Below are 122619 nucleotides of genomic sequence, written 5' to 3' on the forward strand. Positions count from 1 at the left end.
CAGGTGTTTAAATTGCCACTAAAGAATTTCTTATTTGCTTGGGTATAATTTAAGTTTGAGCAATGTATTGAAAATTCTGCAATGTTCCAGGGTTGTTTTGACCTGTTCTACTTGTATTAGACATTAGTTTGGACTATGAAAATTTGCATAAAATATAAACTCTGTATTTTTATAGACAACTATCAATCTTGGTGCCATACTTTTCACAAACAGTCAGCACAACCAACTTCCTTAAGTCAGTTTTTGGGATTCTAGACAACATACCCGCCAAATGGTCTGATTTGACAAGGACAGCCCCTATTCATTCTCTGCCATCCTACTTTCTCAGCTACTTTTAAAATGTCCTAGTTTTTTCTCTCCTCACTTTTTGCCTTTGTCTTCAAGTAACTTCAGTTGCAGAGTTCAAAATCCAAAAGTAGTCTGTACTCAGTTTATTCAGCAGAGTGGAAAGGAGGGGGAGGATGTTATTTTGTGCTTTCCAATAGTTCAGGCAAAAAATGTGATCTGGATGGCATTACTATCTGGGATTCTAGTTGCAAACTGGGTTTGGGGAAAACAGCCCTGGTATGTTGGAGGGAATTACGTTCCAATAAAAGATCAAGTCATATAAGTATAGAATTCGATATTAATTTGCCTGTCATTCTGCCATCTTATATTTTCCTTGGATTTGGAGTTTAGGGAGGTACTTGAAATTCTCTATTAGACAATCAGTCATCGGAAACACTTTCCAAGGTTCAGCAGTGGAGAGGTCAGACGTTACTAGCTTTGTTCACAATTCAAATCTAGGAACTCATATTCACAAATAATGCATTATGTCTACATGAAAAACCCTATATGAAGATGGAAATTGTACTGTGCCCTGGCACCACGAGATACAGAACCAGCCTTAAGAAATTGGGCTACAAAGTGGAGTCCACGACATGCGAGTGTGAGGAAGAGCAAACCACAAACTATTACAATGCAGTGTGAGCCCTGCCACATGCATAATGGGGGACCTTCTTATAGCAACAACAGAGGCACTCCAAGTGGCCAGCTACTGGTCAAAGGACCATGCCAAGTTTTTTAAAAACTTTGTTTGTGTTTTCACATACCCTCAGTTCACTTCTGATATGACAAATAAATAAATGAAAATCGTAAAAGGGATATTGTACTCAAATAATGGTCTGCTCATAAAGACAACACAGAGATGTTAATTTTTTTTTTACATACACATTCAGCATTTTTGTGAATCTGCAGATCATCTTTCTAACTGACCCAGTCTAGAGTTTCAAATAAACTGGCTTTCTAATGGAAGAGCTGTACTGTAATTATTACAATGCTCTCTCACCAAGCTACACTTGCTTCACAGAATTATGTAAAATGTAGCTTTGTCAAAAACAGTACCAATAATCATAGACTTGTCAGGGAACAGTATGCCCCTTCGCTCAGCAGTACAAACATATGGAAGTATCTCAGACCCTGCTAAAATACAAAAAAAGATCCATATAATATATTGAGGCACAGCACTGCTATATTTTACCTTGGCCTTCACCATTGGCTTCTAGCAAGTGGAAAGACATCCAGGATGTTGTCCAAAGATCTTCGTCTCATTTCGCAAGTTCAGCGTGACGCCTTTCAGTCTCCACAATTCCCCCTGCACTTTTCAAAGGCTAATAGATTTGAATTTTGGCAGATGTTCAGTGGGCCACATGTTGGGTTTATCTGGATGATGTGATTGTTATTGGTAGAACTTTCCAGGAACATTTAAATTGCCTGGAGGATGTGTGTGTTTCGCTGGCTGTTGGAAAGGCTAGTTTTAAAATCACAAGGCCATCCAACTGTGACTTGTTACGATCCCAGGTGCAGAGCCCCGACAGCCACATCATTTCTTCAGAAGGGCGGCTTCTGTGAACTGGCCAAGATCAATACCATTCATAAACACGTGCCCCACATCACCAATCATGACAAAAGGGGGGAGCGTTTGGAAACTGACTCCAGATAACTGATTTCTGGGTTTGCTTGGGTTTGCATATATATGTGCACACATGCATATACCAACTCAAAAATGTGGGGGACCCATTCCGCAATTTTCAATGGTTTCTACAACATACTATGATGTTCAGAACTTGGCTTTCTATGTGTGTTTTCAGGGCCAATCGACCAAGAATTACATCTCATTTTCATGATTCACTATGATCACAGTATTTGTGCATAGCATATGTTGCCAAAAGAGCAGGTGGGAAGTAAGAGGAGAAGGGAGACTCTGGTCCATAGCTCTATGGACAATAGTGGGCCCTTTGTGCAGTGAGTTTCAGGTTCATTCCTTTTGATGTGCATCTTAGCTTTCCACAAGGCTGGAAAGTCTCTTTTAGTCCAAGGGCCAAAGACAAAGACAGTTTGACATCACTTTAATTTCCAAGCTCAATGCCATGCAATTATGGAAGCTGTAGTTTTACAAAATTTTTACCCTTCTCTCCCTAAGAGTGCAGGTTCCTCACCAAACTACAACTCACAAGATTCCAGAGCATTGAGCCAGAGCAGTCAAAATGGTGTCAAACTGCATTAAGTCTACAGAGTAGGTTGCCAATGTAGAATATTGGTGAACATTATTTTTTTCCCACCATTATTTCCACCTATGTTTAAAAGCTGAAATTCCCAAGATGCTTAATTCTGCATCACATGAATATCAGAAAGCACCCTACCCTGGACACACTGTAGCTTGATTGGGGTTTATTAGCAGCTCCCACATTTCAATGAAATATGTACAAGTGGTAAAAATTATAGCAAAAATATTTATGTCACCCAATTCCAGTATCCTTAATCATTGTTTACTTACTTCTGCCCATTCTCCAGACCATTAGAAAACACAACATCCGTAGACAAATGCATGACTATACAAAGAAACACTCACCAAATGCCAAATACCATGGAAAACCAACACTTTAAGAAGTCAGGCTCACTCTGGTAATATTCTTTTTTATTTTTTTCCCCTTTTTTACTATGTCTAACCATGTCTACACTTGCAGAAGTTTCATGTACCTATGGAGGCATCCTGGCAGTGTTGATTGCCATTTTGCAGTAGGCATTCTTCTCTGCTTGCATAGCACTCACTCTCATACCACATTCAAGGGTTTCTCTCCTGATCTTTGCAAGCTATAGTGTTGCATTGTTACTTCTTCTATTTTACTGGGAGACAGATAATATCAAAAATTCAGGAGTTGCAGCTGTCCCAACCTCATATCTTCCAACATTTTGTAAATGAAAACCTTGACACACTCCAAGCAACATTAAAATCTGCTCAAGACAGATTGGAAGAGACCCCAAGTGCCATCCAATCCAACCCCAACCACACGACCGAGGCAGCCCCCACAGAGGGATATCCAGCTTCAACTTAAAATCTCCAGAAATGGTGACTCCACCACACTCTGAGGCAGCACATTCTACTGTTGAACAGCTCTTACCATCAGGAAGTACTTCCTCATGTTTTAGTGAAATCTTTTTTTCCTGTAATTTGAATGCATTGCTCCATTTCCTAGTCTCCAGAGTAGCAATTGCTGGAGCCTCCTCCAATTAATGAAGAGGCTCCAGCGATGTACAATGTACTTGCCTGATCTTACTGACAAGACAGGATTCTGCCCTCTTCTCTAGTCTACTTCCTCTATTCTCCTCTAGTTTCCACTCCCTTCCTCTTTTTATCTGATCTGTGGACCATCAAATCCCAAAACCTGCTGTAGCCAGGCTTGGGAGGTCATTTTCAATCCTGTAGGAGAGTTTGGATGGGGGTTGGAGCAGAACTAGGATGCACATTGAGGTCCTGGGGGTTACATACAGCTGACCACCCAGACTTTGCCCAAATTAGAACAATAAGGTCAGGAAACATATGAAATAAAAATTAAGCTCAACTCTTAGCCCCCGTGGCAACTCTACGACTAATCACTAGGCTAGTGCCTGCATTGTGAGTTTTCTAAAGGGTTAATATAATTATTTTTTTGTTCTGGTAATCAATCATGTAGGCAAGAGTAAATATTATTTGACTCAGGTTGTAATTTGTGTTGACCTTGGATTCATCAATCAATCAGTGCCTTGGATGCATCAATCAATCAATGTATGCCCTGAAGAAGTAAAGAAAACAGAATAGGAAGAGATAATAGGGGTATCATAAATGCCTTTGCTTGTGCTGAAAGCCATACCTAGGTATTCTTAGGGCCTTTCCAGACAGGTCCTATATCCCAAGATCTGATCCCAGATTTTCTGTGTATCCCAGATTCTCTGACAGTGCGGACTCATATAATCTAGTTTAAAGCAGAAAACCTGAGATCAGATCCTGGGATATAGGGCCTGTCTGGGAGGACTCTTAGTTTGTATTCCACAGAAAGGATGAAACATTTCATAACGCAGCCCTGGGTCTCCAAAACAAGACCTTCTTGCCTGCAGTGCAGAGATCCATAAAGCAATTCATAGAGAAAGCTTGTAACCATATTCACCTGAATGTGCATATCATTCAGATGTTCCCACACAACATAGTAAAATGATGGAAAGAAAGGTTAATGGTGTGTATCTGTCCCCACAGCCTCTCCATTGGTAGTTTCAGAACTTCTAGATATGGCTATTGGCACTTTAGATTGTGAAGCATCTCAGAACCTGGCTGACAAGCTCTGGGGACCAGGGTCACACTATGTCTTCTCATGTGTGGCTCTGTAACTGCTGGGCATGCTCACTAGTCCCTGGACCTTAAATATTCCTTATAAGGATATTTGTTTAGTTGTGTCACTTTGAATTGGAATGTATATTCCATCCCAGACAAAAATAGATGAACATTTTATACCAGTCTAATGCAGTGTGATCAGGGTAAAGAGTCAGTTTAGAAACAGAGCTACTTCTCCATCACTGTTCTAGAACTATTGAGTTGCTTACTTTTAATATAACTCAGGGGTGCTCAAACTTTTTAAGCAGAGGGCTGGTCCACAATCCTTCAGACTGTTAAGGGGCCGAATTATCATTTGAAAAAAAAAAACCGAACAAATTTCTAGGCACACTGCACATGTCTTATTTGTAGTGCAAAAAAACCAACAATAATGAAAGAACTTTACGATATTTAAAAATAAAAACAATGTTAACCAACATAAACCTATCAGGATTTCAATGGGAAGTGTGGGCCTGCATCTGGCCAATGAGATAGTCAAGTTAATTAGGACTGTTTTTCTTGTGTGCCTTCAAGTCGTTTTAGACTTTGGGTGAGCCTAAGTCTAAAACTGAGGGCAGGGGCCAGGTAAATGACCTTGGAGGGCCGCATCCGGCCCACAGGCCTTATTTTGACGGGCCCTGCTATAACTGCTCATAGCTTAACTAAGTCAGCTTCTGTATTTTAATGCTAGTTCTTCCATAAGCTCATTACATAGTTTGGGGAAGAAGTGAGCTAAAACTAGAAATTGCCCTTCTTGAAATTAGTTCCATATGATTTTTAGATCTTGCTCTTTGCTGGAGCAGTTGGCAGTACGCAAGGACAAAATCAAGGGTTGAGTTGCCCTTGAAATTTTTGCTATTACAGGAAGGACTAAATCACTCAGGTTTCTTTCTTCTGTACAGGTATATAAAACAGAAAAATCCTGTACCTTGATTTTGGTGCAGAAGGAATGCTATGTTAACATGTCAGTCCTCAGGGTCTAATCAAAGATTAAGGGGAATACAGATTCTGTGTGATTAATGTGTTTTCCCTCCTGCAATAGCATTTTTTCAGACATATGTAGTCAGCCTTTGACAACTTTAGAAACTTTAGAAACAATATGCATGTTTTTCTTTGAACAAGTCAAAAGAATAGCGAATCACATGAAATGTTAGCGAACTAGGTAACAAAAAATTTGTGCAATGGAAAGTCACATGCTGTGAGAAACAGACATCTTTCACTAGTTGGGGGAGCACTTCTGTGAAGAAATCATGATAACATATCATTTAGTTTGACAAGTCGCTTCTGGTGAAGCCTGCCTCTGGGAGTGTGCTTGCTCCATCAATGTTTAACGATTACACAAATGATCATCCACTGCCAGAAGGGACAGAGAGTTTCATCTATGCTGATGATCGTGCCTTCACTGCCCAAGCAGAGAGCTTTGAAATGATTGAACAGAAGCTCTACAAAGCTTTAGGTGCTCTTACTGCCTATTACAGGGGAAACTAGCTGATCCCTAATCCATCTAAAACACAGATATGTGCTTTTCATCTTAAGAACAGACAAGCATCTCGAGCTCTGAGTATTACCTGCGAAGGAATTCCACTAGAGCATTGCAGCACACTAAAATACTTGGGAATTACCCTGGACCATGCTCTGACTTACAAGAAGCACTGCTTTACTATCAAGCAAAAAGTGGGTGCTAGAAACACTATCATATGAAAGTTGACTAGCACAACTTGGTGATCACAATCAGCTTACAGTGAAGCCCTTGCGCTTTGCTACTCTGTCGCTGAGTATGAATGCCCAGTGTGGAACACATCTCACCACTTTAAAACAGTGGATGTGGCTCTTAATGAGACATGCTGCGTTATCACAGGATGTCTATGCCCTACACCACTGGTGAAATTATACTGTTTAGCCGGTATTGCACCATCTGACATTCGCAATGAAAGGACCAAGGCAGTGACATCTCCGGCCCATCCCTTATTCGGATATCAACCAGCACGCCAACGCCTTAAATCAAGAAATAGTTCTTTAAGATCTACAGAGATACTTGCAGGAAGGCCTCAGCAAGTGAGAGTCCAAAAGTGGCAGGCTAAAACCCAGAACCTCAATCAGTGGCTGATACCAAATGAGAAACTCCCTCCTGGGCACACAGAAGACTGGGCAACTTGAAAGGCATTGATAAGGCTGCACTCTGGCACCACAAGATACAGAACCAACCTTAAGAAATGGGGCCACAAAGTGGAGTCCACGACATGCGAGTGTGAAGAAGAATAAATCACAGACCACCATTCACAATGCAGTCTGAGCCCTGCCACATGCACATGCACTTCTAATAGCAACACCAGAGGCACTCCAAGTGGCCAGCTACTAGTCAAAGAACATTTAGTATAATGCCAAGTTTTTAACTTTTACAACTAGCGATGTGCATGGCATTTGTTTCCTTCATTTCCTTCCTGCATTCGTTTTGTGTCGACTGTTCATCAACATGAAATGAATAGTGACATTTTCTTATGAAACATAAGGCAACACAAAAATTATAGCCATACGATCATCGTGCTTGCTTTCGTTTTCTGACCACATGGGCGCCATGCCTGCAATCACTTCCTCATGTGTCAGAGAAGGAGGTGGGGAGGAGGTGATCCTTGAACAATCAGAGGCCAAGGAATCACTGAAGTGGGCTGAGCAGGGTGGGTAAATAAGGGGGGCTGCCCCTAAAGCAGCCATTGCTGCTGGGGCTGGGTTGCTGTTGCTGTGTCTCCACTTGGCTTGGCTTGCCTTTTGCCTTTGAGGAACATTTTCTTACCTCCACAAAGGATCAGCAAAAAGCTTTCTAACGAGTTGTTTGATGTTGTAATATTTTTTATTAAGAAGTGAAATTGTGGGGCTAGGCACCGGGCTGTGTATTTGTGTGGAGCATCTTTCCCATTTGGCTGGCTGGCAGCTCCTCTGGCCCTCCTTCTGCTTCTGCAGAAGTTAAGAAGGCCGGGCCAGCTGGGAAGAATGCCTTTATAGGGGATTTTATTTATAAAAAGGAAAAAATCACTAGAAATCGGGGGAAGATCCAAACATTTTAAAAGTTGATGGGCTAAAAGGGGTCCATATGCTCTCTATGTGTGGTGAATTTCACCCCTCTAAATCTGAGTGGGGGGCAAGCCTAGGAAGCCCTCCCATTGCTGCCAATGGCATGGAAATTTTCGTTTTATCGTAAGCGAGATGAAAATTCTATTCATATAAGTGCCCCGTTTTTGGAAATGGGGACAAATATAAAAATGATACAAAACGAATGAAACAAAACAAAATGAACAGCAATTCCATACAAATGCACAACACTAAATACAACCGTACCCTCGATTCGCTTCTGATACGATAAATATTTAGTTTGACTTTCATTTCTATGATCTAGCTAGCAGAACTCTTGTCTGGGGGGACACAATGCCATTTCCCCTAAAATTCATGGTTTGAAGATAATCTCTGTGGTTCTCCATGGACCATATGGGTTCAATGCACTTTCAAGGCCAACAGAACATTGGGTTGGCAACTGCCTTCTCATTTTCCCATTCAATTCAAAGACATAGGCACGTTAATCTCGAATATTGGTGTGTAAACAGATCCCCTATTCAAGTGTGTAATGTGAATGACATCAGCAAAAACCCATGTAATATGCTTATTTAAAAAGCAAACAACTGTAATAGAAATTGACAAAAATCAGGAGCCAGAGGAAGTTCTTTGCTAATTCTGCCTGTCCATCATTACTCATTCTGACCATCCATGGTCCTGTCCTCTTCTTTCTTTGGAATCCTGCTTCTTGCAAAGGAATGGTTGCAGACAAGCGAGCCATTTTCATGCTGATTCCAGAGGGTTCGCCCTCCCTTTCCACCGCCAATGCCTTTATAGATATTGACTTCAGATTTAAAAAGGGGAGTAGCAAATTATATAGTTCATGCAGTCTGCATGCAGCAGGATTTTTCTGGAAAAGCTGGCTCCAGTGAGTCTGGCACTCCGTATCATTAGAAATATTTAAAGCTGCTCTATGGAGCCAAGCAGATGGCAATGAACTTATCTGGAACTGCCTTGACTCTGAGCAGGCTGCTGATGGCTTGAACTCTGAGAGCAGCTAAGACAGTTGTAGGGAAGCAGCCAATGCCTTTTTTATGTTGCCATTTTCAGATATCTAATGTGAAGATTTTAAAGAAAGGAAAGAGTCCAACCTCATAAACCTCACTTCTTTTAACTAAAAATTGCTGTCAAGTGAATGTGCACATAGAGGTTCAGGCTTAATGATATACAGGTCAGCCTACCTTTATGTCTGTTCAGGACTATGATGAGCCATGCTGAGGCCCTATGTCAAGTTTTAGGTGAGCTCAGGTGGTTCAGTGGCAATATCTGCCATGCTCCCCTTGCTGTAATTTTTTTTTTAAAAAAATCAATTGCAAACTGCCTGTTTAAAAAATCATTTTAAAAATTCTAAAAAGGAGAAGCATAACATGAGGGCAGAGTTATGCCACCCCCTTAGATGTTATGCCACAACCAAGATGTTAGAAATGCATGATGCCAGCAGCTATGCAAAATCATTCTTCACCATGACAGTAAGTTGTTGCTATCTCACATCGAATGGGATAGTGACAAGTGGGCAGTAACGTCATATAATGAAGGGCAAGCTGCTGAATCTTCTCCTATTTTATCTGCTCACTTTCATTAACACCTTTTCCCACCTTGACCACACTCTAATGTTGCTTAACTACACATATTGTGGTTCTCATCTGTGAAACAATAAAAGGGATGTGTTGTTGAAGGCTTTCATGGCCAGAATAATCTCTGAGGATGCCTGCCATAGATGTGGGCGAAACGTCAGGAGAGAATGCTTCTGGAACATGGCCATACAGCCCGGAAAACTGACAACAATCCAATGAACGAGATTTTTTTCTGAGGTGTTTTTGGTACTATAAACTGGATGGACAGCAGTGCAGTGAAAATGCATTGCAGAGGGCTTCCAATTCAATCCCTAGCATTTCAATTGTAAAGGATCAGAAAGGAGGAGATGGGAGAGACACTTAGTCTGAGATACTTACAGTACTAAGTGAGACTATACAACAGTTTGACTAACTATAAGTCAGCTTTATATGTATAAATATACCACTGGCATCACATGATTCAAAGTCAGTATGTTAATGGACTGCAAACGACTTCCCAAGGCCATACATCCCCACCTTTCTTGTCTGCTTTGAAACCCAATGTTTCGTGAACATAGCCTCAATACAATGCTTTCTTCCATCTTTATTTATCAATACTCCAGTCCACTTTTCTGCATTCCAAGCAGCAGGCAAAATAAAACCTATCATGATAATAAATAGTAAAATCAAAGCAATGGAAAAATCACTTCTAGAAAGTATGATGTATAATAACAGCAGGTTAAAACAAGTAACCAGGAAGTACAGCAGCCTTTTACAAGGTTAGCTCAAGGCGTTCTGTGTCTTCGTTGACTCAGGCCATTCTGTCTGATGTCTTTGAACACTACCGTTGGTTAAACTTCCCCACAAAACCGCAACAAAGCTTCCATGTTAGTGACACACATACCTCTCTTACCTAAGCTTGGTAATATTCTTCTGACTTAATGCAGGAATGAATCACAAGGCTCCCCAGGTGTGCAGCATTTTCAAATACATTATGTAGATTACAGAAATTGGGTTAGAATCTTTTGTTGTGGTTTGCATCTGTTCATGAGACACATCGCAGTAGACCACAGAATGGCAGGAGCAACGATTTTTGTCAACATCCCTGACGATACAGAAGCATAGTTGCATAACAATTGCCGCCAGTGATGGCTTCAGACTCAAAATGGAATCCAAATTTCCTGTAATCCATTATGATCTCCTGCAATTCTATTCAACTTGCCTTCTTCACACACACAACTCATTGCCAGAGGCAGAAGAATTTTGTTAAGTTCACATTTTGGTGGGAATCTATATATGCTGGAGAAACATGCAGCCTTCTAGATGTTCTTGGACTGTGGCTCCCAGTATTTTTAGCCTCTAGCTATGCTGTTGGGGGAGCTCCCAGTGGTGCTACGTGTTAAAGCGCTGAGCTGCTGAACTTGCTGACTGAAAGATCACAGGTTCAAATCTGGGAAGCGGAGTGACGGCCCACTGTTTGCCCCAGCTTCTACCAACCTAGCAGTTTGAAAACATGCAAATGTGAGTAGATCAATTCCCACCAGAGCAGTACCCGCTCTGGTGGGAAGATAACAACACTCCATGCAGTCATGCCAGCCACATGACCTTGGAGGTGTCTATGGACAACGGCGGCTCTTCGGCTTAGAAATGGAGATGAGCACCAACCCCAGAGTCGGACACGACTGGACTTAATGTCATGGGAAAACCTTTACCATTACCTTTATGCTATTAGGGCTGCTGGGACTTGCAATCTAACATCTAGCAGGCTGCACAATTTCCACATCTGCCCTGTCTGAGGCTAGCTTAGTGCCAAAGTTTCTCCAGGTATGAATAGTTTGAAACCAATTTGATTTCTTGGGAATGAAGAATTATCCTGATTGTTCACATATTAAAGCTGAAAATCTAGATCCATTTGGCTGGAGAGAAGACTGATTCTGTAGAATGAGACTCTCTCTGGGTAAAGACGGCTAGGATCAGACTAGCAACTAATCCAAAATACATTTACTGCTGGGGCAAGCTTTCTGAGCTCAATGAATATTACCACTGACTTTGTGTACTCTGATCTATGCTGTGCATCAGCTTCCGTTGTTGAGTGCCAAACAGAGCTGTGGGTGTTTCTGGGGTTCTGCTGTTGTTTAAATGCATATATGATTGTCTTGGGTTTTTCTTATATAATGTCTTTTATTTCAAAACAATTTATGTTTGAAAATCCCTGGCTTGTCATTTTTATGCACACCACATCTAAATGACTATAATACGAACCCGGCTGTCTGCATTGCTTGTATTCATAGGGTGAACAGGCAGTTTTCATTTTATTTGGTGATGGACTTTGCCTCAGGGCTGCCAGGTTGATAATTACATCTACGTCAGCATTTCCCACAACATGACAGATCCCTTTTCTGGTGTGGGATTCAGCATTTTATAAATTTGCTGAATGGGTTGAATGTGGGGCAAAACAATTTGGGGTGGGGGGGCAAGAATATGACACAGCTCTGGTTTTGATTTGCTTCTTACTAGCAATATGTGAGTTGCTGGCCATACAGAAAGTATAGAGAGCCAGGTGCATTTCTCAGGAATTTACATTTTGATACATAGCTAAAGAAGGCAGGGCCTCTCCCATTGTAGTAGTCAAAGACTCCTTCTACACTGCCAAATAATCCAGATTATCTGCTTTGAACTGGATTATGAGTCTACACTGCCATATAATCAAGTTCAAAGCAGATAATCTGGATTTTATATGGCAGTGTTGAAGAAGCCTAAAAGCCTTTCCTTAAAGAGACTAGTGATGAAAAAATTCTCTTGGTCACTGCATTTTCCCAGTCTAGATTAACCCTGAAATGACCCCATCAATGCCACACACATTATACATTAACTCCTGTTTTATTGTCTTACTGTGTTTTATTTTTTTTGTATATTGTGCAATGTATTTATGCTGTTGTTTTTGTAAATTATGCTGGCTGGGCCTTGCCCCATGTGAGCCACCCCGAGTCCCCGTGGGGAGATGGTGGGGGTATAAATAAAGTTATTATTGTTATTATTATTATTATTATTATTATTGACACAACAACATTATATGACACAGCAAACAAGATTATTATACTTATTGTACTGAAATCACCATAACCGGCAACACATTTCCCCATGAAAAACCATCAATTATCTCACTGTTAGCGGGCATCTGCATTTCCAATCTTTCACATTATTTTGGTCACACAAGGTCATTTTTGGGGGGGGGGGCATGTAAATATATGAATGATGGACAAGCAAAAGTAAAATGAGCATAACTCAAATGAGCAAATAGAGATCTGATCCAAACATTTGTATCTTTGGTGTATAGCTTAAGACAATGAACTCTGCCACAATAAACAGCAGCTTCAAGGACTTTGCTATAGTTCTAAGACATTTCCCTCAACTCATCATGTTATGAAAGCAGGTTCACATCCCACCACCATCAATATTATTATCTCTCCCCAACCCTATCAGAGGGAGACTGGGCGGCTTGGACTTCCTAAAACACTGTGGCCACTTCCAGACAGCACCAAAACCCATGCAAAGTGGGTTTAAGAAATCTGCTTTTCCATGGATTCCCATCCCCATCCCCAAAACCTGGGCTTTCCTGGGGGAGGGGGGTGTCTAGATGCTATCCCGGTAACTCCAAGGATAACTCCAAGGTAACTCCCACAGGCCCAATACCCCATTAGACCCGGACCCTTCAGGAAGGGTGGATCTAATAGGGTATTTCATGAATTCAGAACAAAGCAGGTAAACCCTGCTTTGTTCCAAACAAATTCGCTTTACCAGAGGCTGGTGACCACTAGAAAGAAGTCAATTTTAGTAATGTCTTTCTAGTTTTGCACTACAGTAGAGTCTCGCTTATCCAACGTAAACGGGCCAGGAGAACATTGGATAAGCGAATATGTTGGATAATAAGGAGGGATTAAGGAAAAGCCTATTAATCATTAAATTAGGTTATGATTTTACAAATTAAGCACCAAAACATCATGTTATACAACAAATTTGACAGAAAAGTAGTTCAATACGCAGTAATGCTATGTAGTAATTACTGTATTTACGAATTTAGCACCAAAATATCACGATGTATTGAAAACATTGACTACAAAAATGCATTGGATAATCCAGAACGTTGGATAAGCGAGTGTTGGATAAGTGAGATTCTACTGTATTTGTGAAATCATTGCCTGCTGCACTCTAATTGGCAAAATAGTCAAGCAAAGACTCTTTTACTCACAAAACCTGTAGAATTAATGCAGTTTGACATTGTCATTGCATAATCCTATTGAATTATGGGAGCTGTGATTTTACAAGGTCTTTAACCTTCTCTGCCACAGTATTCTGGTGCCTCACTAAACTACAAAACTCAGGATTCCATAGCATTAAGTTATGGTAGCTAAAGTGATGTCAAACTACATTAGTTCTATAGTGTAGGTACACTCTAAATCTTAGCAATATGTACTTTGAGGTTTTATTTTTTTCTATTCATTACCAAAATATTTAAATTATTTTATGTTACATTTGCAATGGTTTCTATCTAGTTTGACCTACTCAGAGAGAAACTATATACTATATACATTTCACTATCAAACTGATCAAACCATCCATGCAAACTATCACTAGTAACGTCATTTCTTCAGATAACTTGAAGTAGGACCTGGAACTAACAGAGGAAAAATGAAACTGACTTGGCCTTAGCAGCTAACAAGAAAAATGCAAGCTGAAAAATCAATAATATCTCTTTTTAAAATCTTTGTTGTCATTTCCTTTTTAAAGTCTTGCAAAACTCAGGCAGAATTCACAGCCAGCATTAAATCATTGAGAAACAGATTCCAGGCCTGGTTTTCTCTTTGAGCAATTTCAAAGCTAAAGCAATAGTGGAGATCTGGCAACTAAATATTAGTGCTGTGCTGAATTACCACACTTCCATTCTTTGAGATTAAAAATGCCCCATCCTGGCCGCACCTTTTTGCAATGTTGGGACTGTGGCTCCATCTACACTGTCATATAATGCCGTTTCAAACTGTATTATATGTTGGTGTCAATGGGACCTGTGTGTTCCTGTGAAACAGGAGGCAATGCTGATGGAAGCAGTGGTGCTAGGATGGTGTCCCATATCAGACAAACATTTCTTGAGGATTCAGACTAAAGCGTGGTCTACACCAGGAAAATAACCCACCTGGAATTCTGAGGATTCTGCCACTGAGCTGCTCTGGATTCGCTACTTAGCACCACGCCTACACATAATACACTTGCACTGACATTGTATTGGTGGACACACATTTCCCTGACCCAAATTCAGAATGGAGCTGGGTTTATTTTTTTTTCTCTCTTTCTTCTTGGGGCCACCATCTTCTCCTCAGCCAAGCTTAAGCTTAAGAATAGAGAAGGGCAAATGTCCCCAATTTCAAAAATGGGAGGAAGGAGGACCCAAACAGTTACTGTCCAGACAATGAGACATCAATACTAGGAAAGATTCTAGATCATAACATTAAACAAATGACCTGTAAGCACTTATGAAGCAATGCTGTGATCACTGAAAGTCTACAAGAGCTTACCAAAAACAGACCATGTAAAACTAATCTCTCTTTTTTATATAGAGTTATAAGGGTGGTAGATGAAAAGAATGCTGTGGATGCAGCATATTTTGATTTTAGTAATGTTTTTGACAAGGTCCCTGGTACTTTTGGAAATAAACTAGAAAAATGTGATGTCTCATGGGCCTTGTAGTCCCGTTCCTAGTACTATTGTGGCAGACGAAGAGGAAAACATGGGATTTACACCGTTTCAGCCAGAAACGGAGCCCCTGCACCTGCAGGATGTTTGCCCTCAAGAAGTTAGTCAAACAAGCCTTGGGCAGAATTCTCCCCCGTTTTCTCGAAAGGACAATTATAATAAAGATAGAGGCGCTAGGGAGGCGAATCGCCGAAGCGCCAGGATCGCAGCCAAACAATTAGCTGATTAGGTCTGCTTCCCTTGGGAAATTCTAAGGAGTCATGCATCTGGACAGAGTTGAGTTTCATTTCTGGTTCTCCAGGGAAAATGTTATTCTGGCGGGAAGCGAGACCCTATTTAGGTGTTTCCCCGCGAAGGAAACCTTGCGGAGTCAATTCGTCAGCTTGAGGAGTGAGATCGTGTGTAGACTTCGTACTCCAGTTCCCTGTTTCCCGGACCAAGTTTCAAGCCGCCTTGTTTCACGGACCTTGCCACGGACCTAGTTCTTGTTCTTTGTTGCCTCGTATCAAGTCTTGCTTAGCCAAGTATCAAGTTGTTTTCCAGCCTTGTTGTCAAGCCTCCATGGACTAAAGACCCTGTCATCTCCCCACACTTTGCTTGGCAAAGTGTGTGTTTCGGTTAATGGATTATAACTTTGGACTCTAATATCTCATATTGGACATTGTTTTCCTGGACTAAATTTGACCTTTCCTGAAAGGTCTACTTCTGAACTTTATTCTTCACTTGTTTTTATTGACTTTATATATTTCCTTAATAAAGATATTAGATAGATTCTGGTCTCTGCGCATGGTTATTGGTGCTCCGCAGCCTGGGTCCTGACAAAAAATGTGGGCTAGACAATAGTACTGTTAGGTAGATTTGTCATTCGTTGACTGGCTGAACCCAAAAGATGCTTATCAATGGCTCCTCTTCATCCTGGAGTGAAGCTGTGGTGTGTTTAGCCTGCGGAAAAAAATTAAGAGGTGACAAAAACAATGTTAATGTTGTGACAGAAAATTTACATAATTTGGGTATGGATGAAAATTTTGACATAGCTGAAGATATTCTATATCTTGGCTGAATGAATGATCAAAATGGTGGCTGTAGTCAAGTAATCATAAAAGGGCAAGCTATGAAGTAGCTAGATGAGATCCTTAAGTGTAAAAATATGTCATTGAATACCAAAGCTATGCTATCATATTTTTTATTTCTAAATACGGCTGTAAAAGTTAGACAGTGAATTAAAATGCTAGGAAGAGAATGAACCCATTGGAAAGTGATGCTGGAAGAAAGTTTCATAAATACTTGAGCAAACACGTCGTATCCCATCAATTTTGCTATTTTCCTACTTACAACACGACATCCAACACACATGCACGGTCCGCACCAAAAATTAAGAAATTGAAACTTGAGATGCCCCCGTATATTAAGTTTCAGGTCAATCAAGCCCTGCTGAGAAGCATGCCAAACTTATTGATATGCCTCTCAGCCAATCAAATCTGACGGAGATAGGAGGGGGAAGGCAGAGTGGCCAACATTTTGTCTTTAAATTCCAGAGCGCGCAGGAGTGTGCTGAAGAAGGAAAGGAGAAGGGAGTCAATTGAGACAGAATGAGGACCGAGAGCATCAGCTTGGACAAAGAAAGAAAAGAAGAGAGTGGCTGTGAGCATCAATAGCTAGCTGGCTGCCCCAGTGCCCACAGTCTGGGTGCTGCCAGCCTGCTGCATTTTTTGACATTGAAACTGAAATTATTTTGAGTTTTCTAGCAAGCAAAAAAGCAATCCTGAAATTGATATTAAAATGCTGCACCACACTGACGCTGGCAGAGCTGCCATAAGTGGCCTCTTGTCAGTGTCTCGCTGTCTCAGTTTATATCAGCGGCAACCCAATATATTATCTAGAGTTTAACATTAGAACTTACTTGGAAATTACTGCTGCAAAGGACAGCTGTGAAGCTGAGTGATTGGGAAATAATTTGCAATTAATTTTGGTTTAGCCTTAAAGCAAGCAAACTGCAACCCTTTTGGAGTCTAATATTCTACCTATTTAGGCCCCCGGTGGTGCAGTGGATTAAACCACTGAGCTGCTGAACTTGCTGACCGAAAGGTCGGTAGTTCAAATATGAGGAGCAGAATGAGTGCCCGCTGTTAGTCCCAGCTTCTGCCAACCTAGCAGTGTAAATGTGAATAGATCAAAAGCTACTGCTCTGATAGGAAGGTAAAGGCGCTCCATGCAGTCATGGCAGCCACATGACCTTGGAGGTGTCTACAAACAATGCCGGCTCTTTGGCTTAGAAATGGAGATGAGCACCAACCCCCAGAGTCGGACACAACTAAACTTAATGTCAAGGGAGAACCTCTACCTTTTATTCTAGCTATTACTTTGACTGTGTCTCACACAATGGGCACCATGCACTGGGCACTGGAGGGGCGGGGGGGGATCACACTTGCAAAGCCAAAGTCAACTGACTGACTGACTGAATGACTGACTGAGAAATATTTTGAAATTAATTTGGGTTTAGCCTTATAACAAGCAAGCAAGCAAGCTGCAACCTTTTTGGAGTCTAACATTATAGCTATTAATATGAAAAACATTCAATGAGATAGCTGTTGTGGCTTTTTTTAAAAAAAACACACACTTTTGTCAAAACGTTAAAATAATTTCCAAAATTCAGTAGATGTGTGACTATTTCTGAAAGTTGGGGGAATGATCCCATGTTATCTTGTGTCATTGTATAGAAAATTCAAGGATAACTCTTATAGGCTTTTTAAATACGTTGTTTATAAAAACTTTGAAAATTCCCCAAAAATATGTGGATAAGTGAAATGTTCTGAAATTTGGTGTGCTAACAGTGGTAAATTGTAGTGCCATTGTAGCACTCCAATAGCTGTAGAAATGAGGGAGAAAGGGGCCCTAGAAGCCCCACCAGGTGCACAATTACTATAACGAAATAGTAGTGAAATGTCATTACTATTGTTATAATAATGAAATTTTCACCAAGCATACTTTAGAAACACTTTAGAAATGAAGCACCAGCACTCCCCAGTTTTGTAACAATTTTTGAAACCATTGTTATGGATCACACAACCCTAATAAATACCATAGGACTGCCAAAAAGCCAAATAAATGGATCCTGGATAAATCAAGCTTGAACTCTCCCTAGAGCTAGAATTTAGAATATCCATGCAGTTCAGCTCAGAATGCATGGTTTTTGTCCAACCAAGTGGTAATTCACTTGCCGAAAATAGTACTTGAGAAGAAATGAATTCAGGATTTGCAAGATTGCTCTTCCTCTATTTCCATCCAGCTTTGATCATATACTAAGAAAAGCCTTCCAGCTTCCTTTTGTTCTAATCACTTATTATGCTAAATACCTACATCATATCTGTTCAGAAGGCAATTTGGCCCATTTTCCATATGCACATAGTCCACAATCTTCTATATTGATTTCCATGCATTCAGGAAGCACAAATGAAGCACTTATCAGTATGTTAAGGGTGAACTTGTGTATATTAACATAGAGGAAATTTTATCTAGACTTAAATGTCTATTCATAGAAGTACGCAAAGATATGCATAGTAAACACTAAACTTGTCACTGAAAACCTTGCTGTCTTATAAACTGAATGTGCTTTAATTATCATGGCTTCCCCCGCATTTCATTTCCAGATTTTATCCATTATAATTTGGTATGGGTACTGAGAATACTTTGAAGAGATACTTAGCCTCTGTCACAGAAATAACGTTCTCAGAATTTCCTAGGAAAAAGAAGTAAGTAATGGGCAGGTTTCGATCTGACGTCATTCATTTTGTTAGCTTTATGCATATTTTTAATAAACCAGGATATGAGATGTGAGTCAAATACTATTCTTCCCCATGTTGTGTGGAAAGAGATTTAACCTTTTCTCTCTACTGTGACTGCAGTCTTAGCATCCTACACCTGCTGTCTGTGGCAGAAGGAATCTTACATTGATATCAATGGAAATGTTTTTCCAATTTCACGGGGGTTAAGCTGAACTCCCCATCCTATGACCCTTATCCATCTCTCACTGTATCCCCAATTCCAGCATATATGTCCTTTATAATGTAATTTTATTTAACTCTAGTCCCTTCACATAATGTTACATCTGGTTTGGACCTAAATCAGTGGAATCAGAGATCAGGGGGGAAATGCAGTTCTGGACCTTTGGCTGCCTCTGATAGGGCTTAGTTGAGGGGCCACAGCCCTTCCGGTCAACAACCAGGGCCAGATCCATTCCTTTCTTCCCCTTGGCTGTCAACAAAGAAGAGGTGTTCTCTCTCATGGGTATAGAAGCTTTCGTAGCATCTGAAATCTGTTAGCCTGTGTCCCATCACCACCCCACCCTTAGTAATCTTCCTTCAGGCTAGCAGTACACAATCCCATCAGGATCTCCTCATGTGTTTTGTATTCTGATGTGACTGCAGTCTGTAACCTTGTTTTATATCCAACCCAATGGAATTACTTGGAAGAAGGAAGGCAAAACGACGTGGGAGGGCAGTGGTAGTCCTTAGCAATGAAGCCCTTCCCTTTAATGAAATGCACACAATGTTGTCAATCTCTGAAGCATTTGCTGGATGAAATCTAATCCAGAACTCATTTGGGACCTGGTTATATATGTGAATATTGCAGCATGATACATTCAGAAATAAGTGGAACTGCATTCAGGAAATGTATGTACTCCATCATCCATGGCCATTCTATTGCTATGCACTGCTTCATCAATGTGCTATGATAAGAGGTCTAGAAATCATGCTAAAATGAACAAATGTAAAAGACTTGGCCACATCTTCAGAGGATGAATCTACACAGAGAGTTTACCATCTTGGACTCTCTCCTTTTACTTCCCTTCGCTACACAAACATACAGGCAGGTATTGCATCCCTTTACATTTGGTAAGCCTGCATTAAACAGTCAAGGATAAATCACACACTCACAGATAAGCCCTTGGCACACAGAGTAACCATTTCGGGGGGGGGGGGGGGGGTTCTGGCAGAAAGGTTGCACTTTATTGTAGAGCCAGCTGGGTGTTCTGTCCAACTTACAGTGGGGTCTATTTTTATTTCATTTATTTAAAATTTGCCCCATCACCAGTGCCTCAGCAATCTGAATATTTGAACGAATTTTATAGAATTCCTTTGTAAGATACCGGATCAAACACTCCTGAATTTGCCGCATGTAAAACAAAAAACAGTTGCACGAGTGAAGCAGTTGTATTCTGCATCTTAGATTGTGCTTGTCATCTGATGTTGCCTATCCTTCAAGTATCCAGATTTTACAAGGAAGGTCGTGATGAACGCTGTAATACCACCTTTTCAGCTATTTTAAAAATGTCCCAGTTTTCTCTCCCTCTTTGTTTTCAGTATGGGTCTCATTTTGAGGGAAAGGCGGAAGATACATATAAAGAATGAATGTTTTGCAAACTGAGCTCAAAATGTTGAAGTAATTTCAACTGAATAAAATGGCAAGAGGGAAAAGAGTCTTGCTTATCCCAGTAGATTCAGGCAAAAGCAAAAAACTGCAGCCTCTTTTGCTTTGTATGTTATTTCTCAGTAACCTTTGGCATCTTGACTATATTTCAATGTTGCCTGGTCACATAAGTTCCAATTGCGCCAAGTGAAGTGCTGGAGGGTACATTGTTCTTGCTGTTGCTGATATTTGCCTTTCTCTACCAAGATAATATTGCCATAGACAGCATCATCTTAAGGACATACTCTCCTCTTTGAAGAAAATGTCCTCAAGTAGCACATTCAGAGCTTGTTATGTTTAGCCTGTGAGATAAGCCTTCAAAAATGGTAGGGTGGTCACTGATGTAGTATTTAGTGTTGCATCTTCTTGCCCCTCAATGCTTTTGAGGGAAAACCACTGTGCTATTGTGTCCCATCCTTTTTCAGTCACAGGTGATATTTTGAAAACTGTTCCTGTACTCTCTTGTGTAATAATGCTGCAGCTTAGACTTTTAAAGTAATGAGAGAAAAGTAAGCAGCAGGGGGGAAATAAAACCTTGCCTATTGTTATAAGCTAGGAATGGATAACTGCAGCAGGACTAGGGAGAAATGGACTGCCAAAAAAATCCTAACAAGAATTCACGTGTTTAAAAAGGCTTTTTGTAAAAATAAAAAAATAAAGAGCATGTGGGACTTCAGCTCAGATAAAAGGAACATTGCTATTTCTGGAAACTTTTTTTCCCCTTGCCATTAATTCTAAATCCATTCCATTTGCCCAGTAAAAAACTGGTGCGCCTATCCAAGTGTTACAATCTTTGAGGGAAAGTTACCACTATTATCAGGCATGTATGTGGACAATTGCAAGTTTTGAAGTATGTTGAAGTTCAGGTAAGGGATGCTCAAGATATATTAAAACAATTAACATCTGACTAAAATGCAGTGTAAAAAGGAGATGTGAAAAACTCTTTAAAAGAGCATAGTTAAATAGCTACCCTGGTAAAGAATAACTTTATGAAGAATCCTTGGCCTTTATGTAAGAACACAAAAAGGCATTTCAAGACATAGTTTTTGTCTTGCACAAACTATTTGAGCATGACGTGATGCACTGAAGTTCAAAGAAGTGTAATAGTTGTGTAAAAGAAAGGAAAGGAAAAGAATGGGAGCTATTTTTCACTTCATGACCTCTTGCCTCAGTCAAATTTCCCTCTTCTACCTCAGAGGCACAGATGCCTTGCATCAGCAATAAAAGAGGCCTCCAAGGTACCCTGGTAATGTGCAATTTTGAAGAAATTGAAGTGAGTCTTCCTTGGGGCACTCACTTGTGTTTTCTTTTTCACATGTTAATTGCAAGACAATAGAACGCGGTGCCCCTGACAAAAGGCCTTTGCCCAAAATGTGTTAGGCATAATAAACTTCATTTCCAGTGCAACTTAGAGGCTCCCTCAGTTTTATTTTTATAATGATGCCCTGCTCCTCTCCTTTCTCTTTTCTGCATTTCAGTGTAGAACACCCTTTCCAAATGAAAATGCTTTCCATACCACTTTTGCTTAACTCATCAGCAAAAACTAGGCAGTTTTGCTAGTGCGATTTTAAAGTGCCTAAATGATGTGTGTGGCTAATTGGGTTTCCCCAAATTTCTGGGTCCTTTAATCTGACTTGCCCTCATCTCCATTTCCCCAATCAGCTACCTAGAAATAGTTCTGGCCCTTGCCTGCATCACACCTCAGGTACTGCTTCCTAGGACCTCTTCACCCAGCCCTTTCAGGTCATGCCATTGCGCAGGTAATTGCCGGCAAAAAGGAAGGTGCTCAGGGTGGTTCATGGCACCCCGCATGCCCTCCCTTCTCCCCTCATCACATGGAGGAGACAAGAGAGGGTGCTCTGGCATCCTTTCCCTCCCCCCAATCAAATTGCAAAAAAGCCCTTTCTGCCATCACATGGGGATATTGGGGGGGGGGGGTGCGGATAGCTTTGCCTCCACCTTGGGAGCAAAGTGTGTGGGGCCTGCCATGCATTGTGTGATGGCACCTGGCAGGCCCTGTCCAAGCTGCGAAATATGTCATTGAATACTAAAGTTATGCTTATTACAGATTGATGATGATAAATGGAAGCTCTTACTTGTGTCTGCGATCCAGAGTCACCTGCAGAACAATAACATGCCACTCAGGCTTGCAGAACAAAAATACAGGAACTTTACTGATTTTAAGAGATCAAAAACAGTCGTATTTACAATGGTCCCTCTGATCGCTTACAGAAATCCACAGTCATAAATGGTCCTTTCTCAGTCTCAATCCGCTTCAGAGAAGAATAAAGTCCTGGTTCTTCTCCCTCTTTTCTCAGCAGCAAACCGGCCTCAAAATAGCAAGGCCTCTTTGAATACACTGCTATCTTCACCAAGAGTCTGCACTGAAAACTTGTCCAAACTGGTTCTGCAGCAGCAGAACAGAAACAATATCAGATCAATCAACAGGTCTTTGCAGGCTCAGCCAATCGGCTTCATGCACTTCATTTTCCAGTTAACACACACAACGCAATGCCTTTGCAAACCATGACAATGCTATAATATTTTTTTATTTCTAAATTTGGTTGTAAAAGCTAGACACGGAATTAAGGTGCTAGGAACAGAATCAACCCATTGGGAAAGTGATGCTAGAGGAGACTTTCATAAATATTTGAACAAAACAGCGCATCCCGTCATAAGTCGCATAAATTTTGTTATTTTCCTGCTTACAATGCGATACCGATGCACATGTGCGAACCACACCAAAAATTAAGAAAAGGTGCTTTGGCACCCTTTCCCTCCCCTATCAGATGGCAGAAAAATCCCTTTCTGCCATCACATGGGGATTTGGGAGGGAAAATCCAGGTAGCTTTGCCTCCACTCTGGGAGGAAAGTGGGTGGGGCCTGCCATGCGTTATGTGATGGCGCATGGCAGTCCTCATCCAAGCTGCAAAATAAAGCGGCAAAATAGGGCATTTTTGCCCCGTGTGGAGAGGTCCCTAATCTCAAATTATTTTCCTGATATCTCAGAGAATGGGGTCCTGATAGTCTAGCAACCTTAACCTCCATGCTGTTTATAAGCCCATAAAGTCTGTATTCCTGATAGCAGTCACATTACCGGTGTTAACATTAAAGGTAGCTAAGAAAGTACAGTAGAGTCTCACTTATCCAACGTTCTGGATTATCCAACACTGTTTGCCTTTTAGTAGTCAGTGTTTTTGTAGTCAATGTTTTCGATACTTTGCGATATTTTGGTGCTAAATTCATAAATACAGTAATTACTATATAACGTTACTGTGTATTGAACTGCTTTTTCTGTCAATTTGTTGTAAAACATGATGTTTTGGTGCTTAATTTGTAAAATCATAACACAATTTGACATTTAATAGGCATTTCCTTGATCCCTTCTTATTATTCAACATTTTCGCTTATCCAACGTTCTGCCGTCCTATTTATGTTGGATAAGTGAGACTGTACTGTACTGTGGAAATGCAGAAAGCAAGCAAGCAAGAAGCCCTATCTCTGGCCAACAGTGTACTCTGTGGTTTCTGTATAAATTTGATTCGATAGCATATGCACACATATCCCGGATTCGCTGTTGGCCTATATAACATGTTAGTCCAAGGAATTACAGTTGCTTTGTACCTCAGATTTGAAAAGAAAAACACTGCCTGTCCCAGGTTGTGAAATCCCCTTTCTATAGGCTCTGGCAGGAGGAGGAGGGGGTGCAATGGTGTGGAGAAGATGGTTTGGCCAAAACTCAGGGCTTTGATGTGTGTGCTTAGAGTCTTGGAATTTAAGAGGCAATTGTGTATTTAATGCCCCACTGTTCCTCAGCTTGGCATGAGCTCTTTCTTCCTTCATTGCTCCTTGGATTGCTTTTCACTTCATTACCTCTACCTTGCTGTCATATGAAATGAAACAACAAAAGATTTTATTTTTATTTTTAAGGAGCTAGCCTGGCTCTTTCAGAGGGCAGGGCCTGCTTGGCACCAGGCTGTTATAGCTGAAGGTGCTGACAAGCCCACAGTTATGCAAGAGTTCAGCTGGCAGAGATTTCCATTTATTCACAGTGTGTTCTAATATAGCTCCCTTCCTTTTCTTCACATTCACAGAGGGGAAGGGATGGGATGAGAGAAATAGTAAGAGACTTAGAAAAGATCCGTCCATACCTAGGCACTTCACTTCATGCATCTAATGAAGCAAACTGAAGTCTAAGTAAACGCTAAGCCAAAGATCCCACATTGTCCATAGACACCTCCAAGGTCATGTGGATGGTATGACTGCATGTAGTGCAGTTACCTTCCAGCTGGAGCAGTACCTATTGATCTACTCACATTTGCATGTTTTCGAACTGCAAAGTTGGCAGAAGCTGGGGCTAACAGCAGGAGCTCACCCCACTCCCCAGATTCAAACCACCAACCTTTCGGTCAGCAAATCACATATATGGATGGATGTGTATGTTGGGCAGAAATAAGAATTGCACAGCCTTTCCAGCTGTTGCTAATTTGCAATATTTCGCACCATTGACTGAAGGACCACATAGCTTACTACTAATGGGTGAGATGTTAGTATATTTCATTCTGTTGTCCTAAGTTGGGGCTTCAGGGAGATTTATAATTAACTGGAATAACCAGAAGACACATGTGCAACAAAACATCACTCAGTGCACATATATGACACTCACCAGAAAAAATGAAGTGGATATACAAGACTCTGAGATCATTGACACCTGGAAACTTAGTCTGGCGACTCCTTAGTTTCTGAATCAGACACTGCTTCCAATCCTTCTTCCTGATCCCAAAGTTTCATGAGCCTTTGATTCAGATTTATTTTTGAATTGAAACTGAAAGTACACTTCTGTCACACATTGACAGAAATATGTATATCATTCACCAAATGTGTGTGTTAACTTTTTGCAGTAAAACTGCAAGGCCTAGTGAACACCTGGAGGACTGATAATTTAGAAAGCTAAATTGTTTAAATAACTACTCACTTATGGCTCAAGAATGAACTTGTATTTTGTGACCAATGGTGGCACTTCTGAGATTCTTCCATATCTGTTAATTGCTGCAGCAGAGATAGCATCAGGGAATCTCGATACCTATCTATTGGCAGAGAGAAGAGAAATTAAGCTGGGAGCATCTTTAAGATAATTCCCAGGAACCACACTAATTTTCTTCTTTACAGAGCCCTACCCCCAACTGCTAGTTCAACTAGTGTAGGCCCATTAAATCAATAGGATTTACGTAAGTATTGGCTTTTTATTCAGCAACTGATACATGGGTGCTATAGCATACCATTGACCCATATACCAAAGGGGTTGGAAACACATTTATGCAAGAATCAGAAAAATGACTGAACTAGAAACTTTATTTTAAACCTCTCTAAACTATATCAAGATTCCAGATCTTGTGGATTTGCAAAATATGTACCTAAAGTATAGCTTTTATTCTTCTGTGGCTGTAAAAATAAATAATATCTTGAAATAGTTGATTAGTCACATAACTAGAGTATTTCAAATGCAACATACATTGATTGGCACTGAGCCAACAGTTTATTCAACTGAGATTTGTCCCTATTTTCTCAAACCTGTTCCTGACAAATCATGTGATAAACTAGCATCTTTTCCAGTTCTCATAGAGAACTGTCTGTCTGTTTGAGAAAACAGAAAAACAAAGATCCCATGGAACCTTAAACTAACATTTCATATGGCATTGTTTTTTTTTCCAGGAAGATTTTTGTGGTGTACTGTATTCAAATAAATATTGGCATTTTGCAACACATACGCGCGCACACTGGGTTCCTTTCCATTTCACCCACTAATTTTCTGTAATATACTTTATAGGCACTAATTGTTGCTTAATACAGTTCAGTTATAGCTCTCTGAAAGTAAACACAACCATTGTAAGATTAAACCCATCCAATAGATTATGCATCCTGAGTATTTCAAAATATGTTGTGAAACAGGGCCAAAATGATTTTAAAGCTAGTCCTGTTTAGGAATGGCCATAGCTATTGGACCAGTCAAAACTGGCGCCACACACTCTGTGCTACAGCATCCACCTGGGCCTTCACCACAGAGATAGAGCAAGAGTGCACTGAAAAAATATATCTGTTCCCTCAGGAGGAGTGGACCCCATGAAGGGCAGATACTAGCTACCTATTCCCAGACATGAAAACCATCAGTCCAAAGAGCCTCCACCTTACCAGGATTCAGCTTCAGTTTGCTGGCCTTCATCCAGCCCCAACATGGAACTCATCTAGAACCTGTATAGTCTCAATTGATCCGAATGATAAGGCGAAATAGAGCTATGGATCCAGGAATGTCCTCTTAAGTACAGTGTATTAGTTTCTTTTGAGGCAGCAGACACTTCCCCTTGATATATTGAGGGATTTACTCTATTTGATCAACTATGCTAGGGTCTTTAACCTGGATGAAAAATGGACCAAAACACAAACCAGCACATACAAATCACAAGAAAAGAAATCCCACCGAAACAATAGGAAAGTGTAAGGATTGTTCAGAAGTAAAATAAGTAGCCTTAGAAGGTAACAGGCTCTCTTTTGGAGGTTTTAAATAATTTTGGATGACCATCTCTCAGGAGTGCTTGAGTGAGTGAAGAGGCCACCAGCCATGTGTCTCATTTTCAAACGGTGCTGCACTTTAATATTGCTCCCCATTTTGTAGGTTTTCGTGTTTTAATGCGATTGGTTCCTTGTCCTCCACTGCGCGTCTCATGGACTTTACTCAGAGTTTTACACTAATCACCTTCTGTACATAGCAATTGATGTCTTGGTTTTAATAATTCTCATGTTATGTTGTTTTATAACTATGTTATTATATTGTGTTTTAAATATATGGATTGTTTTTCTTACATAAGCCACTCCGAGTCCTTTCGGGGAGATGGAGGCGGGGTACAAGAATAAAATTATTATTATTATTTTATTGTATGACACAGCAAACAAGATAGATATGCTGGATTTCATATTATTATTATTATTATTATTATTATTATTATTATTATTATTATTATTATTATAGTTCTATATTCCTGCATGGCAGAAGATTAGACTGCCCTTGCTATTTCTTCCAGCCCTAAGATTCTATTTTCGTCTTCAAGTTATGATGACCATATGAATAATAGGCCTCCAAGTCACCTTGTCATTAATAGCCATGGTCAGGTCTTGCAGTCTCGGAGCAGCCATGGCTTCTTGATTGAGTCTATCCATCTGGACTGCTGTCTTCCTCTTGCCACACATTTCATTTTTACTGAATCGTGTCTTTTCATGATATACCCAAAAATATGTTCGAAGCTATGTGCATTTTTCTTCCTCTCTCCTTACAATACTGATGCCATTGTTGTTGTATGTCTTCACATTGTTTTCAGTCTCTTCTGACCATATGTTATTCCCCACCTGAGTCCATTGGGAGATGTGAGTAAAAAAACCAATATTATTTATTATACTTGTTAGGTGATTTCATGGCAGAGTTTTCTGAGGCCGAGGATGTGCCCAAGGTCACTCAGTGGGTTCTATGGCCAAGAAGGGATTCATGGTCTCCAGAGTCCAACTTTCAAACCACTACAACCTGTGGATCCCCAAATGGTTTGGCCTTCAGCTCCCAGAAATCCTAACAGCTGGTAAACTGGATGGGATTTCTGGGAGTTGTAGGCCAAAACACCTGGGGACCCACAGGTTGAGAATCATTGCACCACACCATGTTGCCTCTCCAATGAGGCCATGATATTAACATAAATGCACATTAGACTTTAATATTAACTATCATAGAATCGTAGAGCTGGAAGAGACTCGCGGGCCATCCAGTTCTTGCCGAGAAGCAGGAAATCCCATTCAAAGCACCCCTGATAGATGGCCATCCAGCCTCTCCTTAAAAGCCTCCGCCACACTCCGGGCCAAAAAGTTCCACTGGCAAACAGCTCTCACAGAGAGGAAGTGCCTATGGACCAAGCAAGGAAGCAGGATGAGCTTCTTTTCTCCACAGGCTCAAATTGTGAACCAGCAGTGATATTAAACGTTAACTTTAAGGACTTCATTAGTTCATCAATGAACAGGGCCGGCCGGAGATATTTTTTGAGGTGAAGCGGGGGTGCTGAAAAGCGCCCCCGCCACCGGCGCCCTGGCCCCGCCCAGCGTGCCCTGGCCCCGCCTCCCACGCTGCGTGGGAGGCGGGGCCAGGGCGAATAGTGAGGGGGGCGGGGCCAGAGTTGGCCCCGCCCCCCGCCCAGCGTGCCCTGGCCCCGCCTCCCACGCAACGTGGGAGGCGGGGCCAGGGCACGCTGGGCGGGGGGGGCGGGGCCAGAGCTGGCCCCGCCTCCCACGCTACCCCCGCTCGCCCGTCTGGCCATTTCTAGCAGGCCAGAGTTAAGCGGAGGTTCCTCCAGGCCGCGATTGCGGCCTGGAGGAACCTCCGCTTAACTCTGGCCTGCTAGAAATGGCCAGACGGGCGAGCGGGGGTAGCGTGGGAGGCGGGGCCAGCTCTGACGCCGCTCCCCCCCCCCGCCCAGCGTGCCCTGGCCCCGCCTCCCACGCAGCGTGGGAGGCGGGGCCAAGGCACGCTGGGCGGGGGGGGAGCGGCGTCAGTGCTGGCTCCGCCTCCGCTACTCCCGCTCGCCCGTCTGGCCTTTCCTAGCAGGCCAGAAAGCAGCGGAGGTCCCTCCAGGCCGCGATTGCGGCCTGCAGGGACCTCCGCTGCATTCTGGCCAGCTAGGAAAGGCCAGACGGGCCAGGGCGCACTGGGCGGGAGGCGGGGCACCGTCAGGGCGGTGCCCCGCCTCCCGCCCAGCCTGACGGCGCCCCCCCGGGCCTGCGCCCGAGGCGGCGGCGTCAGGTGCCTCCATAGTGGGGCCGGCCCTGTCAATGAACACTCTTATTTGCACCACAGATTCACGAAGACTTTAGGATTGACATTTTATCACTGGACTCTGTCTCTTCAAACACTGGCAAGCAGCCATCATGAATCCATAAACCACTTGTGATGTGATGTCTTCATTATTATATACTCACAGCAGATTGTTTCACACCCATTTGATGTCATCTTCTACTGTTCTGTTTCTTATGCTTATGTAATATTGGATGAGGGGAATTCAGAGACAGAATCCTCGGTAGACTTTAGTGTCACATTTGGTGATGCTGGAAGGACTCAAGTGAAGCAACAAAGCAAGTGTCATCACTCTCATATTTCCACCAGAAGACTGACTACATGAACCACAATGTTCCTAAGTTCAGACGCCTTGGGACTGCTCAGCTTTTCTTTCCAGTTTATAGTTTGTTTTAACTCAAAACATTGAAAACTAATTGTTTGCATTTATGTATATATTTATGTTGCATATATGTACAGTATTTATTTATTTTTATTCATAATACATTTCGACCAAAGTGATCATTTTAAAATAAAGGTTTTACTTCTTCTTAACTCATCCCCTATTCCAAATATCTTAAGAGACAAACTGAGTAAAGATTTGTAATCAGATAGTGAGCACAGTGTGTCTGAGAGCAATATGACTTGCAAATACAGCTATGATTACCTTCTGATGATCATTTGCAAAGCAGCAGGAGGTGAGAAAAGATCAGGGCCAAGACAATCAGAGATTGTTTATCCCTTAAGAAGCATGGATTCTAAGGCCGGAGCTTGTCTCTTGTTCATTCACTTAACAGGATATGTTTCTTTCCTTCAGCATTACACAGCAAATGTCCTGTTTTCATATACAAAGGTATTTCTTCTTGATCCTCTCCATTATGCTCCCAGGTCCATTAAAAAGTTCAGAATGAGTGCTACCTGGATAGTGCATATGCTTTTCCCCTCCTCTGATTGGATACTAGTTAGCTGATTCATTTGCATTTCCTTCCATATTCCCATAAGCACAGAGTGTCATCAGCAGAGAGATCACCTTTGATCCAGGCCTTTTCCGCTCTTGCAATTAGTCATATCTCTCCATTCACTTGAGTGTAGTCACCCTTCCAGAAGTCAACTCTCTGGATTACTCAACAAGTGCAAATACCAGACATATGCATTATTATCTTGCATGTAGCTCCAGATGTTTCACATCTGCCTCTACATTTGTTGTTATCCTGCCAAATTGCTGAGTGTTCATGGCAGGTTTAGAGTAAAGAAAGATTGTAGCTGTAAACAGTTTTATGACAGGTTGACATAACAGGCATATGGCTCTTTGCCTACTCTCTTCAAGGCTCTTGGCTCTAGAAAGCCAGGCTATGCGAGGACCTGCAAAGAAAATAACCTTTGAACTTAACATGTGACCACACAGGTCCTCCAGCTGCAGTAAACTTGCCAAATTGGAGTAGCTTTTTTACCAATAAGATAGGAAGCTTCCAAATTAAATAGCTTGGGCTAGCAATATTGAGCTGTACTGCTCCCTATGAGACTCCCATAGCCACAGAACCCATATCTGTGGTTTCACATTTCTGCACTTTAGGGGAAATTGTCTATTTAGGCATTTTCTAGGTTCTCAACCTGTGGGTCCCAAGGTGTTTTGGCCTACAACTCCTAGAAATCCCAGCCAGTTTATCAACTGTTAGGATTTCTAGGAGTTGAAGGCTAAAACATCTGGGGACCCACAGGTTGAGAACCACTGTTCTAGGTCTTCCAAGTAATTCTATTATATGCTTCCCCTGAAAATTACCATAGAGTTGCATTGGAGGGTCTACCAAATTCCTAGATAGAGTACTTCTCTGGGAATCTTTAGGTCCTCCAATGCAACTATTTGAGGCTGGAACCAGAAGCAAAGTAATTTAATGTTGTTCAGTTGTATCCACGATTTCAAGCAACCAGGGTCTAGTTGGGAACATATCCCCATGGATACGTGGGTCTTAGTGCATCCCTACCCAGGTCTTCTGGAAGAGTCCAATGCTGAATTCAAATTGTAAGAGGATATTAGAGATGGCCTTTTCTATTGTGACACCCCAGTTGTAAAATTCCCTTCCATCATTGGTGTCACTGCAGTCCCAAGAATAAACACAACTCTTTTAAATTAAAGGTTTGGAGCCTAATTGATTCTTTTATGGAAACATATATTTATATGGTTTCCAACTAGTTTTATCTCTTAATTTGTTCAACATTTCCAATTGTTTAACAGGTTTTGACTTCACTGATTTTATTGCTTTTAATTCTTTATTTTTAAATGTTTATTGCTTTCAATTAAATACTGCTAATGACTTTTTAAATGGATTTCATGCATTCATGCCCAAATATTCTGCCAGAAATGGCAAGATATACATTTTTTTTTAAAATCAAGCATATAAATAAGCTGCTTAGTCACCTGCTGCTTTTGGATTTAGTGATCTGTTTCTGTAGCTGTTTGAATTTGTTATACGGTAATACGCAGAGTTCAATTTGTTACTTTTTAAAAAATGCTGACTCATATATATACAGTAATCCCCTCTTATCCTTGAGGGATATGTTTGAAGACCTTCAGTGGATGCCTGAAACCATGAATAATGCTGAATCCTACATATACTACAATGTCCTTTTTTTCTCATGTACATATACATTTATTTATCAATTAGGCAGAGTAGCAAATTAACAATATCTAATAATAACATAGAATAATTATAACAATATGGTGTGCTATAATAAAAGCAATGTGAACGTGGCACACAATTTAAAATGTATGAAATCACAATCTCACTGAGTAGCCACTCCTGAGAAAGTGCTCACACTTAGGCTTTTTTCACCTGCAGATATGAAATTGGACAGCTGACAAAGAAATAGGCAAATGTGGCAGGTCATAGGACCCAGGTCCATCCTACATGCATTGGTCAACATGTGGTTTGGCACCGGTGCCAAGGCTTTGCTCTCACTTGATTCCCAGGTACAGGGAAAATCATGCCATACTGAAGGTGGGCACCATGTAGCTCTTAAGGCGTTATTGGACTGCAGCTCCCATCTTCTCTCACCATTGGTCAAACATCAGGTGGGTTATACACGTCCTCCACTTTGCCTTGTATCTTTAAATTATCTAATGACCTAAATTATCTAATTATCTAATGACCTGGCTCTACATTCCCCATCGCCATTGTGAGTAGAAGGGAAAACAGATCAATAATGAACATCTAGAAGAAGCAACAGCTGCTTTGTCAATGAATATAAGAGTACAACAGAAATGGCTACATTTCAACCCAAAGGAGGCAAGGATCACAATGGAATTATTTTAGACTCCTGGGACTTCATCCCACTAGAGAAATCGTTCTCAACCTGTGGGTCCTCAGGTGTATTGGCCTACAATTCTCAGAAATCTCAGCCAATTTTACCAGCTTTTAGGATTTCTGGGAGTTGAAGGCCAAAACATCTGGGGACCCACAGGTTGAGAAGCACTGCATTAGAACATCTGTCCACTTTAAATCCAGTTGCTGTCTCCTGCAGAATAATGGGGTTTGTAGTTTAGTGAAGCCCAGGACCTCGCTGCTGAGCAGCTTCGGACACGACTGGACTTAACGTCAGGGGAAACCTTTACCTTTACCTATGCTGTGATGACCCCCTACTTCACTTAGAACAGTGGTCCCTAACCTTTGATTCTCCAGTTATTTGGGACATCAATCCCCAGAAGCTCCCGACAGGTCAGCCAAATGTTAGGAATTATGGGATCTGAAGTCGAAAACACTTAGAAGAACAATGGTTGGGAATTACTCACTTGGAAGCAGGTGTGGCAAAAGAGAGGAGGGCAGCACCAAATAAAGAAGAATACCCCCTATCCCATTCCTAAAAAGAGCACTGTCTCAAAATGGCAGTAAAAGTGGAGGGCAATTTTAAGAACGTATTAAATGGTCCAGTGTATAGTGGTGAAGGGTAAAGGTTTTTCCCTAACATTAAGTCTCATTGTGTCTGACTCTGGGGTTGGTGCTCATCTCTATTTCTAAGCCGAAGAGCTAGAATTGTCCATAGACACCTCCAAAGTCATGACTACATGGAGTGCCATTACCTTCCCACCTGAGCAGTACCTATTGATCTACTCACATTTGCACATTTTCGAACTGCTAAATTGGCAGAACCTGGGACTAAGAACGGGAGCTCACACAGCTCCTCGGATTTAATCCACTGCACCACCAGGGGTCGTGAATACTGTCCTTATTTGAATTACATTTCAGACAACATAACTTCAGGCAGCAACATATCAGTGCCTCTGAAAAGGGTTGCTGCAAAAAAAACACTTAGGCAATTTCCAATTTAATAACGTTCTTTGTTATTCAAGTACCATTGTGAGGCTTACCTCTTCCTCTTTGCCCTTGGAAGTGAGATTGGCTATGTCCCATTTCATTTTACTAGGACAGGGCAATTACAACACTGTTCACCCCAAAAGCAGAAAGGTTAACAGGGTTCCCAGTAATCAGGATGTTCAATGGAGTGAATGATTCTAACATGTTCAGTCAAATAGACAAAAAACCACCCTTTCCTACTCAAAGAGCAACAGACTCTGCAGCTGAATAACGACACTTGGGTGAAGGGTTAGCACATGCAGGCCTTTAAGAATATTTAGGTGGTTTTTTAAAAATCATCACAAAAATGTTGATATATAATACAACATTAAGGTAGAGTTAACTAAACATAAATACAACATCGTATAAAAATAAAACATATAACACTCAATACATGTAACTGAACTATAACAACAATCTATAACTAAACTATTAATACATACAAGGAGATTCAAATTACCTTCACCTCAACTAGTGGTTATAATTGTCAAAACCTATAAACCTACTTAGCAAAATCTTTTTTTTTCATTTCAGGAGCAACTTGAGAAACTGCAAGTCGCTTCTAGTGTAAGAGAATTGGCCACCTGTATAGACGTTGCCCAGGGGACGCCTGGATGTTTGATGTTTTACCATCCTGTGGGAGGCTTCTCTCATGTCCACGCATGGGGAGCTGGAGCTGACAGAGAGAGCTCACCTGCTCTCCCCGGTTCAATCTTAATTGAACTTCTATAATTAACACATCATTAATATAATCATAATGCTATCCCTACACGAAGGTGAACTCCCCTGCTAAAAAGATCCACTATTTTTTCTCATATTTTCCAACATTTCCTACTTTATTGGTCAGGTTTTTTTCTAGCATAATGCTATGCATGTTTGTTCACTCAGCAATAAGTCCGATATGTACCTACTTACCATTATATGTGCATAGGACCATAGCCTCATGTAATCTTATGCATATCTGAACAAAAGTAAATTCCACTGAGTTCAATGGGAATTATTCTGATTCAAATCAGTATGAGATTGCAGCTTTAGAGTTGCAGTAATAGTGAAAGCCTCAGTGTGAATATGTGCCAAATATATGGAAGTCATTAATAGTCATATTGAATGATGATACATTTTTTCAGCCTCAGTGGCAAAAGCTCAAATGAAGCAATAGCCAGAAATTCAACAACACTGAGAAATTGTAAATGTGAAGAGAAGAACTTTAAAACATGGCAATATTAGCAGCTTTGTTTTTGGAAGAACACCATAACCTTTTCCCCAAAATTAAATGATCAGGCAATACCTATTCTGGGACCAAGAATGCATCAAATTTTGGACAAACTTTTCAGATCTCCATATGTCATCAGGGAAGATGTTACAAAGTGGGGAGAGAAAGTCTGCTGAGTTCTATTCTGCCAGGTCAGAGCCAGATGGAGTGGAGAAAGAACAAACTTCAGTCCATAGGTTTTCTAGGAGAGTGCAATGTATGGTCTTTCACATGTTCCTGGACCACAGCTCCCTTAATCCATCACTACTGATCTGCCAGCAAAGGCAGATGGAAGTTACACTCCAACAATATCTGGAGATCACACATTCCTCGCCTTTGTTCTGCTATGTGCCATTTCAGTTACTCCTAGGAACGGCTGCAACAAACAAAAGCAAAACTGATTCCATAATTATTATTTTTTTAAAATCCAGTTGTTATTCCCACAGCCTTGATTTTTCTCTACAGGAGAAACATAAAGCAAGTGCAAAATGTTGGAAGTGAAGATAGAAGGGCTTTGGAGAAAACAAATAAGCCCACACAGAGCCAAATGGAGAGCATAAACTTCATACCCTAATGATTTTGCTTTTGATCTTTTGTCTCATGACTGCTCAGACAAGTGCCTTGAATACTTACTGCACTTTCTTTGTACAGTTGGTGGACACAGTGGAGGCCAGGCTTGGTAAGAGCCAAGTCAGTGCTGACCACCCATCAAGGAACAGGTTTTGGTAGTTATGAGAGCAAGTGGTATGAAGGAGAGGTGAAGTTCAAATGCTGAGGAATCATTGCGGAGTACCTAGAAGCAGAGGAAACACTATGAATAAGGATGGAATCGGTGCTGTCAGTTCAAATGCAGAAGATATCCTAAACTTTGAATTGATGGCTTGTCCTATCACTGTCAAAGGTACATGAGCCCTGTCTTTTTTGTTGTTTGCTTCAGTTTGGCCATCCTTGCCTTGTGTGAGAAGAAACATTATTTTTATTTTATTTTTATTTTTTCATGTCAGGAGCGGCTTGAGAAACTGCAAGTCACTTCTTGTGTGAGAGAATTGGCCATCTGCAAGATCGTTGCTCAGGGGACGCCCGGATGTTTTGATGTTTTTACCATCCTTGTGGGAGGCTTCTCTCATGTCCCCACATGGAGCTGGAGCTGATAGAGGGAGCTCATCTGCACTCTTCCCAGGTTGGATTTAAACCGGCAACCTTCAGGTCAGCAACCTAACCTTCAAGCCATCAGTCCTGCCAGCACACGAGTTTAACCCACTGCGCTACCAGAGGCTCCACTATTTTTATAAATGACTAGCTTTGCCCGGCCACGCGTTGCTGTGGCTTATGCTTTCAGAGTGTTGCTCTTTATTTACTGTTCTGATTTTAGAGATTATATTGTTCTGTATTATTATTAATCGCTTTGAATGCGATCTCCTGCTTCTTGGCAGGGGGTTGGACTGGATGGCCCATGAGGTCTCTTCCAACTCTACTATTCTATGATTCTATGATTCTATATCACAGTAATTATTACATATTATATTTATAATCTTATATTATTTGCTTAGAACTGGATTATATGAGGCCCCTTCTTCACAGCTGTATAAAATGCACACTGAAGTGGATTATATGGCAGTGTGGAGTCTAGATAATCCAGTGCAAAGCAGATAATATAAGATTATAAATGGGTTTTATAGCTGTGTGGAAGGGCCTTGAGTCTACACTGCCATATAATCCAGTGCAAATTAGATAATCTGTGGAACAGGCTGAGGCCTAAGTCTGCCTGTCCCCTGGGCTGAGTTGGTTGCTAGGAGACCAAGTGGGCAGAGATTAGTCCTCTAACTGGCAGCAATTGGATAAAAACAATTATTGCTCTCCCTCTAATTAGGACTTTATTTTTCTTTTATTTTTGTTGTATCAACCTAGAGGCGTGGATGATGGGTTGTGTTGTCAAATTTCGAGGTTGGGAGGCGTGTAGTTTTGTTATTTTGTTGGTTGCCATGATGCCATCACTCATTTATATATATATAGATCTGAAATAACATGTCAGAACATACATATTAGCTGGAAAAGTGTTGGTGTTCTTGTAGTTATGCAATTTCAAAAATGGTTGGGCATTTTTGTCTGATGTGACATGGCCATATTTAACTCAAGATAATTGAGTAATGTTCATGAAGAGGTATTGAATTCACAGCACTTCCAAGATTCACAAAGCAACAGCCTTTGTCAATGTATAAGACAACATGGGACTTATATGTTTCTTTCCCTTTCCTTTCTGCCTGCCTTCCTTCCTTCCTGCCTCCCCCACCCCACTCTCTTGTTACTCTTTCCTGTTCAGCAACTATGTTTCTCATTTGCTTTTATTAGCTGCAGGTGTTTTCTGCTCTTCAGCTGCTGGCACCTTCCCTTTTTCCAAGCTAGTTCCAGCCCCAGTTTGTGTCGTGGTCACTTTTTTCAAAAATGATGCTGAGAACGATGGAGACAGCAAATGGACAAAGACCTGCCTTTCACTTCTTGCATCTCAAACCCCACCCCACATGGGTGCTTTAATAGGAAACACAAGCAGCACTTCTTTTAGGGAAGAGGGAGAAGAAAAAAAGATGGGCTACAGATGAGAACAAAATATTTTTTCTTCCTCTCCCCTTGAATTTTATGTTTAAGCAGCTTTGAAGAGCATTGGTTTGAATTGTTGAAGGCTCCCATCATGCACACCAGGAAAACAAGGTTACATGTCTAACTTGTTGTAAATCCAGGGCAGGGGGAGGGGTGTTGAGCACACTATTACACATGGATTTCTGACCTATATAAGTTGTATCCCTGTGTTTTAAGCAAAAATCCAGAGACTTCTAATATGGTGGGATTCTTAACATGGGGTCCATGCATTTGCTTCATTCAGTCTCTGAACTGGATGCCAAACTGATTTTTTGTCTTTGATTTCCATCTTGTTACTTTTAATTTTCCATTCTATATTTTACAAGTGCACAGCTTAGCTATATTATTATTATTATTCTGACACAAAAAAACAGTATGACACAGCAAACGAGATGAATATGCTGGATTTCATATCACAAAATCACAAGTCGAACACTTCCCAAGCGTTAGGACAGTGTGATGTATTTTCAAATGATGCACGCAGATGCCGTTGACAGATCGTGATTTTGTCAATGTATATTGTTTTCAAATGTCAGCTGAAATCTTTTGGCACAGCCCCCAGTGTGCTGATTACCACCAGGATCACCTGTACTGGTTTATGCCAGAGCCTTTGCAGTTCGATTTTGAGGGCCTGAATAACAGTTGAGTTTTTTCCTCTTGTTTTTCATCAATTCAACTGTCACCTGGTATGGCGACATCAATAATCCAAACTTTTTTCTTTTCCACAACCATGAGGTCTGGTATATTGTGTTCCAAAACTTTCAATGGTATTGAATGTTTGCCATTGTATGTTGGAATCTGCCCTGAGTCCCCTTGGGGAGATAGGGTGAAATACAAGTAAAGTTTTATTATTATTAAAGTTTTATTATTTGTCAGTCTGGATTCGAAAGTCCCACAGTATTTCTGCATGCTCATTTTCCACTACATTTGAAGGTTTGTGATCCCACCAGTTCTTTACTACTGGCAAGTGGTACTTGTGACATAAGTTCCAATGAATCATTTGGGCCACATAGTTATGCCCCTGTAGTCCGTCTGTGCGATTTTCTTGCAGCAGCTGAGGATATGATCAGCTTCCTTGCACAGTCTGCATTTTGGGTCATCAGCTGATTTTTCAATCCTGGCCTTAATTGCATTTGTTCTGATTGCTTGCTCCTGAGTTGCAAGAATCATGCCTTCTGTTTCCTTCTCTAGTGTTCCATTAGTGAGCCATAACCAGGTCTTTGGCTTGGAGAAACAAATCAAAATGAAGTCTATACTGGCTCAGTCGTCGCCCAGGATAAAAAGGACCACAGTGGATGCTGCTGATTCTGGACATCAATTGACAAGTGGGCTACAGTATCAAAATACAAATAAAAAGTCACAGAAGTAGCAGAAATATACAGTGCCAGAAAACTGCACAATTGTTGTTGTTGTTATTGGTTTACATGGAAAAAACCAATTTCTGACATAATAATATAAATTAAATGAAAAATTTGGTATGTGTTTGGCTGCATTATTTTCAGAGAGGATTCTAGGTTTCAGAGTCAGCATGGTGTAGTAGTTTGAGTGTTAACAAGGCCTCCAGAAGACCGGGGTTTGAATCCCTGTTTGACCATCATGATTCTTTGTGCCTCTGTGGAAAACAAAGTCAACCTCCTCTCCCATTTCTGTCCAAATCTTGTCATGACACATTTATGTTGGGGTCTCCAGAAGTCAGAAATAACTTGAAAACATATTAAAACAATGTTTGCTTTCATCAGATACTCAGAGAAATACATGATGTGAAAAAAGGCTCAACAGAATTAAACGGAAAACCTCTAAAATGAAGTCCAAAACAGAATCAATAATAAAAAACAGGAGCAGAAGCAAAAGCCTGGTTCATACATTAGTTTAACGCCAGAGCACTGTTTGATGTTCTTTTCTTTTGCTTCCATTTGGTAGTGTCAAGTTTAACATCATTGTCAGTGCTATTTTTTGGCCTGGTTAAAATCAACACGTCCTCACCTCATGATACAGATAGATACCATTCACATAAATAGTTCCCAATGTGGAATGATGTTCCCATAGATCAAACTGGTTACTTACTGCATTGCTAAAGAATCAGCCCAGAACAAGGCAAGACACACAGAATCTTCACAAAGTGGGCAATAAGGCAATGCAGGCTCCTGGGAGCATGATTAGATATGTCAAAAGAGGAAAACATTTATAGAGGATAGCAACCATAAATAGAATCTCAATCATGAGGGTTGGCTGGGGTTTAGGGACATTGCAACCCAAACGATACAAAGGAGCTGCTCATCCCTCTCCTTGAGATAATATGACTATTTTGATTGCTGACATAAAATGTAATTATGCACATTATCTCAAATTTAGCGTAATAAAATGTTGAAAAATAGCTCCTGGCCTTGAAAAAAAATGGAGGATATCTTTCAAAAAGAACATGATGTTAATTGCCTAAAGGTAGTTAATGTGTGGAGTGTTTTCTTAAACCAAGCAGCTCTGAAACAGGGTGTGTGTAGAGAGAAGGCTTAACCAAACAGCAAAGCAATTTTCCTAGTCAAATCTGTTGGTCAGAAGCAAAAGCAGGGCAGGACTAGCAGAAAAAAGAAACAGGATTATAGATATGGGCTGGAATTCACAGTTGCAATTACAAAAGTGTAACCTAGACTTTTGCATTTGCAACTGATTTGTATTCACATAGCCTACATATTGAATAGTGTAGAAATTACATACGGATCATAATAGTCCCCGTCCCATTCCTGCTTATCAGGCATCAGCTATTGCAAGCAAAGGAGGTCTGTTCTATCAATTGAAACACAGCAGACTGATGTTTCCATAGAAGGAACTGTGACAAGCAACCTCCTTCTGATGTTACACTGAAGGTTGCTGGTAGGAAAGGAGTGAAAACATGTATCCCAATGGAACAGAAGAACATGCACATGTCCCTCACAGCATGATTCCATAACGGAGTTATAACAGCTAAACTGTTGTCAAGCTGCATGAATACTATGGTGTAGCTCAGCATTTCTCAACCTGGGGGTCGGGACCCTGGGGGGGGGGTTGCGAGGAGGTGTCAGAGTAGTTGCCAAAGACCATCAGAAAACACATATTTCTGATGGTCTTAGGAAACCCTTTGGCAGATAAGGCTGAATATCTCCTTGCCTGTCCTTTTTGGAAACAGTGAATCCTCCCACCAAAATCCCAATTTGCCCAATTCTATCATTGTCGGATTCACGGGGCTCTTTGATTGTAGGTGAACTATAAATCCTAACAACTACAACTCCCAAATGTCAAGGTCTATTTTCCCCAAACTCTACCAGTGTTCACATTTGAGCATATTGAGTATTTGTGCCAAGTTTGGCCCAGATCCATCATTGTTTGAGTCCACAGGTGAACTACAACTCTAAAACTCAAGGTCAATGCCCACCAAACCCTTCCAGTATTTTCTGTTGGTCAAAGGAGTTCTGTGTCCCAAGTTTGGTTCAATTCCATCATTGGTGGAGTTCAGAATGCTCTTTGATTGTAGGTGAACTACAACTTACAAATGACAAAATCAATCCCCCCTCAGCCCCGCCAGTATTCAAATTTGGGCATATCGTGTATTTGTCAAATTTGGTACAGTGAATGAAAATACATCCTGCATATCAGATAGTTACATTACAATTCATAACAGTAGCTGAATTACAGTTATGAAGTAGCAACGAAAATAATGTTATGGTTGGGGGTCACCCACAACATGAGGAACTACATTAACGGGCCACGGCATTAGAAAAGTTGAGAACCACTGGTGTAGATGCATTCTAGGACACAAAACATTTGATTCAAATTACATGAAAACAGATTCTAAACCATAGGACAAATTATGGTATCTGTTAATAAGTGCATTCAGCAGTAAAATAGCTGGCTTCAGAGTGTGATGGATTCTCATTTATTGGATGGCTTACAGAATTTGAATACCCACCTCTCAATTCTTTAGCTTTGTATTCCCGCATTGGCTGGGGCTAGACTATATGGCCATTGAGATCCCTTCCAACTCTATGATTCTAAGACCTTGTGGGCAATACCATCTTCTAGTAAGGACACTGCACAAAATTTGAGAAGACATGGATAATATTCTGCTGTCAGTTAAACAAAAACATTTTTCTCATGTTCTACCAAGAATGAAGTAGGTCAGGATAAACTTCATTTCTCATCCTTGAGTTGAAAATAATCAGACAAATGAGATTCAAAATATCTTCCCATCACAGTTGGTTTGGTTTTTAATTTGTTATTATTTACTGGACCGCAATCTGAGCAGGGAGGACAGGGTGCCGCGCTCCCATGGAACACATACAACTTTGCTGGTAACCGCAAAGGTCAGGGTAAGCATTGATCCAAGTATTGGGAGACTTTAATTATGCACACAATAAAGTTGGTGCCTCCCAAGAGAGACATTAGTAACCCAAGCACTGTGGCTCTCTCCAGGGTTTGCTGTGTTTGCTTGTAGCCACGCAGAACAGAAGACTGCTTCCAGAGAAATAATTGGATTCACCATAGTGTGTGAAGCTGGACTCAAAGCGATCAGCAGCTGCTGCAGCTGTGAATCCAGTATGCCCCCTAGCCATCAGCATCACGATTACACCCAAGCCAGAAAGTCCTTATTGTACGCCTTTGCTGCAATGTGAATCCTCGATTACCCACCTCTTCAAGCATTTATATAAAATATCCCACAGGCACATGTAGGACACATTCATCATTACTTAAATTTGTAGACAGAAGGCTGCTTTAAATAAACAACATGTGTATGATCAAGTAAGTAACTTTGTTTTGCTATAAGAATATCGAGAGCTAGTGTGGTGGATTGGTTTGAGTGCTGAACGGTGACTCTAGAGACCAGGATCTGAATCTGCACTCAGCCAGGAAAACCCATTAGGTGCCCTTAGACAAGACATTCTCTCTCAGCTTTAGAGGAAGGCAAAGGTAAAAAAACCTCCTCTGAACTCATTTTGCCAAGAAAATCCTAAAAGAGGGTCACCTTAATAGTTGTCCTAAGTCAGAAATTACTTGAAAGAGCACAACAACAAAGAAGAATAAGGCAGTACTTGGATTAACGGAGACATTTATCTAAACTACATATTAGTAAACTAATTCCCTAGCTCAAAAGAAAATTTTCAGAATCTTATTATCACAAATATTTTCAGTACTGTTCCATTATCTGGGCAGAAGCTACAAGGAAGCACTAAACAGAAGATAGTCCATTTGGGTGTGGGAAGTTGAAGGAGTAAAACCATTCCCCCCTGTTTTCCTGTTATTCCCCCCACCCATGTCACCATTGTGGAAACAATCCTCATTTATGAAATGGGAAGTAGGGAGGGGGAATAACCAGCGAAAACAGGGGAAATGGTTTTCCTCTTTCAACTCCCCTCCCCCCATAAAATGGACTATCCTTCTCTGTCTAGGACCCCTTTTGGAGTCCACCCAGATAATGGAACAGTACCATATTTTCCTTGTAAAAGCCTATGCATTGCTATTGACATAGTTATGAGGTTGTGCTTCGGTTCTGCAGGTTGGAACAACTCCTGAAGGCTCCCTACAGACTCGGAGATTCCACAGAAGAGAGAGGCTCCCTACATTCTCTACAAAATTAGGTCTGGCAAGGAATGCATTGATTGAATCCTGCCTACATGATAGAGCTCTGCAGGGATACAAAAAAGGTTTGTTCAGTTGCTTTTGTCCTTGAATGAGCCATGATGAGAAGATATGCTTGGTGGCATCACCACTTGGTGAGCTCCCATCTGTCACTCCAGTTTTCCATACGAGGAATCAAACATCCAGGCATCCCCTGGGCAATATCCTTGCAGACAGCCAATTCTCTCACACCAGAAGTGACTTGCAGTTTCTCAAGTTGCTCCTGACACAAAAAAATAGTATTACTTCAATAAAATCACAGCTACATCGTACAGGAACTTTAAAGTTGTAATTCAGTAAGGGAAATTTAGAATTCCTTGCTAGATAGTTTCTGATCCATCCTCCCCTAAGCTATAACATTGACGCTCATAAGCAGAGACTTCTAAATGCTTCCCTAAAGTGCAAATCCTAGGTTCCCACAGTATGCGGATGGGTTAAGGCAGTTCGAGTGGTACCAAAGTGTTAGAACAGTGTAAAGTGGAAGAGAGCACAAAGGATATGAGCAAGATGGGGATGCTGGGGGAGATGGGGTAAATCAGTGCAGCCCATCTCTTTACATGTCATTGAAATTTCACAAACCATTGAACATTGAACAACTGCATCAGACTAGAGGTAAGGCAGGAAATGTGTGGCTTTCCAGATAGTGCAACATCATGCCTCAGCATTCACTCTGCTGATCAAGGCTGATACAAGGAATATTCTCAACATATCTGGAGTACAGTATCTCCTTTTCCCTGCCCTTGAATGACAAACCTCTTCTTCACTTTTGTCTCACCATCCATAAAAAGATGAAAATATCTGTGCAATCCAGACAATGTACCTGCTATTTGCTGTTTAATCTACTACTGCCAGGACTAGCTAACTCCTTCTCATATCCCCCTCCTATCTGAATAGGCAAAGCTTTCCAAAGAGCTGGAGATAGTGTTGAAGAGCAGTCAATGTATGTGTGGGTGTATGAGTGTGTGTATCCAAGTCTTGTCTTAATCCCTAGCCAAACTAGTTTCACAGGTTTTCACAGTGTTTCAAGCTATAATCTCAGCCATAAGTTTCCCCTAAACATATCATGTATGCCTTTCTGTATTAATATATGCAGGAAATTTTTGAGAGATAATACATATTCAGCTATCAGAAAGGAGAAGGGGAATGCATCTCATTTATTACATCTCATTTATTACAAGTCACAAAGTCACCCAGACATCATGGTCTCAGGTCATGCTGGCTGGGAGATTAGTATCCTAACATTTTTCAAGCTTTGTGGATCCTAGAAATAATCCTTAATTCAAAATGAATTAAAAAATATTTGATATGTTTTCCTTAGAAGCAAAGTTGACTGGCTGAGAAGCTGATGGTACAAACTGGATGCTAGTCAATTCTACCACTCCATCAACTTCTATGGGATGAAGGTAGGAATCACCAGGGGGGTGACTGCAATTGTGAAAAAGCAAATTGGGGTGAGATGGAGTAAACTGGGGCTGGTCTTCACCTTCTTCCATTACTTCTGTATCATTTCCAACCACTGGATTAAGCAATGATTTCAGGATTTGCTTCATATAAATAGCTGCCTGGTTAGAACTTTCTGATGAATTTCCAAACAATAAATTATATGTGTTCCTCATCTGGGAAAAATGTTGCTTTCATCCAATTTCCATTCAATACAAACAATTGAAATATTTGATATCCTTGTTCACAAGGTGGTCTATTGATGAGGCATCTCAGTCGAGCCATTTACGAACCACTCCAAACAGTGGGGAGGGAGCCATTTTTCCCCTCAAACTCAGCCAAATGAACTGGAGAGGCCAAACTCTTTTCTTATTTATTTTCTCCTATCATTGTCCCTTATTTTCACACTCACATGTTGGCATTGTCTTCTAGCATTTCAGAAGAGTGGGAATGCTTAAAGTTCAAGGAACTTTAATTCGAGGCTTTTATTTTAATTGCATCAACACCCTCTCTCCCTTTCAGTCCATTTGTCAGGCTTGTAAAACTTAAGTCGCCTCAGCAAAAACATTTTTTTTGAAAAAATATTATTATTTTTGTCTTTTCATTGAACTATCCAGACAAAATCCCTTCCAGATAAAGTCAGTTCTTATCCATGAGTCATCCATTAGCCTTTCTGGATGCCCCGATCAAGGCTGATGTGTCAAGTGGCACCAGAATACACATGTTAAGCCAAACTGTCTAAAAGACATATGCTCTATCCCTTCATCTCAGTTTGGAAAACAAACCCTTTTATGCATTATAGCCTGGAATACAGAACAGATGAGGTATACTGAACTCCAGCCATTTACCCAGAACCAATAGCAGTAATAAACAGGGTGTCTGGAGATTGCTGACCATCCATGACAAGCCCCCAAATGTGTAGTCTTTGACATCACTTGCAGAATCCAGTTTTCCAGTGGGGAACAAAAGGGGAAAATACATGTCTTAAACTTGTGATGAAGCTACATTGCCCAAGTCCACCGAAAGACACCAGATTCCAGAAGACTATAACAGAGCAGAGGTAAGAGACCAGGTTTGCTGAGGAAAAGAAGTGAAGCACTCGTGCAGAATCTATAATGAAACTATGTTAGCCATCTCCGATCAAAGAGTAGGTTCCCAAGAGGTCAAGCAAAATAGCTCCCAACTCTTTGTGGAGCATGTTTCTTGAGTTTAGAGCCTTCAAGATAGCATATAAGTACAGTGTTCCCTCACTTATCATGGGGGTTACGTTCCAGAACCACCCTCAATAAGTGAAAATCTGCAAAGTAGGGACGCTATATTTATTTTAATATTTATTATTATTTTAGTAGTTATAAAATATTTTAAGTCTTTATCAACCAGACATGTGTTGATAAATCGCCTCCTTCACCTTCCGTTGCCACTTGGGCTCCTTTTCTCTCCCTTCGCCTTCTCCTTCCTCCCTTCCTCAGGCTGTAAATTGTAATTTTTTATGATTTATAATATTCTTTTAGAGTTTATTGAAAAACTACAAAACAGCAAATCAGCAAAAAAGCAAACCGCGAAGTCATAAGGGAACACTGTACACAGAATTTATGTATGAGGCAGTTCTGACACTTGACTTGGAAAGAATTGAAAACTTGGTTTTTTCAAGCCACCTTTGATTAAGAAGAACAAGTGATTGAGTCCCTGTCTTTACCTACTTCCTAGTCTTCTGCACTTTATCACTTGTTATTGGAGCAAGATTAGTTGGCTTTGAGCAAGATTAAACAGCTGTTCAACTTGTTGACATTGGTCTACGCACTATCCACCCCCAGGTCCTATGATACTTTGAAGTACAGTAGAGTCTCACTTATCCAACACTCACTAATCCAACATTCTGGATTATCCAACGCATTTTTGTAGTCAATATTTTCAACATATCATGATATTTTGGTGCTAAATTCGTAAATACAGTAATTACTACATAGTATTACTGTGTATTGAACTACTTTTTCTGTAAAATTTGTTGTATAACATGATGTTTTGGTGCTTAATTTGTAAAATCATAATTTAATTTGATGTTTAATAGGCTTTTCCTTAATCTCTCCTTATTATCCAACATATTCGCTTATCCAACATTCTGCCAGCCGGTTTATGTTGGATAAGCGAGACTCTACTGTACAAGTCTTTACCTTACTGCATTGGACTCTTTCATGTTGATTGGTACTGTAACTGTGTTCATTTTAGATTGAACTGTTTTTACTGCTGTTTTATGATATTGTTTTTATTATGTTTGTTCGTTCATACCGTTGTATGTTGTTTTGACAACTGACTGTTTTGTACATGCTGGAAACTGCCCTGAGTCCTCTTGAGGAGATGGAGCGGTATAAAAATAAAGGTTTTTTGTTGTTATCATCATCATCATCATCATCATCATCATCATCATTATTGTTGGAGGGAGAAGCTCAGAGTTAAGATGTTCCAAATTAGAATTGTTTTAAATGGAACATATTCCAGTGTTGACCTACGTTAGCCTTACACTACCTAGTGCTCCCAGGTATGTTGGTTCACAATCCCCATTGCCTATACCAACTGGGAAGAAAAGTCGTCCAAGATCACAGGAAGGCAGTAGAATAAGGAAGGCTGGGACAAAGCAGTGTGCCCCATTTTCCCTGGTTCCTCCCTCTTCCTGCAGTGCTTCATGGAACTTCCCATTTTGTTCTAGACTTCCCACCCAGCCACTAGAACAGTGGTTCTCCACCTGTGGGTCCCCAGATGTTTTGGTCTTCAACTCCCAGAAATTCTAACAACTGGTAAACCGGCTGGGATTTCTGGGAGTTGTAGGCCAAAACACCTAGGGACCCACAGGTTGAGAACCACTGCACTAGAACCTCAAAATCAGAATTTATGGAAAACACATAAGTGAGGTGGGGACATAAATCAAGTGTTACACATTGTTGTTGCTAGCCATCAAGTCAGCCTTGATTAGTGGAGACCCACTGAGAGATCTCCACGACTCCCCGTCAACAACAGGACTTGTTCAAGTCTGCAGACTCAAGGTCATGGATTTAATCATCTGTACCATGGTTGTCCTTTTTTCCTACTGTCTTCCAGTTTGCCAGACACTATCATCTTTTCCGCTAAGGCAAAACCCATATTACAGACAACCCTACAAAGCAACATGTAAAAATAAAATAAACCCATTTGGGCTTTTTTATTCATAACCTTTATCGCCACTTTCATCTTTTCAAAAATTGTTCAAAGAAGCATGCAATAAAACATTAGAAGACAACCATAAAGCCATTCACTGAAATCAAATCATGCCAAGATCTTAAAATCCAGCAACAGCAGAACCCCAATGTGAAACAGACTGCAGCACTGTCCAAATCGCAATCATTTTATCTGTTTTCTTATTTACTTACAATATTCATATCCAATCTTTGCTTCAAAGCATAATAGTCCATCAACCCACAAAATAATAGGTGATAATATTGTTGCTGTGTTCCTTCCAACTTATTGCAACCATAGTGTGAAAGTACTATAGGCTTGTTTGTTTGTCAGGATTTGTTCAGAGGAGGTTTGCCATGGCCTTCATCTGAGGTTGAAAGAGAGGGGGTTTGCCTAGAATCAATCAGTGTGTTTCTGTATCTGGTTGTAGATTTGAACTCTGCCCCCCCCCCCCCCAAAGCTCTAGTTCAACACTCAAACCATTACATCACATTGCTTAGGTGATAGTATACTAATATAAAATTACAGAATATTAAAACACAGATACATCACATAACAAAAAACTAACTACCCATGCAATTCTTTGCATACTTACTCAGAAGTAGGTTTGAATTTGTTCAATGGACCTACACCAACATAAAAGTGTATTGGTTTGCAGTTTAAGCTATTTGTTTGCTGTCTCCTTCAAAGTCTATTGCAAGAGTCCAGCTTTCCCCAATTTGTGTTAGGGCAAAACTATCATTCTCAGACATCACATCTGGAAAAGATTAAGACATTCTGTCTAGAAATTATATATTCATGGATGAGGCAGAGAAATCGATGAAACATTATCATGAATCTCACTTGAACATCTGCAGAGATGGATGCAGAAACTGTTGGACTGCAACTTCCAGTACTCCTCACTATTAGCAATGCTGGCTGAGGAAAATAAGAATTGAGCTCACCACCATCAGGAAGGCTTCACTGTGTCAAATCCAGGAAGAACCATTAGCTTCTACAAGCAGCCAATTCGATTCTAAAATGTAGGTATGTGTTATACATTATTCATGTTTCACTTGTGCTGTGTGTCATTTTGTTGCTGCATCAGCAATACATAGGCTTCTGCTGTTGGAAAGGACAACCTTCTTCAAGCCTTCTCTAGTAATCTGTTTATCTATGATCCTGTTGCTTCCTGTTTATATGTATGTTCCAGTATGCAACTTCCTTTACTCTATGGTTCCTGGGAAGTTATAAAAGGGGCTGTAGACCACATGATCACTGCAGATTGGAGACAGACTATATACTACTTCAGACTTCAGATCACACATTTGCTTGTGGTTTTGCTATAAGAGGTGTCCTGGCCAGATGGCACAGAGAATTGTCTCAAACATATCTGAAACTGGACTGATAAGTTTTGTACCTGTGTATGCTGAACACATGAAGGTTGTGAGTAAACAAAACGTTATTTTTATCAAAGTCTACTTCATTTTTGTATCTTGAGTGCATGATATAAAACAAGTTGTTTTACGGGTGTGTGTGTTTGTGTGTGTATGGCACTGAAAAACATTTATAAAATACTGCTGTTTTTATGCACTTGCAAATTCTGTTTTCCTAACCGATCAGAGATAACAGGTTATTCAGTCTTAACACCCGAAACCATTGCCTTGCGTAATGATATCTGTATACCACAAGAGAAGATTATACAAGGGTTTTGACTCTTCTCTGAAAGAAAGGTCATGCTTTTCTAAAAGTTATGATCTCCAAAAGGAGATTTTCCGAAAGGTTATAAATGCCATTTTACAAAATTTGCGAGGAAATAATGATCACCATAATGATGAAAGAACTCTCCAGAGCTCTCCAGATGATGTTGGTCTCTCATCTCCCATCAGTCCCAGCCAGCATACACACTGGTTAGAGATTATGGTGATTATTTGTTGCTTTAGTCGCTCGTCTGCAAGTCATCTCAGTCATACTGTGCTGCTAAAGCAACCTTCCCCTTAGGGTTTTCTTGGCAAGACTTATTTAGTGGAGGTTTGGCATTGCTGAAAGTGTGTGACTTGCTCAAGGTCATCTAGTCTTCTTTGTGGCTGACTCAGACCCTCTCCAGTCCAATGCTCAAAGCAGTATACCAGACTGGCTCATTATTGTGCTTTTAATTTCTTTCATTACATGGGATATGTAGCCCAACAACATTTGCAGAGTCATGTTCTGTCCCTACTCCTAATTCTTAGAGCAGAAGTGGGAAAAGTTCAATTCCTGCAGCCTCCCAAATCCACCACTCCCAAAATATTTTCTAAAAGTTTGAGCCTTTCTTCACTTCCAAAATGCTCAAAATTGGTTAAAACCAATGCAAAATGTATCTGTTACCCCCTTAGGCCCATTAATATCTCCTGCACATACTCCCAAACAGCAAAAATGGCTGAAAATCAATTGAAAATGGAACAGGTATACTAGTACAACTTTCTGGAGGGAGATGGAGTATGAGGTGGAAAATGATTCATTTCCTCCACAATCCTCCCCCACTTTAAAGGATAGACTAAGCACAGATTCTAGAGTGAACTACCTCATTGATCATTTTTCATTTATAAGCCATCACTTTAGTTTTACAGAAACAGAACTGAGTGTCATCAATATACTTACGACATCTTACCTCAAAACCTGGTTGACCTTTCTTAGTGGTTTCATAAAATCATAGAATCACAGAGTTGGAAGAGGCCATAAGTGCCATCCAGTCAAGTCCCCTGCCATGCGGTGTCATTAAATGGAGATGAATGAATGCAAAAGAACATAATCTGAAACACAGCAGTTGTCATGGCATAAGGCAAACATCTCTCAGCATTGTCAATGGAAACTTCTCCTGATAGAACTGGATTACATATAACACATATCTTCAATACCCAGTTCTCAGAGTATCAGGAGCATCATATTCTCTGTGTCTTTCTGCTGGCTTAGGTCATTCACCAGAGCTCCTAAGGCTCAACCTGGGGTCTCAAGATGTTTTTGGCCTACAACTCCCAGAAATCGCAGCCAATGTACCAGCTGTTAGGATTTCTGGGAGTTGAAGGCCAAAAACTTCTGGAGACCCCAGGTTGAGAACCATTGTCCTAAGGCAATTCCCAGACATGGTTAGAAGGTAAAGTGAAATGGATTGAAATATTCAACCAGAAGAGTCTGTAGCTGGTCAGCCACCAGATTATCAATGACCATAATGAAGAAAGGAATTTAATAGATAATTGATAGCTATCTGGATTTCATCTTAGGCTACATGGTTGATCCTTCCACCCACTGACACCTGCCTCATTTCCATCTTTCAGCTGAAGATGGCCATATTTTTACTTGCTAGAGGGCAGTTTTCTATTTGTAGTACTGTACAGTCCAAGCCTGGTTTAAATATATTGAATCCAGGAAAAGAAGAACTCGGATGATGATCCACAACAGCGCACAGACAGCAAACTGAGTAAACAGGCACTCAAGTCACCTGGGCACTATGTCTCCTGTTTTGTATTTCTATTTTGATTGTAGTAATTATTTCCAGAGTTGCATCTATAGATATCAATTGACATATGGAATGTATTTCTGTCTTTGGTGGTGCATTTTCTTAGTCAGAGTGATGTTAACATGTCTATTGTACTTTGACCCGGATTCCTCCCCATTGACGAGGTAGGAGGAAAACCCATTTCTACTTTCCTGCTTCTGTCCAATCCCGATAGATTTGGAAGGAGGGACATAGAAGGCAACCATTGAGTGGCGAAAGCAAAAAAACCATAAAATAAAACAAGCTCAAGAATTTAGGATAGTGATGGAGTATTGCATTGGTTGCAAAGATATGTGCTCAGTTGGCAAAAGGGGAGGGGATGGATGTTAAATCATGACTCATCCTGGAAGCCTTGCCTTGTGTTGAAAAAAGTCATTATCACCACCTATTTCAAAATATTGGAATATGGATGGTCTTCAAGGGTTTCACATGAATAATTAAATGGTCATTAAGCAGGAGTGGGAAAAGCCAGTGTGGCATAGTGGTTTGAGCATTGGGCTCAGTTTTCCTTTTCCAGATGTGAGACCAGAGTTTCAATCCACATTCATCCATGGAAACCCATTGAGTGACTTTGGGCAAGTTAAATATTCTTGGAGTCCCCTGGTGGCGCAGTGGGTTAAATCGCTGGGCTGCTGTACTTGCTGTCCAAAAGGTCGATGGTTCGAATCTGGGGAGCGGGGTGACCTCCTGCAGTTAGCCCCAGCTTCTACCAACCTAGCAGTTCAAAAACATGCAAATGTGAGTAGATCAATAGGTACTGCTCTGGCAGGAAGGTAACAGCGCTCCATGCAGTCATGCCAGCCACATGACCTTGGAGGAATCTACGGACAATGCCGGCTCTTTAGCTTCGAAATGGAGATGAGCACCAACCCCCAGAATCAGACATGACTAGACTTAATATCAGGGGGAAATCTTTACCTTTACTAAATACAGTAGAGTCTCGGTTAACCGAACCCCGGTTAACCGAGCCTCTGTATTATCCGAGGTGCTGCCACGGGCGCCCCTTCCTCCTTCTCTCGAGCGAGGGGGAGAGAGGATGAAGCGCCCCGCAATCGGCGAGGGCTCGGCCCAGAGAAGCACCCCGCCACCGCTGCAGCAGCACTCGTGGGGTGCTTGCCTGGGCCGAGCTCTCACCAAGGGATGTCTCCCCGGATCTCCCTCAGCCAGGAGGGATAATAGGGCCTCCCGGCAATCCGAGCAGTTCAGTTATCTGAGATTGGGCCCGCCCCTTTATCTCGGATAACAAGACTCTACTGTACTCTCAGTCTCAGTGAAACTTAAAGGCAAACGCTCATCTTAGCAAATATTGCTAAGGCCTTATGATTGTTTCACCTCAGGGTTGCCATAAGATGGAAATGACCTGAAGGCACACAACAACACAACAGAGGTTGAAATTATGCAGCCCTCCAAGTGTTGTTGGATGATAGCTCCCATCAGCTCTTGTCAGCATAGGCAGTGATGTAGAATGCGGAAAGGTGCAGTCCAACAACATCTAGAGCTGCATGTCTCATAATACTTTATGAAACATAAAGAATTATGTGGAGCAGAATTCCAAGTTGTTATTCACAACTTTGCATACATTCATCTCTAGTGCATTAGAGGCAAGAGTAAAAGATGTAGTCCTTTAAGAGATGTCTCGGAGTGATGACCAACCCAGCCACTGTCAGGAGTATGCAGGGGAATTCCAGACAAAAATCAATCAGGATCATTTAACACATCCTAACAAAGGATTCCCCCAGGCAGGATGCAGCCAGGCCTTGAATCTTGAAGGCAATTAAATGTTAATCAAGGTGGCCAATTGCAACATTCACACTTGGACTTTACACAGATATATAAACCCCACTTACCTAGTTTCCAACAGACCTTACTAGCCTGCCCTAGATGTGGGCGAAACATCAGGAGAGAATGCTTCTGGAACATGGCCATACAGCCTGGAAAACTGACAGCAACCCAGTGTGCAGGGTGTTTGCCAATGTGTTTTTCTGAATAGAGATAATTAGACTTGCCAAATTAGAATCACTTGAGATTTTAAGGCCAAATCTGAAGCCAAGGAATATTTGTTGTTGATGTTACAGAGGGTGGTTGCTGCTGAAGTCATTTAGCAGTGATACATTTAACATCAACCACAGATGCTCAGAGCAGGTAATTGGAAGAAAAAAATAAAATGTGACAAAACAGAAAAAAAGATTTTTCTAAACTTTGTATTGAAGTTTTCCCAGTGCTCTTTTTAACACCTCTGTGAGTCCTGCTTTTAAGACTACATGGGAATTATTGCCCAACCAAAAGGTTTTCCAGGCTTTGAGTAGGAAATCGTCAACAGTGGCTATTCTGAACTACCTGCAACAGTGCAGGGCAAGGAATGCATAGTGATAGTTCATATAAATATGTAATTTTTCTGTTTATGTGTGAGTTATGTGATTCCTCCCTCTTGCCTTTGGGACAGGGGGAAAGGATCAGGCCACCATTTTGAGAGCCCAGTCCTTTGTTTGTTTGTTGTTGTTTAATGTTTGTTATTTTCTGTATCTATGAATTGTTGTAAGCTGCCCCTAGTCCTTTCAGAGAGCAAGGGCAGGGAATAAATAAAGTTGTTTATTATTATTATTATTATTATTATTATTAAAACCTGGGGAAACTAGGTGTCATATTTGAGAAAATTGCCCCATTGCATTGCTGCATACTTTATACTGGCTGAAGGAGACAAATATATACTGTCCTCAACATCTTTTAGGACAGTGGGTCTCAACCTGTGGGTCCCCAGGTATTTTGTCCTACAACTCCCAGAAATCCCAGCCAGTTTACCAGCTGTTAGGATTTCTGGGAGTTGAAGGCCAAGACATCTGGGGACCCGTAGGTTTTGAACCACTGTTTTAGGACATCAGCTCCCATCCAACATGACCAATATTTGGAGATGGTGGGGGTGTCATGTAATATTTTGGGAGTACTACTGGAGTCCTTAGTGGCACAGCGAGTTAAACCACTGAGCTGCTGAACATGTTGTCCAAAAGGTCAGCGGTTCAAATCCGGAGAGCGGGGTGAGCTCCCGCTGTTACTCCTAGCTTCCCCCAGCCTAGCAGTTCAAAAACATGCAAATGTGAGTAGATCAATATGTACTTCTCCGGCGGGAAGGTAACAGTCATGCTGGCGACATAACCTTTGAGGCATTTACTGTCAATGCTGGCTCTTCAGCTTAGAAATGGAGATGAGCCCTAACCCCCAGAGTCAGACACGACTAGACTTAATGCCAGGAGAAAACCCTTACCTTTATACCACAGGTCCTCCATTTCTGGGTGAAAGGCTTACAACTTGATCATCATATGTATCATTAATGTGAATAGTACTGCATATGCAACTGGATAGTTGTATATTCTAAAAACGTGCAAATTGACAGCTCTTGGACATTTTCGTTCCAAGAAAAGAAATCTCCATGGGCTCCAATCATCACATCCATCTATCTATGCAAAAGGAGGAAATATAAGGTGATTATTAAGAAGCCAAATGAAAAAGCATTCAAGCAATGCCAGTCTGCTAGAAAGGGGTTAAACATTTTTAGCTGCAGGCTCAAAGACTTCTCATAGATAAGAGTGCATTCTAGTGGCAGAAGCTATCCAATGCAGGCATAGACAGGATTGTAAAGCCAAGAATCTAAACTGAGGCAAAAGAGAAAGAGGGGAGGGTTGCAAGCTACTTGGGAATCCTGAAGAAAAATGACAGATTGTTTTCAGTCATTCCCTCACTCCCCCTTACACACCTGCTTGCTTCTTTTTGAAGGTAACATGACCTGCTTCCTTGCAGCAGGCATACAGAAGGCAGACCCAAAAGTGGTTTTGAGAGATGGAACCTGCACTTTATTTACAGGTTTTTAAAGGTACAGGTTGGATTAGAGCAGGGGTCCTCAAACATTTTAAGTGGAGGGCCGATTCATGGTCCCTCAGATTGTTGAGGGGCTGAATTATCATTTGAAAAAAAAAATGAACAAATTCCTATGCTCACTGCACATACAGTAGAGTCTCACTTATCCAACATAAACGGGTCGGCAGAACATTGGATAAGCGAATATGTTGGATAATAAGGAAAGATTAGGAAAAAGCCTATTAAACATCAAAATAGGTTATGATTTTACAAATTAAGCAGCAAAACATCACATTATACAACAAATTTGACAGAAAAAGTAGTCCATTACACATTAATGCCATGTAGTAATTACTGTATTTACGAATTTAGCACCAAAATATCACAATGCATTGAAAACATTGACTACAAAATTGCTTTGGATAATCCAGAATGTTGGATAAGTGAGTGTTGGATAAGTGAGACTCTACTGTATCCTATTTGTAGTGCAACCCCCCTCCCCCAACAACAATCATTTATGAAGGGGACTCAGAGCGGCTTACAAGTTGTATGTACATACAATATATTATATTATTAGCTTAGCACAATATTAGCATTATATATTACTATATTGTACTATACCATTATACCGTAATATTATTAGTAATATTGCATTTAAAATATAATATATAATTAATATTATATTATACAATATTATTATATTGTATTATTATTATTAGCCGCCCATTGGGTGAGAAGGGCAGGGTAGAAATACAGTACTGTAATAAATAAATAAATATTATATTATATTACATTATAATATTTATTATCAATATTATATGTATACACAATATATAATATTATTGCCATATCATTCATTTACAATATTGGTAAATGAAAAAACAATACAATATTTAAAAATAAAAATAATTTTAACCAATATACTGTAAACTTATCAGGATTTCAGTGGGAAGTGTGGGCCTGCTTCTGGCCAATGAGATAATCAAGTAGGATTGTTGTTGTTGTGCAACTTCAAGTCATTTCAGACTTTGGCCGAGCCTAAGTCTAAAACTGAGGGCGGGGGCCAGATAAATGGCCTTGGAGGGCCGCATCCGGCCCCCGGGCCTTAGTTTGGGGACCCCTGGATTAGAGGATGACTCTGGTAGACACATCCTTCCTGGCTATGAAGAGATAAGATTGTCGTTCTACAGTTTGCAAGGTAATGTCCTCCTCTTGAACCTCTTCTTGTTTTAGAATTTACAGTTTTCCTTTTCCAGATGTGGAGTGTTTTTTGGCAAGGTAAGGAGGTTCAGGAGAGAACTGGGAAGGATGGAAAAGGTAAGGATGTTGCTCCAGACAATGAAATGTGATTTTGTGTGGCAAAAGGCTTTCCTTTGATATTCTGTCTCGATCTATCATGACTCCCTCCCCTCTTTTAAACTATTTTGCATATCTAACCTCGAACCAAGTATGTCAGATAAGGGAAAAGCTGTAATCATACACACATAGAGATAAACACACAAAACATACGTGGTGGGTGTATTGCTTTCCTGAACAAATGATGCCGCTACAAAGTCATGATCTCCTTACAGCACCAAAAGTCATTGTCACGTGCCAAAGGACACCTGCTGTAATGAAACCTGATGACAGGGTTTATCTCGAAGGGTTTATCCCTGCAAACCTCTTCTTGGCCTACACCAATGCATTTTCCATTGCAAAATATAATATTACAGGTATGTTTGGTTGCCCTCCCTCTAATGCTGGGGACGTGCTTTGGCACAGAGCACACGGGGACACTGAAGTGATGATGCCTCCATTCTTCTCCCAAGCAAGGCCACCTGAACAGGAACATGAGGTTTAGCCGACTCCTGGGCTCTTTGCAGCATCTAGGCCTGAAGAAAACAGCATGGAGAGGGATGCAATTGGATGAGCTAGGAGAAAAGGTTGCTGAGGCAGGTAAATTATTCACAAAGAATGAGGAGAGGCACAATCAGGTGCCCGCAAGTACACACCAAACTGGGTTGCTGTGAGTTTTCCAGGCTGTATGGCCATGTTCCAGAAGCATTCTCTCCTGGCATTTCTCCCACATCTATGGCAGGCATCCTCAGAGGTTGTGAGGTATATTGGAAACTAGGCAAGAGGGGTTTATATAACTGGAATGTCCAGGGTGGGAGAAAGAACTCTTGTCTGTTGGAGGCAAGCGTGAATGCTGCAATTAATCACCCTGATGAGCACTGAAAAGCCTTGCAACTTCAAGGCCTGGCTGCTTACTGCCTGTGGGAATCCTTTGTTGGGAGGTGTTAGCTGGCCTTATTGTTTCCTGTCTGGAATTCTCCTGTTTTCAAAGTGTTGTTCTTTATTTACTGTCCTGATTTTAGAGTTTTTAAAAATATTGGTAGCCAGATTGTGTTCATTTTCATGGTTTCCTTCTTTCTGTTGAAATTGTCCACATGCTTGTGGATGTCAATGGCTTCTCCGTTTAGCCTGACCTGGTAGTTATGAGAGTGGTCCAGCATTTCTGTGTTCTCAGATAATATGCTGTGTCCAGGTTGGTTCATCAAGTGTTCTGCTATGGCTGACTTCTCTGGTTGACGCACCAAACTGCTATGAGTGACTCAGTCATAGAGATCAAAAAGAAAAAGGGAAGAGGAAGAGAAGAAGGGGAAGAGGAGACGAAAAGGAGGAGGAAGAACAAGAAGAAGAGCTGGGGAAGATGATAAAAGGAGGAAGGGGGGAAAAGGAAGAGGAGAAGATAATGATGACAGCAAATGAAGGAAAAGGGAGAAAAAGATTCACATTTCCCCCTCTGTCCCTGATGCATACTTCCTTGGATCAAGGTCTGTACAGGGTTTGCTCCCAAGGAGCGCAGAAGATTATAACGTGTAGTCTAAGGCTTTTATGGCTGGAATCACTGGGTTGCTATGAGTTTTCCGGGCTGTACGGCCATGTTCTAGAAGCATTCTCTCCTGACATTTTGTCTGCATCTATGGCAGGCATCAGCAAAGGTTATGAGGTCTGTTAGAAACTAGTCATGTGGGATTTATATATCTATGGAATGTTCAGGGTGGGAGAAAGACCTCTTGTCTGTTGGAGGCAATTATGAATGTTGCAATTGGTCACCTTGATTAGCCCTGAATAGTCTTTCAGTTGCAAGGTCTGGCTGTTTACTGCCTGGGGGAATCCTTTGTTGGGAGGCATTAGCTGGCCCTGGACAATTTCAACAAAAAGAAGACCATGAAAATGAACAAAATCTAGCTACCAGTGTTTTAAAAACTATCAAATCAGGACAGTAGATAAAGAACAACACTCTGAAAACAGGGGAATTCCAGACATGAATCAATCAGGGCCAGCTAACACCTCCCAACAAAGGATTCCCCAGGCAGTAAACAGCCAGACAGTTGGTGTTTATAATCTGTGGAAGGTCCAGGGTGGGAGAAAGAACTCTTGGCTATTGGAGGCAAGTGTTCATTTCGGTTGGCCACCTTGATTAGCACTGAATAGTATTTCAGTTTCAAGGTCTGGCTGTTTACTGTCTGGGGAAATCCTTTGTTGGTAGACATTAGCTGGCCCTGGACAATTTCAACAAAAAGGGAGAAAACATGAAAATGAACAAAATCTAGCTACTAGTATTAAAAAAAAACTCTAAAATCTGGATAGTAAATAAATTACAACACTCAGAAAACAGGGGAATTCCAGACATGAATCAATCAGGGCCAGCCAATACCTTTGGGAGGACCTCATCACACTAGAGCTTGGATCCAATCCACCTTAGAGAGGGGGGCTTTAATCAGCTCAGCCAGATAAGTCCTGGGCCTCACCAAACTACAAAACCCAGAATTCTGCAGGAGGCAGAAACTGGATTTAAAGTGGATCCAAGCTCTGGTGTGATGAGGCAGAGAGTTTTTTTTAATACTGGTAGCCAGATTTTGTTCATTTTCGTGGTTACAACCTCTGAGGATGCCTGCCATAGATATGGGCAAAATGTCAGGAGAGAATACTTCCGGAACATGGCTATACTGCCCAGAAAACACATAACAACCCTGTGATCCTGGCTATGAAAGCCTTTGACAACACATTTTCATGGTTTCCTCCTTTCTGTTGAAGACACCCAGGGCCAGCTAATGCCTCCCAACAAAGGATTCCCCCAGGCAGTAAACAGCGAGATCTTGAAACTGAAAGACTATTCAGTGCTAATCAAGGTGATTAATTGCAACATTCACACCTGTCTCAACCAGACAAGAGCTCTTTCTCCCAACCTGGACATTCCACAGATGTATAAACCCCACTTGCCTAGGGGCCTCATCACACTAGGGAAAAAAATCCACTTAAAATTCAGTTTCTGCCTCCTGCAGAATGCTGGGGTTTGTAGTTTAGGGAGGAGCCTTTAACAGCCTCAATAAAGTACAAACCTCAGCATTCTTCAGGAGGCAGAAACTACATTTTAAGCGGATTATTTAGTTTCCAACAGACCTCACAACCTCTAAGGGTGCCTGCCACAGATGCAGGCGAAACGTCAGGAGAGAATGCTGCTTCTGGAGCATGGCCATACAGCTCGGAAAACTCACAGCAACCCGAAGATTATAACCCTCGGGGCACTGGATTTTTTTTAAAAAAAATGACACTAGTTCAGCTTAGACCTCGGGAGTGTTGAGTAATTTTTATTTTTTTTTTATTTTTTGGACTAGAGAGAAACTTGAGTGCTCCTTGTCCCGCATAAAGGAGGGTGAGTGGTGGCGACGTGGGTGCCCTGCTGGCTATTGCACTGCTGCTCCTTCCTGGCCAAGGCTTTGGGAAGCCTCGAAGTCAGGAGCTCCAGCGCCGCCGCCTCTCCTCCCTCCTCCTCTTCCCCCGCCCCGCACACACTCACACACACACACACCCGGAGAGTGTGCACTGATCTTGCCCTGGTTGCTGGCACCCATTCAGGCTGAGGTGTCATTGGGATCTCAGATTGCAGCAAGGGGCTGGCAGGCAGCCAGGGGCAGTCTATTTAAAAGACATGCCTGCTCGGCACTATTCAGTCTCTTTAGAAACTTCTCCAGGGGGAAAGTGCTGGGAGATCTACAAAGTGGAATTCTTTTCTTTGCCTTTTTTTTTTCTTCTCCCCTTCCCCACCCTGCTCTCTTTCTCTCTCTTTTGCAACCCCTCCTCCGGTCTTCTTTCGACTGCCGACTTGGTAAAAAACCCTCCAACTTTACAGAAAACCTCTTTGTTGTTCTAGGAAGAGGAGGGTTCCAAACAGCCCCCGTTTCCTAGCCAGTCCCAGGCTGACAAAGCCCGGCTCTACCTGCTTGAAGGGCTCCCCTCCTTTCTCCCCCCTTCAATTTGCTGCAGACTGTTATCAGGACAGTTGAAAAGAAGCTTCTCTTGCTCCCTTTTCCAGCCCGTTGCAGACGCTGCTTTCCTGGAGAGGCAAGTGGATTATTTCATACCTACCTTTTTGTGCAGCCTCACTTCAGGTTGCCTCGTTCGGTTCTTTTCTTCTCTGGGGGAAAAACCCCCCTTTCCAGTGACTTTTTTTTGAAAATCTCCAACCTGTTGCATCTGTGATTCTTGCAAGCAGATTTTGACAGCCTGGTACATCACACACATACTGCTCCTTGTAAAAAATCCACAGGCACACCTGTGTCCTACTTGTTATTAATCTTTTTTTGGAGTCGAAGGAAGGAGATACTTTTTGCCACCTCATTTTTGCATTCTTTTTCTCCCCTCCCCAAAAGGACAGTAGCAAATCCTTGCCTGCTCGGTGGCTGCCTGACAGTGCCTTGAAGATGCTCCTGACGCAGGCTCTGTGCTTGTCCCTCTTCTTGGGGCTCTCGCAGGGCTTGGGTTCCTTCATCCACTGCGAGCCCTGCGATGACAAAGCCGTCTCCATGTGCCCTCCCAGCCCCCTGGGCTGCGAGCTGGTGAAGGAACCCGGCTGCGGATGCTGCATGACTTGTGCCCTGGCCGAAGGGCAGTCCTGCGGGGTGTACACCGAGCGGTGCGCCCAGGGCTTGCGCTGCCTGCCGCGCCAAGGCGAGGAGAAGCCCTTGCACGCCCTGCTCCACGGCCGAGGGGTCTGCCTCAATGAAAAGAGCTACCGGGAGCAAGCCAAAAATGGTGAGTCCTGCCTGGGGCCTTGGCTCGGGTTCAAGGGTTATCGCTTTGTTCCGCTCTGCTCTCTTCTTTCAGCATATCCCCCCGGAGTGCCTGCTTTGCTCTATGTACCCTCTGAACATCTTCCCACTTGCACCTTGAGGCACCACCTGTAGCATCGGTCTATCTTCTCAGTCCTATTATGCTCAGGGTCATCCCTCGCTTTTCTCTTGCCTTCTCTGAATACCCATTAACTGTGCTCGGAGTGCACACTTTGCTCTATGTACCCTCTAAACATCTTCCCACTTGCACCTTGAGGCATCACCTGTAGCATCAGTCTGTCTTCTCAGTCCTATTATGCTCAGGGTCATCCCTCCCTTGTTTTTCTCTCTGTCTTCTCTGGATACCCACCAACTGTACCCAGAGTACCTACTTTGCTCTGTGTACCCTCTGGACATCTTTTCACTGTCTTCTTGAGGCACCACCTGTAGTATCAGTCTATCTTCTCAGTCCTATCATGCTCAGGGTCATCCCTCCCTTCCTTTTCTCATCTTCACTGAATACCCACTAACTGTGCCCGGAGAGCGTACCTTGCTCTATGTACCCTCTGAACATCTTCCCACTTGCTACTTGAGGCACCACTTGTAGCATCAGTCTATCTTCTCAATCCTATCATGCTCTGGGTCATCCCTCCCTTGCTTTTCTTTTGCCTTCACTTGGATACCCACTAACTGTGCCCAGAGTGTCTACTTTGATCTATGTAACCTCTGAACATCTTTCCACTTGCTCCTTGAGACACCACTTGTAGCATCAGTCTATCTTCTCAATTCCATCATGCTCAGAGTCATCCCTCCCTTGCTTTTCTCTTGCCTTCACTGGACACCCATCAACTGTGCCTTCGAAACCAGATGTCTCCTGCAATCCCACTCCCACCCACCCTGACAGTGCAAAGTCTCCTAAACTTTGCTTCCTTTGCAGCCAGTGTCACTCCTTTCTTGGTCTCAGGTGACCAGCTTCGCTATCTCCCATTGCAAAACTGTTTTTACCCCTTGTGACATGTTGGTTTGTCACTCAGATGAGTTGGAGCCCCCAGTGATGCAATGGGTTAAACCCTTGTGCCAGCAGGACTGCTGACTGAAAGATCGGTGGTTCAAATCCAGGGAGCAGGGTGAACTCCCGTCTGTCAGTTCTAGCTCCCCATGCGGGGACATGAGAGAAGCCTCCCACGGGATGGTAAAACAAACATCTGGGCATCCCCTGGGCATTAACCTTGCAGACGGCCAATTCACTCACACCAAAAGCGGCTTGCAGTTTCTTAACTCACTCCTGACACGAAAAAAAAACTCAGATGAGTTTGCCTTGCCACCTGTTGCATCGCCACCCTAGCTCCCTGCTTCTTTGCCACTCCCCATCTTTAGTGCGCCAGCTTTCTTAATCTTGCCACTTTCTCCTTGTGACAATGCTGTCACCCATGCAGGACCTGGGAGAGACATCTAGGACCTAGCATTCACCCAAAAACCCACCAGCAGCACCACAGATTCAGACATACCTTTTTGAAGTAAGGGAACCGTTACGCATTACCATCTAAAAGAAGCGGAGGACAAGATCATACACCCAGAGTCTATAGCAACTAGATGTACCACTGAAATGTTCCTTATATTTAAACCTCCCTTCTATTTACCCCTTTCATGAGATTGCAAATGATATACAGCTACCTAACTGAGTCCCGTTCAGTCCAAATCTCCATACCTATATCATCCTTTGTCTCATCCTCAGTATGAGATTTTTCTAGGTCATGCAACTGAAGGTTGTTCCCTAGTAAAATCCTCGGACACAGAAATGGGCACGTGCAACAGGGTTATGAAAAGAACCAACACCGTTTATTGAAAAGGCATGCTGGCAATTCAGTATTGTGATAGGGAGTGATGATAAAGCCAACCTTTCTTTCCTGATCCATTTGTTTCCATCCTGTATTATTTTCTTCTTCGAGCTGTACCTGGACTCAAAAGAGGAGCTTTCCACTCCCCCCCCCCCCCCAAAGCCACCGTTTCCTCATCCCTCCCCTTCTGGAAAAGCAGGCATCTGCTTTCTGCCAAAGCACCTATTGCACTCACTCAGGCAGCAAAGATTTGCAACTACAGCTTCTCCTTCCCAACACCCAATAAATCTCTTGCTCGCTTTATGACACCCTCCCCCCTTCCTTCTTTTAACGCTGCTGTTTGAAAGGATTGGCTCAGTTGAGTTGTCCTTTCCTCTGGCAGAGTGAAAGTTTCTTTTGAAAAAGAGAATAGCCAAATGTTAGGTGCTGCTTTTGGAAGGGGCTGAAGGCAAAGACTTTGGCTGGTTCATTCCACAAGGTGGAACTGGTCTCTGTTATGTGAGAAGAAGCGGGTGGAGGGAGGTGGAGATCAGACTTGCTTTCCTGTTTTACATACTTTGTTTTTCAAACCCAGTAAAACCATGCAAGATTCCTCATGCATTAGAACTGTGTGAACTACTGAGTGTGTTTGTGTTTGTGTTTGTGTATGTCAGGGGTCCCCAAACTTTAGAAGCAGAGGGCCGGTCCACAATCCTTCAGACTGTTGAGGGGCCGAATTATCATTTGAAAAAAACAAAACAAATTCCTATGCATACTGCACATGTCTTATTTGCAGTGCAACAACAACAACAACAACAAAGCAATACAATATTTAAAAATGAAAACAATTTTAACCAACATAAACCTATCAGGATTTCAATGGAAAGTGTGGGCCTGCTACTGGCCAATGAGATAGTCAAGTTAATTAGGATTGTTGTTGTTGTGTGCCTTCAAGTCATTTCAGACTTTGGCCGAGCCTAAGTCTAAAATTAATTATTTATTTACTGCATTTCTTTACTACATTTATATCCCACCCTTCTCATCCCGAAAGGGACTCAGAGCAGCTGTATGTACACACAATGTATTATATTATTAGCATAACACAATATTAGCATTATATATTACTATATTGAACTATACCACTATACTATTATATAATATGTAATATATAACATAATTAATATTATTATATGGCATTACTATTAATATTATATTGTATAACATAATATTATTATCAATATTATATGTATATACAATATATTATTAAAACTGATATAAAAATATTATATTATAAAACTGAGGGCGGGGGCCAGGTAAATGACCTTGGAGGGCCGCATCCGGCCCCCGGGCCTTAGTTTGGGGACCCCTGGTGTATGTGTTCGGTGAGTAATCTGAACAATATCGCTCCATGCAAATAGAGCAACATCCAAAGCAATGCATTCATCTGCACCAATGGAGTTACAACAGTGCCACTTACAGACAGAGGAGACAAGCAACAGTTTGACTTTTTGATTCAGTCTGAACACGCCTGAACGTTTTCTCGGCCCACCTTCCCCTCCCCTCCTCTCCTCCCCCTCTCTAATGCTTACTCTTCCAGCTGTAGAGCAGGTGCTCCTAGAAAGCCTATAGCCAAGATAGCTAAATTCCAAAGTCTCAGAGTAGCCAACGGCTGTAGTGTTACAGGCAGTGAAACCCAAAGTGTGATGAAGCAGAATGTGGAATCACTCTCCTGTGCATACAGATGTTGCAAAGATTTGCACTTCCCTTAAGAAATTTGCTGCCCCTTGCCTAAAATGTAGTCAATCTGCAATGTGTATACCTTCACCTCTCAACTCATGGCGACCCCATGCATTTTTCATAGGGTTTTCTTGTGTAAGGAATACTCAGAGGTGGTTTGGCCAGTTCCGTCTTCTGAAATAGCGCCTACAGCAGCTGGTCTTAGTTGGTGGTGTCCTATCCAAGTACTAAGCAGGGCTGGCTCTGTTTAGCTTCTAAGATTAAACAGGATCTGGTGCCTTTAGGCATGGCTTACACGAAGGCTTCTTTCAAATTATGTTACAGTCACACTCTTTACTATAAAAAGAAATGAGAAACGAAGGAGTGGAATACAAATAGTCCCAAAGGATCATCCATTAATTGGGTTGCAAGAGATTTGCATGCTACCAGTTTTCTAGGGCTTCTATTAGTGTATTAATCACTTTTGTGGTCTTTGCGATCAAGTACGTCTAGAACAGTGGTTCTCAACCTGTGGGTCCCCAGATGTTTTGGCCTTCAACTCCCAGAAATCCTAACAGCTGGTAAACTGGCTGGGATTTCTGGGAGTTGTAGGCCAAAACATCTGGGGACCCACAGGTTGAGAATCACTGGATCAAAACCCCAGACTTCTCTTGGTTGCTTGCCTTGGTACAATTATTAGGAGCTCTTGGCAAAAGGAATCAACTGGAAAAATCACTTTTTAGAGGCTACAGCTCCCCAAATACTTTGACCAAGATGGCCACAGGCCAGCTTTCTGGGGGATTCTGGGAACGGTTATCCAAAAAAGTAACTTTCCCAATTTTGTTGCTGTTTCCAGGGGTAAATTTCAAGATTTCCGTGATTATCAGTTTTGTTGACATGTATCATATGTTGGTATTGTATTCTGATAAGACTGTAGTATTCTGGACAGCTTTTCCAAAGGGGCGGGGGTGCTAACTCCTGGTTTGCAACCTAGCTCATTCCCTTTGCCAAGCCTCACAAATAGAGTTCTAGAGGACTAGTTCAGCTCCTTAATTAGACTTTAATCCATGTTAAAAATGGCCCCTGAATCTTATATAAAATTCTCCTTTCCCTGGTGACTACAGTGCATTTGGGAATATAGATGACTTGTTTTTTTTTAAGTCTTGCAGGCACAAAATTCTAACAACTTCAGGAATTTCTGAAGGCCAGGCAGAGGAAAAATAAAAGCTTTTTGGCACCAGAACAGTAGAGTGTGAGAACGGAGAAGTATATTTTCATAGGCATGTTTCTAAGCAACTGGTGAAGGGGAAAAAATGAAGTTTGACTTGAACTTGAAGGCTTGCGCTGGCCTGGCCAGAAATCCAAGGAGCAAGTGTTCAGGAAGCCAGTCCTGGCTGTGGTCTATCAATGACCAGTGTTGGCCCAGGAACGGAAATTGAAGAGAGGGGAAGAAGTCAGGAATATATATATATAATATGCTGCGGTGGGAAGAAACCATTGATCCTTCCTTTGCAAATAACTTCTATACTCATTGCTACTGAAGCCGGGAGTTTTGTTTCATTTGCTTGACTCACTTTTGCACTATGGGAAGAGGGGCGCAGCACACTATTAGTTGTCATATTACCACTCCTCCTAGGAAGCTGCATTAGTTTTGATTTAACTTTATTTTTGTCATTTCCAAATTTTGTCAAGTTTATACCCCTGCTACCATGACTCCATCCCCTTGGATCTCGGGATTGGTAGTTAGGTGGGATATGTAGACTTCTTTGCTAGAGGAGTCCAGTCAATTTCCCCAAACCACAGAAGAGAATTCTGAGTACATCAACTAAACTACAAATCCCAGGATTCTAGGATGGGGCCCTGCCAGAATGAACCTGTTACTGGGAGGTGTCAATTCACCCTCTGGAATGCTTTGAGTTCTTTTTCACCACACCTCATCTAGCTTTCTTTAAAAAGGGAAAAATAAGTCTTTTTTTTAAACTGTGAGTGCTCATATCTCAAGTCCCTGAGCTTCCCATCTGCAGGAAAAAAGTAAAGTAACTCTTCTAAGCATCTGAAGAAGTAGGGTGCATTTACACTGCAGAATTAAATCGGTCTGCCACCACTTCAACTGCCATGGCTCAGTGCTATGGAATCCTGGGAGCTGTAGTTTAGTGAGACATCAACACTATCTGGCAGAGAAGGCTAAACACTATGTAAAACTGCAACTCTCAGGATTCCATAGCATTGAGCCTGGGCAGTTAAAGTAGCAACAAATCGCATGAATTCTAGGGTGCATCCCAGTCTAGAGGTTTATGCTACCGACTTTTTTCTCTTTGTCTCCAAGATGCTAAGGAACCCTTTAGTAAGTAAAAGTTTTCCCCTGACATCAAGTCTAGTCGTGTCTGACTCTGGCGGTTCGGTGCTCATTTCCATTTCTAAGTCAAAGAGCCAGCGTTGTCCATAGACATCTCCAATGTCATGTGGCCAGCATGAATGCATGGAGTGCCGTTACCTTCCCACCAGAGCGGTACCTATTGATGTACTCACATTTGCATGTTTTCGAACTGCTAGGCTGTCAGAAGCTGGGGCTAACAGCGGGAGCTCCCTGCGCTCCCCAGATTTGAACTGCCGACCTTTTGGTCAGCCAGTTCAGCAGCTTAGTGGTTTAACCCGCTGGGCCACCGGGGGCTCCAAAGAATCCTTTGCAAAGAACCCTTTGCATACTGACATTCCAGACTAACATGGCTATTGCCCTGAATTTGTCTAAGCTCTGCCTTTCTTGCCTCCCTCTGGTATTGGTTAATCCTCCTGTTCCCAAATGCCAACCCCATGCCAACATAGGAGGCAGCAAATCCTTCCAGAAGTATATGAACAAAAGAGTACTAGTTCACACCGAAATGCAGGAGTGTATGCATTTATCGGTGCATATGATGGAATACTCTCCTTTTAGGAATTTTTTCAAACTTTCTCACAGAAATTAACAGGTCAGCAGGACTAAGTAAACATCTTCTTTCTGATAAAGCTAGTTTTACATGGGCTATAAGTTTTCAAGATAAAGACAGCCTTCTTTGGATCCTCTACATACCTTTTGAAGTGGTACAATCCATGGAGTTGCTGTGAGTTTTCTCGGCTGTATGGCCATGCTCCAGAAGCATTCTCTCCTGGCGTTTCGCTCACATCTATGGCAGGCATTCTCAGAGGTTGTGAGGTCTGTTGGAAACTAGGCAAGTGGGGTTTATATATCTATGGAGTGTTCAGGGTGGGAGAAAGAACTCGTGTCTGTTGGAGGCAAGTGTGAATGTTGCAATTGGCCAGCTTGATTAGCATTGATAGCCTTGCAGCTTCAAGGCCTGGCTGCTTCCTGACTGGGTACCAATATCTGGCTACCAGTATTTAAAAAAAAAACTCCAAAATCAGGACAGTAAATAAAGAACAACACTCAAAAACAGGGGAATTTCAGACAAGAAACAATCAGGGGCAGCTAACGCATCTCAACAAAGGATTCATCCAGGCAGGAAGCAGCCAGGCCTTGAAGCTGCAAGGCTATTCAATACTGATCAAGCTGGCCAGTTGTACCATTCACATTTGCCACAAACAGACACAAGTTCTTTGTCCTACCCTGAACATTTGACAGATACCCTGTTTCCCCTAAAATAAGACATCCCCAGAAAATAAGACCTAGTAGAAGTTTTGTTGAATTGCTAAATATAAGGCCTCCCCCAAAAGTAAGACCTAGCAAAGGTTTTGTTTGGAAGCATGCCCGCCAAACAGAACACCAGAGCATGCAGGATCGGTAAATGTACGTACCATAGAGTATTGTGTCAGAACCCTGCTACTAGAGCCTGGATGTGGCTCTGAGTTTCAGGGTCACTGACATTGATAAGACACCTGCGTCCCAGGACTCGGAGGAGAAACGGCTGATGGACTTGGCGGGGAATTTGCGCGGGGTTTTACTGAGCGGGAAGAGACTGTTCAAATGAGGGGGAGGGTATATAAAGGAGGGTTGGCCGGCGCCTCCCATTCTTGGCTTTTCTGATGTTCATGTTTCCTACAGTAAAAGTTCCTGGTGATACCACAGAGAGTCTCGTGTGTTCATTCAGGAGCGGCTGTGGTGAGCTGACACTAAGCCAAGAATACGGACACCATCCCGCTGTAGCGGTGAGGTGTAACATGCAAGTGGAGGATGAAGAGCTCTTGGGCGCCGGAGGAGGAAGGTCGGAAAGGGCCACTCCCGAGACGGACGCTGAGTTCCACCAGCTGGCGGCCCTGGCGTCATCCACCGCTTATGCCCAGCCAAATGGGGTAACCCAGAGGCGCGGAGTGGTGCGGGGAGATAGCACCGGAGGAGAGGAAGGTTCACCTTCCCCAGGCCCGCAAAAGATGGTGTTTCTGGAGGAGAGGATGTCGGCGATGGAGACCACCCTGGCAGTGATGTCGAGGGCGATGGAGCGCCTGGCGGTTTTGGCGGAGCCGGAGCGAGGAAGGGAACTCCGGGCTAGCTCAATGTGGGACGTGAGCATGGGAAGCAGCCAGGGCTTTGCAGACCTCCCAGCACCGAAGGGAAGGGAAATGCGAAAGGAGCCCGGTGCCCGGCCCAAGATCCAAACGAGCCTGACGCGGGTGGAGGAGAGTGACGACGAAGGGGAAAAGCCTCCGAGAATCCCGGCTACGCTCCCAACTGAGACCCTGGTGCCCCTGGCGAATGCCTTCAAATTCCCCTCTAGGGGCGCCTGTGTTGTTCAGGCGCAAAAAGGACCAAACGCTGAGGCTCTGCATTGACTACAGGGGCCTGAATGCAATCAGTTCTGGAAATAAATACCCCCTACCTTTAGTGAAGGACTTGATCGCCCAGTTATCGGAGGGACAGATATTCACTAAATTGGACTTAATTGAAGCGTACCATAAATTGCAGATTAAACCAGAGGACAGGTGGAAGACGGCCTTCTCCTGTGCATTCGGATTATTCAATTATCGTGTGCTCCCTTTCGGTTTGTGCGGCGGAGGCGCCGCGTTCATGCAATTAATCAACGAAGTGTTGCATCCATTGTTGTACAAGGGAGTCTTTGTTTTTTTAGATGACATATTGTTAGTATCTCGGACTAAGGAGCAACACATAGAACTAGTCAGGGAAGTCCTGCAAAAGTTGAGAGAAGCAAAACTGTATGCGAAGCTTGCCAAGTGCGAGTTCAATAAAGACCAGATAGACTTTCTGGGGTATAGGATTTCCTCCCAGGGAGTGGCGATGGACCCTGCGAAGGTAGAAGACGTGAGGGGGTGGGAAGCCCCCAAAACACGGAAGCAGCTGCAATCCTTCCTAGGGTTCGCAAACTTCTATAGAACATTTATCAAGGACTTTGCGCGCCTCACTTTGCCATTAACGGATTTGTTAAAGACTAAAGGTAGGGGAGAAACAGCCAAAGTGAAGGCCCCAGGGGCCAAACTGACCTGGACAATAGAATGCCAGGAAGCTTTCGAAGCCCTTAAAAAGCGTTTTACTGAGGAGCCTGTCCTACAGCACCCTGATATGTCTAAAGCCTTTGTATTACATTGCGATGCGTCAGACCGGGCATATGGGGCAGTTCTGCTACAGAAAGACGAGGGGGGGAACCTGAAGCCATGTGGCTATCTGTCAAAAAAGTTTAGCGATACAGAAAAAAACTGGCCGATTTGGGAGAGAGAAGCCTTAGCGATTCTAAAAGCACTAGAGTGCTGGAGACACTTTCTGGAAGGAAGTGGAACACCGTTTGAGGTGTGGACTGACCATAGAAATTTACAGTATCTAAGATCCCCTCGTAAACTATCAGCGAAGCAAATTAGATGGGCCCAATATTTCAGCCGTTTTGATTTCAGACTCAGATTCTTCCAGGGGAAACATAATATACTCGCTGACGCTCTCTCTCGGATGCCTCAGCACGGGGGAGGAATTCAGGAATCTGAAGGGAGTATTTTTCTTGATAAGCAATGGGGCCTGGCAGTACTAACTCGAGCACAAGCGGCCAAAGAAAACAAACGTACTGCCATTTCCACGGGGGGAGGAGAAATATGGGAGGAAGAGTTGAAGCGAGCGTATGGAATGGACAAATGGTTACAAACAAACAAAGAAAAGGGAGAATTGTGTGGGGATTTGGTGTTTGTAAATAAGAAATTGTATATTCCTGAATGTTTAAGACGAGAAATGTTAAGGAAGTACCATGATAACAAGGGTGCGGGTCATCTAGGCCCCACCAGGACTATTAAACTGTTGGCCAAACAATGCTGGTGGCCCGGAATGAGGAAAGACGCCAGGGGATACGTCACGCAGTGTGAATTATGTGCAGAGGGAAAAACACCACCGGGGAAGCCCCAGGGGCTATTGCAGAAGGTGGTGGAGCCCATGAGGCCATGGGAATGCGTAGCCATGGATTTTGTAGGCGAACTACCCCTCAGCAGAGGCCACAGATACATTTGGACAATATTGGACCTATTCTCAAAACAGGCACACTTTGTGGCTCTGCCAAAACTCCCTTCAGCTGAAAAACTTGCTGATTTGTATGTGAAGCATGTATATCGCCTACATGGGTGTCCCGACAAGATAATTAGTGACCGGGGAGTCCAATTTACTGCAAAATTTTGGGGAAAATTCTTACAGCTGTTAGGAGCAGAAAGGAACCTGAGCTCGGCCTTTCATCCCGCGACCAACGGGGGGGTCGAACGTACCCAACAGACACTGTGCCAATTCTTAAGGATGTACACCAATTATAGACAGGATGATTGGGCGGACCTTCTTCCGTTTGCTGAGATGGCTTTTAACGGGGCCGTACATTCGGCCACAGGTCGTGCCCCATTCGAAATAGTATACGGACAGGAGGTGGCACCTTTCCCCAGGCTACCCGAGTGGAAGGAAGGGGAGGGCCAGACCGACGAGGAATGGCCGGCCAAAATCAAGCAAGGGTGGCAAACCGTGGTAGAGGCATTGCGGGAAACACAAAAGAAGTACAAGCTCTTTGCGGATCGTAGGCGCCGAGAGGGGGACAAATTGGGCGAAGGAGATCTGGTTTGGCTGAGCACAAAAAACCTGAAATTGGGGTTCCCATCCAAGAAATTGGCTCCACGCTATATAGGGCCATTCAGGGTAGCAAAAAGAATAAACGAAGTGACCTATGAGCTGAGGCTACCAAAGGACCTAGGAAAGGTACACCCGGTATTCCATTGCAGCCTGTTAAAAAAGTATAAAGGAACTCTGGACAGCGGAGAACAATAGTTGTGTTTAATCTTTTCCTTCCAGGACGAAGGGGAGGAGGACGCCATGTCAGAACCCTGCTACTAGAGCCTGGATGTGGCTCTGAGTTTCAGGGTCACTGACATTGATAAGACACCTGCGTCCCAGGACTCGGAGGAGAAACGGCTGATGGACTTGGCGGGGAATTTGCGCGGGGTTTTACTGAGCGGGAAGAGACTGTTCAAATGAGGGGGAGGGTATATAAAGGAGGGTTGGCCGGCGCCTCCCATTCTTGGCTTTTCTGATGTTCATGTTTCCTACAGTAAAAGTTCCTGGTGATACCACAGAGAGTCTCGTGTGTTCATTCAGGAGCGGCTGTGGTGAGCTGACAGTATTGTACATGGAAATATTGGTAGTAACAAGAAATTCTTGATAGGATTCAGAGTTTGTCTGGTTATGCTGGTTTGTGATGACAACTACAGTACAGTATATAATAAATGTTCATTTTTTTGGTTCAACAATAAATGTGAATTCTTCTTCATGGAAAAATAAGACATCCCCTGAAAATAAGACCTAGAGCATCTTTGGGAGCAAAAATTAATTTAAGACACTGTCTTATTTTCGGGGAAACACGGTATATAAACCCGACTGGTCTAGGACCTCACAACCTCTGAGAATGCCTGTCATAGATGTGGGTGAAATGTCAGGAGAGAATGCTTCTGGAACATGGCCATACAGCCTGGAAAACTCACAACAACCCAGTGATTCCAGCCATGAAAGCCTTCAACAACATAATCCATGGAGAGTTTTCCCCTGTTTAAACAGGCTGCTGATAACACCCTCGCAGCCTTGCAACTTTAGCCGACTTTTTCAGACATACGCTGGCACTCAATCCTCCCTCTAGTGGGCACACGCTGCCACAGCAGCTACATTATGGAAACATTGCCTAAAGGAAACAAGCCTGTGTGTGCAGGTGGTATAACAATCATGTCATCAAGGTGATATCCCTGGTAACAAAACAAAACAAAGTAGTCAAGATCATCTATGTCTTTATTCATAATTAAGGATGAGGGTTTGTTTTTTTAAAGCATAGAAGGTGGTAATTCTCTTTCATAGTCACCAGGCATTCAGGTTAGTCACCGGAATTGAACTGGCAACTGGACAATTCTGCATGACTAGTTCATGTTATGCAATTACATGATGCTGTTTTCTCTATTATTATGCCTTTATTCTATTCTTAGCTCCTTTTCCTCCTTTTGTCCTTACCCCAATCTGCAAGTTAGATCAGGCCAAAAGATAGAGAATTACGGATTTAAGATCACCCAGTGATTTTAATGGCTGAATGGAGACCATCCTCTTTATTTCCCCAATTCCTGTTGAATCCCTGTTCTCATACAAACCTACCAGCAATGTGTAGCTTTGGAAATCTGCTATCAATCAGGGAGCAGGCAAGAAATACCGGGTTTTACAAGCCAGTGGTCTGTTTCAATATGGGGTGTGTTCCAGTGCTACAACATGTATGCGCACATTTCAAGCAGTCAGACATTGCTGCTCCAATGACCCCGATCACATTTTTAACTTTATGCATTTGTCACCAGGGATGAGAAGCATATCTGAGCTGAATGGGATGCCTTGCAAAGTGAGTGTGCATAGAGTGGCTGGTTTGGCAAACAAGTGGGAACTCCTTATTCAGAACCTGGAACCATTACTTACTTTGGACTACAGATATCAGAATTACCTAGCCACTGTGATCACCCATTGGCTGGGTAATTTGGGGAGTTTCCCAAGCTCTGTGACGGAAGTTTTGTTTTGCTGCACGCATGGCCAACACAGCTGCCCCTGAATATTTATTTCCCTAAGGCTACTCCTACACTGTAGTATGAATGCTGTTTGACACCACTGTCATGGCTCAATACCATGGATCATGGGAGCTGTAGTTTGGGGAGTTTCCCAAGTTCTTTTGGCAAAGAAAAGTAAACACTTTATCAAAACACACTTCCCATGATTCCATAGTGGGGGTTTTTTGCTTCAGGAGCAACTTGAGAAACTGCAAGTCACTTCTGGTGTGAGAGAATTGGCTGTCTGCAAGGATATTACCCAGGAGATCCCTGGATGTTTTAACATCCTGTGGGACGCTTCTCTCATGTCCCCGCGTGGAGCTGGAGCTGATAATTTGGATTTGAACCAACAACCTTCAGGTCAGCAACCCAACCTTCAAGTCAGCAGTCCTACCGGCACAAAGGTTTAACCTACTGCGACACCGGGGGCTCCATTCCATAGTGTTGAACCATGGCAGTTAAAGTGGTGTTAAAAGTCATTAACAGCATAGATGCATCCGTAGAAACCATGTCTTGTCCCAAACAATCTTTTCCCCCCACATCAACCTTTTTGAAGAAAGGGAGGATGAATCAATTAATCACCGACAGGATTCCTAAGGAGACCCAAGCCAACAAAAACTCTGTCAAGGAAGGAGGAAGTCTTTCTGCTCAAGGTTTTTTATATACAGTGTCCCCTCACTTATTGCAGGGGTTACGTTTCAGGACCACCCACAATAAGTGAAAATCCATGCAGTAGGGACACTATATTTTAATATTTATACATTATTTTAGTAGTTATACACTATTTTAAGTCTTTATCAACTAATCGTGTGTTGATAAATCACCACCTCCTCCTCCTGTTGCCACTTCGGCTCCTTTTCTCTCCCTTCGGCTTCTCCTTCCTCCCTTCCTGAGGCTGTAAATGGTATTTCATAATGATTTATAATAGTATTTTAGAGTTTATTGAAAAACCGTGAAATAGGGAATCTGTGAAAAGCCAACTGTGAAGTAGTGAGGGAACACTGTATATAAAACAATAATGTTTTTGCTATCTCATCTTTCACAAGATGGGGGAGAAGCAGCGCCTGGAGCTTAGATTTCCTGCCTTTATTGTAGATTTAATATTTTATCATTCCTTTGACGCAGTTCCCCTTGCACTCTGATCAAGTGAGTGCAATCTAGGCCTGGATATAATAGACACCTAACAGCTGCAATGGAGAGACTGGGATCTGAGAAAAGGGGGGGGGGGCAGATGTACAGAAAGGGAGGGGAGCGGCTTCCAGCGAGTGGGGGTTAAGCCGGGTGAGGGTTGGGGCAAGGGTCGCAGAAACAGCAAGGGAGCTCTGTGCGGTTTGTCAATTGCCAGGGTGCAACCGGCAACCCTTGGAGAACAACTTATTCTCTTCCCCCGCTCCTCTTTCTCTGTCTCTGCTGATGCTGCAGCTGCTTCTGTGCCTGCAGCCCAGACAACTTCAAAATCCTCCAGACATTAAAGCCAGGGCTAGTAGCAACAGGCCTGTGGCTTTCTATCTCAGAAACCAGAAAAACTCCTCTCCGCTTAAGAAAAAAATGCTTCCAAGATAGGAGAGGGGAGGAATGAAAAATTTAATCCAGGTCCAAGCAAGAAGGCTGAGTTGCTGTTGTTTGCCAATGAAGAGGTGCGTGCACCTTTTGAGGGGAAAAGTTGCACCCAGATCTTGAAGCCAGGATGGATTTTAAGGAAATGCCGTAAGCCAAACAAACTCAGTTCAAAGCCAGGGACAGGGATGAAAGAGAGGACTATAGAAGAGGACCTCCTGTACTGAGCCAGACTCTTCTCCATCCATCTAACCCAACCTGCTCCACCTGGCAGTGTCTCTCCAGGCCTTAGGAAGAGAAAGGCCTCTCCCATCATCACCTTTTCACGTGAGGTGCCAAGAACGGAGCATGCAGCCTCCCTATAGGCAGGGCAAGCATTCTCTCTCTGAATTGTGATTGTTTTTCCTTGCTGGGGGGGGGGGGGGGGGAGTTTAATTGCCAAGAGTCACTTTATCAAAGAAATTGACTGGTTTATACATGTGTTAACTTTCATATGTTCAGACTATAGGCTGAATTTATGCCACCACATGAATGTCTTAGCGCATTGGAGGCAGTGGAGCATTTCTCCATGTGTTATCCAGATCCATGTGTGTAATTGATGCTCAATACACTCAAGATGGGTGGTTTGTGCAGGGATGTAAATCTTCATAAATGTCATTCACTAGGCAGCAATGAAAAATGCAACCATTTTTCTCCCCACTGCAAGAACATCCTTGAAATTTGTGCAGTTTTTGAGCTCTATTCAGAGTTCAGGATTCATTTTGAGAAAAATCTGCAGATTGTTTGGGGAGGGACGGAAAACAGCACAAAACGTTTTTGTACACACACACACACACACACAAAGAAACAGTTTTCTCATAACTTGGAACATTATCTTCCTTATCTGAAACAAACATTGTCTTGGGCTTCTGACCAAAGCATACCATAGAACTGCAGAGGAGCACATAGCGATTCCTGGAGAAGTGTTCTCCCTAAGCCACCAATGTGATTCTGTGAACAATGTGTGACCGAAAAACAAAATAGAATTGTCTTGTTGTGTGTTTTCTGGGCTGTATGGCCATGTTCCAGAAGTATTCTCTCCTGACGTTTCACCCACATATATGGCAGGCATCCTCAGAGATTGTGAGGTATGAGGATGACTGCCATAGATGTGGGCGAAACGTCAGGAGAGAATACTTCTGGAACATGGCCATACAGCCCAGAAAACACACAACAAGCCTGTGATTCCAGCCATGACCGCCTTCGACAACCAAAGAATTGCACTGGAGGCCTAGAAATAACACATCTCTAGGCATTGCTAGGTCTTCCTGAGCAATTCTATGGTTTTGAAAACCAGTGGCGGACTGGCCAAGGTGTCAGCTTGCCTAATGGCAAGTTGACTCCCTTAAACATTAGACAACATATTTAAAAATGTGTGTGTGTGTGTGTGTGTGTGTGTGTGTGTGTGTGTGTGTATATATATATATATATATATATATATATATATATATATATATATAGTTACTGTTTTAATTTTTAAAAATAATAAAATAATTATAGTTGTGGGTGGGCCCCTTTTGTCTCCTGGCAACCAATACCTTTAGCCCCAGTCTGGTACTATTGAAAGGCCTTTGATAAAAACTGAAACCATTTTCAATGAGCTTGTGTAATAGGCAGGCCTGCTTTAGTCTCCCATAAGTGCTAATATTTCCATATTTTCAACCAACATAACATTCGGCCTTTAATAATGCAATACATAGGTATAATTAGGCAGATGAAACTGGGCTTCTTGTCCTTGTTGGAAAATATGCTACTTGCAGAAGAGCAGATCAAACCAGATTCTTTTTTTCCTTTCCCTGGTCATCCGATAATCTTAGCAGGAATATCCCAAGAACCAGGCTGTCTCTCTGTGTTCCAGAGTTCACTTGCCTGCTTGTCCACAGTCACTCTGCCTCTATTCAACCTGTCAGTCAACTCATCCGCTCCCTTGCTATGGTGCCAGCCTGGCAGTTCGGATTTCCAAGGGAAGCAGGTGTTCGCTTTACTCAGACCTTGGGAAAATTACTTTTGGATTAAATAGGCATGCTGGCTGGGAATTCTGGGAGGTGAATCTAAACAAGCAACTTTCCAAGCTCTGATTGTATTACTGTGCACCACCTTAGCACTGGCATCATCTTTCAAATTCAAATAGGGCAAAGGGTTGCCAGACTGAAAAGTGGAGCTGACTCCTTCAACTTTAATGGTTGCCTAAAAGAAGGGATTTCAAGAGGTGTTGTACAACAATCAACACCTGGTGAAATTCATTCGTCTTCACCAGTGGTTCTTGACCTGTGGGTCCCCAGGTGTTTTGGTCTACAACTCCCAGAAAGTCAAGCCACTTTACCAGCTGTTAGGATTTTTGGGAGTTGAAAGCCAAAACATCTTGAGAACCACTGCTCTACAGAATCATTAAAGGTACTGGAGCCATCTCCAACTGTTCTGTCAAGCAATCCTGCACAAGACAAGCCCAAGACATTTTTCTGCTTCAGATGGAGCAGCAGGTATCAGTCCACCCACACTTGCAATACAAGGTGCATAAGATCCAAAAGTGCATAAAATCTATTCTTGAAAATGAGCTAAATGATCCCATAACACCTCACCTCAATCTTGGCAGAAGAAAGACAGTAACAGCAAAGTAAAGAATTAATCATGCATTCTCCTTACAATGACACCCCAAATCTGCCACCCGATGCAGCCAGCTACCTCATTCTGTCTTAAGGTAGAATTGGCCTTGTTCTCTGAGAATAAGTTTCTGGACTTGTCCAAGGGAGAGCCAATAATAAAAACCCCATACTGACTATCTGCCAAGCCACAGCACTAATTATCTCTGCGAATTAACACTGGGCTTTTATTCTAAACTTGCTGTGTGCTCTGTGAAAGAGCCTGGAGCACTGTTCGTCCAATTTGATGTACTGCGGAGATTGAACAAAATCTGTAACAGGCGTTCCTAGAAAGCATTCCTAGATGTGGGCAACAGGTCGCTCAGTAAGTACATAAGGATGTCGATCTTCCTCTTAAACATCTCCTATTGACTTCTACAGAGGCAAAATATGAGGAGAAACTTTGGTCTCAAGTAACCACCTGAGCCCCGGTAGCACAGCCGGTTAAATCGCTGAGCTGCTGAACTTGCAGACCAAAAGGTTGGCAATTGGAATCCAGGGAATGGGGTGAACTCTTGCTGTTAGCCCTAGCTTCTGCCAACCGAACAGTTCAAAAACATGCAAATGTGAGTAGATCAATAGGTACCACTTCAGCGGGAAGGTAACAGCACTCCATGCAGTCATTCCGGCCACATGACCTTGGAGGTGTCTACAGACAATGCTGGCTCTTCAGCTTAGAAATGGAGATGAGCACCAACCCCCAGAGTCAAACATGACTAGACTTAATGTCAGGGGAAACCTTTACCTTTAACCACCTGAGAATTTTGGTAGCAGGATCCCAACTCTGTTTAGTTACCCCAATAAGTCCCCATGAAAGCCTACACTACACAAATAGTGGTTGGACAGGGTGGGGATCCTAAGGGCTTGCAGATCTTAGTTTCAACTCCCGTCAACCACAGCAAGCTCATTCAATCCAACCTAGCTGAGTGCCATGGGTTTCCCATGTCTGGTATAATGATGAAATGGATTGTATCATCTCAGATTGTGATTTGGCAATGTGGTGTTAGAAGGCATTCACATGTAAGCTACTCAAATATAATGGCAGCCCATCACAGAACAGTTCTTTCTCCTCCTTCTGATACTTTTGCAATTTCATGGGTAGTTTTACAAACTCACACACACAGGTATGTTTAAACATGTGGCACACACCGTTCCCATATTCCAGAGTAACCTGGTCCAACCCAGCCCAGCCCATCAAAACCCATAGTATTTCATTCTTGCATGTGCTGCAAACCTGAAACTGATGGGCTACACAGTTGGTCCTGCTGATTTGCAATCATGGTGTTAAATATCCATTTTCTTCTATTCCAGCAGAAACAAGTAGAGAATCTATGAACAAATTTGAAGTGGGTTGATATTGTTGTTTTTCCTTTTGAGCAGTCATTAGTCCTCCTTGAATCCTGAGATCATGTCCTAGTTCATCTCGATGCTGGTCTGCAAATATTGGTAACACTTTTCACATGTTTTCTTTTTTAAAAATCTCTTAATTAGGAGCTAAGATGTGCAACAGTTAAAGAGGTTGAGATCCATAATGTCTAAAAGTCCATGAAGAGGGCATACCTTGAATGACTGTCCTTTTAAGTAGCTGATTCATAGAATGAACATTTATTGTTCATTCAAACATACAAATATTGGCAAAGTAACCTAAAAATTTGCTTCTCTTTCCAACTTTCTTTCTCTTGAATTTTCATTTTCTTAGTTCTGCCCCCCCCCCCCCCCCATTTATCAGCTCCATCTACATTTTCTCCACAAAGCTGTTATTCCTTAAGACCCTGGCATTTCTACAACTTTGGAAATTGCTTACCTTTTTATTGATGTTCTAAATGGAAAGATTGTATCTTAACATAGAATTTTATCCAAAAAAAAGGGGGGGGGGTTGTATGACTTTCTAAATCAGTGGTTCCCAACCTGTGGGTCCCCAGATGTTTTGGTTTTCAACTCCCAGAAATCCTAACAGCTAGCAAACTGGCTTGGGTTTCTGAGAGTTATGGATCAAAACACTTGGGGACCCACAGGTTGAGAACCACTGTACTACATATTAGTAAAGGGTAAAGGTTTCCCCTGACATTAAGTCCAGTTGTGTCCAACTCTGTGGGTTGGTGCTCATCTCCATTTCTAAGCCAAAGAGCCAGCATTGTCCGTAGACACCTCCAAGGTCATGTGGCCAGCATGATGGCATGGAACGCCATTACCTTCCCACCGGAGCGGTACCTATTGATCTACTCACATTTTCATGTTTTTGAACTGCTAGGTTGACAGAAGCTGGCGCTCACTCTGATTCTCGGATTTGAACCTGGGACCTTTTGGTCTGCAAGTTCAGCAGTTCAGCAGCTCAGCGCTTAAACACACTGAGCCACTGGAAGCTCATGATCTACATATTACAGCACTGCAAATCCCATCAGAAAATCCATTGATTAATGATGCGGTTTGCAGTCTAATGAAATGTGGAGGGCCACAACTGCATGCCCCCCTTTTAATAATTGGCTTTTGTAAATGTTCGCCCAGTCCTATCAGTCAGTGATAATTTTTTTTGATGATTCTATCAATCTGCTCCAAAGAGCAGGCATTCAGAGGTGTTTCAGGAATCTTAAGGGCTCAAACCTTTTAAAAATAAACAGAAAACTAACTGGCTAGGCAAGATTCTCAAAAAGTCAAATTCAGCAGTAGATTGGAGCTTGTACACAGCTGCAGCATGCATGAATTGCCTTGCAAGCAGATTAATGATCGCTCTGGGGAAAGGATTCCAATTGGAAGGTTAAGAGACCTAAGGCACAACTCTTGAACCCTTTCAGTATTGCTGTACCAGTCATCTTGCCCAGAACAGTTAACAGCTGATAATGATATTTAGCTCCATGCTCTGAAAGATTTCAGGTGCTGATTGCTGCAGATCAAAACCTCTGTTGCAGATCAAACTGGAGATTTCATCCATCCCTCTTTCAACTTAGTTTAGAAAGACAAGAAACAAATTGGAGAGAGAGAGAGGAAAGTGGTATGTAGCAATCAACAAAGGCAGACCTGGGAGAAGATGAGTAGGCAAGTTCCTGGGAAAGTTGTGAACAGAGGGGCTGGAGTCCTTCCAAAGACTAGGCTGAGAACAGCTAAGCCCCCTTGTGATTGGATCGCTAGGATGCCTATCTAGGTGAACCTCCTCAGGATTTCCAGAGGTGCACTACATGATCAAACATTAAAGCAGCAGTTGTCATTGTTCCTGTAGAGCAGGTATGGACAAATTTTGGCCCTCCAGGTGTTTTGGACTTCAACTCCCACAATTCCTAACAGCCACAATTCCTAAACACCTGTAGGGCCTGTGGTAGGGTTATGTGAAAATAAAAATAAATACAGTAGAGTCTCACTTATCCAACATAAACGGGCCGGCAGAATGTTGGATAAGCGAATATGTTGGATAATAAGGAGAGATTAAGGAGAAGCCTATTAAACATCAAATTAGGTTATGATTTTACAAATTAAGTACCAAAACATCATGTTATACAACAAATTTGACAGAAAAAGTAGTTCAATAGGCAGTAATGCTACGTAGTAATTACTGTATTTACGAACTTAGCACCAAAATATCACGATTGAAAACATTGACTACAAAAATGCGTTGGATAATCCAGAATGTTGGATAAGCGAATGTTGGATAAGTGAGACTCTACTGTATGTAAATGTAAATGGAAGCGTTATCACTGTCTTTAAATCAAAATGAACTCTGCTGTGTAATAAGGCTTGTCACTTAGGCTTGAGTAAAACAATAACAGTGTCTTTATTGAAGTTCAAGAGTTCAAAAATATATATAGGGCAACAATATGTAACAGTCCTTTTAAATATGCCTCATCTCTTCTTTAAATAGTCAAACTTTGGAGAGCACGACAGCCATTACATTCCTGACCAAAAATTCCTTTCAGCTTCTTTTTTCCACTCTCCAGAAGAGCAAAATATGAACTATAATGTCAGTTAGAAAAACCGTTGGTCTGTTTTTGCCAAGCCAGAGGCAGCAACCAATCAGAATGTTGGCTGAGCCAAGCCGCTGTCACCATAGCAACCCTTTCCAGTGAACTCATCGCAATATGGAGTCTTTATTTCATATTCCCTCACAGGGCCAAAGTTTGCCCATGCCTGCTCTACAGGAATAATAATAATGTGCTACCTACAATCTGTTCGGTGTACGCTTACCTGGGAGTAAGCCACACTGAATGAATACATGGAGGACAATTCTCATAATCTTGTGCTTATAAGAGTCTTCCTACCTACCCATCTAAGAATATTTCATTGATAATCAACAAGAAAAATATTTTGCCCTCCTTCTGCAAGGAGGTAAAATCACTCCAAACCGTAGCCTTCCAAATCACAATTTCCATCAGCCCTAAATGACATAGCTGGTGATGCAACATGATGGGCACTACACTTAAGTATCATTTGCAGCCCACATATTCTCCAACAAAGTATGGGGGACCTTTGGCCTTATGAGTGCTTTGGACTTCCTTTACAAGACATTACCATTTGGCCATGTTGATTGGCATAGAATTGGTTTGCTGATCGTCTCTCAAAATAATTGCAAGGATATGGCCTTGAACCACCTTGAAGAAACAGGAATAGAACTGCCGGGGAGAGGTTTTCTTTCCAGGTACACCTGCTTTCCTTCTCTCCCCCCTTCCCACAACATGTTGGACTTCTGCCTATTATGCAGCTGTTCTAGACACAGTTGCCTTGTTAGACGCCAACTCTTCTAACTGGAAAGATGGAACACATGGAAACCAGGGTGCTTCATAGCTTGAACTGAAAATATCTAAGCATGCTGGGTTGGACAATCATAACAGTATTGCTGGAAGAGCTTAAGAGAGGATTTAGTACTAAGCACGGGCAGATACATTTTAATAGCAATCCAAACTGTGTAACCATGGGACATATTCTTCAGAAGGCTGCTCTCTTGTTATGGGCCTTCAAATCAACTCCAACTTATGCCGGCCCTATTGTATGATTTTCTTGGCAAGATTTATTAAAGGAGGCTTGCCATTGCTGCCTTCTCAGGCTGAGCATAGACTTCAGCTCCACCTTTCCCTTCGAATATATAACAAACCTGAAGAGACATAGGTTGCTCAGTCTTCATATAAATGTTAATAGCAAATTCTTAGCGGTTCTCCCATCTAGGCACTGCTCAGCTTAATTGTCTCAACTGTCTGTAAACCATGCCCTGTTCTGCCACAGCAGCTACAGGGAAGAATCGGAGAAGGATCACTGCACTAACAGTAGATGTCACACTTTATTATTAAATCTTCAACTTTGCTGGGGCAAGAGGAAACTAACCAAGCACATAGCATACAGGTCAATGCATGAGAGGAAGAGTTAGCACTGCAGTTCCAAATTAATTTAAAATATTCTTGGAAAAGTTATTATTTCTTGCAGATATTACACTATGTTGTTTCATCTGATTTCAAAAAACTAAACTGAGTTGGGAAATCTCAGGACTTCCAACCAGAGCTAGGAAAGAATTCTGTTGAAACCCTAGACTGCTTCTGCCAGCCAGAGCTGGCATTATTGGACTGAACAGACCAATAGTCTGGTTCAGCATATGGAAGCTTCCTATGTTCTTAATGTACAGATAATCCTGGAATACATCCATAATATGGTAGTAGCACTCTTATGAAATTCTGGGATTCATAGTTTGGCTGTGTACTCTGCTAGATATGTCTAATATTGTAGTTCAGGAGAATAAGTGCACTAGAGGTATTGCTTTGTGACTGCTGAAGTATAGGTAAAGGTAAAAGTTTTCCCCTGACATTAAGTCTAATCGTGTCCGACTCTGGGGTTTGGTGCTCACCTCCATTTCTAAGCCGAAGAGCCAGCGTTGTTGGTAGATGCTTCCAATGTGGCTGGCATGACTGCATGGAGCGCCATTGCCTTCCCGCCGGAGCGGTATCTATTAATCTAATCACATTTGCATGTTTTTGAACTGCTAGGTTGGCAGCAGCTAGGGCTAACAATGGGAACTCATCCCACTCCCCGGATTCAAACCACCAACCTTTCGGTGAGCAGCTCAGCAGTTTAACCCACTGCGCCACCAGGGCATCTGTGTGTGTGTGTGTGTGTGTGTATGTATGTGTGTGTGTGTGTGTGTGTGTGTGTGTGTGTGTATATATATATATATATATATATATATATATATATATATATATAACATATAAAATAAATGGGAAATGGACAGGAGGGGAGGAGAATCCTGCCCCCAATACCACTTTGCTGCTGGCATCTAGATGGGACCCATTGTACCAAAATAGATGATTGTCATTGGTACTTGAGCTATTGATGGAGTTTTACTGTCTATAGCTAAAGATGGGAGGACTTACAAGGTGGGGGCAGACCAGCTGTGGAATGCACGTAGCACCATACAATATGATCCATCTATGATGCATCCATCTATGATCCACCTCGGAAGTTAAGATTGTTGGGGGAGGCCCTGCTCGTGATCCCCCACCAAAGTGCAATTGGTGGGGATGAAAGTCAGGGCCTTCTCAGTGGTGGCCCCTTGTTTGTTGAACTCCTTCCTAGTGAAATCAGATTGGCCCCCTCCCTTCTGTCCTTTCAGAAAAAGCTCAAAACATGGCTGGGAGACCAGGCATTCGAGCAGCAATAATTAATAAGAATGATTTATGTGTCTGATAATGGTCAGACCCTGGACTATGACCTAGACTTGTGTAATTTTTTAAAAAATAATTCTTTATAATTGATGTTTTGATTACCTATTTAATTGTAATTTGTTTTGATAATTGTTTGTTTTGGCATCTAATGATTGCCGGTTGCGAAACGGCCCTGAGTCCCCGTCCCCCCCAAGAAGGGTGAGAAGTTCAAGATACAGATTTATGAAATAAATAAATACAATAGGAACCATCATCAAAGTCCAGCTGCAATGTCAGTTTCCCTGCCTCATGTGATAAAGTCCTAAAGCAGATAGTGACCAGATGGTCAGCTCTGACAAATCCAACCAATATTTTAATGAAGTGCCACTGAGACATTGATAGGTTAATTGTGCTGATTAATCAAGTAAGGCTCTTATGCTCGATAATTTCTGATTGAATGGATGCTTTTAAGCCTGTCTTGTTCCCAGCCACCCCCTTCCCTCTCCATTCTGCAGAATGTAAGTAAACACTGTTGCTGTTCCTCTTCCCATGAGACCAAGCCATACTTTCTAAGTAGCTTACTGTTTTTCAAGGACCACCCTATCCATCACTCAGCTCTTCCACCACTGGGCCATCCCCCCCCCTCCTTCCCTTTCCAAGTATTCTATTGCATTTTGGGAGGGGGATCTTGTTGAAATCCCCCTTTCAGCAGTGACTGGAATAGGTTGTGTAAACAAACAGAGCAAACAGCCATTGTGAATGGGTTTCCCTAAGTCACCAGGTGTAGGTCCTTTAAGCAGCTGCCCAGGGTGGTGGGGGACCAGAGAAGGGAGGGGAGGAGGAAGACACGGCAATTCTGCTCATACTGAGAAGCCACTTTCAAAAAGAGATTGAAAGAAGTCTGAAGTCATAGGCGACTGAGACTTTAGTTGTGTTGGGATCCCAGTCCGTCTGTTTGTTTTAACTGTACAGTTGCTGATGGAGACAGACAGTCTGTGTTTGCAACTGAAGGAGGTAGAGACACTCAAGGGAGATTATCAAGAAAGCAGTTGAATTGGAAGCTAGTTTAAGAAGGAACACTTTCTCCTTGAGATGCAGAGTGTTCTAAAAGCAACAGAAATGAGACTCATGTTTTTATAAACAAGCATGCCTTTTTTCAAAAATAAGTATGTGAAAGGACAGTTTCCAGCATCACTTAGTGGATTCTCAAGACATTTCCTCAGAAGAAAGTACTGCTGAGTCTTTACACAAGCAAGTACACTTTAGAACTGCAGCCTTAACAGTGACTACTGTGCCATCATTACAAGGCACCTGCCAAAACCCACAGTTCTGTAGGGGGTCTCCTGTTGAACTTTACAGCGTCTTCAGTTCACTGCTGATCCTCCTTATTGTTGCCTGTTCTTTTGCTTTCTTCAAATGCACAGGAGCACTGTGTTCCTTTTTTCTGTGTCATAGGACTTTATTGCACAAGGCTGGCAAATGGGCATTTATTTATTTACTAGCTTGGGGACCCGGCGGTGCAAATTAAGGAACCCTGGGATGTCCATTCTGGAGGAAAAACAGAACATCTAGGATGAAATTGTCCCCCCCCCCATGAAAACCTTCACTTGAGTGGGCGGCAGAATGGTATTTGTGGAGGACACTGATAGGGTTTCAGCTACATGTTCATGGCGCTCACTATAACCTGCATGTCAGTGGAAGGAGGGCCAGTGGTGTCTTCTGCTCAGTGGGAACTATAGCTGTGTGTGGAGGCAGAAGGCTTTCTGTGTAAGTGGACACCTCCTTCACATACACACACATACACATTTTTCACTTTTATTATGTGTATAGATTTCATATCAAAAACATTGCATAAATTAGTATAAAACTGATAAAAATAGAAGGAGTACAAGCAGTTAAATATCTTTTGACCAAAAACAGGCAACAGCGACCGCATTGTCTGTAGCCTCAAACAATTCTTCCTCTGTACATGAGGCAGGACATTACAGACGTTTGTAAGCCGTTGAGTCCCCCTCGGGGTAGAGAAAGGCAGGATATAAATGTTGTAAATAAATCAATAAATAAACCCTATTTTCAAGGAAGAACAGGGCTCATTGCAGAATAAAACACCTTGAAAGCAAACAAGATAAGTGCTGGGAAAAGTCTTCACCTCCTGCATTTCTAGTTGTTCCTCATCTGCTACAGCTTTGGGAGACTTGCCAAATTGTCAAAAGGCAAGTTGGCCAACCCAGTTCTTGCACACTGCATTCTTCTTAACTTGCAAAAGTGACTCAGCATAATCCAAGTAAATTCTGCAGAGCCTGAGCTGTCCCTCTAGAATGCCAGGAACGCTTCTGGTACTCAATATAGCTCCGCAAAGACAGAGAAATGCATTGTGGGATTTGTTTGGCTGGCTTTGAATTGTTATAAGTGGGTTGTGGTTGTTATTTTTAACAACTGCAGTGCTGTCAAAACCCACCAGATAGATATTTTCCCATTGTGGCATCTCCGTGGTCGGGACTGTACCTGCTTAAATCAAGCTGTTCGTGCTGCTGTCAAAGACACAGAGTTTCTAGTAGAAAAGAAAATGATAGCCTCGGTCAGAAGTGATTTGACTATGCTGTACTTAGTTGGTTCCGATATCGACCAAAACCCCATACAGCAAAGTAGCAGCAGAAAAATCTGTGGAGTCAAGAGGAGCAGGAAAACTTGTCTTTCCAAAGATTCTGGGCTGCAGCTGTAGTTGAGCCAGTGGTAAGGAATGCTGGGAAATGTAGTCCAACATCACCTCTGGCCTATTTCTGATGTAAAGGAATCAGTACTTGAAACCTTTGGACGCTATTAGACTACAAATCCCAGCGTTAGAAACCTCTGCCTAACAAGGCATCTTTCTATACACCCATAAATTAAGTATTTGATTGAGACTACCCTCTGACCTGGGGCCTATTCACATTTCACATTTATAGCACTATGATACCGCTTTAACTGCAATGGTCTCAACTGCATATGACAAGGTTACATGAGTTGAGACCATTGCAGTTAAAGCGGTATCATAATGCTATAAATGTGAAATGTGAATAGGCCCCAGGTCAGAGGGTAGTCTCAATCAAATACTTAATTTATGGGTGTATAGACAAATGCCTTGTTAGGCAGAGGTTTGTAACGCTGGGATTTGCAGTCTAATAGCGTCCAAAGGTTATATAATTCCAGTTCTCGTCCAAAGAGACTATATGAGCTGTGTCCTGGAGGATTTTTAAGGAAAAATATACCAGACATCAATTAGAGATGTTTGCAACAGGGTTGAGTAACTTCACATATTATTAGATTGAAACCTCCATTAGCATAGCCAACATAACTAATGTTGAGGGATGAGTTCAGTTACAATCAAATTACATTCAAAGGGCTGCTTTGACCACCCCTGCTTTCAGTGCCTTTGGGTCATCATCCTTTGGGCAGGATGATGACCCAATAGCTCCAGATGTTGTACTGGAGCTCCAGGCATTCTGTACCATTAGCTATATTGGCTAGAACTGTAATATTTGCAGTCCCAAAACAGGAGGTTTGCATGGTTCCCATCCCTACTATGGAGCCCGCAGTGGGTTAAACCGCTGAGCTGCTGAACTTGCTGACCAAGAGATCGGCGGTTTGAATCCAGGGAGCAGGGTGAGCTCCTGCTGTTAGCCCCAGCTTCTGGCAACCTAGCAGTTTGAAAACATACAAATGTGAGTAGATCAATAAGTACCGCTTTGGCGGGAAGGTAATGGCACTCCATGCAGTCATTCTGGCCACATGACCTTGGAAGCGTCTACGGACAACTCCAGCTCTTCGGCTTAGAAATTGAGATGAGCAGCAACCCCAGAGTCGGACATGACTAGAAAAGGGGGAAACCTTTACCTTTACCCTACCCCTACTATAGGCCTTTTCCAGTATGGAGATTCCAGTAACCTTTACATTTCATTCTGGATACTTCAGTGTAGCTCAGGTCCTCATGTCAATCCAGTCTGCCTTTATGATGTTTCCTTTCACCTACAATATGTCCTTACCAAATTTAAACAGTTGGGGGGCATGTAGATATAAAATACAGCTCTGCCACCACCAGAAAAAAAACACATTGAAAAAAAATCTCTCCTCCCCAACTCAACCCTTGTTTTTTGCATGCTGAGTTATATTTGCATTTGTTTTCATAGATTTAAGAATGAGCAAAGAGTTTGCAGCCACCATTTTCCACCAGCGGCTGCAGCTATGTCTTAAGTATATGCTTGAAATGAAACAAATAGCAACAGAAGTTTTTCATGGCATGCCAATGAGCATTTTCAGCTGCTCATTCCTGTCAATCAAGCCTCTGTAAAAAGGCAGCAAAGCAGGGGTTGAGTTGAAAAGTTGGCAACCTTCAACAAAGAGCGTGTTATCTGATTAATGCTTTGTTATATGCAAAAGAATTTCCAGACAGGTAAAGAAGAAAAAATCATGACAGAGTTTGGCTTTACAGCCTTCATAGATGAACTCTCCACCTCTGGATTTCTAACAGCTCTATAACAGACAGGAATCCAATAGATAGTACATTCTGTAGTGAGAGGGTGCACCTGTTGAATTTCTCCATTGGTCAACTAATAAATGCATTGTTTGGAAAAGCTATTACAAATCTCAGAAATCTAGTCAATATAGTCATGGCCATGCTGGCTATTAGGACTGTGAAAGTTACTGATGTGGGGGGGGGGGGGGGGGGGATCAAGATTTCTATACCCTATAAATATATGACATTAATTGTTGGATGTAAACCCTACTTGTACCTTTGCTAGTATTTCTCTGGATCATTGCAAGCTATATATGGGTTGCCTGTCCTTCAATGTGCAGGAAATTGTTATGAAGCAGCAGCTTGAAACCTCAGTGTAAACCCTTTCCAGAAGGACCTAACATAAGCCATGACAGCACATGTATTTTTCATTCACCCTTCATAATACTCTGTGGACCACAAATACCAAGTTTCTTTAGGGAATGTGTTGCCCTAATCTTTTTAGCAGAGCTTAGAAAAGTTAATCATTCAATACTATTGCTCAAAGAATAAGCATTCTGCAAAAGTAGTGTTTCCAAAATCTACCTATTTGATCTTACCGAATTCAGTGGAAGGTACTATAAATTAAGTATCCTTAACAGGAGCCTATATACACCAACTCATCACTGTTTCTTCTAATTATATACGAAAAATGTATAGTGGGCCCTTGGTATCCACTGGGATTTGGTTTCCAGGACCTCCCATGGATACCAAAATCCATGGATGTTCAAGTCTCATTATATATAATGTTGTAATTAAATGCCATTGCTTATATAAAATAACAAAATCAAGTTTTCTTTCATTAAAAAATATTAATTTTAAAAAGATCTTCAAATAGGAATTGAAAAATATTTTTTCTGGATTTCTTCAGCTAGCGTAGGCATTGAGTAATTGTGGATGTAGTAATCCCCCAAATGTCACTCTTTACAACCCTGCCTTTTGGGTCTGACCACACTGGCCCAGGAGAGACATAAAATGCATTAAAGGAGCAGGACGGTTTTCTTGCACAGACACTTGACCTCTAGGAACTGAGCTGAATTCTCACACTCATACCCCACCCACCCCCATTGCTGGGCACAAAACAGCTGCCTGCCGTTAACAGCTTTCACTCACCACTAACATGGCTGGGAGCCCAAAGGAGAGTCTTAGAAGCAACGGATCCCTCTCTGGTTTCCAGCTTTCTTGGAGTCGATTCTAAGCTTGTGTGTCTATCTCCACCCCCTATGCCAGGAGCCATTTTTAGCTAGGAGGAGGGAGACGTTTGTAACAGGAATCATGTCCTATGGAAAGCCTACTTCAAGTCCAGACAGATGCTAACCATGTCCCTGCTGCTTTCATAGAATATAGGGCAGGAAGGTCCATGTGCCTCCAAATCATCTGCTGATTGATGGTGACCCGTGGATTTCATAGGATGTTCTTAGGCAAGGCATACTCAGAGGTGGTTTTGCCAGTTCCTTCTTTTGAAATATAGCCTATAGCATCTGGGATTTGTTGGTGGTCTCCCATTTAAGTACTAACCAGGCCTACCTGTTTAATTTCCAAGATCAGGTGGGATCTGGTGCCTATATGGTATTTCACAATCTCATAGAAACTCAGAGTGGGATGGGGGGTAGGTCTAAAACATATGACCCGAGGAGAGGCTGTGTTGATGCAATCTCAACATGTCCTTGCTGTCAATTCTGTGGGGAGACATGTGGAATTCAAGTAACAAAGTGGCCAAGGTTATGATAGAGCCTCAGAATGCAAGATGACCTTGGCAAGCCCTGAATATATCTTGAGCAATTATTTTATTTCAACACTTAATCTTTAATAGGATTGCCAACTAGCGAGGGAGGAAAACAGCATTTGGCTGGATATTTCATTTTCAAGCCAATATGGAACAAGGCTGCCCTCCAATGCCCTTCCTCGCCACTTTAAGAAATGCACATTAGGTGAAAAGGCAGCTTTTGCACCACTCCTACACCAACTGTAGCTCTTCATGGACTCAGCAAGGCATTTGTAAAGTAACACTTATAGGTCCTGGCTTCTGCATGAACAGTGCAGAATGGACACACATAATATAATCCATCCAACCTGGTTTAAATGCCTTCTTCTAGTCACAGCAAACCAAAAAATAAAAGTACAGTGGGTCTTACCCCCGTACATACCAAAATCTCTGGTTGCTGAAGTCCCAGTCTATACAATTGCATAGTAAAATAATACCTTGTTTAAGTAATGGCAAATTCGATGGGGGGATTTTTTGGATTTTTGAAAAAAAAATGGTGTTTTGGCCTGCAACTCACAGAAATCCCAACCAGTTTACTAGCTGTTAGGATTTCTGGGAGTTGACAGCCAAAACATCTGGGGACCCACAGGTTGAGAACCACTGCTATAGATGGTGGAATCCATGAATGTGGAGGGCTGACCGTAATCCACAATTATATCTTTTGAATCCCAGGACAATTATGTATTTAAGTCAAATTACTAAGCTTTGATTTTCAGGAGTCTTCAGGATTTTTCATGTTTTTAATACAGGTATTTTCTGGTGGTGGCAGGATAATAAACACTACAGTTTTCCAAGCTACATTTAACAGCTTCATACCCTCTAACTGCTTCTCAACCTGGGGTCCTCGGATGTTTTTGGCCTACAACTCCCAAAAATCCCAGCCAGTTTATCAGCTGTTAGTATTTCTGGGAATTGAAGGCCAAAAACATCTTGAGACCCCAGGTTGAGAACCACTGCTCTAAATGTTCCAGTTTGGTAAGGACAGTCCCAATCAGTCCCTTGTTATCCCACTTTTTCAGCTGCTTTTAAAATGTCCCATTTTATCTCTTTTATCTCTTCTTCCCTCTTCCATCCTAAAATTCAATTGATGCAAAACTGGGTCCAAAGTACAAAAATATTTCATGTTCTTTTAATTCAGAGACAAAAAGAGAGGAGCAGGGGCAAAATGCAAACTGCTTCAGCCTTTTTTAACTTTTGTGCTGCTTCCCATTAATAATGTTTGCTATCTTGAGCATGCTCGAAAGTTGCTTGCTCACTATGAAATATTGGAGGATATTGGTTCCTCCCATTTTCCTCTTATCTGGACTGAGTTGAAGGACCATCAAGCAAGGTTTTTTTAATGGTAACTTTCTTTTAACACAGAGGTGTCTGAAGAAACTTGATACTCACAAAGAGGGCACCACTCTGATTCAAGAACAATGCTGACTTTCCCTCCACACATTTTTTTCTAAAGGGGTGAGGGAAATGTAAAATACATTTCACAATACTGTTACCTCTGTCTTCAAGACTGAGTGCCAGAGTGAAATTTTGTATGCATGTCTAGGGCATCATTTTATTTATCAGTATGAGTACCAGCACCAGAACAAGCTGAAAGTGGATGAATTGTCCAGTTTTTCTTTTATTGAATTGTCCAGTTGAGTTTCCTAGCTCCATGGCAATTGGAACCTGGATCTGCCAAGCCCCAATCCAACATTCTTACCATGTTGTCACTTGCTTTATATGTCAAGCTCAAGCTCTACTACACATCTTCTCATCTCAGCTCCAGGCTGCTCTTCTTCATATGTTCCTAGGAACATCACTACCAAGCAACCTTTCATCCCCACTTCTCTGTCTATGAGCCCTTACTGAGCAGAAGAACATCCTTGGGGCTTGAATGTACTTCATTCTCAGCCATGATGAGCTATGGGTTGGCAGTGAAAGCACACTTGGCGCATTAAGCTGGAAGTTGACACTGATGCACTTTTGGAAATGGAGAACCACTGACATCACCAGGGTGTGGATCCCAGTGATCCGGAGGCGTAAGATGTGATGGTTCATCATGTACTTCCAATTAAGCCATACTCAACCTCCCTGGAGTGCCCATGTGACTGTCTCTCTGTCTCCGCCAGCTGAGGAACTGGGATACTTGATTCATCCCTTGCTGTCATGAAGGGCCTATTTCATTTTCCAGACGTTCTAGAATGAGGCCCTTTGTTTGGAGGTGTTATTATCTGGCTGTGAAAATTTCTTGGCATCACATAGCACTGCAAATTTCATCACTCATTCTGCTGTCCATTTTAATTCATGAATGAAGGCTTTGGATTTTTTTAATTTAAAAAACATGTCTGGCTTCTTTCTCAGGTTAAGTAGCACATGACATTAACAATACTGCCCAACATATGTTGCCCACAGACACTTCAGGGTCCTTTGTTTTTTTACATCTGGGAGAACCATTTTACAAAATTAGATGTGGGCACTTAAAATGAAAACCCTAGTGTAGCTCTTCAAAGATATGGGGATAAGCAGTCCATGCAATCTGGAAGTTTCCCACTTCTATTTTAAGTGAATTGTCTATACTGTATTATTAGCAGTGGAACAAAGAATCTTTCATCAAATGGTCACAGCTTAGCAGGCATTATTCTAATGAAGTTGTTGATGTAAGCTGGAGGTTGAGGTGGTTATTAGGTTCCTTCAGGTCAACTCTGACTTATGACAACTTATCACAGGGGGTTTCTTGACAGTATTTGTTCAAAGGTTTGTCATTGCCTTCCTCTGAGGCTGAGAACATGGCTTGTCCAAGGATTACTTGGTTAGCAGGGATTCAAACCCTGGTTTCCCAGAGTCCTGTCCAACATGCAGTCCACTTCACTACACAGCAGACAAATAAATTCTGTAGTGGAAAAATTTTGTTCTGCTTTTTTCAATGATTTGATTAGGAACAAGGTTATTTCTTAAAACTATTAGTTGAGAAAAAGATAAAGAAAAACAAATTGAACAGATTTTATATACTTGCATATATACTTGTGTGGCCGGTTCCTTCAATTTCCCATACATCACAAAATATATCCTCTCTAGTAGTTTCCTAGGGTGTCCAGGTGATTCTGTGGTATGCTTTCACCATAAGTTACCATAGAATTACCCTAGAGAACCTAGAAAATTCCTAGAGAGGGTGCCTATTTAGACATGTTCTAGATCCTCCAGTAACCTCTGGTGGAAGTTGTTCATTTCAATATGGTTTGTGATTATCTATGGTTTCCTCTTTCCATGGTAAGTTGAGAAACGTATTCCCCCATGGATACAGGGGTCATATTGTAGTATGGTTTGGGGAGTAACTACCTGATTACTCCATCTGTGACCAGGAAGGACTTGGTAAGATCTGAGCGTGTTCTTGCAGTGTCCGTCACATGTTGCACACTGTTTACACCACAGCTACAGGATTGATTGGCACCTAGGAAGTATAACCTAGAAAATAGCACATGGTGCCAAGTGAACCAAGAAATGTCTGCTTGGTACTAGTATTCTGATGTCTTGTTCAGCAGAGCTTAGAATAGGCCTTGCTGTCCAGGGCTGAAAGTTTCTTCCAATCCAATAGAGAAAGAAATCCCATGCCCTTTACCATGATATCAGATCTGTTTCAGTGTGTGATAAGCTTCCCCCTGCTTGGTGATTTTTGGAGAGATGTTTCTGCTAGCATATGAGCTGTTTGCACTAATCCCTCTCCAAATGAGTCATCCCTTGAAAATGATAAAGCAAAGCTCTCTGGAAAGCCCATCTGAGCTCAAGGGATATCAGTGAGAAGGTGATTCTGATGACCCATTCCAGTTGGTTTTCTCCTGTCTGTATGCAAGATAATGACCTGTAAATAAGGAACTTGTGAGGGAAATATCATTTCTGTGATTTAGTTGTTTTAAAACAGTAACCACAGTGGTTGCCGAGAAGACTGGGGAGGGGAAATACTGTAGGATTCATTCAAAGACATGGCTGCATTAGGTCCCATCTAGGCTGCCATATAGGGCTGTTTGAACTTAAACTGCATTATATGGGTTTACACTAACCATATAATATAGTGTAAATGGAGCCTTAGTCCGTTTTGGCAAAAAGAGATATAAAGTAACCTGTAGCATGTCTGAAATTGAGAAAAGCAATTTTCTAGCATAAACCTCTGTGTGATTCAGTCTGCATTGGATACCATGGATACTATGAAAGATTATGCTAGAAAATTCCTTTTCTCCATCAGTCTCGACAGTGCTGCAAGATTCCTATATATCGCCTTACATTTAGGATTAATTGTGTGCATTGTCTGTGGGACAGTAGAAAATGAAGAAGGTCCAAAGACACACAGAATCAGGTACTAGCAAAGGGAGGCAGAAAATATTGGCAGACTTTGGAAACTGAACTGAAACCTATAGATAGATAGATAGATAGATAGATAGATAGATAGATAGATAGATAGATAGATAGATAGATAGATGGATGGATGGATGAATGGACGGACGGACGGACGGACGGACCGACCGACCGACCGACCGACCGACCGACCGACCGACCGACCGACCCCGGCCAACAAAATACAGCAGAGTGCTGCATATAGATAATACATACATCTAAAATGATAAAAACTACAGAATTACAACCACATACATACGTAATTACAATATAAAACATTAACATTCATAAAATTCAGTCATAGCTGCATTTAAAAACAAGTTGTTTCAATTGACATAGCCCAGTGCCGACGTGATGCCCACAGTAAGTCCTCGGAAAAATCCTTAAAAACCTATGTAAGATCAATGTGTTGTTGAAGGCTTTCATGGCCAGGATCACAGGGTTGTTGTATGTTTTCTGGGCTATATGGCCATGTTCCAGAAGTATTCTCTCCTGACGTTTCGCCCACATCTATGGCAGGCATCCTCAGAGGATGTGAGGTATGGAAAAACTAAGCAAGGAAGGTTTATATATCTCTGGAAGTTCCTGAGTGGGGGGAAGAACTCTTGTCTGTTGGAGGCCAGTATGAATGTTTTCGGGGGAGTGTGACCCCATTGAGCATAGGTTGCCACACTATACATTCTTTTAGGGCAGTACGTTTTTTAAAAATATTTTCCCTTGACGAAGTTGGTTTGTCTGCACCAGAGCATCTGGTGTCTTGATACCTGCAGAGAATTCAGGAGAATGTATTACATAAAACACATGATTCATATGATAAACTGGCTATACATACATACACACAAAAGAGGGATTTTGCTTGCCTCACAAACAGGAAATAAACAACATCTACTGAAATATCATATCCTGCATAAGCTTTAAAAGTACAGAAGCCCACTCCAATTTCCATTCTGGCAACCCTGCCCAGCAACCACTGTACCTTACAAGAATGGGCATCTTTCAGGAGTGCTTTCATTGTGTACTCTCACATGGTGGAATGGGGTTGGACTGGGTGGCCCTTGGAGTCTCTTTCAGCTCTGTGAGTCCGTGCTCTGGAGATTTTTTAATTTCATGTCAAAGGCATTGCATAATAAATAAATTTAAAAGTGATGAATTAAAGGAAATCACAAGCAGCTAAATAGTTTTAGACCAAAAGCGGGCAACAGCGACCGCATTGTCCATAGCTTTAAACAACTCCTCCTCTGTACATGAGGCAGGACATTGTGGGCAAGCATACATATGCGGAGTTGTTTGTTCTGCTCCACAGTCACACAAGGTGGAGGATTCCTCCAGGTAGTGCCACCTTGCCAGGTTGTCTTTTGATCTGCCCACTCCGCTTCTGAGTCTGTTTACGGACTTCCAAGTTGTCCATTCTTGGTTTGCCCCTGGAAACAGACCCTCATGAGGGGGCATCCAGTTGGAATTGCATGGTTTAACTGCCCAGAGGGACACTCTTGCTGGAGATAAGCATCCCCTGACATTTGTCTTCAGCATCTCATAAGAAAGTACACAGTGTCAATACATATCCCACAAGGGCACACAAACCACTGGTGTGGTTGTTGCTTTTAATTCTTCTTCTTCTCCAGCCTGAACTATAGAAGACAAATAGCACCTGGAGGTTAAGACATAAAGACTGGGAGAGAAGAGGAAGGGTGGGCTAAAGATTGTTTAGCTACAGTAATGTGTGGTTGACGTAGGAGGTGGATCCTGATTGCATCAAGGCTAAGTGTAGAGCAAAGTCCAGCTGGAGGGGCAGCTCAGGTTCAGGCACTTTGAGTGAGTCTCCAGAACCAGCTTGAGGGATCAGGTAGCCGAGAGAGGCAGTATCAGTAACACGGCTCAGGCCCGTGCTCTCCACCGGATGCGACCCACTCCTCCACATTCTAGCCGAGGGACACATGATCCCTGAATAATTCTCCCCTCCCAGGCTTCTGTGCAAGGAGAGGAAAGGAGAGGAGACTTCTGCCCTTCATAATTCCACTTCTCCATTCTTCTGACTCTAGGCAGACCGAATATTGAGTTTTCTCTTCCTCCTTCCTCTCCATTCTCACGAGAAAAGGCAGCCAGTGAGCTGGATGTCTCTTTAAGTGTTTCTGCAAATGGAGACCACCAAGGGTGCTACTTGACTGCATTTCAGCAAGTTGAACCAGTTTGCAGTGAAATCTCCTACCCACCTGGGTTATCTTTTTGCTTTCAAAATGACTGCGTGGTCAGCGTACAGTGCTGTGTAGCACTTTCCTTGGGTACATTTTTGTAACAATATTGACTAGTGTAAGGCCTTATCCAAAGAAAAATAGAATTGCATTTTGATTTTGGATTACTTATAAGCATGTGCCCACAACAGAACTACTCCAATAAACATGTGCCCATAACAATAAACAAAAATGTTGGGTTGTTGTGTGTTTTCCGGGCTATATGGCCATGTTCCAGAAGTATTCTCTCCTGACGTTCGCCCACATCAATGGCAGGCAGAATACTTCTGGAACATGGCCATACAGCCTGGAAAACACATAACAACCCTGTGATTCTGGCCATGAAAACCTTCGACAACACAAAAATGTTGGGGCTTCAGAAAATTTTGCAGTTTGTTGTGTGCCTTCAAGATGTTTCCACCATATAGGGATCCTTTTCTTGGATTTGTTCAGACAAAACTTTCTCCTGCTTTCATTTGAGACAGAGTGTGACTTACCCAAGCCCCCACCAACGGGTTCCATAGCCAACCAGTTTTATATATGTAGCACAAAAGGGCCTAAAGTAACAATGTTCTCCCTACCCTGTCTCAATTCGCAGATTTTAAACAAGTATCAGGGTTGCAATGTTCTTTAACTCTGCAGAACCCTTATGACCAAAGACCAACTTTATTAAGATCCTTTTCTTCCTCATCTCACCTTTCCTTCTCCTCCCAGTTCAATATTAAATGACTGGGATCGCTGAGCTGTCACTGCTGCCCCTAAGAATCCTTCAAGTTGTAGATTGGTGAGAATATTTTGATTTCTGTTAAAGATTCTTATATATTTTAAAGACCTATAATTTGGAGAGTTTAGCTATCAGACGTGCAGTGCCATGTTAGTCTCCCTCCAGAAAGTCATCAAGGAGTATTGTGACATTTTAAAGGCTAACAGATTTAGTGTCACATAAATGTATTCTAGTCCACAAAAAAGCTCATACTGCAATAAATCTGTTAGTCTTTAAGGTGTCACCGTAGAACACAGGGTTATTAAGTCACTTTAAGTCTATAGTTAAGCTGTTTAAAGATGCTGAGAGGCAGAAGAACACTTTATAGGCAGTTGTGTCCTTTTCCTCCCCATTTGTTTATGGCTGAGTTCACAAAACCAACCATGCATATAGGTAATGCTAGCCAAATAGCATTCAAGCCATCTTCCCTTTGTTTTTCTTTATCTTATTTGGACAAATACTGCAGAATGTGTCTTTCAAAATGGTTGAGCTATTGCATGCTAATGGCCTTGATGGCATGAAAACCATGATTGTCGCTTTGAGTCTCCTTGTGGAGAGAAAAAGCAAGGTATAAACATTATCATCGTAGTGTGTAGCATAGGTGAAGTCACTTTCTTAAAGTTGGTTACACATTTTCCTCCACTGAGTTCAAGGTGACATGATTCATGTCCTTCTAAATTTATCCTCTCAACAGTTTTGTGATGGAGATCAGACTGAGATAGAAACTGACTATCAGTCTTAAGGGTACTCAAGAAAGTCCTCTAGAAGCTGGATTTCCCAAAGTCGTCCTCTAACACGGTTGAACCCGGGAGACACAATGGGTTAAACCCTTGTGCTGGCAGGACTGCTGACCAAAAGGTCAATGGTTCGAATTCGGGGAGCAGGGTGAGCTCCTGTCTGTCAGTTCTAGCTCCCCATGCGGGGACATGAGAGAAGCCTCCCATAGGATGATAGAACATCAAACATCCAGGCACCCCCTGGGCAACATCCTTGGAGACAGTCAATTCTCTCACATCAGAAGTGACTTGCAATTTCTCAAGTTGCTCCTGACACACAAAAAATCTAACACTGTAATAACTACACATCCTACAAGTACCAATTAATTAATCATTGTCCCAATGATCACTTCCTCAAGTATTCAGATTATACCATGTGCCTTCCACATATGTGAGTTTAGCTTTTATGGATTTATTATCCACAGATCTGATTAATACATTGCCCCTAGGAGACTCCTGCACTACCCTAAATCCTGTGAAAGTAGAGAGCCTACTGTACAAAACACAATCAAGGTGCAGTGGGCTAGCCCTTGCCTCATATGCCCCACACCACCCACATTAACCTGGTAAATCAGAATTTGCATCCATGGCAGCTGATGGCTTTCAGGTCAATAGGATGGCTTTACTCTGTTTTTTAAAGAGCTATCCAAAGTGCTGAACTTAGCTTACCAGCTAGGGCTTCACACTTTGGATAGCTCCTTTAAAATTCAAGTTAAACTTCAGTGTGGATCAGCATGTACACCCTGACATGTAATCCACCATCTGCTACTCATGTGCATCCTGTGGAGCAAGCTCTAAGTGTGCATAACCTGCAGACCAAGGACAATTGCATATCATCATCGATAATGTATGAATTGATTTCTCTGAAGTGGAGCTGATATCCTTGAGTATGAGAACATTTCCCATGCTGTGACAGACCATCTGATGAAGGCAAAGACTAGATCTGCACACACACAGAGTAAGGACTTCGGATTTAGGAGGAATAATAAATATATAGATATAGAAACACCCATACACATGGTGGACTCTTGGTATCCACTGAGATTTGGTTCCAGGGTTTCCTATGAATACCAACGTCTATGGATGCTATAGTCCCATTATATGCAATGGTATATTAATATATGATTTCTCATATCACATGGAAAATCAAGGTTTGCTTTTGGGATCTTTATATATTTTTTAAAATATGCTCAAGCTGTTGATATAGAATCCATGAATACAGAGGACCAACTGATGATTATTTCTTACTGGCTGTGGGTAGTAACCTGTACAGCAACAAAACAACCAACTTGGATCCTTTGTATTTGTTAAATTAGCTTTCTGTTTCCACAAAATATTTTGACGGAAAAGCATTCAGTAGAATTTTTCACTTGCATTTGGATGTGGCACAGTGCATTCTGCCACCTTTTTTCCTACACATTTTATACCATGCAAAATCCATGGTACTAACTTTTGTTTTCTTCATCAGCACAGCTGCCCGATATACAGCAGCAAATGTAATGAAGCCCATATCATCTAGATTTTCTCCCCATAACACTGCCAAAGCTTACTGTTTGCAGATGTTAGAAATCCAATTGGGAAAATTAGGGAAGACTGCCAACACACGGTATTCTGTGACCAGACTGATTTTGTACAACCAAACTGGCATGCCGTGGTAATGGGGATGAATGGATCCATGTGGTGCACACAATGAAGCATATATACTGCAGCAGTTGGGGATGAAAATCTGATTACCTGAGAGCATGCTCAGTTTACAAATGGACCATGTTTATACATTTACTTCTGAAACTGCTCTCACTGTACAATTTCATGGAGAAGAGGTCTGTCGATGACCATGAGTTAAGCAAGCTGAGATCAGAGTTGGGAAAAGTTACTATGGGGAGACTATAACAGTGCAGCCATTGTTCAAAGGCCTTTGTAAAGTAGATACTGAGGTCAAACAAGAAAAGATATGTGACCCATTTTTTAAAAACCATTTTAATTTTTGTAGATTTTATGAATCCTAAGAAAGACAATAGCATAGGTCCACTGACTTTGACAGGGACCTCTGGAGACATCTGGTTAGATCAGTGGTTTTCAACCTGTGGGTCCCCAGATATTTAAGCCTACAACTCCCAGAAACCCCAGCCAGTTTACCAGCTGTTAGGATTTTTGGGAGTTGAAGGCCAAAACATCTGGGGACCCACAGGTTGAAAACCACTGGGTTAGATGAAATGTGTAGATCTTACTTTGATTGACTCTTCTTGTGGTAAATTTTATATTGTATCCAGGTTAGGATCTTCGGCAGTTGTACATTGTTGTCAGGCAGTTATGTGGATTCATGCTTATTTTTTGTGATATTGAAATATTTAAGAATGGGGAAAGAGAGGAGAATTGCTGTCTTTTCAATGTGACACCTCCCAAGCACCTCACTTATCAATGTACTCAGTAGGGCTGTACGAGATGCAAACAAAAACTTCAGTCCTGTTTTTGTCTGCCCCACATTCCATTTACTGGGAAATTCCCAAAATCAGAAGGGGAAAAATACCATTCCATGATCTGGCAGCGGAATTTCCGTTCATGTTCTGAGAAGATCCGGTCCACTGGCAACATTGGGGGAACTTGCGAGGCTCCTCTTTCCATCATTTATATGGCTATTGGGACAAAAATGACCACACTTGGGGGAAACATTTAAGACTGAAAGCCCCCCCCCCCCCCAAAAAAAAAAAATTCAGAACATTTGAGTCATCCACTGACTTTTAGGACATTTTTTAAAATTCTACAAATAAAATGTGCACATAGGAATGCACACAGCCAGAAGGGGAGTGATTGAAACTGAAATAATATTCTCTCTATGGGGACTCAAGGGAGTCAGGCTATCCCTCCCTTCCCTATACCTATTCCACACTCAGTCAACTTGAAGCAGTGGTTCTCAACCTGAGGTCCTCAGTTGTTTTTGGTCTACAACTCCCAGAAATCCCAGCCATATCACCTACCAACATAGGGCTCATACCCTTTACTTGGTGATTTTATAGATTGCTACTCACCATCATGACCTCACAGCCCCCCCCCCCCCCCCCCCGGTGATACCCAAGCTTAAAACATCTCTACATAAATAAAAACATTTAAAATAGGATTCAAACAACTCCTTTAAAATTCTTATTTATGGTGAAACAACTTCGTCTAAGCTGCCACCTGGAAAGTCAAAGGGGAAAGAGCTAGGCTGTCATTACCAGGAAAGCCCTGCCATATGTATTCACATACCTACACATGGCAGGGCCTCTGCGGAGGATTTCAAATTCTGGATAGGTTCACATGGGACTAGGCAGTCATTTAAATATTCTAGCTGAAAGCATCTGTGCTAAATGTAGTTTGTCATCAGTTTACTCACCAGGTGAGAGAAGAGAGAACAAGAAGAAATTTTGTTCTTATCTATAGATTCAGGTAAAGGCAAATCTTTTCTAGCTTGTATCTTCTGCCTCAATAATGTTCACCTTCTTGACCACACTCTGGTATTGTTTGGCTATCTGTGCTCCAGTTTTCATCTGTGAGATGTTAAAGGGCATGCTGGAGCAAACTGGAAGCCAGTGTAGTCCTTGTAAGAACTTATTTGTTCTTACTCATTTGGCACAGTCATCTCCAGCTTTTCTTCCAGGGAACTCAAGGCAGCAAACTTGACTCTCCTTTCATGACTCTCTTGCATCTTCACTGCATCCCAGGCTGAGAGAGACTGACTAACTACTTAAGGTTAATCCAATACATTACATGGTTCACTGAACAGTTCAGTGGTTCTCAACCTGTGGGTCCCCAGATGTTTTGGCCTACAACTCCCAGAAATCCCAGCCAGTTTACCGGCTGTTAGGATTTCTGTGAGTTGAAGGCCAAAAACACCTGGGGATGCACAGCTTGAAAACCACTGAGTTAGATGCTAAATCTCCCAGACTCCGCTCCAGCACTCTCGCCATTAGACCACACTAACTCTCAGTTAAGCTTGCAAGAATTATCTAGTGGATTCTGGATTAGATAGACCTTTGCTCAGATCTAGCAGGGTGTGTACAGCAGTGTTTATGGTCATTTTACTGCATGTGAGAGGTAGCCAGGATCCACCCAACCAGAATCTCAGCAGTTTGTCAGTGAGTTTTCTCTGAGAAGAAAGATCTTAAGCCCAGAAAGCCAGGGAGGGAGGGAGACTGAGACTATTCAGAGGGCTACCATCTTCTCACTTGTGAATATGCACACACATACATGCACACACCATACATATATATCCTTCCACACCTAGACTTTTCATTACCCCTTGGTGGCTGCTCATATCTCCATACGGATTATCGAAAAGGAATTAGAACTTGGCAAGAGCACTCCTGCCCTGGCTTGCTGACAGATTCCAGGTTCAGAGAATTTGTTTATACTTTGTGTAATTTATAACACAGCTCCATTTATATGCCCAGATTATATTTCCCAGCCTAATAGGTGTGCCTGTGCTGCCCTCTTCAGGACACAGAATAATACTGAAGCTATTGTGAAAGGTGGACTGGTTGGAAAGAGGTGATCATATCACTAATAGCATGAATACTGATGCAGCCCATACATTACAGTTAGCACTATAGCATCATTTTCCCCCAAAGCACTGCCTCTTCTGTTTCTTTGTCTGGTTTGGTATTTTTGTGTTGCATGCATGAGCAGAGTTTGGAAAACTACTTAACAAAAGTAATGAGTTCTGTTATTCGTGTTTTGAAAATCTTCCATTTCTCAATGATGGAAATTAATAACTTGGTACATGAGTAATTTGATAGATTATTTATTTTAGTACTCACTATTTTTCCATTACTTATACTTATTATGTTCTGAAATATGGCTTTGTTACACTTGAATTAAGAAAATAGTACCACGTTCCAAGTAACTAAATTACTTGCACTCTACCCATGTGTGTGAGAGAGAAATGGGACTTGTGGGCCAACAGATCTGAATATCACAGTTCACACTGAAAGATGGTACAGGCATAATGGAACAAGACAAAATAAGGTCAGGTAACAGTACTTTTTAAAAAAAACTTCTCAAACCAGACACACATATTGCAAACCAAGTGGTTGACAACCTGTTAGCATATAGGTTCCTGTATAGGTGTCACATATTTTTGTCCAATGCAGAACTCTGTATGCAGTTGAAGTTTGCAGAAGTGATTATGCTGTACTATTTCACAATACATGTGGAAATCCACACTGTACAATGCACTCATGCTGTTTACATTTGTTTGCACATTCTATCGCACAAGTTTTGCAAATCATCAATGTGCAATCATCACATAACTCCATGAGTTTAACATTACACTCCTCAATATAAGATCTCAACCAATATATGATTCTATGTTATTTTTATTGTGTGTCAGAAGTGAGCCGAGGGTACAGTTGTAATGTATTTGAAAACACAAACAAAGTTTAAAAAGTTAAAAAGATTCTATGTTGTGCATTCCTTCATGGCAAAGGGTTGGACTGGATGGCCCTTATGGTCTTTTTCAGCACCATTATTCTATGTTTTGGGGCTGTGATGCTTCAAGAGCTCATCTTATCCCTCCAAACATGACATTCTTTCTTAGTAACCTTTCTGCTCAGCTAGCAAGTTGGATAGAATCACAGCATTGGAAAAGACCACAAGGGCCATCGAGATAGAGAAACCCTGGAAGAGAAGTGGTGAATTTGGCATTATCCCATATTGACTCTGTACCATCAAAATGTGTACAATAGAGATTACCATCAGATATTTTCTCCATGGAGCTCCACCTTGGCAGGAAGTGGACTGGATGACCCTTCAACAAGGTCACAAGGTCGTGTGTGTACAAAGTTGGAAATACTGTGGAAATAAATTCCACAAGGGTGATGGTAGTGGTGGTGGCATAGATTGTTAGGAGTCAGGTGCTAATATTATTCCTGCTACTTCCTTTCTAGTAGCATTCTTTGGGTTGAACTTTCTTGCTGTTGAAGGAAACCTGCTCTGGCAGTTGAGTCCTTTTATCATTTCTGGCTGGGATTTTAAAAGAGCTCTGTGACACCGGTCCAGTAAGTGAGATCCGTTTACCTAACTGTATCACTCTTAGAAAGTTCTAGTCTGTCAACTCTTGAGATCAAAGCACTGGACATCCTGTATCCCAAGGTTCTTTTGTTGCAGGAAAGAATAGAGTTGGCGACAAGGGAGCAATCTGGTAGAGGAAACTGAGGAAGTTCACACAGCTAGGAAACTATTTGAAAAACCATCCCTTGTCAATGTGACAGCGTGAACACAGAGCCAGAAAAAACCCTGTATTCGAACATAGAGATTTTTGAGCTACTTCAGGACAAGGGAATGCAAGGTTTCTATGTTGGTCAATGATATATTTACTTCTTTATTAGTAATAGTTCCAGTTTTGTTTTTGGAGGGAGAAAGCTTGTTTTCTGCTGCCCTGGAGACTAGGACGCAAAACAATAACTTCAAACTACAGGAAAGGAGATTCCACCTGAACATTAGGAAGAACTTCCTCACTGTGAGAGCTGTTCATCAGTGGAACTCTCTGCCCCAGAGTGGTAGTGGAGGCTCCTTCTTTGGAGGCTTTTAAGCAGAGACTGGATGGCCATCTGTCGGGGGTGCTTTGAATGTGATTTTCCTGCTTCTTGCAGGGGGTTGGGCTAGAATTCTATGATTCTATTTTATGTCTTTTAACAGTGGATCCTTGCATAGCAACACAGAACATGTTCTTTTCCTTACTTTGTGCCAGCAAAAGTACATTTTCTCTAAAGTTCTCAAGGTAAAGCAGCTACTTTAAAAAGGCACAACATTGGAGCCAGTAAAAAATAATGCCTGTGTTAAGCTGCACATCAAGAGCGACACAGTGCAATAACAGAGCATTCTCACTATGTCTGAAATTTGCAACAGAGGCGTTACTGGGTGTCAGGGCCGGCCGGAGATAATTTTTAATGGGAAGCGGGGGTGCTGAAAAGCGCCCCCGCCACCGGCCCCGCCTCCCGCGCCCTGGCCCCGCCTCCCACGCTGCGTGGGAGGCGGGGCCATGGCGATTAGTGAGGGGGCGGGGCCACAGTTGGCCCCGCCCCCGCCCAGCGTGCCCTGGCCCCGCCTCCCACGCTGCGTGGGAGGCGGGGCCAGGGCACGCTGGGCGGGGGGGCGGGGCCAGAGTTGGCCCCGCCTCCCACGCTACTCCCACTCGCCCGTCTGGCCTTCCTAGCAGGCCAGAAAGCAGCGGAGGTCCCTCCAGGCCGCGATTGCGGCCTGGAGGGACCTCCGCTGCTTTCTGGCCTGGTAGGAAAGGCCAGACGGGCGAGCGGGAGTAGCGGAGGCGGAGCCAGCTCTGACGCCGCTCCCCCCCCGCCCAGCGTGCCTTGGCCCCGCCTCCCACGCTGCGTGGGAGGCGGGGCCAAGGCACGCTGGGCGGGGGGGGAGCGGCGTCAGAGCTGGCTCCGCCTCCGCTACTCCCGCTCGCCCGTCTGGCCTTTCCTACCAGGCCAGAAAGCAGCGGAGGTCCCTCCAGGCCGCAATCGCGGCCTGGAGGGACCTCCGCTGCTTTCTGGCCTTCTAGGAAGGCCAGACGGGCGAGCGGGAGTAGCGTGGGAGGCGGGGCCAGCTCTGACGCCGCTCCCCCCCCGCCCAGCGTGCCTTGGCCCTGCCTCCCACGCAGCGTGGGAGGCGGGGCCAAGGCACGCTGGGCGGGGGGGGGGAGCGGCGTCAGAGCTGGCCCCGCCTCCCACGCTACTCCCGCTCGCCCGTCTGGCCTTTTCAAGCAGGCCAGACGGGCCAGGGCGCACTGGGCGGGAGGCGGGGCACCGTCAGGGCGGTGCCCCGCCTCCCGCCCAGCCTGACGGCGCCCCCCCGGGCCTGCGCCCGAGGCGGCGGCGTCAGCTGCCGCATGAGTGGGGCCGGCCCTGCTGGGTGTGCTATGAAGTACTGGGAAATGTTTGCTTTGGTTATATCAGCGATGAGGTCACTCTCAGGTTCTCCTTTGGCCAGAAAAAGGCTTCCAATCCCAAAGTCATATTTACCACTACTCCTTAACATGTGTTAATTGATGTGTTTTTCTTTCAGCCTTCAAGGCTGTATAAAGAACTTTTCTTGGTTGTTAAGTGTTTGAGTCTGCAAACTTACCTGCCTGTATTTATGTTTACTGTACCATACATTTAGTCATACTGAGAAATGCCACAATGCTTTGAATCTACACAAGACTGCATAAGGGACAACCTTATAGTTCGCCAGTGGCCAAACTGACTGGTGATTTCTGGGAGTTGTAGTCCAAAACATCAGTTTCCCGAGCTTTGAATGTAGGTGCTGACTGCATCTCAATCTTCCCCAATCTGCAGTGCTGCGCTGTTTCCTTTACTCCAGAAAAAAATTAACACAATTGGAAAAAAAAAACCTTCTAGAAATATTTAACATACCTTCCCAGCCACATCAAAAAGGGAGCTAACCTGGGTGGCATGAACCAACTCAAGGATAAGGAACAGCCTGATTCTGTGTAATTATTCAAAAGCCATTGCCTGGAAGGTTAACTGAGCTTTTTCCTGCCAGGTCACAATTTAGATAATATTCCTGATGCTTCCTAATTTCCAGATACCATAACAGTATAACTGTGAACAATGTCTGGTGCAAAAGGCAGCAGCAGAACCTTTACTGCAATTCATCCTTGTGCTGGAGACTATTCATCTGGGGAGAAAGACCATCAGCCAGATACTTCCTAATCAACAAGGAAATATCAATTGCAATGGCTGCTGCCCAGTAAATGGGGATTGGTGGATTTCCACAGTCCCTATATAGTCCCAAAATTAGGAACTACATTAGGCTTGGGCAAACTAAGGCCCAGGGGGCAGATGCGGCCCCCTGGGTCCTTACCTCAGGCTCTCCTCATTTTCCCTGTCTTTTTGACATAAGGACACGGTGGCGCGCTGCATCCTTATGCCAAAAATATGGGGGAGGAAGGCACGTAGCAGCTGAGAGCCCTCTGGAGCACTCTCAGCCACTCTGTGTCTCGCCCTCCTTCCGGCATAAAAAAAACAGGCACATTCAGTCACCTAAGAAAAGGGAAGGTGATATTGGTACACAAAAGAAAAACAATGATTTGGCAAAGAAGCCTTGCTGGGCAGGGAATGCAACACTTGGGGTGCCCCACCGAATATGAGTTCTCTCCCGTTGCCACCAGTGTCAAAGGAGACACTGAAAATCATCTATGCCTATAACTCTTTCTGTTTGCTATGGTAATTCTGTAAGCCACTTTTCTTTAAATGCATAAACTCTATTTCTAAATGCTTGAATTGAAGTTTTAAGTTACTGAAATACTGAAAATTTGGGGACTGGATGAAATTTGAGAGGGGCAATGCCCTGTAGGTACACACCTGCCTGTGTAGCCTTAAAGATATACACTAACACTTTGATACTAGAAAACATGGCTCCACCAAGCAACCCCAGTGGCAATCTGGCAGCTGGATTTTCAACAAAGTACAGGAGTCATCAAAGACAACCGCCTTTCTAGGAGAATCCATCAGTTCCTCAAGTTACCGTTCTTATCCAACTCCAGCAATCCTTCATGCATTTTGGCCTAAATAAGTAGTTTTAGCAAATTCCCTCCTCTTTGAAAATGCCTTCAGAAACCATGGGGTTTACAAAGCATGTTATTCCCTCAGAATATATTCTGTACAAAGTCTGCAAATAGTTGTTTTATGTAAAAAAAAAAACATTTTCTGTGCAAAAAATTGTATTTTTACACAGAAATATGTTTTTCTGTGCAGAAAAGGGCATTTCCTGCACAATAAAGCTTATCCAAATTTGGGAAGAATAAGTACCAAATTGCAAAGATTCTCATCAGTCCAGGATATATCAAGGATTCTCAACACTCAAGAAAACATTTTTACCATCCTTTGATTATTTTAAAAACATTTGTACCTCTAAGAATGTACAATGTATGGTTTTCTATATATATTGTAGGTCTGGAGCTTCCATCAGTTCCCATAAACTCTTAGCATAGTGAATGCTAAGGGTTTATAGGATTTGCAGTCTAAAAACATCTGGAGGGGGCACAGTTGCCAACCCCTGATATAGATGGTGTGAGAATGAATCAAGGGGATCTTTTTGCAACGGGTGAAAGGGAAGAAAATGTCCCCTATTCTGAAACTGCTGGTTCCATGGAGATTTGGGGCCAAAACTTAGTGCTCCTAAGGATATTAGGAAAGTAATTTTAGATGTTCTTTTGTTCCAGGATGTATGTCCTTGTACTGTTTCCCATCCTTCATCCCTAGCTCTCAGCTGCTCTAGTGACACTAAAAGCAAGTTTATGGCAATGAACAATACTGGATTCCATTATCCCTGGGTTTAGAGTTTTATTCCAACATAGAACCAAAAATAGCCCACTTTAGCTCTAAGGGCCATATTAAAGGTCATATATTGGCTAAGTATAGGCTGTCACCAAGTTGCTCCTATATTTAACCACTCTGGAGTTCTGAACTTGTCCATCTGTTAATAAGATCATATTAGCTGGGATCAGAGAATCTGACTGTACCCAGCAGAGAGTTTAAGAGGCAAAGGAAATTCTCCCTGGGAAATTCACAGCCACAGGAGGGTGGGAAAGAAACTAAGCATAAATTACTTTCTAAAGTGACATGCCCTCCAATTGTTCTGGTTTGGCAGGGAGAGTCCTAGGGCCCTTCCAGACAGGCCCTATATCCCAGGATCTGATCCCAGGTTTTCTGCTTTAGACTAGATTATATGGATTATAACACCAGTTTTATAACATAACCAAGACCAGCCCCTTGTGACATTCTTAGATCTCTAGCCACACTGCAGAATTATAGCACTTTGACACCACTTTTAATTGCCATGGGTCACTGCTATAGAATTCTGGGATTTGTAGTTTTGTAAGATATTTATTTACCCTTTTCTGTCAAAGAACACAGCTCTCATCACATCTGAATCCCAATGGCATTTGGGATTTTCATGAATAAACCGTTGTTTGGTGTTTTCACTTTGAACTTGTACACCACTGTAAAATGCTGATAGAATTCAAATACATTTTAATAAGTTGATTGGAATGGAAAGAGGAGAATTTTGTTTAGTTTAGGGAAATACTCCAGCTAGTTCAAACATATCTGTATATGCCAAAAAGAGTACAAAGTTAAAACTTTGCTGCCAACAGCTTGAGCCCTTCAACACTCCACGGATTATAATAGCACTTTGAAACCACTTTTACCACCATGATGCCAGTCTGTGGAATCCTGGGATTTGCATTTTACAAAGCAAACTTTGGCATCCTCAACCAGAACTCCTCTTGTGCCTCTGACCAATCTACAAATCCAGGATTCCATAGGATTCATCCACGACCTTTAAAGTAGAATCACAGTTCTATAATTGTGGGGCGTGAACAGGCCACTTGTATGAGCCTCTGTGACAGATGTCAGTACAACCTGCAGCATCTGGACATTTGAGATATGGTGCTTTCAAGGCTTTTTGTGATGTTATGGTTCTTTACACATGGACCAGACAGCCCTTCAAATAAAGGAAGGTTATGACAAAAATTATCCTTCAGAGTTCCTGTACTAGAATTTGATCAGTCCTTTACCCAAGATTGAAGCAGAAAATATATGGGAGGCCAAAGATTCCTACTGTTGAAACAAAGTGTTCCCAAGCAAAGGGTTGCCCTATGTCAAGTAAGCAAATGGGGCCATCCTAATCAGTCCTCAATCAGAAGCCTAGAGAATCTGGTTGAGAGTCAGGATTTTACAGAAGACATTTTAGTTTCTATTGGAGATACCATATGAAGATGCTCATAATGTGAAGATTGCTTTGTTCCACAGGAGGCAGATGTCGACCTGGCTGGATGTTGTAGCAGTTATTTCAGTGAAACAAACTGGCACATCTAGGTTGGAAATTCTCCAGCCTGTGCTTGGTAGGTGTTATGGCACCTACAGTTGAACAATATTCTAAATACCCTAAAACTGAATCAAGTAAATGGATGACAAACGGGCGTAGGTCCAAATGTATCCTGACTATCTTTCTCTTGTTTCCTCCCATCCAGAAAGGGAATCCCGTGAACATGAGGAGCCAACTACCTCAGAGATGGCAGAGGAGACCTACTCACCCAAACTATACAGGAACAAGGGTCATGGGCGCCTCTCGGAACTAAAAGCTGAGGCCCTGAAAAAGGATCGCAGGAAGAAAATGACTTTATCCAAGTTTGTGGGTGGGGCGGAAAACACGGCACACCCCCGAGTAGCTGCCCCAGAGCTGAGACCAGAATTTGAACTGGTAAGTGAAGGATCCCCACAGAGTATCATGTTCTCCTTTTCCTTGATTCACTTGCTTCTCCATCTCTCTCCATCTACACCAGTGGTTCTCAACCTAGGGTCCCCAGATGTTTTTGGCCTTCAGCTCCCAGAAATTCTAACAGCTGGTAAACTGGCTGGGATTTCTGGAAGTTGTAGGCCAAAATATCTGGGGACCCACAGGTTGAAAACCACTGATCTACACTTTCACTATAACTGCTATGTTATAGTGAAAGGCATATTTGCTAAAGACATGGGCAAGAGCTTTCTCAGTAACTGCTCCCAAACTGTGCACAAACCACAGGAGGTTTGGTTGAGTTCATCCTTCTTTTCTTTCTGCCAACACAGACCAGTGCCCCACATGTTTCCACGCCCCTTTGTCCGCAAGATATCTCAAAAGGACACCTTCCTGAATATAAATTTATAACAGCTTAGAAACATTACTACTTTGACTACTATTTTCCAGAGTTGTACTCCAAAAAGTAAATTTTCCCAGGTTCTGGTTCTTCTCTGCATGACTTGTGCTCAATTCTGATTTCCAGAGTTTCTGTGCCTTTGATTGCTACATAAAGTCTAAGCTCTGAAGGAGCTGTCTACAGTGCTGAACCTCTTCAAAATCTCCTTTAAAGTTCATACTAATAGTGCAGACCACATCCATCACCATCCTAACATGGAAGCCACCTTAAACAGGCATAGTTCGCCACTCCTATCTCTTAGATTAGGGGTTTGAGCATATTTGCCATTTGGAAACTAATTCTGGATTTTTTGGGGAGGTTGCCTTTACCAACATCTGGCTACCTGAATGCCCAACTCTTAATGGTGGTTAAATTAGTCAAGCAGGGTTAAAACCAACATTCCACTTAAACGTCCTCAGATACTTTAAATTCAGAATATTTATATGGGAAATGAGCAGGCTCTTTGGGGTACTATTAGGCTAATTATTACATGTAGTTATATAGATAGGCCAATATATACATGCTGCTAGGTAAAATTAAAGGTTTTCCCCTGACATTAAGTCTAGTCATGTCCAGCTCTAGGGGTGGGTGCTCATCTACATTTCTAAGCCAAAGAGCCAGCGTTAACCATAGACACCTCCAAGGTTATGTGGTCAGCATAATTGCATGGCTGTTAGCTTCCTGCCAGAACAGTATCTATTGATCTACTCACATCTGCATGTTTTTGAACTGCTAGGTTGTCAGAAGCTGGGGCTAACAGCTGGAGCTCACCCTGCTCCCAAGATTCGAACTGACAACCTTTTTGGTTAGCAAGTTCAGCAGCTCAGCAGTTTAACCCGCTGCACCACCAGTACTCCGCTAAATTCCGCTAAATGGGAAATATAGACATATCAGGAATTCAATCAAGCTTATGCAACCAGACATCAATATTCCTGTGCTTCTCCTTGAGAGTAAGGTATATCTATATAGCTAGATGTAGTAAATCACCTAGTAATATCAAAGAGTCTGCTCATTTCCCATATAAATATACTGAAATTCCAATACTTCAGTGCCAAACTGCAAGAAATTTTAGAGGCATCCCCTCACAACTACATATTAATCAAGCCAATCTCAATGTGGTTGTACCCTATTCAGAGGCATCTTGCCCATACTTAGGAACTCAGAATTTCATCTTCCTCAATGCTGAGTACCATCCATTATCAGTGCCTCGAAGTCAAACGAGACATAGAGGATGCATATTTTATCCAGCAACTGATTTTTTTTCCTACAGCATGCTGTGGGAAGCGATGTGTGCCTCAGCAATCACAAATTAAGATCATGTTTCCCTTCCTGTAACCTGTCACAAAAATATAGCACACTAGGTGCAAGATACAGAGGTGAAGTAAATCACATGCTATGACAAACAGATGTCTTTCATCACTAAAGGGGAACATTTTTGCAGAAATAAATTACAAATATATTGGCAGGTTTTGACCCTAATGGTTTACAGTACTTTCCTTTGTCTTTTTCCTTTTTAGGGCCCATGCCGGAGACAGATGGAGGCATCACTGCAGGAACTAAAATCAAGCCAGCGAATGATCCCTCGCGCTGTCCACCTTCCCAACTGTGACAGGAAAGGCTTCTACAAGAGGAAACAGGTAAAAGCCAGTATTCTATTGGTGACTTACACATGTGCAAGTCCTTTTTGATGGGATGCAAAGGGGTCTACATATGCCTTTACACTCTATCCCAAATGTCCTCAGCTGCCCAGTTCCAAAGGGACTCTTACTATTCCTTCTTTGCTCAGAGAAAGGGCAGGAGTTGAAAGGTGATTCGCACTAGGAAGATCTTATAGCTCTAGGAGAAAGGTGATTGCACACTGTTTGAGAGATCACCCTTGTTTCTCCTTACCAAGCAAGATGAGACTGGCTGCTTATCTATGGCCTGAATTGTCTCCCCTTTCCTCTTTCCCTTCTTCACTGGTACACCATAATAAGGCATTTTCCTGGAGCTTGGCAGCTGCCGAGGAATGGTGGTGGGGATGTGGAACTGCACAGGAAGACCTACAAAGACATGTAGGATATTGGCTACTAGATTCTGTTAGAATCAAATGACCCTTTCACACTACACAAGTATTTATTTATTTATTTATTTATTTATTTATTTGCAGCATTTATATTCTGCCCTTCTCACCCCGAAGGGGACTCAGGGCGGATCACATTACACATATAGGCAAACATTTAATGCCTTTTAACATAGAACAAAGACAAGACAAACATAGGCTCCGAGCGGGCCTCGAACTCATGACCTCCTGGTCAGAGTGATTAATTGCAGCTGGTGATTCATTGCAGCTGGTTGCAGCTGGCTTGCTCTCCCGCCTGCGCCACAGCCCGGGCCTGGATCAAAATATAGCACTTTGATCCTGCTTTAACAGCCACTTCAACATCCTGTGGTATTCTGGGATGTACAGTTGAAGGAGGGACATTTCACTTTCTCACAATGAGGACTTTAGGGCCTCACCAAGCTACCAATTTCATAGCTTTATAAGATGCAGTTATGGCAGTTCAAGTGTGACTGTGGTGCTATATTTCTATTTGCTTTACAAAGTAGCAACTTTTTCCAATTCTGACAAATAGTGTCAGAGTCTTAGGGGAGAAACAAGTCTTCTGCCTTTCTCACTCTTTCTTCTTTGCAATCCTCTTCCCAGTGCAAACCTTCTCGGGGCCGGAAACGTGGGCTGTGTTGGTGCGTGGACAAGTACGGACTGAAGCTTCCCGGAACGGATTATGTAGCCGGAGACCTCCAGTGTCACAACTTCGACAGCGGCACCACTGAGTGAATGCCCTTCTGACCTCTCTCTCCCTGCCAGAGCCCTTCCCCACCCATCTCACCTACCCACACTTCACGACGCCCCCCAAGAGACTGATTCCTTTCATCTCATTTAAGAAACTGAGGACCTCGGAATCTACAGCATGTCATCCACTTCTCTCAATGGCAAGGACTCAAGGAGAAAAGGAAACACGTTAAGCCAAAAAATAAAATGCAACAAATCAAAGGGGAAGACTGTCATGAAGAAGGCAATGATGATGATGATGACAATTTGTCAGCCACCCCACTTGGGACATGGCCCTTCATGAATCTCATAGGCCACCTGGCTTGCGCATAACTCCACCCAAGCGCCAAGATGACGCCAACACAGGAAGTTCTCAAAAGTGCTTGAATTGTGTGGGCTTTTTTTCTTTTTCTTTTTTTTTAAACTTCTTCTTTCTTTAATATTGGGGGTGGGGTTGGAGACCTTTCAAATTGGAAAAGCACTTAGTGTGACAAGGAGAATCCTAGGACTATTAATACATATACATATAGGTATATGCATATATTCACCTACATGTGTATGTATATGCCTTTTTGTATCCTGGCATGCTTCTTTTTGAGAGTACATTTTGATTTCGCTGCTTCTCAGAAAGGCAAATGAGAGAATAATAGAACATACAGCAGGAGACAGAGAAACCAAATACTTAAGATTCAAATGCTTTCAGTTCCTTTTGGGAGGATATTCTTGGGCACTAAATTAGAGGGTTGACCTGATTGTTCCAGGTGTCATTATGCATCTTTTTTCCTATGTAAGTACAGACATGTTTGCTCTGCACTGAACCAGTCTCCTTCCCAACATGCAGAGCCCCTTCAACTTTGGCCCAAACCTCTTTAGGGTCCCTTGTATAAGTTCAAGGTGTTCAAGGTGATAAGTATACTGTGCCAGATACCTTGCAAGCCTTTTAACACAACATTTTCACTGCTTATAGTATTAGCTTTATCTCAACAGGTCTGTGCATTTCCATGCCCCTAACAGCCCCCAAAATGTTATCATCCCTTCTTTTTGTGCTGAGGTTGGGGTTGCACAACGATAATTTGAAGGGGCTAGTTTAAAATTCTAAAAATCACACCATGCCAAAAGTGTAAACCCAGTTTACAGTTGAAGAAATGCCCTCCCCCCTTTCTGATATCTGTAGCTGGATTTGAAAGTCTCTGTAGACAGAGGCCCCTCGTCCGTTAAAGTATACTTGAGTAACTGGCTGCCAGTAGCTTCTCATTTTTCCTTGACAAGAGGCTATGAATATCTAATACCTGCTTTCCAGGCAGAAATGCAGTTGGTGTGGTTTTATCCACATCACTGCATCTTTCCATCAGGGAAAGCTGCATCTGGAATTTCTGGCTGTTGTGTCATTGAGAAACACATGGGAGCTGTCAGGATAGAAGAGGTATTAACTCTAGCTGTGAGAACAAAAAGGTGGCACATATAACCTGCCTGCAGAAGCAATTGATTTGTCGATTTTTATGTTCAGGCTTGGGCAGACCACTAAAGCCATTTAAAAAAAATCTTGTTGTTGTTCTTTTTGCTGGTTTTTTTTTAACTCCTTGGCATATTTCCATGGACACTGCCATGACAAGGGTCTTTCCTTTACCCATAAGAACAAGTGAGAATGCAAGAAAAGCACCGCCACCAGTAGAAAGGGATTGTTTCGAGGAATTTCTGAAATGGATAGCCATTCAGAAGCATTGAGAGACTGTTCTCTAACATGAAATGGCAACCTTTGGTGAGGATCCTGTCCCCAAAGAGGACTCCAAAGGACTTGAGGACACTGGTGTGGCTAGCCGCAAGTACTTCTGGACAACATGCTAAATCAAAAGCATGGAGTAAGAGAGAGAGAGAGAGAGAGATGGGAAGAAACAAAGGGGCAGAAAGAAACAGTTTCCTGTGGGCAGATGGGGAAAGCCCGCTCTGCCTGCTGAGCATCAAAACAAAAGAGTGGCATTGAAAGAAGGACACCCACAATGATTCACAATGCACAATACTAGTACAGATGAAAGGAAAATGAGGAATCTTTCTGGCAGAATGGCAACCGCATGAAAGGGACTGTGGCAAGCTTTGTTTCTAACCTGCCCTCACCTTCTCGTCTCCAACTAAGCTCCAGGACAACGTTGAAAAGCCAACAATTATCTGGTGCTCCCAGGAATGTGAGACAATCTGGATTAGGGACTCTCGCCATTGGGTCTTGTCTTACAGAAGTGGGGGAAAGATGTGCAGAGACTGGGAAAGATGGGGAAAGCAATGCAACATTTCTTCCTACAGTTAAAATGTTGACTGTTTGGGTATAATTCCTGCCATGGACTCCAAAAATATGAACCAAATCAACTCCGTCCTGGAATCCAGCATTTGATTTTTGATCCAGAAATATATGTGTCAGCATTCAGACTTCCAGAGGCATGTAGATCACCTCTGGATATCCCATCCACTCATTCCCCTGGGCTTTGGCAGCATGGTAAGACTTTATGGCTTTTCTCCTCAAGAGCTGGGGCAAAAGCCAGACATGCTCTCCGGTATTTTTTGAAAGCTGAACTGTGCTTTGACTGGGATATTTCAAGAACATCTGGACCCGTGTCTTCCCCCTCCCCTACAACCCTAATTTAGGGTATTGAAAGGTGAAAATGCCTCTCCTTTTTTGCTACCTGCATTTGTTTGGGTTGCTGGTGGGGAATGTTTGTCTTTCCCATCACCCCCAGCTACATAGTCCCTCTTCTCAGTTATTTAGCAGGAATGATGGTACAGAGTTACTCCATTTTTTGCCACTTGAGAGAACTTCCTTTTAGAGACTCTGTATATCACGAATCTCTCTGGACATTGTGGGAATGGACTTCTGGGTCATAAGCATGTAAACAGAAGAAAAAAATGGAAATTTGTGGCAATAAGGAAGGGTGGCTACACATAAGGAAGTTTGATGTCCATGTGGGAATGTCATGTGAAACATTTGGGCTATCTTCTGTGGTTTTCTGCCAGCTAAGACAAATGAAATCCATCAAATATTCTTTCAATGGTTTTCAGCATAGAGTCACTCTTGTAAGTTAGGATAGATTAATTGTGACCTACTAGATCAGTGGTTTTCAACCTGAGGGTCCCCAGGTGTTTTCGCCTGCAACTCCCTAAAGTCCCAGCCAGTTTACCAGCTGTTAGGATTTCTGGGAATTGAAGGCCAAAACATTTGGGGACTCATAGGTTGAGAACCACTGTTCTAGATGGTACTTGACCATAGATCCAGTTGCCCCTCACTACTAGCTGTGCTGGCCAATATTGGTGGGGGTTCATTTTGAACAACATCTGGAGGACCACAAGTTTTCCACTACACATGGAATCATAGAGGAAATCTCCATGGGTCTCTTAGGGTCTGTATGCCTCAGTTAATGATTAATATTCCAAGTGAGGGTGAAATAAAGTGGCATTGTGGGACGCCACCAAAATAAACTGTCACACTGCTGGTTCCTAACAGCCAAGCCAGCAGGATTATGTAAAGCTTGAATCTGGTCTTGACATTTCTAGAAAGCTCCTCCCCACCCATCCCCTGCTGCCAATCTTTCCATCACATATGTGACTGACCTTTGACAGAGGAACAAAATGATATTTCAATACCTGGTGAAGTTTATACTAAAGCAAAAGTCACTATTAACTCCTGAGCTCTTTGAAGATGGGGGTTCAATTTGGACCCATTATGAACAAAGGTGAGACTTGGGAAAGATGTGTCAGACCATTTTGATCACTATAAGGCAGGCAAAGTGCACTTTCTTCATATGCAAATGATCAGTCAGGAAATGCCAAAAGTAGGGGTAGATTGGACCTATGGAGAGGCATATGGAGATGTTAAGACAAACAAACATATTATTCTCCCAAAAGTAGAGTAAAAGGCAAAAAACAGATGGAGAGAGTAGTATGTATAATCTGAGATATGTTGTGTATATGGGGGGCAGGTGTTGTGCTAAGCATTTTAAAAAACAGTAAAGAACTGGGGCAAATTTACACTGCAGAGGATTTCAAGTTTTATACCAGTTTGATTACAATAGGTTTTCCCAATGAAATTGTGGGAAATGTAGTTTGCTGAGGGTCTAAGGATTCTCTTAGACACTCCCTAATGTTCCCTGGAGGGACAAAACAGCTCTAAAATTCATGTATATCTGTGGTGCAAATATGCCTTTAGTTACGTAAGATTAAAGAATGTCCTTAAACCCCTTCTTACCCCACTCTATCCCCAAATATTGGAGATACTCTCTTGGCACTCCTGGACTGGTTTCAGAAAAAAATGTTCTTTATTTTTTGAAATGTATTTTTATTTTATTGCTTGAAACTTGAAAACCTTTTCCTGCAGAAAAAGGGAAGAGACTCTACCCAGTAAACCAGAGGCATACACGAAAGCCTTCACTTCTTTCCCCCACCCCATTTCTTTCATACACATACACCACACAAATAATATAATCAGGAAAGGTGTTGCCAATTCAAATGCAAGTTTTGTAATTAATTTTTAAAAATACCCCTGAAGGCATTACCATTTTGCCTAGACATTAGATCCTGGAAAAGCAACATTTTTTTTACTATTACTTTCCAATTCCCTGTGAGCTGTAATATTAAAAAAATCTCTGCTACATGCAACCTTTCTGGCTGCACCAAAAGTCAATTTAGGTCAAAATGCATTGTTGAGAACTCATTTTTTGTATAGGGGCACATTGGTCAGTGTTGCTTAAGCCTGATGGAAGTGCATGGAGAATCCAAAACTAGGGGAAGCATGAGTTCTTAGAACAGTAGTTCTCAGTCTGTGGGTCCCCAGGTGTTTTGGCCTACAACTCCCAGAAATCCCAGCCAGTTTACCAGCTGTTAGGATTTCTGGGAGTTGAAGGCCAAAACATCTGGGGACCCACAGGTTGAGAACCACTGTCTTAGAATATATACATTACTTTCAACAACAGTCAAACTGTCAGCTACAAGACTAAGAAACTGTTGCCCTTGCCTTAACTATGCATAGGAAGTCTATAGAAGATAAAAGAATCACAGTCCCTGTTTCAGTTGTATCCTGGAGTAGAGTTGATTCAGGAAAGCGATTGTTATCTTTCAAAGCTTGGGTACTCTTGTTTTGTGTTGTCCCCTGGGCAACATCCTTGCAGACTGCCAATTCTCTCACACCAGAAGTGACTTGCAGTTTCTCAAGTCGCTCCTGACACACACAAAAAAAGCATCAGGACCTATATCCCATCCTATTTTGAAGCACTTATGACAAGAAACCCTGCGAATAAAAACAGGGTGGTTTCTAAAACTTATTCAAAAGCACAGAATTTGTCTCAGTTCTTTACCTCACCTACAAAACCATCCCTTCCAAATTCATTAGCCTTTTCCATTACATTAGACACAAGGCACTATCTAACCATCCATGCTTAAGGATTTCAGCGACCACCATTCTAGCTCTTGCTCGGTTATAACGTGTGTTATAAGCCAAAGCCATTTCAGCTTTAAATGCAGCATAGAATGAATGGATCTCCCTCCTTTCCACCAGCTGAACACTCTGCATTTGAATGCCTTTTACTTTTCCTATATCTACACTCTCTCAAAGAAACCCACTACCGAAACAATAGCAGAAATTGAATGTTACTGAGGACTATCTTTGCAATCAAGCTTCCCTAGGGCAATTAATTGGGGGAGTTTTCAAAAGGCAGAATACTGTTACCTTCCCCCCCCCCCCCCCGCTCCTGCCCCCATTTTTTTTATTATGGGGCAGAGGGACTCTTTCCATGAAAAGGCATTTTATGGGGTTTTCTGCTTCAGGTGCCAAAATAACTTGATTGGCCTGAGGTGCTACACACCTTGGACCCGGTGGAGGCAAGTGGGAAGGCATGATAATGCCATTTTGCCCTGCCTAAGACACGGTCTCCCTTGTTGACAAAGGAGAACAGGCTCTCTTGATTTTCTTAAATAAAGAACCTTCCTCCTATCAAGGATCAGTGAATCAGGAAGGGGGGGATTCTTAAAATAAAAAAGACAAAGCAGTGGGGAAGCTCCTTTCAGAGAATTTGCGCACAGCAGAAAGGCAGAAAGAGTGACAGAGACTGTTTTCACACAGAAAAAGCCAAAATGCTCAGCCACCAGAGCAGCATTTCCTTTCAATTGTTGTTGAATCAAGATCTCGGGAGGGTCCCACTGCAGCTGGGGTAACGGAAGACAAGAGGAGCAACTGGAAAGCTAAGACCTTCTTTCTCGGTCGAAGCAGTCCTTGTCAGCGCTGCAGCAGACAGTTTTATCTTGAAACCACTAGTACAAGAGCATATTGCACTATTTCTCCATCTCTCTCTCTTTCTCTCCCTTGCCCCTTCCCCATGGTCCCTCTCTCTTGGCTGAGAGGCCGATAGGTCTCCACCATCCCAAGGGGCCACTTTCCTGGTATGACTTTCCTGAGTGAATGCCCTGTGGAGGAGAAGGGCCTTGTTTCACTCCACGTCCGGCTCCGTCCACGTCCCTCTCCTTCCACGACGCCACTGGGACAGCTCCTCCGCAACACGGTTCTGTCGCCCACCTTAGCACAGCCAACACCACACAAGATTCCGAGTTTCCTGCCTGGTTTTAATCATTACGCAGAATTATTCACTACACATTTATGGTAGCTTTGAATAGCTTTACATACATACCTACATACATACAGTAGCTCTGTGGATATTTTGTTTTTGTTTTGCGGTAAACAAGAATATTCATACTCTTACCGGTGGGGGGGAAAGCAGTTTGTGAAAAGCTGACAACGGATGAGGAGTGTAATGCTATGTTTAGCATTTTGTACTTTTAAAAAAAAAAATCTCACATTTTATTAAAAAGTGAAGATTGCTGTATACTATTTATTCAACTTATAATTTATGTTACTCTTTGATCTTTGTCTTTTCTTATGACAAAGCATTTATTTAATAAAGTTATGCATTCAGTTAGTCTGTGTGCATGGCCTAGAGAATGCCTGTGTGTTGAATGCCTGATGAATGAATGACTTCCTATTCCTAACCCTCCATTGAAGGCGCTGAGCATTAGGACCTTTCCAAGTTTATCTGGAATTAACCAGAGTATCTGGTTTTATACAAGTTGGGTGAGCCCATCGAGAAAAGTTATATAGCAAACAAAGATGGAGATGTGCTCACCACATTGTAGTGAAGCCAGACCACTTGAATTCCTGGGCACACTCATGGGGCAAAGGCCATTCATTCAATGTCTGTGAAGAGTACATTACACAATATTGGCATTCTGTTACTTGGTCTCCTCCCTTGGTTGTTGTGTTTTCTCAAGTCACTTCCAACTTATGGACTACTAAGGGGAACCTATCACAGGACATAATTTCATCAGAAGGAGTCTTGCTTTGCCTCCTTCCCACTTTCTGACCCCCTCCCTTCCCCTCTATTGACTACAATCCCATAGTAAAGATAAAGGTTTCCCCTTGACATTAAGTCTAGTGTCCGACTCTGGGGGGGTGGTGCTCATCTCCATTTCTAAGCCAAAGAGCCGGCGTTGTCCATAGATGTCTCCTAGGTCTTGTGGCCAGCAATACTGCATGGAGCGCTGTTACCTTCCTGCCAGAAATATAATTTGTGATTGTTCCTATATTATACATGGACGTATGAAGTTTCCAGCATTGGAATTTCTGTGGACAGAAGGCCTTTAAATCACCAGAACAATGGACCTCGGTGAACAAACAGCAGTTATTCTTGTCAGCAAGGACCTGGATGTCCTCACTCACAATCTTTCCACCAATTCATTTTTCTGCACAAGACACAATGGTGTTCACTCATTGACACAAGAAAAAATAAATGGTACAGTTTAGGCATACAAAGAGATAGAAGCTAGGCCTCCTGCTTGATAATTTTACACGC

General features: G+C 42.3%; 1 protein-coding gene and 1 long non-coding RNA gene across 5 annotated transcripts; one reads left to right on the forward strand and one right to left on the reverse strand.

Moving 5' to 3' along the window:
- Window positions 1-37732: 37732 nt before the first annotated feature.
- LOC134295301 (uncharacterized) lies at window positions 37733-55568 on the reverse strand. 4 transcript variants are annotated; one of them, XR_010001831.1, is made up of 4 exons: window positions 54697-55568; window positions 50553-50694; window positions 48519-48680; window positions 37733-41691 (listed from the first exon to the last, which is right to left on the reverse strand). It is a non-coding gene; the product is annotated as an uncharacterized LOC134295301 (long non-coding RNA). The 4 variants fall into 4 exon arrangements; XR_010001832.1 differs by having other exon boundaries at window positions 48767-50694; XR_010001830.1 differs by having other exon boundaries at window positions 37734-38960; window positions 41571-41691; window positions 48519-50694.
- A 4607-nt stretch (window positions 55569-60175) lies between these two features.
- igfbp5 (insulin like growth factor binding protein 5) lies at window positions 60176-121689 on the forward strand. The gene is made up of 4 exons (XM_062967330.1): window positions 60176-61367; window positions 111229-111458; window positions 113448-113567; window positions 114617-121689. Exons 1-4 carry the CDS (start codon window positions 61037-61039, stop codon window positions 114746-114748), a joined length of 813 nt encoding a protein of 270 aa, XP_062823400.1. The 5' UTR covers window positions 60176-61036; the 3' UTR covers window positions 114749-121689.
- Window positions 121690-122619: the final 930 nt, after the last annotated feature.

Source organism: Anolis carolinensis, chromosome 1, assembly GCF_035594765.1.
Source record: "Anolis carolinensis isolate JA03-04 chromosome 1, rAnoCar3.1.pri, whole genome shotgun sequence".
NCBI lineage: Eukaryota > Metazoa > Chordata > Lepidosauria > Squamata > Dactyloidae > Anolis > Anolis carolinensis.

Coding starts and splice junctions, on each gene's coding strand:
- igfbp5 (XM_062967330.1), top strand. CDS start 61,037: ATGCTCCTGACGCAGGCTCTGTGCTTGTCCCTCTTCTTGGGGCTCTCG. Junction 61,368..111,228: donor CCGGGAGCAAGCCAAAAATG/GTGAGTCCTGCC, acceptor CCTCCCATCCAG/AAAGGGAATCCCGTGAACAT. Junction 111,459..113,447: donor TGAGACCAGAATTTGAACTG/GTAAGTGAAGGA, acceptor TTTCCTTTTTAG/GGCCCATGCCGGAGACAGAT.